Source organism: Crocodylus siamensis, chromosome 15, assembly GCF_052110815.1.
Source record: "Crocodylus siamensis isolate JL-2025a chromosome 15, ASM5211081v1, whole genome shotgun sequence".
In the NCBI taxonomy this organism is placed as follows: domain Eukaryota; kingdom Metazoa; phylum Chordata; order Crocodylia; family Crocodylidae; genus Crocodylus; species Crocodylus siamensis.
Window position 1 is genome coordinate 40991596 of NC_143409.1, and position 140311 is coordinate 41131906.

The 140311-nt window shown below is 50.3% G+C and overlaps 5 protein-coding genes and 2 pseudogenes across 6 annotated transcripts in view; 6 read left to right on the top strand and 1 right to left on the bottom strand.

Annotated features, from left to right (window-relative positions):
* Positions 1-17224: 17224 nt before the first annotated feature.
* LOC149852443 (E3 ubiquitin-protein ligase TRIM10-like) lies at positions 17225-36152 on the bottom strand. The gene is made up of 8 exons (XM_090028865.1): positions 36082-36152; positions 23832-24351; positions 21109-21204; positions 20458-20688; positions 20213-20235; positions 19567-19682; positions 18115-18174; positions 17225-17743 (listed from the first exon to the last, which is right to left on the bottom strand). Exons 1-8 carry the CDS (start codon positions 36120-36122, stop codon positions 17226-17228), a joined length of 1605 nt encoding a protein of 534 aa, XP_089884991.1. The 5' UTR covers positions 36123-36152; the 3' UTR covers position 17225.
* A 10505-nt stretch (positions 36153-46657) lies between these two features.
* Positions 46658-48616, top strand: LOC149852444 (E3 ubiquitin-protein ligase TRIM58-like). The gene is made up of 3 exons (XM_090028870.1): positions 46658-46835; positions 47514-47570; positions 47926-48616. Exons 2-3 carry the CDS (start codon positions 47531-47533, stop codon positions 48450-48452), a joined length of 567 nt encoding a protein of 188 aa, XP_089884996.1. The 5' UTR covers positions 46658-46835; positions 47514-47530; the 3' UTR covers positions 48453-48616.
* A 7210-nt stretch (positions 48617-55826) lies between these two features.
* Positions 55827-57081, top strand: LOC149852445 (ETS translocation variant 3 pseudogene; annotated as a pseudogene).
* Positions 57082-59274: 2193 nt separating this feature from the next.
* LOC149852446 (E3 ubiquitin-protein ligase TRIM11-like) lies at positions 59275-69516 on the top strand. Its single transcript, XM_090028866.1, has 7 exons — positions 59275-59787; positions 61930-62025; positions 62448-62678; positions 64315-64337; positions 65997-66112; positions 66931-66987; positions 67718-69516. Exons 1-7 carry the CDS (start codon positions 59368-59370, stop codon positions 68227-68229), a joined length of 1455 nt encoding a protein of 484 aa, XP_089884992.1. The 5' UTR covers positions 59275-59367; the 3' UTR covers positions 68230-69516.
* An 18767-nt stretch (positions 69517-88283) lies between these two features.
* Positions 88284-93067, top strand: LOC149852447 (E3 ubiquitin-protein ligase TRIM10-like). Its single transcript, XM_090028868.1, has 7 exons — positions 88284-88694; positions 89003-89098; positions 89596-89793; positions 90010-90032; positions 90434-90543; positions 92130-92171; positions 92547-93067. The coding sequence occupies exons 1-7, from the start codon at positions 88284-88286 to the stop codon at positions 93065-93067; spliced, it is 1401 nt and encodes a 466-aa protein (XP_089884994.1).
* A 19073-nt stretch (positions 93068-112140) lies between these two features.
* Positions 112141-113819, top strand: LOC149852448 (butyrophilin subfamily 2 member A2 pseudogene; annotated as a pseudogene).
* Positions 113820-124719: 10900 nt separating this feature from the next.
* ULK3 (unc-51 like kinase 3) overlaps positions 124720-140311 on the top strand; it is a 19982-nt gene continuing 4390 nt past the window's right edge. The window contains exons 1-15 of one of the 2 annotated variants that reach the window (XM_090029141.1): positions 124720-124866; positions 126593-126733; positions 127042-127162; positions 127700-127804; positions 128487-128630; positions 129570-129652; positions 132309-132464; positions 132718-132823; positions 133329-133369; positions 134191-134293; positions 134596-134660; positions 137410-137488; positions 137620-137660; positions 138559-138606; positions 138811-138877. In XM_090029141.1, the coding sequence (XP_089885267.1) occupies positions 124735-124866; positions 126593-126733; positions 127042-127162; positions 127700-127804; positions 128487-128630; positions 129570-129652; positions 132309-132464; positions 132718-132823; positions 133329-133369; positions 134191-134293; positions 134596-134660; positions 137410-137488; positions 137620-137660; positions 138559-138606; positions 138811-138877 (1432 nt within the window). In that variant the 5' untranslated portion in view covers positions 124720-124734. The remainder of the gene's footprint in view (positions 124867-126592; positions 126734-127041; positions 127163-127699; positions 127805-128486; positions 128631-129569; positions 129653-132308; positions 132465-132717; positions 132824-133328; positions 133370-134190; positions 134294-134595; positions 134661-137409; positions 137489-137619; positions 137661-138558; positions 138607-138810; positions 138878-140311) is intronic. The other variant, XM_090029142.1, reaches the window with a different exon arrangement.

Here is a 140311-nt window from a genome sequence, read left to right on the forward strand (position 1 = left end):
CCCAGTCATTGCTTTACAACTGTAAATGCACTGTAGTAAAATCGGTCCTGATTTATATAAAAGATTAAAAAATAAGGTACAGTAAAGGTGTGGTGCTTGGGTTATAACCTGAAATTCAACTTCCCCTTTTCTGAAAAGAAAAACATGGTCCCAATAAAAATAAAATGCTCAGGAAACTCGTGAGCTTCCTAGTGTGTTTCAGACCTCTGAATGCCTTTAGTACAAGTTGCTATTTCTGATGGCATGGTGTGGGGGCTTTTTCTCTAGTGGGCTGGGCCGTGGCAGGGGGCTGATGCACTTGTTGCCTCACAAGAAGAATGACTGTGTGGATCCCTAGTTGCCTCAAGATTTTCAGGAGTTCCTTAAGTCCAGCTATGGTCCCCCTTGGCTGTTTAATGTGGTGGCCGCAGGCTTTCAGCCATCTCTACCCAAGTCATCCCTGAGGGGCTGCTGAGTTTGGGGGAAGCCAAAGCTATTTCATACAGTTTTTAAAATTCCTTGTTAGTTGAAAACATAAATTATATTTTTAAATGTATTACTACTTTAAGTATTAGGGAAATATTAAGTCAGTGGCAGTCAGCACATTTCCCAGGCCCTTTTGCTGGAGGGAGAGCACGATATCTTAACCATTGTAACACCTGTGCACCTGACTAAGTAGGGGCTTGTGATTACTGAAGCGTACAAGATATAAATCTCTTCCTGTAGCACCTAGTATTTGAGCATCTTAAGCTGAAGCCCAAAGACAAGATGCTTCCTCCATGCCAGGGGGCTGGGACCGCCGCAGGGGCAGGCTCACGTGGTGGAGAAGAGCTGCAGAGGGATGAGCCCCAGGCCTGGCTGTGGTGGGGCGGGACGCGAGGGGCTGCAAGGTGAGTGTGCAGGCTTCTGCCCTGGCTGGTCCAATTCTGGTCCTCAGTGGCCCCCTTCCCCAGCTTGTCTGTCCCTGTGCCTGCAGCCCATGTCTTGCTGCTGCCCTGGATGCCCGGGTGGTCCCAGGGAGCTGTGGCAGGCAGGAGACTGCGGTCCCCACGGCACGGTTGCCCACAGGGCCCCTATTCTGAGGCTGGCAGTAGCTACACAATCAGCACCGGATTTCTCTTTTGTAGAGGAGAGAAGAAAATCCCATTGTTCATTAAAGTGCAAGAAATCCTTCAAAGCCCGGAGGCGAGACTGGGCCATAAAATACTCCAGCAGTGCTACCGGGGCAGGGGAGTGACCGCTCAGTGGAGAACGGGAAGGTGTGCAGAGATGGGTGTGAGAAGCACGTGTGCGTGCAGCAGCGCGCGGACACCACAGCCCAGCGCGAAGGGAGGGGGGCAGGGCTGTCTCCGGCCAGGGCGAAGGCTTTCCTCTAGCAGAGCGCCGATCCGTGCACCAAGCCGGCCGGGCGGTGAATGTCCCTCGCAGGTGGGTTGCGCCTCCGCCCCGGCATTCACCCCCAAGCCACTGCTCGGTGCCGCCGGCTCCGCATGGCAGCCCGTGGTGCAGGCGGAGACGGGCGCTGCTCCGCGCGTGCCGGGAGCCGGGGGCCTCCCGCCCGGCCGCCCGGGGCGGCGGCGTGCAGCAGGGCCCGTCGCGTCGGAGCCCGCGGGCGGGGCGGGGCGGCGGCGGCCGCCGCAGGAACGCGGGTCCAGGCGGCTCCGCGCGCTGCGATGGGCAGCGTCTCCGAGCGGGTCGGGAGCGACAGTGTCGGCGGTTGTGCGCCCGCCGCGCGGTGCGGGGAGAGGGGCCGAGCAGGGCGGGCCGTGTCCGGGTGCGCGCCGTGCGGGGACAACGCGGGCGCCAAGAGTGTCTCGCTCTGAACTAAGGGCGGTCGCTTTGGGGGGTCAGTGTCGCTGCGGCCGGGCGCCCCCCGCGTAGGACGGCGTGCAGGTGACGGGCACGGGGCTGGCCTGCGCGCATCCCGGGAGTGCAAGGGCCCCTCAGCGCCGCCTCCCGCGCCCCTCGCGCTGCCGCCCGCACAGCACCAGCGAGCCCGGCTCCGTGCTGCCGCCCCGTGGCGGACACCCGGCCTTGCAGCCGCGCGAGCGCAAGACGCGGCTCGGCGCCGCCGCCCACAAGGGCGAGGAGAGGACACGAGAAAAGGCCTCGCTCGCTCGCTCGGGCGGGGCGGACACACGAGTCACGGACGTGGATCCCGGCAGGCCGGGATCGGAGCCTCGCGTTTCCATTGGCTACGCGGCGATTGGGTGGAGTAGCCGCATGGGCGGGGTCAGGACCGCACCGCCATGCTTCACTCTGATTGGCCTTTGAAGGAGGGGCGGGCCCAGAAGCACCCCCCCGCCCCGTCTGCATTTAATTGGCTGTCGGGTCCCGAAGCGCAGGCTTCTGTGCCCCGATTGGTCCGACTGCGATCCCCGTGTCTGCCGCTGAGCCGCAGCCCACGTCCCGCTGCCGGGCTGAACCGGCGGGCGGACCCGGAGCTCTGTGGCAGTTGCTCCGGCGACCAGGGCGGGTCGTGTGGGAGACTGCGTCCCCAGGGCGCGGGGCCGGCCAGGCTCTCCCGCCCCAACCCCAGTGTGAAGCCGGTCGCGTGTCCCGGTGCCCCTTTGCTGGGGAGCCTCCCTGTCTCCTCGCCGTGCCGAGGGGGGGCACGTGGGCCCCGAGGAGCACCGTTTGCTTCTGGGCTGACGCTGAAAGCTCCCTAGAGAGCGCCTTGCAAAGCAGCAAGTTACCACTTTTTAACGGGAAAAATAAAAGGAAAACCCGTCGTTGTTCAGGAAGCGCCGCCGGACATCAGCTCCGTTCTAGGGCAGCGTTTGGGATCTTGGGTGTAAAACAGTATAATTTTGAGAGCAGGGGGTTGAAGTGACGGAGTTATTCATTGTGTCACTTACTTTCAAAAACTGAAATGGTACAGAGATGCATGCAGTAAGGCTCTGGGTGTCCCGACCTGGAGCTAGTGCGACACGCACCCTAATTAACACAGTGATGCTATTACTACCTCTCTCTCTGTCTCTCTCCGTGGCGACAGTGATGTAGGTGTTCATCTCTCACCCTTGCACACCACCGCACCCGAGTGTGTGTCACAGGTGTCTCGTGCAGCCACACTTGGTGTGGAGACAAAGGCGGCTCAGTGCTGCCCCCCGGTGGTGCGCTCCGAGCGCTGCAGCCCGAGGAGCGGCGCCGCGGCGGGAAGCGACTGCGCCGCTCGGTGCTGCCCCCCTGTGGCCGCCTCGGGCTATTGACGCAGCCCGTGCAGGCGGGCCACAAAGCCCTGCTCACAGCCGCCCCCTGTGGCCGCGCCGAGCATTGCGGCGGGGGGACCCGGGCGGGCATCGAAGCGGGCTCCGCGCTGCCGTCGTGGGGTTGGGGCGGGGCTTGGAGCCCGGAGAGAAGGACCCGGGACAAAGCCGGCTTCGTGCCGCCCTCGCTGCTCGTCTCCCTGCGCGGAGCAGCCGGTTTTTGAAGGCAGAGAAAAGAAAGGCCTGCCCTGTGCTCTTCCCCGACGCTCCAGCCGGCGTTTCCAGCCGAGAGGTGAGGGCAGAGAGAAAGCGAGCGGCTCGGGGCCCCGCGCCTGCAGCCCGGCCCGGCGGGACATGACGGCCGAGAGAGATGGAGAACAAAGGTCTCGCCCGCTCGCTCGGGGTCCCTCGGGCAGAGCCCGCGGGCGGGGCAGGGAGCGCATTCAGGGCCAGGGAGCGCGGCGCGGCCGGCATCGGAGGCCCGTGTTCCCATTGGGCGCCAGGAGGCGACAGGCGATTGGGTGCAATGGCCGCTTGGGCGGGGTCAGGACTCCTCCGCCCTTCCTCTCTTTGATTGGCTTGTGCCGGGGCAGGCGGGACCAGGAGCCCGGCCTCCTTGATTACATTCTGATTGGCTGCGGAGAATAGCAGGGTTTTGTTCGTCCATTGGTCCGGCTGCGATCCGCACCGGCCCCGCGCGGCTGGCTGTCCGCCCGCTGAGCCCGGAGCCCCCGTCCCGCTCCCCTGTGGGAGACAGGCCCCGTGCGCGGGGCGCGTCGGGCTCTCCTCGGAGCTGGGCGATGAAGCCCCAAGCTGTTTGTCTGCCCCGGGCCCCTTTCCTCCCCGCCCGCCGCCCGGGGGCCTCCCTGTCTCCTGCATGTGCTTGTGTGGGCCTTTGAACCCCGCCTGCTCCGCGCGGGGACGGCGGCACGAGCCGGTTTGTTCCGTGTCGCTGTCTCCGGGCTCCAAGCCCCGCTCCAGCCCCAGCCCCAGCCCCAGCCCCAGGCGGGCAGCGCGGCGCCGGCTGCGGGGCCCGCCGCGTCTCCCCGCCGCAATGCCCGGCGCGGCCACAGGAGGGCGGCGCTGAGCCCGGCTTGGGCTCCGCCTCAAGGGGAAGGCGAAGCCGGCTCAGTGCTGCCCTCCGGTGGTGCGCGCCAGCACTGCAGCCCGAGGAGCGGCGCCGCGGCGGGGGGCGCAGGCGCGGCTCGGTGCTGCCCCCCTGTGGTCGCGGTGCCGCATTGCCGCAGCGGGTGCCGCGGAAGACCACGCCCTGCTCCGTGCCGCCCTCCTGTGGCGGCGCCGGGCATTGCGGCGGGGAGACCCTCCGTTTGGGGGGCTGTCATGGTATTTTAACCGCTCGGTAGCTCTCGAGCAGGCTTCCTGCCCTCCTTCTCGGGGGCGGGCTAGGTATTCCCTACCCGAGTCCCTGGAGATGAGCGCCCTGCCCTTGGCCAGACCTTCCTGGCCTGCAACCTGGAAGCAGGGTCCAGGGCCCCTCGATCCCCTTCATCAACCACCACTCATCTTCTCACCATTGTAGACCTTCTGCCCGTGTGTGTCTCGATGCGGGGCTTTTACAAATCGCAGCACCGAAGTTACATCTGCGAAACAGGTGCACTTTCAGGTCCAGTTACTGGTGGTTGCTTCACACACGCAAAGACCAGACTGCCCTTTGTATAGCCCAATGCTTGCATGTGGCATATAATGAGCAGTCTTTTTTTTACCAGGGGAATTTTTTTTTCCTTTGAATTAAATTGAGTGAGGAAGCCAAGACATAGACAGAAAGAGACCGATAACAAGACTGTAAATAGTTTAGAAAAAAAGATGAAAACCAGTTGACCGAGATGTAAATTCTGGGTGAAGCTGTTCGGAAGACGAAGGCAAAACTTCACGTCAGCTCCAAGATCCCTGTTAGGGTGAGCGCCAAAACTAGTCTCAAGCTGCCATGGCTGGTAACGGAACCTGGATGGGACGAAACCCACAGGCTTAGGGAGACGGTGACCGACAGCTTCCTGTCGTCAAATGCAAGCTCTGTCTGTGCTATACCATGATGCCTCAAATAGTCTAATGGGCCAGATTCTGATCCCAGTTAGAAAAGTGAAGTATCTTCACTGAGTTCAGCAATGTCTCTCTGGATTGATGCCCAGGTCCCTGCAATGCACTGCTAATTATTTGTTGCAGTGCTGGGATCAAGGTCCCATTGTGCCATGCACTGCGCAAACTTGCACTGAAAAATTTCCATCCCACCAGACAAAGGGTAGAAGAAAGAAAGCATTATGATGTTCCCATTTTAAAGACTGCAGGCCTGAGGCACTAGGGTCTGGAAGAGGTGGTGCTGCAGGCAGGCCTGCCTTAGCCTGCGGCTGTGTGGGGTTGTGATGCAGCACAGGGTAGGGGACCTGCTGGGAGCATCAGAGGAGATGTTGTGCAGACCCCAGGTGGGGAGCACCATCCCCTGGGGCTCAAAGGTCCCCCCACAGCCAGTGCAAGGCTCTGCCTCCCAACACAGGGTTATGGAGGGCAGCCCACAGCGGGGGACACCAGGCCCTTGGGTGCTGGTCTGGGTTTTACCCAGTGGCTGCCCAGCTTGTGGCCCTTTGCCTTTTGAGGGTCTCAGAGGTAGCTCCATAGCTCGACCCCAGTGATCTGAATCAGACCCCAGCCAGGCAGGTAGGGAGTGAGGGGCACCACCTGGGCTGGGTGGGAGGAAAGGGGCTGTGGATCAGGAGTGAGCGGCATGAGGGACGGGTGACTATAGGTTGGGTGTGTGGGGCACTGGCAGCACCAGGAGGCTGCAGGTCGGGATTGAGGGGCACCAGCAAGGCGTGGGGAGCAGGGTACTGCTGTTTGGGAGTAAGGGGCACTGGCAGTGCTGGAGTCAGTGGGTCCGGACTGAGGGGCAACAGCAGGGCTGGGGGTGGGATGCGTCTTCTCAGTGAGGGGCCAGAGACTGGGAAGAGGCAGGGCAATGGCATGTCACTGCCCCCTATCATATGTCCCTCCCCCCCACCTGGAGACAGGTGTCCTCTTTTTTGGACTTGGCAATATGGTAACCCTAGACACAGAGACTCTGTGTGTGTGTGTGTGTGTGTGGAGGTAGGCACACTGAGTGTGTGTGTGCATGTCTTTGTGTGCAGAGATGGGGAAGGGTATTTGGGCAGGCGGCCTTCCCGGATATATCTGAGCTGTGCAGGACATGGCTGTTCAGCTCCCCGAGTGCAGCCCGAGGCCGCTGCTCCCCCCAAGCCCTGGTCTCCCCAGAGCCGGGGGCACGGTGCTGCACAGCGCGGGCTGGGGGTCCCGATTCCCTTGTGGCTGGAGGCCTCTGCGCCCCCCTTCTCTGCACCCCTGGACTGGGGTCGTGCAGGAGTTGGGACCCTGCAGCGGTTCCTCATGAGCAGCCGGAGAAGACCGGTGGCCGCAGCCCACGGGGACGTGCCGCGTGGCATTGCTTTTTCCAGGCAGCTCCCGTGGTGGGAAACAAAGGCAAAGGCTGAGCTCCTGGCCTCTCGCTCGACGTCTATGGACTTGAGCATGGGCGGCTGCGACAAGTCCTCTCGGGCATGGCAAATATGATGGGCCTTCGTCTGCAGCAGCTAGGCAAGTGCCGCTGGGGAAAACAAGAGGAAAAGCCAGGCTTAGGGGATGCTGCCCCTGCGCAGAGTCAAACCCCCAGGCCTTGCCTGGCAGCGCGGGGCCTTGGCCACAAGCCCAGCTCAGCTATGGCCTTCCTGGGACTGCCCTTGTCGTGGGGCCAGCACGTGCACACAGGGAACGAGTCAAGGGGCCCAGAAGTGAGGTATTTAGCTAACCAGGCCCTGTGGTGCTTGGTGCTGGGCCTGTCTGTGTGGGTGCTGAGGGCCTGGGTTGAGGTCCCAGCCTCCCCTGTTTTACAGGGAGACACCATCCTCGTTCCATGGCGGGGCTGGGCACTGCGCCTCAAGGGGCCCACGGCAGCAGGAGCTTCCACCTTCCCTGGTACTCCAGTGGTAAGGGTGCTACCCTAGCTGGCAACAGTTGTGGGTTCAAGTCTCAGGCTGGCTGGAGGCCTCTGGCCCTTTGCTCCTCAGTGAGTTCCCTTGTGTGCACAAGGAGGCTGCTGGGGGCCAGGGTTTTTTTTTTTGAACGTCAGCACCCCAGAATCAGGGCCAAAAAAACCCCGGCCAGCTGCCAGGTGGTTCAGGACATTTCCAACTGAGCTACAACTTCAAGTCCCCCTCCGACTTGCAACTGCGATCACCCCTACCAGAGGGGCTAGCCTGGCCATGGCCGCCCTGCACGCCCCCCCGCACCGTGGCCGGGCAGACAGTGCCGCAGGGGGGAAGAGCGCCCCGCACAGTCACGGCAGCATCCCAGCGCGGGTGAGGGCCCGGAGCCCACGCCCAGCCCCGCACAGGGTTTGCCTTCGCTCCGCTCCAGCGCCCCTGGCGTCCCCCGGGGAGGGGCGAGGCGAGGCGTGGCTCAGGGCGGCCCTGGGCACAGGACCACCCAGGAAGATCCTGCTCAAGGACCACTGGCGCCAGGAGCTGAGCTTCTCCCCTGGGCTCCCCTCCTGCAGCATCATGACACCCTGGTCTGGCCCCTGCTCCTCCAGGCCCTGCTCCTAGTTGAGTGCTTGGGGGAGGAGCGGGTGGGGGCAGCAGGGGTAGAGTCAAGGCCCCGATACCCAGTGCCAGGTGCCCCATAGGCAGGTTTGGGGGGGAGGGGCTTTTGGGGCACTGGGGAGAGATCTGCATCCCATGGCCACCCCCCTGTTTCCAACATGGAGTCTGACCCCAACCCCTGACCCTCCTGCCTGCCACGAGTGACCCTGGACCACCTCTAGGCCCAGCTCCTTCTCCCATGGCCCAGCCCCTGCAACTTCCCTGCCACCAGTACCCTCTTCTGCTGAGGCTCTTTCCTAGGCCTGTCTCCAGGAGGGGAAGGTGATAGACTCAGAAGGGACTTGTGAAGGCCAAGAAAGGCAAATTCAGAGGCCCAAACACCTGATAACTGCTGTCCTCCTCTGGCCCCAGAAAGGTTGGGGTCAGCAGGGAATGTCCAGGGGGCTGTGCCCCCCAGCAGTCACTCCTTCAGACCAGCACTGTTCAGTCCCGGGCAAAGTGACTCTTCCTTCTCGCCGCTCTGCCAGGTGAGTTCACATCCTGCTGCCCTAAAACGCCCAAAAGCCTTTGAAATCCGGAGACCTTGGCACGTTGTGAGCCTGACCAGAGCACCAGGGAGCCCTCAGCGTCTTCCCATGTGCCCAGACAGGGCCTGGCCTGATGCATATTCTTACCCTTTCTTCTGTCCAGGTGCCCGTTCTCAGATCTGGAGGGGGAGTTCAGATGCCGGGAGGGCAGGAGTAGGGGGAGGGAGAGAGAGATTTGTGCCTCTTTCCAAAGCCTCCGATTCACCTTTAGCATCAACTCAAAAAAACAAGCTCCACCATGTGCCTGGGAAGGGGCTGAAGCATTGGCGATGCATAGAGGGCGAACGCAGGTGCACATGGTGCACCCCCTGAGATCAGCCATGCAATAAGAAGTCCTTTTTTAAATACATAGTGGGTAAAAAGAAGGTTTCGGGTAACGTGGGGCCCCTGCAGGACACTCTAGGAAATTTGGTCGTCACACCAGACAACAAAGCTAACCTATTTAACGATTTCTTTGCCTCCATTTTCCTGAGCAGGGACCAGAACAGCCACCTCCCCCCTCCTGGGCCCCCCCAGGCCCCAGGGGAGGCGCACCCAGGCCAAGGGTCAGTGAGGATCTAGTCAGGGAACTGCTGGAGGGACGGGATGTATTCAAATCAGTTGGTCCAGACGATCTCCACCCCCAAGTGCTGAGGGAATTGGCTGAGGTCATTGCGGGACCCCTGGCACAGCTGTACGAGCACTCGTGGTGCTCTGGTGTGGTGCCAGAGGACTGGAAGAGGGCCAATGTGGTTCCCATCTTCAAAAAGGGGAAGAAGGAGGAACCGGGAAACTATAGGCCAGTTAGTCTTACCTCAATCCTGGGCAAGCTTTTTGAGAAAATTATCCTGGCACATGTCCTCGAGGGGCCAGCAGGGGAGATTATGCTTAGGGGCAACCAACACGGGTTCATTAGAGGCAGGTCCTGTCAGGCCAACCTGGTGGCCTTTTACGACCAGGTCACCAAATCCTTAGACGCAGGGGTAGCAGTGGACATAGTCTTCCTGGACTTTCGGAAGGCCTTCAACACTGTCGCTCACCCTGTTCTCATTAAGAAACTGGGGGACTGTGGTGTCGACACCCACACAGTCAGATGTGTCGCCAACTGGCTGGAGGGCCGCACCCAGGAAGTGGTGGTGGACGGGTCATTTTTGACCTGGAGGGATGTGGGCAGTGGGGTCCCCCAGGGCTTGGTCTTTGGGCCCGCACTGTTGAACATCTTCATCAGTTGGATGACGGGGTAAAAAGCACCCTGTTCAAATTTGCTGATGACAGTAAGATGTGGGGGGAAGTGGGCATGCTAGAAGGGAGGAATAGGCTGCAATTGGACCTAGACAGCTTACAGGGGTGGGCAGACGAGAATAGGATGGGATTCAACACCGACAAGTGCAAAGTGGGGCACCTGGGGAGGAACAACCGGCATCATACCTACAGGTTGGGGAACTCCCTTCTTGTCAGTACAGAGGCAGAAAAGGATCTTGGAGTCATCACTGACTCCAAGATGAATGTGGGCCGGCAGTGTGGGGATGCAGTCAGGAGGGCCTACCATACCTTGTTATGCATCCACAGATGTGTCTCAAGCAGGTCCAAGGAGGTGATCCTCCCCATCTATGCAGCACTGGTCAGGTCACAGCTGGAGTACTGCGTCCAGTTCTGGGCGTTGCACTTCAGGAGGGATGTGGACAACAGGGAGAGGGTCCAGAGGAGGCCACTCGCATGATCGGGGGCAGCAGGGCAGGCCCTATGAGGAGATGCTACGGGACCTGAACCTGTTCAGCCTCCACATGAGAAGGCTGAGGGGGGATCTAGTGGCCTGTTACAAATTAGTCAGGGGGGATCAGCAGGCATTGGGGGAGTCCCTGTTCCCCCCGAGCACTGCCAGGAATGACCAGGAATAACGGTCACAAGCTGGCAGAGGGTAGATTCAGGCTAGACATTAGGAGGTGCTACTTCACGGTCAGGGCAGCTAGGGTCTGGAACCAACTTCCAAGAGAAGTGCTGGCTCCTACCCTGGGGGTCTTTAAGAGAAGGCTGGATGGACACCAGTACTCTTTCCTGCCGTGGCAGGGGGTCGGACTAGATGATCTGCTCAGGTCCCTTCCGACCCTAGAAACTATGAAACTATAAAAGTGTAGCAAAATAGCTACAGCTTTAACCTGGCTACATTCAGGGTCAAAGTCAAAATGAATTAGCTGCCTTGTATTGCTACAGGATGATGTAGATACAGCAGTTACAGAATAACAGGTGATATACACTCCTAAGCAGTAGTTCCCTTCCTCTTTTAAAGGAATGAAAAGCCTCCTGTATCTATTCCTTCATACTGGAGTACATGAAAATCATATTATTCTTGCTTAAGGAATTCCCTTTTTTTAAATCTATGAAAAGTATTCCAAACTGCTATAGGGGTCTTAATCTCTGAGGGCACAGGTAACTTTAAGGAAGGAAATGGCAAGCATCTTGTGTCTGCTTCCAAATTGAAACCTAAGGGCCAGATCCCAGTTGCTCATGTAGGTGCTTTCTACTGAAGGGTCATGGTGCTTACCAATGAGGTATTTTGCTTTGGGAAGGTGAGACACATTCACGGGATTTGCTGTTCAGGATCCCCACACAGTCAGTAGGCAGAGTTAAGACACTGCAGGGGCTAAACAGGGAGGCACCTTCAGGTTATCAGAAGGAAAGGGGAGACTGTGAAGTCCCAGCCCTCCTCTGAGCATTGGCACCTGAGTTAGGGCTGTACCCTAAGTGCCTCTGTTATCCAAGGGTCCAGAATAGCCAGAAGGGAGATGCATAACTCATTGCCATAGACACCTTTACCTAGTGACTGAGACCTTTTGTGTGGTAATTTAGAGATAAGACACTCTGAGGAAGTGAGAGATATTAAGTTGACATACTCTTCTGCCTAAGTAAGCTCAAACCTGTATTTCCCAGTTCTCAGATGAGGGCTCTAACTGCCAGTCTACAGAATAATTAGAGTGGTGGCCTCCTTCAACCCTCCTTTTGAAGTTGGATCAACAAGAAGCCAAGAATAATGAGGCCAAAAAAGAGGAAAAGCAAGAAAAAACATGAGTCTGGAGCCTAGTAACCAGAAGGAGCATGAGTCTGGAGCCTAGTGACCAGGGCACTCCTCTCTGCAGAGGGATTCATGGGTATGAGATGTGAGTGTGCTGAATCTGCTCGTGTGAATCTTAAGTTACTTTCTGTTGAATCTGCTAATGCCAATGCATGTATAGTTTTACTTTATATTTACAGTAAAGCCTGGCAGCAATGTTATATTTACAGCTTGCCAGTCTGGGAGCAGTGTTTCCATACTTGTACCTGGAGTCATTTATTTCTGAATGGCTTGGACAAATATACTCATGGTATCCAGCCCCTGATAATAATACATTGTATGCATTAAACAGTCATCAAAATCAACCCTGATAGGTGTTGCTTGTCAGGGAGCATCCTCATCATTAGTCTAAAGAAGCGCTGGATGTTTTACAAAGTCTGTGCCTTCTGACTAAATATATATTAAACAGCAAAAACCGAAGGCAGATTTAGTCAGCTGGTAACATGATGAGCAGATCCTTCATGCAACTTTGCTTACACTGGTAGATGAAATCAACCTTAGGACAACACTCAAGCTCATTGTTACTGATCATTTATCATATAAACCCTATGTTCAGTCCCTGGAGGAAGCAGGACTTCTGGGTATGAAATCAATTCTGCCCGTACTCAATCACTCCCTTGCCCATCACTCCCTAGAGTGGTCTTCAAACTTAACTACATGCCCCTGGCTTCGAATGCAGGTAGTCCATCAGCAGCAATCCCATGATTCCTTCTTTCTGACCTCTCAGGCACCCAGTCATGTTGCAGAAAGGATGTGAGCCTGTTCCCACACTTTCTCATTTTGATCTCTACAGGCCAGGGACAAGGAAGCAGGGACAGAACCATGTGGAACAAGCCCTACCACTGTTGCCAAACTGCTGCCTGCACAGTCCATCTCCCCAGTGACCTAAACAGGCCCTGCCCCATGGGGAATTGTGTACCCACCTAACCCAGGCAACACCATAACACCACAAGCCCTGATATCTTTCACATATGGTGGCACCTGGTAGAACAGATCCAGTGGAGCAGGGCTGCCTTGCAACTAGTGCCAAGGTACCTGGTAGCCAGAGATATTGGGGTGGACAAGAGCCCTATGGAGGTAGCACAAGACTCCTGTACATCTGTCAGGTTTAGGGGCAGGTTGCACAGGCTTCTTCTTATGAGGATAAATCCTACTTTTCCAAGACATTTTATGGGAGCCTCCATGACAGAATCATCCCAGGGGACTTTCAATATTGAATAGGTCGAAATGCAGAGCTTAGGAGAGTGTTGGTTGTAGCCATGCTGGTCTGAGGACCTAGGCAGACAAGATTCAGGAACAAGCACCCTGAAAAAGGATGTGTATGCCTGAAAGCTTGCAAAGAACAATTTTTCCAACAATTTAGTTCATCTAATAAAAGATATCGCATTTACCCAAAGAACCTTGTCTGGCGAGGACAGGAGAAGCACCTAGACAGCGCCAAAGGGGAGGCACTAACAGAGCAGAAAACTCAACTTGGGCACCTGGATGAATGCAGCCCTTGGTGCATGAACAGCAGGGACAGGCATGAACAGGCTGAGAGCAGGGTAGTGTTATTAAAAGGGTTGATTGTGTGCATTGAGAAGAAAGGGGATTGGAGAAGTGTGGTTTCAGCAGGTGGACAGGGATTTGGCAGACACAAATTGGGCCTGCAGGCCGGAAGTGAGCCTTTTGATGGAGATGCTGACGCCTAAGGACACCAGCAGCCATGGCCTCAGCAAGACCAGAGCAGGACATCCAAGAGGAAATCATTTTTCCCACCTGCCTGGAGTATCTGACAGACCCTGTGATACTAGAGTGTGGGCACAACTTCTGCTAGGCTTGTATCACTGAACATTGTGAGACATGGGAAGAATATGGACCTTTGCAGTGTCCTGCCCATAGAGTCCAGATGCAGAAGGATACTTTCCAGCCAAGCTGGCAGCTGGTAAATCCAGTAGAAAGCTTTAAACACTTGGAGTAAATTCCTGAAGTTGAAAATTTGAGAGACACACAAGAAGAACGCAATCTGATCTGTGACAAGGATGAGGAGCCCTTTTCTGTGGTTTGTAAGAGATCCCCAGAGCAAAGGTTTCACCTAGTGCTGCTCATTGAGGAGGCTGTCCAGATATACAAAATAGGAAGCACTCTGATTTAATCTATTTCAATCCTTTCCTTCTCAGACGAACCTCAACTTTCCCCTATAGAGCTGCGGTTTCTCTCGCTTATTCAGCGAATGCAGTAGTCATGGACTGAACCTCTCAGTAAAGGGAACTTCTGGCTAAAGGCCCTGAGCAATAACTGAAGAGTAAATTTTCTTGGAAGACCATATTCATGACCAGGGAAAACACTGCTATTACCCAGACATTTCAGCCCTCTTGTTGGCAGACTTTTGAAAATAGCTTGAAACCCTTTGAAAATCAGTTCAAAGTTGGAGCTGGGGGGACCCAGATTAGGGTGGCAGAGAGCAGGTGGCTGTTGTAGGTATAGCTGGGACCATGGCCTGTTGCTGCATGTGGCTGGGCAGAGAGGGGTCTACCTAATTGCCTGCAGTGAGTGCTGGATTCATACCCTGATGCAAGAAAATATATATATCCCCAGTGCTCTCCTGATGAAGGAAAATATATATCCCCAGTACTCTGGGTGCATTCCCACAAGCATGCACATATGGTTTGCAGCACTGCAGACCCACCTGTGGTGCCACAAACTACACATGTAGGCATTCTCTGCACTGCAAATTTGCAGCGTGGGGTGGGGGGTTGACACAGGAAGATCCCAGAGGCCCTGAGAGGCTCCCAGGATACCAGGTAAAGCTTCTGGGGCCAGCCCAGGTGCTTGTCTCTAGGGAATGCACAATCCTGCTCATAGAGATGTGCCCTCTGATTCTTATCATTCACAGGCATGACTTTTTTTCTGTAGTCCCTATTACAAATAATCCAAGTTCCCCTGAAACAAATAACCTGGGATTCCACCTTCAGGCCCAGGCTGTCCTCTGGGTGAGGTCCCAGCATGGTCTGGGCTGGTGCTCAGCAGACAGAACTAGATAGACAAGTATCCCTTACTCTGCCCTTAGTAATTGCAGCAGGGACATTTAAGAGGAAGACACAAGCATATTTGTTGCTTTATTTATAAAGTCAATGCAAAGCTTAAACAAGTAGTTGAGAGCAACAGCTGGTAATGAGAACAGATGGGGGGGAAGGAAACAAAAATATTGAGGAGATTCCTAATGGCACTCAAAGCTCTCCACTACCCATGTGCTGATATATGGAATTAGCGAGTTAGTGTCACCTTTGGAGATATATGAGCAATCTCCCTTTTGCACTCTCTTTCCTGTTATCCCTCTTTCCTTCAGTCCTTTCTAGGCCCCCTCCCTCCCTTTTTCTCTAGCATGCATTTCCCTTCCTTGTTCATTTTCCTCTTGTCTCCCTACACACCTTTGTTTCCTAGCAGATCATTTCATTTTGGATTCATTTCTTTTCTCCTCAGGAATCTCCTTTCACTTGAATTTGACTTATGTGCCTTGCTTCTTCCTGTCTTGTTATCTAGTCTTTTGTTTAGCTTTAAAAGCAGAACTTGTCACAATAATGGGAAACATCAATTATCCTCATACAGGGTGTGTCTGTGGGAGACATTTACTGTGGAGCTGATTAGCTCTGCAATAAAATGGCAGCATCTATATGTGGCACTATTAGCTGCAGTAAACTAATAAACACCACTTTAGGATAGTTTTATCCAATACAAACACCATCCTATGGTGGTGTTATTTAATGTGCTGCAACACGCGTATAGATGCTGACGGGGCTGGTTGGGGCTTGAGGGTGCTTTAGTGCAGGGGCTGCCTGCTGGCTAGCTACACACTAAAGTACCCTTGTGCTCCAGCCAGCCCCTCTGTGGTACTTTGACCTGGTGTGGAACAGCCCCGGGCTGGCAGACTGACCCCCAGGGATCCCTGCCAGCCAGAGCTGCTCTGCCCTGGCTCAACATGCTGCAGTCCAGGGTGTATGTGCAAACTGCACACCCAAGAGCAAAAACTTCTGTGAGAACTGCACTAGAGTTGTTTCAGGCACACTGATTTCACATGTAGACATGCCCACAGACTAGGTAAAGGTGAGATCCACAGATAAAATGTCTGCCTAAGTTCTGCTTTCTAGAACAATGAGTCCTGAGACTCACAAGAGAAGCAGCAATTCTAAAACTAATCCTGAGTGATATATAGGACCTGGTTCATGGGGCAGTGGTAGGTGAGTCACTCTGAAAGAGGAATCAGGATGTAATCAGAATTCAGCTTTTTAAGGAAAGGAGTTAGGTAAAAACATCCACTGCCTTGATATTTAACTTCAGTAAAGTAAATTACACAAAAATGAAGAAATGAGTTAGAAAAAGGTTAAAAGGAAGAGCTGAGGAGGAAAAGGCCAGTTGGCAGCCTGGAAGGGTTTTAAAATATTGTGTTAAAGTCTTCAGGTGTGCTGCAGATCAAAAAAACTGTGCCTAGTGGTCCATGATTTAATACCCAAGTTAAGGAGAATATGAAAGGCAAAAAGACATCACTTCAAAAGGGAAGGTATGTCCAAATGAGGAAAACAGGAACAATGTGCAAACGCTGAATGGTCAAATGCAAGAAGTCAGGCAAAAAAGAAGTGTTTTGTGAAAGATGCTGAAGTTAGCAATATACATTTTTTTTTTATAAAGCATCAGAAGCAGATAGCCCGCCAGACAGCTGATGTACAAGGTGCATTTAAGGATGACAGGGCCAGGGCAGAAAGGCTAAATTAATTCTTTGTACCAGTCTTTACTACAGAATATATTAGGGAGAGCCCCACACTGTATCAGTTTTTCTAAAGAGAGAAATCTAGAGACAAATCAAATTGAAGTGACAGGAGAGGAGGCTGTAGAGCAAAGTGATCAATTAAACAGCAGCAAGTTGCTGGGAACAGATGATATTATTCACATGCCCAAGAATTCTGGAGAAACTCAAATGAGAAACTGCAGAACTCTTGGCAACAGTGTGTAATCTATCGTGACAAATAGCCTTTGTGCCACAGGACAGGTGAATGGCCAACATAACATCTATCCTCAACCAGGGCTCTACAGCAGAAAACATCACTGTTAGTGTATAAACCCATGGTGCACTCACGTCTAGAATGATGCATGCAGTTCTGGTCCCCACATCATGGAAAGGATGTTGTGGAATTAGAGAAAGTACAGAGAAAAGCAACATAGATGACCAGAGATATGGAGTAGCTGCCATACCTGGAGAGACTGAAAAGGCTAGGACTCATCAGTTTGAAAAGGAGAAGGCCAAGGGGGGGATATGACAGAAGTCTGTGGAATCATGAAGGGTGTGGATAAAGTGAATAGTGAACTACTCATCACCAACTCCCTGGTTCAAGAATTAGGGTCTTAGGGAATATATGTTATGTTCTTGGTCAGTCCTTCCATTGCTGAATTGTCTGTTCTTCCCAAGCTCGCAAATCCTAATTCATTCCTTCTCTGTCCCTGCTGCACCAACATCTCTTTATCCCACAGGCCTGAAATTAGTGATACCCCCTTTCCCTCAACAACCTGCAGAATTATGTTGATCACTGAAACCTCACCAGTGCCTCCAGGCCCCTCAGGGCACCTTTGCTCCTTCTGCAGTTCCAGGGGCTCTTCATCCCAGATCTAGTAACACCTGATAAAATGGGATAGGCTGGTTTATCCAAACTACAGCCTGCCATCTTAAGCAGGTTCTTAAGGGCTGGAGTTGGGTCATAAAGAGCAGTCTGTTTCTTCATTCCCACATGCATCACAGTGTGAGCTGGGATCCTCTGCAGACCCAAAGCCATGGGTGGATCTTACCTCCAGCAAACAAGGCTGGTGGAAAGGTGTAGATTGGATCCTCAGTATCAGCATCTAGAAATGCCACTTTCCCTCCTTCATAGTCCAGATACACCCGGACCCTCCTGGGGACCTGCGTCAGGGACAGGGGGGTAGGCCTAGGCCCAGTGAGAGCCCAGAAGTCACCCTCCCACCACTGCACAGCCCAGATCCCCCCCTCAGGGTTACGGCTGATCTGTCCCTTCCTCCTCACAGACTCTCTGGCGACCCCCAGAGCCCAGCCTTCCCCCTTCCCCACCTCCACTTCCACCTCCCAGCAGTGCTTCCCCGAGGTGAATCCCTCACGGCCCAGCACGCAGCACCACATGTCAAATCTCTCAGGTATGTCGGGCCGATCCTGCTGTGTATCTGCACCTCTGACACTTGTCCAATCCTCAGACAGGGAGAGCCAGGGGTGAGCCGTGTCTGGGTCCAGAGTCACCTTCACTGAGAGGGGAGAATCACAGCATCAAGGCAGAGCTCAGCTCTGGGGCAGGAGGGGGCCATCCCTCACCCTCGCCAGCAGCCCCATTGTAGCTGGGATTGTCTTGGACCCCAGAAGCTGTCTTGGCCCTGGACCTCTAAGGCTGAGCAGATACAGCCCTGAAGCTCCTCAGTCTGATACTGGGGAGAGCCTGGCCCTGGGGAAATGGGGAGGACGTGGTAGCAAATCCACAGGGAAACTCAGGAAAATCTCAATCCAAACTCCCCAGGCCCAAGCTCAGATGGTTTTGGTGCTGGACTGTGGGAAGTGAGGGGAAGTGAGTGCTATGATGGGACTTTTCTATGAATTTAAGGACAGTATCCCCAGCACTTACCCTTGTTATACGACTCCTGAGGTTCCCCCATACACTTTTCCAGGTCAGATGGCAGAGCATCTGCAGGAGAAAAGTGTCACAGAGATCAGCCGTGGTGCTGTCTGGTTCATAACACCTCCTGACTCAGCTCCTCCCTCTCTGTCCTGAGTGACTGTGACTGACAAGAGAGGCCCTGGCAGCTCCATCCTTGGCTACTGGGAGCTGCTGCTGCTGTGGCTAGAAAAGGTGCTAGATCAGCTCCTTGCTGCCCAGAGGGGAAGGAAGGGAGCTGCAGTTGTCAGGAGGGCATCAGAGAAGGAGGGCAAAAGGCATGAACCACATGGGGTCTTGGTGTTCAGCCCCTCCTGTCCTCCCATGGGGACAGAGCCACTCAATGGCAGAAAACGAGGAGGTAAAAGTGGTGTCACCCCAGCAGCCCCTGCCAAAGGGATGTGGATCACAACTCTCTTCTCTTCTGTTTGGAGGGGTCAGTACACACCTTGGTGCCAGCTGGGGAAGTCCTGGGATCCACCAATTTGCCTGCCTGCTTCAGTAGCCTCTACTGGGGCCTCACAAGTGTGAAAAACACAAGGTGTGAAACTTCACCCAGACCACACCCTATCCACTGTGCTCCTGTCCCCTCAGCTGCTGGCACTTCCCCTCCACTTCCCTCATCATCAGCCTGTCGAGAGGGGAAATCTCATAAAGTTTGGTGACAGAGATCCCCCAGGCTAGAATAATTCCTTTGGCAGAAGAGGGGTTCTCCTTTTTTACAAACCCTTGCATAAGATGAGGAGGTATATCTGAAACCCATTTCTAATTTAATGTAAAGTCCTGTGGCCAGAAAGAGTTAGTGTCCAATGGCTTTTTCCTGGAGCCTGCATTACCAGTGCAGTGGGTTCAGTTCCCCCTCTCATGAAAGAGACACAGTCTTTAGTAGGCTCAGACCCCAGATGATTCATATGCACAAATAAACTCTGGAGCTTATTACTCTGGAGGTTTTTTTTGCTCCTGGGAGCACCATTTTGACCATGCACCCAGGAACACAAAACTCCAGAGCATATTGCTCTAGTTTATTCATACATAGCACATGGAGCGTGGTTGGAGCAGCCTGGGCTGGCAGGGGACCCAGGGGTCAGCCTGCCAGCCCAGGGCTGTTCTGACCGGGCTCCATGTACTGTGGAAGTGCTGGCTGAGACACAAGGATGCTTCAGTGAGGGGAACCTACACCTCAACAGGCAGCCCCAGGGCAGAAGCACCCTTGTGCCCCAGTCAGCCCCCTCAGTTTATTAATCTACTGCGTCCTAATAGGGTAACACGTGCAGATGGTGATATTTTAAGTGCAGAACTAATTAGACAGCTCTGCAGTAAATGTCTTGTGTAGATGTGCCCCATCTCCTCACTCAAACACAGGAAAAAAATCCCTATTATAACCCCACACCCCTCACGCTCCCCAAGATCATTTGTTAGTACCTTGAAACTTCCTGAAAGTCTCCTTGAGAGTTAGATTTTGTTCAGACAAGTTCCTGAGTCTTATTTCCAGGCCAGGGGAAATCATCCCCAGAAGCTGGAACTCCCCTGTCTTGCACCTGTTGAAAAACAGTTGTATGTTATTCTATTTTCCTTTTTTAATTCAATCTCATCCTTGGGAAAGATGCTAGATTGAGGGACTTGGAGACCAGTTTCCTTCATGTACTTCAGCCCCAGGGCAGGAGATAGTGCCACCTCCCACCATTGGGTGTTGAAAAATATTCTTCTTCTTTGAACTGTCCAGAAAATTTCTTGGAAAAAAAGTAGCTGAGACTCCATGGCCAGTTGGCTCATGCTCTGGAGGCCAGAATGATTCCCCAGGGATGAGAAGTGAAAGGCCCAGATTCCAGTCCTACAGTCCTCAGGCAGTCAGTCCCCAGGGATATAACGTCTCTGTAGGCCAGTCCTTCCCACCCCAGGGACAATCCCAGACTTTGTATTAAAGGGGGAAAAACCGGGATGCAAAATTTATCAATGATCTATATCCAAATGGTGACCCTGCCCCACACACTGTGCTGTGCTGCCCTGAGGAGCTATGACTACAACGTGATATCCAAGCCTCTGCTCAAAGTATGAAGGAGCGGCGTACCTTCTCAGTGAGCTTCTGATGTCCTAGGGGGGAACAAAAAGAGGAAAGAGTGAACTAAGTATCTCATGCCATTCCCTGAGAAGCCTCTTACTCTGGGGGGTGGGGGGATGCACTCTCTCCTCAGACTCTGAGTGCTACACATGAGTATCTGGGGAAATCATAATTTATTGATCCCCGCCCCCAGGCCCATGGGTTAGGCCTTTCCCTTCCTTGTGCAGGGATCAGAAGAGTTTAATGTGCCTCACCTGCAGGAGGTCACTTCGTGGCTGCTGGCACTTCTCCTCCATCTCCCTGATCAGGCTGTTGAGATGGGAAATCTGCTCAGAGAGTTTGCTACCAGTTTCCTCCTGACTCTTCTCTATCTCCCTGTCTAGCTCTCCCAGCCACGCCAACAGGAGTTGCTCTTGTTCCTTGAGGAACTGCCGCAGTTGCTCAAATTCAGACACAATCTTCTGTCTTTCGGCTGCTGCCTTTTGCTGCCATGAACAGGAGAACTCAGGTAGGGGAGGGTAGGAGCTTTGGGGAAAGCCAGGAGACACTTTGTAAGTCCCTGTGGGCCTGTCTGCAGAGCTTGGCCCTAGGAGCTCCCATGGTCTTTAACAAAAGTTGTGGTTACTCAGCCCTATCAGGCTGAAGCCTCAAGCACTTTGCCTGGCATCTTTGTGCTCTGTTTATATTTGGAAGGTTTCTCTGCAGCCCTGGGTGCTTATACCATATGCAAGGGAGAAGTTGATGGCTTCCCCGCTGTCAAGGAAGGCTCCCCCTCAACAGAGCTGAAGGCTTGCAAGCCCTGCAATGCTGCAAACCATGGTCACAAAACAACACACACAATTTCATAAACACACAGAGCAGGAGACACCCCTTCATCTTGACCACCAGGAACCACGAGCACCAACCTGATATTCCTGATGTTTCTGTGTTTCGGTCAGTTTCAGTTCTTCGAGCCTTCTTCTTTCTTCCACGAGATTCTCCAGGTGCATCTGAATTTGCTTCTGTGGGGAAGGACAATTCCTTGGGTGGGTTTTCCTTTGAGAAGGGAACAATCAAGCCTTCTCTCTGCCATAACCAGCTTTGCCTCCTTGCAACTGCAGTTCCGATGACTTTGGGGGCAGGAACAACTGATACTATTAGCCAAGCTACCAACTGTATCCTGGCTCTCTCTGATTACCCAAGTGGGTTACTGAATCAATAACAGCAGTAGGAATACTACAGTAACAGCAGAAGGAATAATACTGGACTGTACAGGAGCCAGAAGTATGGGGCTTAGACCACAGGGCAGCCTTCCCTGATGGTTTGGAAAGCTTTGCATTCAAGGGACTTTCTGCCTGGGTTGAGATGCAATGAGTGACAGACACAAGACTGACCAGTGCCAGTCAGTTCTTTGCTGCCTGTTCAGCTCCTGCTGTTGCAGGAAGATTTGACACCAGAGGACAGCAGCAGCTCTTGTAGGTCTGGTGTCCTACATGCACCCATAGTGGCAGCCAATGCTTATCCCTGGAGGGGTGTAGACAGAACCTGAAAGAAGATGGCTTAATCTAATGCTAATCTCAGTCCTTACAAAAACCGTCTAGCATTTGATTTTGGAACGGAAATGGTGAGGATGAATCACTGGTTACATCTATGAAATATGAATTTTCATTTCTACCTAGGAGAACTTTTACAATCTTTGCTCTCTCCTTTGCCTGATGAAGGGTGAATGTGCCCGAAAGCTTGCAAATAAATAAAATAACTTGTTTGCAAATATCTAGTTGGTCTAATAAAAGATATCAACTCTTCCGCAAGTTTTGATTCCTGGTTACAGCTAAACTGCTATGAGCTTTGTCACCCAGTCTTGCAGTCCAGACAAACCTGGAAAAGCTTAAAGGGGATTAGTGTCTAATTTGCATCTTTATCACAAAGCAAGGAGGCCTGGGAGGTTTTCTCTTCTGATCTGTTACTCCCTAAGAAGCAGGAGTTCTGTCAGTGTTTGCTGAGTAACATTTTAGGAGGTTTCAAACTGAGGAGTTTGGGCTTTTCTAGCCCCTTACTGGATGGGCAGGAGCACTGAGGCTGAATGCAGGAGTTGTCTCCCAAGCTTTTTAAAAAACAGTCATTTTCTGAAAGCCAAAACACACACAAACAAGCCACAAACCCAAGAAAATGAAGTCACAAAGTACATGACAAAAATGATATCTCTTCTCAAATATCAATTACTTCAAGGCATTGGCAGAACCAGTTAGAATTCATGAAAACAAAGGGCTTGACATTACAGGTATGAAGTTTGGAGGAGACAGGCAATTCTATGATGGATTTTTGGATTTATGCACTGGAGATGTTGCTAATCCAGCCACAGAAGTTGAATTCTCTAAATTCTTTGAAAAAGAAAGTGCACCAAATTGTATTGCCACCCACAGCAGCACTTAAGACTTTTTCAACTTCCTGAATAAATAATGGTCATGTATAGGAATAGGGTAGTTTCTTCTGCAGCATTTTGTGAGCTGTTTTGTTCCCCATGCATTAGAAAGCATGCAAACCAGTCAGAATCTCAGGGTGGTTTTAATTAGGCCGTGCATGTTTGCCTGTATTTGGTAGAGTATTATTTAGCGCCTACTGTGCCTTGCAGATTTTTATCCTATCGCTGCTGTGATATAACAAGCAAAGAACACGACAACACTAATCAAAATAATTCTTTTCAAATTTAATTAAGTGAACACATTAGGACATATTTAGCCATTTTACCTGGACTTAATTCCTCAAGAGCACACTCAGGTTTCCATTAATGTCCTCATACAGGGCTGTCCAACTGGCAGCCCTTAAGGGGTTATTGTGAGGCCCCAGGCTCACACCCTGCCACTGCTCCCTGCATTGTCCTGCTGCAAAAGCAGCCAGTCTCCAGGCTTCCCTTTCCTCCTACAGCTCCTGCTCCTGGCCTTCACTCCAGAGAGTGGGGCAGTGCGGCAGCAGGGGGAGCTGAGGCTGAATCCAGGGCTGTGCCTGAGGTGGGGAAGGCATTGAAGTTGAACAGCCTTGGCATCATATAAAAATACCCACAAAATTTTGCTCCTGGCAACCGTTCCAATTCCAGTTCCTTATTTGAAAAACTGTTTCCAAAAGAATTCCACATATAAATCACTACATGTCTTATCATGAAATATTTAACTTCTTTATATTCCATCGAAGATAATGAGCTTTTGCCTAAGGATCTGCAAATGTCAGATAAGAACTGACGCAAACAATAAGTGATCTGAGAAGAATGGGGAACCGGCTTCATGCCCCAGTTTTAGAATCATTCCCCAACATCTCGCTAACCTATAATGTGCATCTCCAAGAGCACCCGGTTTTAACAGAAATGATTTGAAACAGAAGGACATGATCCTACAAATCTCTCCATTTTTCTTGCCTCATTACAGGACGTGTGTGTGCGTGTGCGTGCGTGTGTGTGTGTCGGGGGGTGCATGTGTGTATAGGGAGGGGGTGTAAGCACATGTGTGTATGGGAACGTATGTGCGGACTCTGTCATATAAAAAACTACTCTGGATTCAGTGCTACAGTTACAGGAGTAGCAGTGGCAGAAAAAAATTCAACTGCAGCAAACCCAGCTGCACACAGTCTGACCCGACCCAACCCGACACCCCCTTACCTTGTACCGCTGGGCAGCCTCCTGGATGGGAGCCACAGCATAAGCCTGGTGTGCCCAGGACCCACGGCAGATCAAGCACAGAGGTTTTTGGTCCATTTCACAGAAGAGCTTCAAGGCCTCTGCGTGTTCCTCACATACTGGCTCCCCTCTTTCAGCCGCCCACATACTCAGTCGCTTCACTACATCTGTAACAGTCACCAGCTGCCTGTTGGGCCTGAGGTTCCTCTGGGGAAAAGTCTGTCTGCACTGAGGACAGAAGATGTCTGAATGCAACCCTTCCTCACATGGGGTGATGCAGGCTTGGCAGAAGTTGTGCCCACAATCTGTAATCATCACTGGATCCTTGAAGAACTCCAGGCAGATGGAGCAAGTTGCGGCATCCTGGAGACACTGTATATGGTTCTCCGCAGCCATGGCTCTCAAGGGAGAGCAACTGAGAATTAGTTTCACTCTCTGGGGCCCAGAAACATGCTCTGACCTATATAGCTGGGTGTTTCCGTTCCTGAAGAATGGCTGTTTCCTGTTGAAATGGCAGAAATCCATGATTAAAATAACAGCAATTAAAGGCATAGTGAAAATTGTTAACGCTTTGTGTATCAGTAATGGGGGCAGTTACCACAGAAACAGAACCTCTTAATTACTTTTAGACACAAATTCAAAGCCCCAAACATATCTGAATGACACTTCTAAAAATCAAACACTTTTTCAGCCTAAAACTATTGAAAGAAGACATTTTAAGATGAACATTTCCCTTTTGCCCGTAGGAAAAAAAATAAACAGCAAACATGCTTCAATTTGTTTCTGATTTCTCAAAAATCCCAGTTCCCATTTCAAAAGCTCTTCGGCTATGGACTGACATTGCACATGTAGAAGCTCAAAACCCATTTGTAGCACTGGGAAAGTGGAGGGAACAGATGTGTGTACCCCATGTGGCAGTACTACATGTTCTTGTTTTATGCAAGAACTTCTCTGTAGCACTACATATTCTAGCACTGCAGATAACATCTCTACAATTACATGCCCTGGATCCCCAGCATCCTTCAGGGTGCATCAATATGAGATACTTTACTGCACGGTAGACTAATCTAGTGCATAGTAAAACAACACTGTGTAAACTTTCACAGCAGGTACTGCACAGTAAATTAACCTAATGCAGTTTTCTACTAGATTAACTGCTCATTAGGCACTGTGCAGTACTGCTTATATAGCAAATTTGCTCCCAGTCAACCACACCAGCAAGGGGCCACAGGGGATGGAGGAGTTCTCTGTCCCTGGTCCTGGTGCTGGGAGCCGATCAGTGCTGGGATGGAGTTGCTTTCTGATCTCCCTGTCTTGGCGCTGCATGGTTCCCAGCTCCCTACAAGGCAAGGAATCCCCACCCAACAGGGGGCTTGATAGCAGCTGCCCTACAACTGGCACAGCCCAGCCTGGGGGTTGCTGAAAGCTGTGTCCCCTGATGTGCACAGGGCCAGGAGAGCTGTTGGCTGCAACAGCAGCTGTCTCCTGGCACCATGCACATCAGGACTCCTCCCAGAGTGCATGGAGCCAGGAGACACCTGTTGTTGCAGCTGGCAGAGCTTTCCTGGCCCTGTGAGTATCGGGATCAGCTCTCATGCCCCCTGCCAGCACTGGCCTAGCACCCTGAGGAAGCCTGGGCTCCTTTGGCTGCTGTAGGGGGGCAGAGCAGGGCAGGAGCTCTGTACTGGGCTGCTCCCACTGGGAACAGATTTGCTCCCAACAGGGTGCACATACCTGGGGAAGGTTTACTGTGCAGTATTTTACTACACAATCAGCTTATATTACATTAATAGCACGTGTAGACATACCCACCATGTTTTACTTTCCCCAACCCCTTCCAGGCAGGAGGGAGAGAGAGTGTCTTGTTCCATGACAGCCCCCTGGTAAAGCAGAGCTGCAGCCCAGCCATCACAGTGTACTGGTGCCTTGGTTTCAGGGAAACAGGAGCTCTGCTGGCTGTAGTACACTGTAGGTGTGCTGGTGATTGTTGGCAACTGTGAAGTATCTCGGAAGTGTGACTCATTTATGTGTATGTTTGTCTTTCTGACTTTTGCATAAATCGTATGGGGGATTTCCAATCCACTTGAAGAATGCCACACAGTTGTGCTTGAGTGGAAGTTTCTCCTTCACACACTGAGAACACTTATTATGCTAAATTTCCATCTGGCTGAAGCTGATGATTACTCAGGTGGAAAAGAAAACTGGCTGTGGGCTGAAAAAAGACTTTATTGCAAGACAGAGGCACATTATCAGCAATAGATCCCTAAAGTAAAACCTCTGTTTATGTATATATTTATATCAGGGACAGAGAGCTCAGAGTACTCATGGTAGGAACTTTGGATTTGGAACAGAAATTACCAGACTGCATCGCTGGAGTGGGAGAGGGAGGTAGGACAAGAGAAGGCAAAATAGTAGGACAGAGACACTCTTGAAGAATCCTCATGGGGAAGAGTAGCTACTTATGTGTGTGTGTGTAGTCTGAATTACAATTAAGTAAAGAGTTTAATATTAATCAAAAGGATCCAGTATTTTCTCCAGCACATGTAACCCCTTTATAATATGCTTGTTAACCCTTCTGGTTCTGGCCATCACACTTCACTCTAAGATCAGAGCTTGCACCTCTTGATTATTAATGGACCGCCCAAGCTCAGCTCAGCTCCTAGAAAGCTGCTGAGAGTGCATCCAGGCAGCTCTTCTTGAGAAGATAGCATTTATTGGTTAACTGCAATACATCAGGGAAAACCTTTGTGTCAAAATGCCTACAGCAAATCTCAGGCAGAATTTCAATCCATCAGAAAGTCAGAATGTCTTCTTCTTACACTGTCTCTCTGCTGTGCTTTTCTTCCCATCATTATGCTGGGAATCTCTTTTTTTCATTCAACCTTTCACACTGGGGCTTTTTTAATGTCTCTCAGCTGCCAAGGGCTGTGGCCTAAATTCATTGATATGTTGTACACTAGCCGATTGCCCATCAAGAATGACGGGGAGGGAGGGGTGGGAACAGTGCACCATCATGAACACAGATGTATGCATGCACACACACATGCACGCACACACAGACACATGCAGACACACATAGACATGTACGCACATGCAGATGGGCACAGACTCTACTCACTCATTCTCTGCCCATGGACACATGGACACAAACACAGTCTCCCTCCTGCCATGAACAGGCACATGCACACACACACACATGCACACACAAACATATGCACATACACACCCACACAGACCGGTGTGCACTCTACTCACACACTCACTGTACATGGACACACAGACACAAACACACCCTCCCAGCCATAAAAAGAGACACACACATGCACACTCATGCATGCATACACACTGACACATGCAAGCACAAACAGACCCATACACGTGCACACAGACACATTCACACGGGCATATTCTCTAGCCACTCATTCTCTACACATGGACACACAGACACAAACCCAATCTCTCTCCTGCCATGAACACAGATGCACGCATGCACGTGCATGCACAGAGAGACAAATGCATGCACACACGCAGATGGGCATGCACTGTACTCACTCACTCTGCACATGGACACACAGATACAAACACAGTCTGCCTGACATGAACAGTCCCCCACACCCGCCCCCCCGGTGCCCCTCACTCCTGACCTGCACGCTCCCACTTGGGTCCCTGCTGGTGCTCCCCACTCCTGATCCACAGCCCCCTGGCACTGCCAGTGCTTCTCACACTCTTAATCCACAGTCCCCTGCCCCGACCCCAGTGCCCCTCACCCCCTGCCCCTCCTGGAGGCTCCAGCTGTCCTTGTCTTGCCCGGGCCAGAGCATGGTAGCTCCGATTCATGCAGGCAGTCGCAGAGCATGTCCAGCCCCAGTGGAGGTGATGCTTGTGGGACCCCCGCCCTGGGATAGGGCTGCTACCCAGCTCTGGAGTGCCCAACCGCTTCTTTCCCTTGCTGGAGGGCAGGCAACCCTCCCCTCCCCTCCCCCTGCCCTGTCACAGCTGCAGCCCCTGCTCCCCCTGCCCTGCCCGAATGTCTGGGTTTTCACTTCCACAGCTGCAGGCAGATCCATGTGTGCCTCCTGTCACCCTCCCCCTGCTCCTACCCCCAAAGCAAAGAGAAATCCTGGGCAACAACCCCCCCCCCACATGACCCCATACAGCCTGGCCCCTACCACCTCCCCCTGATGTCTGTCTGTCTGTCCCTAACGCTCTGGGCCAATTGCTGCCCACCCTGTCTGTGGTGCATGTTGGCCCAAAGTGTTACAGACAAACACACACACAGATGGAAGAAGTATGACTTTTATAATATTAGAATATGTGCACATTTGTTCACTGCATTCTTGATGGCCGGTTCTCTGAGACACCAGCTCTGAGACCCACCTTCACTCCCAGGTCAAATATAGAGCAAGGTCAACTCTCTTTTCCCCAGGGTATAACTGTATACAAGGAAGCCAGGGAAACCAAGGCATGAAACATTATTAGAGATGTAAAAGCAAAAAAAAAAGATTGAATTTGGACACTTTTTAAGACAGTCCCAAATTCTGTCATGAGGTCTAAACAGGCAAGCAGGATAGAAATATTGAGAATCCTTTTGTTAGGAGGGAGACTTCTCAAACCACTCAAAAAGTGTCTTAATTGCTCTTGCAAGTTGAAAGTTATGCTGACTTTCACACTCTGGGAAAGATTTTGTCCTTAACAAGGGAATATTCCTTATCTCACCTGACTCACCTGAGGCTTCATTGGATAAATTGAAGCTCACTGGCCAATAAATTTGCTTCCTTTCCTGCAATGGAAACCTGCGGGTCTGTTTCCTGTTCTTTCTCTTTACTTTCTAGCTATTTTGAACCACCTTAAGGAAGAATGTGGCTTGCTTTTCCTTTTCCATTGTTCTAGGTGCTAGGACAAGACTTGAAGAACCTGTTATGACAACAAAGTTGTAAGGGGTAAATGTAAATGTCCTGCCATTTGATTTAGCATTCTAATGTAATAAAAGGCTTAGCTGGTCTTTCTGTCTGTCTGTAATGCTCTGGGCCAACTGCACATGCCCAAGAGGGCGAGCGGTGATTGGCTGCCTGCCCAAGTCTGCACAGCTGCTGGGGGCAGTTTGGTAGTGGGGAACATGCCCCAGCCTCCCTGCCTGATGGTGAAGTGGGGGGATGACGGTGGCAGTGCCCACCTGCCACCACCGCCCCCCAGAACAGCCATCAGAGAGGGGGAGGTGGCGGGCAGGGAGGGAGGAAGGGAGGAGAGTGGGAAGGCAGGGACGTGGGCCGGGTGGACAAGGAGTGGCGGTGGGGGGGGCATAGCAAAATTTAGCATACCCACCATAGCCACTCCTCCCCGTGCTGCCACCTGCATGCAGAGGTGCGATGTGAAGCTCCTGACCTGAGCTGGCCTGGCCTCATGTGCCATCAGTGCAACAGGGGCTGGGAGGGAGCAAGACAGAGCTGCAGATGCGGGGGGGGGGGGGGAGGGGGGGAGTGGAGAGGGCTGCCTCAGAGTGATGGAGACTGGGGGCGGGGGGGAGGTTCTGTGAGGGGAAGGTATGTGGCTGGGTGCGTGTGTGTGTGCACGTGTGCATTCCTGTGTGCATGTATGTCTGTGTGTGTTTGAGTGCATGTGTGAACCGCACCGTCCCGGGCTGCGAGAGCCAGCTGCGCCCCGACATCGTCGTCACGGACCACGAGGCCAAGAAGATCGTGATGGTGGACATCACCATCCCCTTTGAGAACCGGCGCCAAGCCTTCACCAAGGCCCGGGCTTGCAAGCGGGAGAAGTACGCCCCGCTGGCCGACACCCTGAGGAGCCACGGGTCATGGGGACGCTCGGAGCCTGGGACCCCAGCAACGAGAGCGTCCTCCGCGCCTGCCGCGTTTCCCGCCGCTACGCCAAGCTGATGCGCTGCCTCATGGTGTCCGACACCATCCGCTGGTCCCGCGACATCTACGTGGAGCACATCATGGGCCACCGCCAGTACATCGACCCCTCCAGACCAGCCGCCGGCGGACTGGACCCGGAGGACACTGCCGCCTAAACCGCGCCCCCACCGCTTCGCTTCGCGTCGAGAGGACTTCGCCGCCACGGACGCCCCGCCCCACCCGAAGAGGACCGCCGCGATCGGACTCTATGGACTGAGACGCTCACTCGGAGCCACATCCTTCAACATCGCGGACCACTGTAATGGGTACGTGTGTTTCTATCTCCTTTCCCTCTCAGCGTCATGACCCTCCCCTCCCCCTCCCCCTTCCACATCCCCCCACCCCCGGGCTTAGTTGGCTAACATTGTATGGTATGTAACCTAGTCGCGTTCCCCTCCTCTCCCCCACCCCTCGATTGTTAGTCCCTCGCTCGGGCGCTTTGTATTTCCATCTCAACTTTGTCATCTTTTTCCTGGATTCCCCATCCAAAACATCTGTGTGTGTGCTCATCTGTGTGCATATGCACGCATCTGTGTGTGCATCTGCGTGCATGCATCTGCCTGCATGCATCTGTGTCTCTGTGCGCTTCTGTGTGCGCATGCATGTCTGTGCTCATGGCAGGTAGAATGTATTTGTCTCCGTCTGTCCATGTGCAGAGACTGAGTAGAGTGGATCTGTGTGCGTGCATGTGTGTGTCTGTGCATGCATGTGTCTGTGTTCATGGTACGGAAAGTCTGTTTGTGTCTGTGTGTCCATGTGCAGCGTAAGTAAAGTGTGTGCCCCATCTGCATCTGTACGTGTGTGTACATGCGTGTGTGTGTATGTGTTCATGGCAGGAGGCAGAGTGCGTTTGCCTCTGTGTGTCCATGTGCAGACAGTGAGTAGAGTGTGTGTGTGCGCGCACAGTGTGGGGACCCGAGTGGTACTCACCTGGGGCACGCCCCCGGCCAGGAGCACGGACCTCACCGGGCTGCGGCGGGGGCTCCCTGTCTGCCCCCGCCTGCCTTCACCACCTCGGCAGGCGAAGCGGCTTGGTGCGAATCCGCAGCTGGGGCAATATCCGGGGGCCAGAGGCAAGGCAGAGGGGGCAGGAAGCCGGCGGCAGGGGCAAGGGGAGGAGAGTGCTCCAGTGCCAGGGTAAGCGCCCGGGGGGCGGTGGAGAAGCGGCGGCGGCCGCGCTGCGGGAGCGAGGAAGAAGGAAGATAAGGAGCGGCGGAGGCGCACGCCCCGGCAGTCGGCTCGACGCTGCGCCTGCGGAGGAGCGGCGGGCCGGCGGCCGCCAGCGGGGGCGGAGGACCCGCCGCCGGCCGGCGCTGACAGGACTTCCCGCGCGGCCGCGGGCAGCACAGCCGGGAGCCGCGGGAAGCCTCCGAGCAGCCCTGCAGGGACCGTTACCCCGGGACCAAAAACCTTTTCGGCTTTTCCCAGGAAAAAAAAGGGGCAAACAATAAATAGAAGGGCGGGGGGAAGGAGAAAGGAAAGAGCGGCTTCGGGCCGGTCATTTCTTTTGTCATCCCTTCTCCAAAGCTTCGGAGCCAGGTGGAACTGGACGGCGGGTCTAGGTGGAGGCAGGGAGTCACCACCGCCCTCTCATTAATACCTCTTTAACAGCAAAGTCGTGGCAGGCGGGAAGAGAGAGCGCTGGACCGAGCAAACCGGGTCGCAGTCGCCCCGAGGGGACGGGTGAGTGTCATCGGGATGTAAAAGTACACATCCATACCCAGTAGCGACCCAACACGTAGGTGCCCGTGTGTATGCAGGTGCCTGCGCACGCGCGCACGCGTGTGTCCGTGTACTTGGCAGGGAGTGTGTTTATGTCTGTGTCTCCATGTGCAGAGAGTGAGTGAGTAGAGTGTGCACCTGTCTATGTGTGTGCATGCGTGTCTCTGCGTGTGTGGATCCGTGAGTGCACATGTCTGTGTTCATGGCAGGAAGAATGTGTTTGTCTCTGTGCCCATGTGCAGAGAGTGAATGAGAGTAGAGTGAGCACCCGTCTGCGTGCACGCCTGCGTGTGTGTATGTATGTTTGGCCATAGCAAGGGAGGGGGGATAGGTAGCAGGGAGAAGAGACAGGCGTGTGCCCGCCACCCCCAGCCCGGCAGGGTCCCCCCAGCCTCCCCCGGCAGCACCAGGAGGGGAATGGGCCCTTCCCCCACCCCTCTGTAGCCCAGCTCCTGTGGGGGCAGGGGGTCTCCAACTTTGTGTTTGCCCAGGGCCCCAGTACACATTAATCCGCCTCTGTGGGGGGGAGCATGGCCCGACATGGGGCTCCATCCCCACCCGCCCACCCCCATCATTCTTGATGGGCAATTTGCTACTGTTAACTATAAGTCACCTTTTAGGAGTGATTTGTGATTCTCAGTCACAAGGGAAGATTTATTAACCTAAGGATTGGTCTAGATATCACATGTCTCTGGAGACCCGAATAACTATATTTTTAGGATGGATTTGGGCTTTTCATCTCTTAGCCAGTGGCTTCCATTTTGCCCAGGTTGGAAATGATTATTTTTAGAATCACGTTGGGATCTACAGATTTTTCTGAAATGGGCTTGAAGATCAAAATGGATCTCCATTCTGGTTCTAAGGAAACAATATCCACAGAACAAAGGCCATGAGAAATAATAGAAACCAGTGGCCAGGGAAGCATGGAAGTCCATTGGTGAATGAGCAGAGGAGACAGAGCCCTGCAGGTGCTCTCCCTCAGCAAGATGTATCTACAGTGGTCAGAAGTTTTAAAGTTCAAGTTTATTTTGCAAAACAGACTCCCCCTTCCCAATAATGGTTATCGGCCAATTGTTTTGGCCTTCAGTAATTTTTTTTTTTAGAAAAACTTGATTTTCTTGTAAATATAAGTTCAACCTCTGAAAAAGGCTGAAACTCATATTTTCTACCCAAAAGTAATTAAAAACACATAAATAGATGCAGAAAAATAAAGCAGCATTGATGGAAATTTTTCAGGTAAATCAAATTTGAGCATTTTTGTTGGAGAAGATGGGTTGGGGGAAATCCTTTATTTTCATTGTTTGCATTACACCTGCTCCAATACCAAAAGAAAAAGGAATTCAATGTTTGGTTCTGCAAACCAACAACATACATTATCAGCAGGTGACTGTAGAGGGTAAATGAGTATTGCTTGCCAGAAATGAATGTTTCCCTTTGGTTTTATAGCAGCAATCGGGTACAGCTGCTGGACTTTCTCCTGCAGTGAAATGTGTGAAAGGTCCTTTCCCTCCACAGCAAATCCAAGACAGAGGGAAGGTAACCTCAAGGGCAGAATTCAGTTTCACTTCACATTCATATACCTGATGCTTTTGGCACTTATGCATACTCTGCCATCCTGCTCCATGCACACTGTGGACATGTGCCTCTGCATTCCCAGCAGCAGCAATAAGAGAATCTCTGAGTGCTTGGATGGTGGGGGGCAGTAATGAAACCTCTGACAGTCTCGGGTGCCTCAAGGCAGAGGCAGCTCCCCAGTATCTAGAACTGTAACAGCCAGTATGTGGCAGGTAGCTATTCAGAGAGCTGCTCACACCCCCTCCAGGGTCTTCCCTGTGCACTCTGATTCTTTTTCCCCAGTGGATGCAACTGTTATTCTAAATTTAAAAAGTCAATTACCCTTGAACTTGTGCTTTGCAAATCCTTTCTGTTTCTCTCCTCTATTCCCACAGTGTCATATCTTCAATTTTGCACTATGCCCTCAAGACTAATGTTGCAACATGCCTATTCCTCCTCTCTTCTCAGTGCATATTTCTAGGACTCTGGAGGAGTTTTCCTAATTGTTTTCATTCATCTTGCTTATTAGGGATGTGTCCCCAACAAAGAATGGTTCTCCATAGTGCCATGTGATGCACACACAGTAAATGACTGCTTCCCAAAGGCTGCAGTCTCGACAGACTGTTAGTAACAGAGGGCGCTGCAAAGCCATTTGTTATCAGTCTTCTTCTGTGGATAGCAGGTAAATCTCTAGATGAATCTACATTGAGACATCCTAGGAGCTGACAGTGCCCTTAGAGAACACAATGCAGGTCATTGCTGGCACTGATGGAACCAAGCATAAGCCTGAATCATCCATTGATATGATCCATGTTCTGAAATGCCAGGTCCTCAGTCTGCATGGACTTGAGAACTAAAAGTCTTTATTTTGCAATGGGGTGGTGGTGGTGGGGGTGCATTCTTGAATTAGGGAGGGCCATTTGGATAGACAGCTCAATCCCATGGGAGCAGCTGTCTGTTTTTCCCCTGCACTCTGAGAGAAAAAGCAAGGAGCAGAACAACATACAGACTGACTCTGACCTTGAGACCAAGAAGAGGGGAGGCTGCTGTGGGGAGGAACTGAACTGGGAGGCTGGAAGGGGTGAACTGGTTATAAGGAGTGCATGGGAGAACCAGCTGCAAAAGACTTAGCTAGATGGGAGAGAAGAAGCAGGGAAATATGATGACATTCAACAAAACTATAAAAAATGGTGGTTTAGGGATTGAGACAAGGGGTGGTGGTGGTCTCAACCAGCCTGGGAGCAGGACCAGAGCTCAGAAACAGAGCAGAGACAGGGCCAGAGAAGGTCCAGTGCTGGGAGAGGGGGGCCCCGGGGGAACTAGGAGGGTCCAGTACTCGGGAGTAGCCAGAATGGAAAAAAGTGCCTGGGTATGGGTGGGTGAAAACAGTGGTCTGAACCTAGGAGGGGGCCAGAAAGGTTGATGGCAGAAGGGCTGTAAGTCCAAGCAATGGCAGAGACTGGGTCCTGGTATGGGCCTAGGACTGGCACTAATTGATCACGTCTGTAAGGCATTGGCATGGTCTAAAGGGTGTTTGGAGCCATGTAATTAGCTTTTAAGGCATTGAATACTGACACCTGAACAGAACCATGAGATCAGGGATTCCTGGGGCAGCCTCCCTTTCCAAGGATCTAATTACAACAAGGCATGGCAGGTGAGGTGAAGAGATGCAAACCTGAGAAGTGAGGGCAGAGCAACAGCCAAGCAGCCACCAACAGGGATTGCAGCCATCCCTGGGATTAACACCTGCTACAGCTATGAATGGAGGAACATGGGCTATAGAGAAGAGAAAGGAACCCTGAAAAAATTATGTAAAATATATATACACAGAGAGGGGAGAAGGAAAGAACGTATGGGAGGTCTAGGTCATTATTAAATGAGCCCCATGGCACTAACATGGCCTTGGCTACCTCTTCCCAACCCATGGCTGTTGTGCTCTCACCCTTCCCTACTCATTACTCATTCTCTTTTGCCTTCCAATGGTAAGTGTATATCTACACTCATAAGGCACAGACAGAAATTACATCTCTCATGTGATTAGCCCCTTGAAAGCACTCTACAGATGTATCCTAACAGAACAGCATGGATGCAGAGCACTCTGATCACGTGACAAATTAACCCTTATTATATGAGGATTCAAATGAAGGTGCTCAAAAGTGGAATGCCTTCATTAACTTCTGTCTGCTCCACTGGTGTGGCTGCTGCAGCCCAGCTCCACCTCTGGTGCTGTCTTAGGATAGGAGAAGGGAGAATGCAGGGGAGGGAGATTTGTTCTGGGGTTTTCCCAACCACACTGGAGCGTGGGTGGATTGGAGCCCCTGTCCTTCGAGGTGGTGGGCTCCAGTCCACCCCTCCCCCCCTCACTCCAGTGCAGGCTGGGGAAACCTTGGAACAGACCCCCTCCCCCCCCCACCTTCTCTCCCTCCCATCCTAAGACAACACTGGAGCTGGGGGGATGGGGAGCAGAGCTAGGGGAAGAGACTTCAGACGCAAAAGCTGTCTTGCTGGAACAGCTCCAAATTGGAACTTGATTCCCCCACCCTCCTGACCCAAGAGGCAATGTCAGTTGGGTTGGGAGGGTTGGTCTAATTCATGGCACTTTCTGTAAAGCACCATGAGTTAGACTGGGGACTTCTGTCTGTGCTTGTTGGGACACAGTTCTCAGCAACATCCCATCCACCCTCTCCCACTCTGCACGAGCTGAATCTAGGAATGAGACAGTGGAGCTGTTCTTCCCCTGACCCCAGCAGCGCTCGCAAGCTCACCAGCGACAGAGATCTCCAGTGTGGGGGCAGTGGAATTTACCACAGGATTTCCCCACTGGAGTTCCAGGGGCAGTGGGGCCAAAGATCCTAACTGGTGCTCTTGTGCACTACTGAACTCCAGAGATAGCAGAAGAGCTTATCTATACCTTGGCTGCAGCCCCACCAGCAATCTCAGTGCATTAGCATTAGCCTCTGGAAAGCAGCATTTTGACTGTCCTGACTGAATTGATTTAGGCAGAGCTTCCTTGGGTCTTCATCCTACCATCACTCACGTACCTTTGAAGCTCTGCTCCTGGGATTAGTCCCGCTGACATCATTGGTAGGCTGGGCCTGAGGAAAGGGAAGCACTCAGGAAAACAGTTGCAGGATCACAGCCTTAGGCGTCAGTGTGGATGTAGCAGATTTGTTTTTCTTATTTCCTGGGGCTGAAAAAGCCTATCCTGGCTTGTGCATAAAGGGTTATCAGGAAGGCTCAGATGTGCATCTGCTTGTTTTGCCTCTGTGGGATCAAAGATCCAGTTACTCCACACCTCATTTAGCATTTCTACTGAGCCTGCATCACCCATTCCTGACAGGGGCATAGGTCACATACAAAAGTCTCCTGCCCTCAATGCAAATAGACCTTTGCCAGGCGGAACCACAGACATAAAAATTAGCTGATATATAAATAGCTGAACAGCTGATTTCGTTAGCAGCCAAAGGATCAGCAGGCGAGTGGGTGTGTAAAGAACATGGACCAAAAGTTCAAAGAATAGGCCAAAAACTCTTATGTGTGACCTGCATGGCATCTCAGGGTGACACATTATTTCCATAGAGCAGGCTGCCAAGAAGCACAACAGGTAAGAAATTGGTTGGTAATTTTAGATTGTAGAGCTGTGCTTGATTGAAATTCCTCTATAGTGCTGTTGTTCTTAGCAACAACCTTATGTGAATCTGTGTGCATGCTATACAGTGGTCTGCAATTAGACAGGAAAGACAGTTATGTTAGCTGGATCAAGGTTACAAGCTGTTTGTATCACCGACCTGTTTTTTTTCTTCTGGGGGATGGGGACACTTTACACATTGTACTGGAAAGCCATAGAGAGGCAGGTTCAAGTTTGCTCTAGGATTGAGGGTCTAGAACCAGGGTCTTGTGCTTCCTGAGCAAGTATCCTCACCGCCCAATGACTGGACCTAACAGAGAAGAAAGCCCTACTTCTCTTCTTAATTTTGCTGGAGCAAAATTGCCAGACTTACTCAGGTACACAAATCTAGAGCTGTATACTTGCCCAGCCAGTGTATAGCTTATTATGCAAGATAAATTGCTGTATGGACACTCAACCATCTATACTACATGGGAAGTGGGATCACAGAGTGTGCATACATGTCAAAAATACCAGTTACATGGCTGAGAAACTGCCATTTGGGCACATAAAATGAAATAGGATCCTGCCCAAATACTCTATACACCCACACACCTGCCAGTCCTCATTCATCAGGGAACGGGCTTGTAATGAGCTCACTGCAGGGCTTGCATTCTCAAGTGTGCCCAGAATAGAGCATGTGACTGAAGCTTAGTTCTAATTCCTAGTTTGTAACCTGTGCTGCTTGACTCTCACCTGTAGTTCCCAGCTCCTTAATCAAAGGCCAAAAAGAATTGAACTGTTCATTTTTTTACAGTTCTTCAGAATAATCGTGACCGAATTTTATAGTGTTTGTTACTAAAAATGTGATGTTACACAAAGTAATTCAGATAAAGAAGCAGGCCCAGAACAGCTGTGACATGTCTGTGATCCCTGGATTATTCACAAGTGGGACATTTTACCACCCATCCTGAAACTTAGGTCCCAAAACAGTGAAATGTTCTCCCTTCCACCGATCTTCTATTTTTAAAAACTCACTCACTAAGGAATTGTGTTTAAATGGGCTGGTGGTTTAAGCACTTGTTGGGAAGTTAGACATGTATATTGAAAACTGCTATGTGTGAAGAGAGCCCAGAAGCTCAGTCTCCTGTTCACTGTGCCAGTTTCCTCATTGGGAGACAGCTGGGCCAAAAGAGAGGTGGGGCTTTCTCTTCTGGCAACTAAAATTTCATAATTACATATGTACCCAGGCTAGTCTACTCCTGTGTGACTGTAGTGGAGCTTTTTGAGCACACTCAGAAGGGAGGTGTAGGGGAAACAATGGCTTGGCAAGTACAAATAAAATCCAAACTCCCTGTAAGTACCAGAAATGGCACATAGCTACATGTGAGTCACTTCACCATGTAAAGGAGAAATATGATTTAGTACCAAAAATCTTTATCTTGTGTGAGGAGCATAGGCCAAGATTTTTGCTAGATATGGGGAAAACTTCAATCATGAACAGAAGTTAGTCTCATAAAATGTGAGTTGCAGCAAGGGAGGTTTAGGTTAGATATTAGGGAAAACTCTCTCACTAGGAGGGTGGTGAAGCACTGGAACAGGTTACCTAGAGAGGTGGTGAAATCTCCATCTTTGGAGCTTTTTAAGGCCTGGCTTGACAAAGCCCTGGTGGGAATGATCTAGTTGGGGATGGTCCTTCAAGGCTTCAAATTAGAAGTTGGGGAAGGACTAGATGACCTTTTGGGCTGGACTAGATGACTTCCTGAGGTCCCTTCCAACCCTCATTTTCTACAATTCTGTGATTAAAAGCAGCTTGTATTTCTTGCTACCAGCACAAACCCCTTCAGGAGCTAGTTTTGCTTCAACCAAAGGAAGATCATCTGAATCTTGGAACATCTTGCTGATCTTTGCAAACTCAAAGGTCAATGGAAAATTGAAGTTTCTTCTCTTATCAGTGGATCCAAGGTTGCCCCTGTGGGAGCTGATAAGATTACCCTGAGTCTCCAGAAGATTGGTGTCCACCTAATTGACCCTGAAACCTCATCATGGTACCTGAGGCAGAACAAATGGGAAGCAAACTCTTAAAAAAAGCAAAGACTACTAAGAAAAGAGTAGGTCTTTGTCTTTTCCTCCTTCCCTGCTCCCTCTCCATGTTGTCAACATCACTGAAAGCTACCTGCTTCCCTGGCAGTTACCCAGAAAAAAGGTGAAAGACTTGAGCTATAGGTAAGTGCACATAGAGTAGTGGGGATGGATGAGCAACACTGTAAAGCAGGGCTTTCCAATTGGCTGTCCACACTCTTACTTCTGGCCCCTGGGCTCCTGCCTGGCTGTTGCAACAGGAGCTGGAGTCTTCCTGCTCCCTGCACCCACCCCAGAGAGCAGGGCTGCGCAGCATGGTGCATGCAGCAGAGGGAAAGGTTGGGGTCATGTAGGGATGTAGTGCACCTCTGACCAGGCCTTCACGGCTTGGTTCCAGGTAAGGTTCCTGGGAGTGGGAATTCCCAGGAAATGAAGCAGAAGTTATTCAGATTCTTTAGTTTCATGTTGGTTTTAGTTGTAAGTCTGTATTTGAAGTGTTACTCTCATCTTCGACTCCTTATCTTTCTTGCATGTGGGTGTAGGCTTACACAAACAGATTTTATTAGTTTCTAACATAAACACCAATCTGTCAATGCCTTCAATAGTGGCATTGTTGCATTTAACCATGATTTCTTGGTTAATGTAGGAGACAACCCGAGTTACTGTGGTGAGGGGTGTGTGTGTGAAACAAAAGCCTTCATAATGCAAGTAAGATCACCCACCATATTAAACTGGTGATTTGAAAACGTGAATCTTTTAATATCATTGACATGTAATTGTTGCGCTGTGTCAACTCCAAATTGGGTAGTAATTTTTGGGTATGTTAGCTCTCTATGATACCCACTTCAATATCTATTTGCTTATTTACTCATTTTTAATAAAATCTATAAAAAAAAACAGAACTGCAACAGGTCTTATTCTCAGAAGGTGCAGGTAACTTCAGGTGAAACGCATACTAGCATTTTGGCTCTACTGCCAAGTTAATACCTAAGGACCAGATCCCAATTGTTCACTGCTAGAGACATTTTTACCTCGTGCCCTAGATAGTAAAGCACTCACTCAGGAAATGAAAGAGCTTGGATTGAGATTTTTCTTTTTTTGTACGTAGTCTTGCTTCTTTATTCTCCCCTTCCTTTGGGCAGGGGAACAGTGCCCAGGCTGAGGAGCTGCAAGGCTGTTTCTGCTCAGCTACAGGGGGTCAGGACAGAGGTACCTCCTGAGGTCTGGGATAATCCCAGCTAAAATGGGGCTGCTGGGGAGGGTGAAAAATGGCCCCAGCCTGTCCCAGAGCAGAGCTCTGCCCTGATGCTGTGATTCTTTTTCCTCTCTGAAGAAAATGTGACTCTGGATCCAAACATGGCTTATACCTGGCTCTACATTTCTACAGACTAGAAAATTGTAAGATGGCATGACACACTGCATCCCAAAAATTCTGAGACTTGAATCTGAGTGCTGCATGCTGGGCTGGGACGGATTCATTGTCGGGAGACAGTGCTAGCAGGTGGAAAAGGAAGAACGGGGAGGTCCTTATCTAAGGCTTTGTTTTTAAAAATGGGAACTATTAATTCTTTACACTGTTCTTCAAAATGATTGCGAGTTAATTTTATACTAGTTTTTGTTAGATTTTATGTGAAACAAGCTATTCAAAGAAGGAAACAGACACAGAATGGCTGTGTCTGTCAGACTGCTCCCAAATAAGACGTTTCACTGCCTGTCCTGAAAGTTTATTCCTAAAAACGGTGAGATGTCCCCACTTCAGCCCATCTTCTGGTTTTCAAGACTCCTTCACTAAGACACTGAGTTTAAAAGGGCTAGTGCTTTATGCACTTGTTGGGAACTGAGAGACACATACTGAGAACAGCTCTGGGAGAGGGGACCCTGGAAGCTAAGTTTCTTGTTTGTTGGTTAAGTGTCTTCATTGCTAGGCTGCCTGAATAAAAGATGGAAGGGACTTTCTCTTCCTTTGGCTAGAAGCAGACATCATCAAATCAAGAGGATCAGCTGTGCTGCAGTGTGCCACCTACACGCTGGGTCTGGAGGAATAGGGAAAAATGCTTCTGCACTCAGTGCCTCCAGGATGGCTGGGTGGGGGAATCAAGAAAGAGTAATAGATATCCATCGCAGTCCAGACTTGGCCCAAAAGCTTCAATACTGAGGTCTGAGGCAGAACAAATAGAAAGCAGTGACTTGAAAGCAAAGGCTGCGAAGAAAAAAAAAAAGCAGATTTGTGTTTCTCTTTCCATCTCTCTCTCTCTTTCTCTTTTCTCTCCCTGCTCCTGCTGGCAGCTGACATCCAAAGCTGCACGGCCCTCCCTCCATAGGAAATTATTAAGAAAAAGAAGGGATGAAGACTTTAGATTGATGTTATACATCTTGACTTCAAAAAAGCCTTCGATCTGGTATCCCATGATTACCTCTTGGCGAAACTGGCCAATTCTGGCCTTGGGTCCACCATGATCCGCTGGCTGGGAAATTGGCTCCATGGTTGGACCCAGAGGGTGGTGGTTGATAAAAGTCAATCGTCATGGTGCCCTGTGACCAGTGGGGTCCCCCAAGGCTCTGTCCTTGGACCCATGTTGTTCAACATCTTCATTAATGATATGGACATTGGAGTCAGGAGCAGACTGGCCAAGTTCGCTGATGACACCTGTGACCGCCGGACTGGGGGAAGAGGGGGGGTCCTCCCTGTGGATAGTTGCCTGTGGAAGGAGGACCGCCGCTGATCACCCTGGAATGCTACTGGTTTGGAATAGGTGTTATGATGTCCATTCCCCGCCCTAGATCTCGCCCACCACGACTTGTTGTTTAGTTTCAGTTAGGACGGCTCCTGGTCACTCCATAGCCCGGGATCCCTCGGCAGTCACGTTGCGGGGCTCCACCACCCCTTGCACCCCGGCCTTACGCCTCCTCTGGTGCTCCTTTCTAATGTGTGACCTGGCTTCCTACGGACGGGCCGACCGCCTCACCGGTCTGACCGACCCTTATCTTAGGGTTCCTCGTGTCCTGGTTGACCCGGGACTGGGTCACGGCCAAGGCGGGGTTTCACTGCGGGGTCCCTGACCCGAGCTCCCCAGCTATACCCCTCAGCTGGGGTATCACTTTTAACAGGAAAACAAACCCGAAAAACTGAAAGCTAGGCCCCCACAGCCCTACTGGCTGGGCCTCTTACCCGGACCTTCCCAGGCTCCCTTTGGGCAATCCCTATCTTAGTCTATGGCCGTAGCCGGCTGGCGTCAACCTCCGCCCAACAGCACCTCCTCAGCGCTCTTCTGGGTCCCAACCCTCTCTGGAAATGTTGCGTTCCCGCACTGGCGTCCCAACCCAGGACCTGCAAGTCCTGCATGTCTTGGGTTCGCAGTCCCAAAATTCCCCGTCACTTGATTCCTCGTCCTCAACGCTTGTCTGCCGCTCCTTACTCGTCCTGCAGCTGGCCGTGGCTGGTATCCTCCCCTCCTCCTGGGTAAGCTGCAGCTCCCCACTGGGGTTCCCTGTCCTTCTCTCTGGGGACTTAGCCGTTTGCTTGTCCCCGGAGTTCTCTGCTCCTCAAGCTGAGCGGTTGGCAGCTCGTCCTGCCAGGGAGCTTCCTGTCCCTCCTACCGGGGGGTCCGTGGCCCGTTCCCTTCTAGGGTCTTCTGCCTTGGCTGGTGCGAAGCTCCTGGCTCGTTCTTCCCCCCGTCCTCTCTCGGCGGCCGCTTTTATCGCCGGCATCTGTTTGCCGGCACCGACGCCGACTTCCGGTCGCGCCGGTGTAAACAAGTGGCAGATGTCCCGCTCAGGCTCCGCCACTGCTGTGGATAAATCCTGTTCTGGTTCCCCGGGACAACACCAAACTTTGGGGCAAAGCATCCACACCTGAAGGCTGACCTGGACAGGCTCATGAAATGGGCGGATGAGAACCTGATGGTGTTTAACACTGAAAAATGGAAGGTTCTCCACCTTGGGAAGAAAAACCTGCAGCATCCTTATAGGCTCAGCAGTGCTACACTGGCTAGCACTATGAAAGAAAGAGACTTGGGGGTCATCATTAACCACAAGATGAACATGAGCCTTCAATGTGACGCTGCGGCTAGTAAAGTGACCAAAACGCTGGCTTGCATCCATAGATGCTTCTCAGACAAATCCCAGGATGTCCTTCTCCCCCTGTACTTGGCCTTGGTGAAGCCACAGTTGAAGTAATATGTCCAGTTTTGGGCTTCACAATTCAAAAAGGATATGGAGAAGCTTGAGGGAGTCCAGAGAAGAGCCACGCGCATGATCAGAGGTCAGGAAAACAGATCTTATGATGACAGGCTGAGAGCCATGGGGCTCTTTAGCCTGGAAAAGCGCAGGCTCAGGGGTGATCTGATGGCCACCAATAAGTTTATCGGGGTGACCACCAGGATCTGGGGGAACATCTGTTCACCAGAGCGCCCCAAGGGATGACGAGGTTGAATGGTCATAAACTCCTGCAAAACCGTTTCAGGCTGGACATAAGGAAGAATTTCTTTCCTGTCTGAGCCGCCAAGGTCTGGAATAGCCTGCCATCAGAGGTGGTTCAAGCACCTACATTGAACACCTTCAAAAGTAAATTGGATGCTTATCTTGCTGGGCTCCTGTGACCCCAGCTGACTTCCTGCCCTTTGGGCAGGGCGCTGGACTCGATGATCTCCTGAGGTCCCTTCCAGCCCTAATGTCTATGAAATCTAGATACGAGTGAGGCCAGACAGGACAGTGTCAGCTTTTTTCCTTATCAACCATTTGTGTGTGTCTATGTGTACACTCTCACAAGAACTGTTATCAGTTTCCTAAAGTAAACACCAATGTTTCACTGAATAAGGCAGTAGGTCCTCCTACCTTAAATAGTGGCATTGTTCCAATTTTGCTTATTGTATATCTTAACAGTCATTTCTGGGTTATCTTGGGAGACAACCTGTGTTGTCCTGAAATGGGATGGAGTGAAAACCTTCATTATACAAGCAAGGACACCCATTACATTAATCTGGTGAGTAATTGATTTGATCCTTGTGATGTAATTACAGTGTGATTATTGTACTGCTTCAGCTTGAACTAGCTTAGTGATCCTGGAGTACATTAATGTTTCAAAATAGTTGCTTAAGTGTTCGCATGCCTGCTAATTTATTTTTAATAACCTCCATGATAAATATGCATAACTGCAATAGGGGTCTTAATTCCTTACAGTTCAGATGACTACAGATAAGAAACTTCCAAGTAAATACTCAATGCCCAGAAAACTATTCTTAGAGGTTCCCCACTTCAAGACATTGCTGCAGCTACCAAGTAGGTACTTTGCCACAGGATGATGACCCATATTGACAGGGTTTGCTGCCTAAAGTTGCCATATAGTAATTAGGGAGAGTTAGGTGCTTCCAATGGGTGATGCAGAGTACCTAGGTGCTAAGCAGGGAGGCACCTGTATGTATTCAAAAGGAAAGGGGTGAGTCTCAACTTTCTCCCCTCCTCAGAAGGCATTGCTTAAAGTGACTCAGGGATGCACTTTAAGAATGGCCAGAGGGAAGTACCTGAGCCACAGACACTGTCCCCTGTTGGAAGAGACTTTGTAGAGTAGCCAGAAGTTACAGCAGTCACTTGTGAGCTGGGAGACCTAGGCTTTCTTCATCCTGAAGAGGCGCAAACCTATGAAAGTCAGAGAATGGAGCCAACTACCAGTGTTGCTCTGCAGCCCTTATCTCCCAGGGCTCCGGCTCTGCTCCTTCCCATTTGGTGTGGTGGGGACACAATTGAAGGTAGTGATGCTTGCTTTTGCTCTCTCTGAGAGCCTTCCCACCCACCCCACACCGAACCAGGAGACCAGAGATGCTGCATCCTCTCACCAGAACCCAAAAGGTACGGGCACTGGGGTCAGGATCCCAGCTCCAACAGTGGCATGAGTCTCTGGAGATGTAGGAGTCTTGTGGTAGCTGATGTCTTGGAGCATGGGGGTCTTATGACAGTGGCAGGTTTCTGGGGGCATGGGTGTTTGGGATGTTACTGAGAGGGTCTCAGGGAGGTTTGAAGTGCTAGGACTGGTGAACGCCCCAGGAGTGCTCCAGTGCCAGGTGGCCTGAGTTTTTATGCCTTTTTTCCCACACCACTTCCACTGTTCTCTGCAAATAAAATTCAGGTCTTACCTTCATAAAAACCTCTATAAGGGGGTGGAGAACTTATTTCCAGGAGACAGCAAAACTCTGGACTTCAGACTTTTGCTGTTTCAATGGGAAATTTTAAAAAAGAAAAGAAAGGAGAGAGAATATAATACAAGTTATTTTAAACATAGAAACTGGTTTCTCATAAAAACATGGACGTTAACACACACTTATTTCTCAGTTTGTTTAATCTATTTCTGGAATCACCCATGCTGCAGGGCTGTGAAACAGCATTTACAGTGTTGTCGATGGAGTTAATGCTTTACCCTTCCTGTTCCCCATTCCACACTTCCCCATTCCTCTGTTCCTCATTCCACAATCAAACACCAGATTGAAGAGGATTAATGGCCCCCATGCAGCATCTCCTGTCACCTGCTCAAGCCCACACGGGGGCAAGGCCTGACTCAGGCTTCTGTGGGACAGTGCTGGCTGTAGCTACTATTGCATGTGTGACAATAGATCTACAGGGGGGGATGCTGCTCTTTGCCCTTTAATCTTCATGGAATCCAGAGTCAGCAAGAGCTGGGCATGAAATAACTGACCCAGTTACAAGGCTCCTTCCCAGTCAGCATGCCAAGAAGGGGCTAAGACAGTGTTACAGGTACATCACCATAGTGTAGCATGTGCAACAGCATAATTAAGGAATGGGGTGGGTGGGGGGCGAGCAACAGGGAATCAGGGCAGCAGCCCTGGGCATCCACTTCCTGACACATGGGAGTGCAAAAATGGTAGCCATTGCTGACTATGCCCCCACCACTGGAAACCTGGCAGCAACCAGGCATGCGTCTACTGAGGCATCTTGAGCATGGCTATGGATGTCATTTTCTCTCTCTACTCAGCCTTCATGAGACTGCAGCTGTAGTACTGCATCCGGTTTTGGGTGCCACACTTCAGGAAGGACGTGGAGAAACTGGAGAGAATCCAAAGGATGCATGATTAGAGGCCTTGAGACCAGATCATATGAGGAGAGGCTGAAAGGCTTGGGACTGTTCAGCCTGGAGAAGAGAAGACTCAGAGGGGACTTGGCAGCAGCCTATAATCATATCAAGGGCATACATCGGGGCCTGGGGAAGCATCTGTTCACCAAGGCCTCCCAGGGGAGGACAAGATATAATGGGCACAAGCTGATTGAAGATCACTTCAGACTAGACTTAAGAAAAAACTTCTTTATAAATTGAGTACCGAGAGTTTGGAACAGGCTCCCCCCAGAGGTGGTATGGTCACCCACCCTGGTGATCTTCAAAAAGTATCTTGCTGGGGTCATCTGAGCCCAGTAGTCTTTCCTGCCCAAGTGCAGGGGGGCTGGACCTGATGATCTGTAAGGTCCTTTCCAGCCCCTAACAACTATGACACTATGAAACCGCTGCCATGTGTGCTGCTGCTGCCGAGGCACAGAGCTGCCCTGTTGTTCCTCCATGGGATAGGGTCACCATTTGGTACAAATGTCTGATGATGTTAAAATACCATTACTTTTCCCCTTTAATGGGAACTCTGGGATTATTTCTGGCATGAGAAGGATTAGCCTCTGCTATTCAGCCCTGGGGACTGGCTGCCTGAGGACTGGGATATAGGCTTTTCACCTCTTTATCCCTGGGGAATTGTCCAGGCCACCAGATCATGAGCCAACTGGCCATGGAACTGCAGTGCCTTTCTTATCCTGAGAAATGTCCTGGAGAGTCCAGAGCTGAAAAACATTAATCAAGCCCTGTGGAGGGAGCTGGTACTGTCATCTGTGCTATACCTGCCCTTAGCCTGAGGTACATGGAGAGAGAGAAGTCCCTCTTGTACATGTCACTAGCATACAACTGAGTTATAAAAAGTAGAATAACACATAGTTATTTTTCTTCACATTCCAAAGGAAACGGTTCCAGCTGTTAGTGGGGATTTTGCCTCAGCTGGAAACAAGACTCAGCAACTTGTCTGCACCGCATCTAACTGTAAAGGAAACTGCAGAAATTTGAAGGTATTGATAAGAGATTTTGGAAAGGAATAGGGAAGGGACCCTGGGCCTCAGATGGGACACATGCTTCAGCCAATTCTTTCTAATTTGAAGCCTGATTCTCTTTCACTGGGGGAGAAACTGAACACAATGAGCTGATATTATTGATTGCAGTAATAAAGCCGTCTGGTACAGGCTCTGCTTGTGACTTTAGGCAAATCATCCATAAACTTGGGCTATGTAGGGATGATATTTGTGTATTGTCATACTAGAAAACCTCAGTGAACCTGCTGCTTTACTGCTTCTTGGCATCTGTGTCTGCAGTTGGGCTGGGTGGAAGCTGCGGGGCCTTGTCACATTGAGACCCAGGTCCCACTGCCACAACACTGGCCACCAAACTTTAGACAAAATTAAACCAGAGACTGGTTTTAAGACTTATGGTCTGCTAACCTGGCCTCAGGACATGGCTCGGGTCTTGAGGCCAAGTGAAGCTGCCTCTGATATTTTTGTCCTTAAAATCCCGTAGGGCCATTGGAGCAGAAGGCAAGAGCCAGGGCTTGCTCAGACAGTGCCAAAGTGTCTACTGGCCCCCCAGCTGATCAGTAAAGAAGTCACAAACTTTCTTGAAAGGCTATTCCACTAATACACTAATACCAGACTTCCCACAATAAATCTTATCTCTATGTCCCTTTTCCTTTCCAGACACACTACCATCTGACATGGAGCAGGGCAGAAGCCCTCATGTACCCTACAACAAGGGTAAGCACTGGCGACAATGTCCTCATGCTAATGGTAGAGTTCCATCAAGACAATATATCCCTTCACAAAGAATAAAAACACTCTCAGAGCCCAGCACCAACACACCCTGAGCTGTGATAAGGGTGTTCAGCTTGAGATACTTCTGCCTTCCATGTGGGTTTGTTGCCACATCCTTCTCTTCCCATGGGCAGATCTTCTCCCTTCTGGGCTGAGGAACCTCAAGTGCGCAGGCAGGGGCAGATCCCTGAGGTCCAAGACAGTCCCATCCCGCTGCTGGGGAAAATAAAGAATGGCTCCAGCCTGCCCCAGGGTTGAGCTCTGTCCCCTGATACTGTGATTCCCTTTCTCTCCCTAGTGAAAGTGAATCTAGATCCAGACACGGCCCATCCTTGGCTCCTCCTGTCTGCAGATCGGAAGTGTTTGAAGTGGGCAACAAAACAGCAGCACCTGCCCAACAATCCTGAGAGATTTGACACTGTTCCCTGTGTGCTGGGATGTGAGGGCTTCAGCTCAGGGAAACACTGCTGGGAGGTGGGGGTGAAGGAGTGGGGAGGTTGGTGGGGCGTAGGCGTGGCTAGAGAGTCCGTGTGGAGGAAGGGAGCCATTAGCCGTAACACTGAGGGGGGGATCTGGGCTATAGGGCAGCAGTGGTTTGGGAAATACCAGGCTTTCACTGCCCCTCAAGAGAAGTCCTTGTCCCCGAACCAGGATCTCAGGAGGATCCGGGTGTGTCTGGACTATGAAAAAGGGAAGGTGGAATTTTTTGACGCTGATACCGAGGCACGAATCTTCAAGTTTTCACAGGCCTGGTTTTCAGGGGAGAGAATCCGGCCCTGGTTCTGGCTGTGTGATTGGGGAGCTCGGCTCACCCTCTTGCACTAAGACTGGCATGAGAAGGGGGGAAGTGTTCCACTAAGACATTCCCACTTCCCCAGAAGAAATACCTTTCCACCACCCCCTACCCCTATCACTAGCAGGACTCCAAAAGTTGCAAGAGATTAGTGTAGTCTTGGTTACACAAACCAATTCTATTTCAATCAATAGCTTTCCCCATGCAGCCTTCCTCATGGGAAGCCTCAACTGTGGAAACAGTGCCCCACTCCCTCAGGCCAGAAAAGCCCAGGGATGGGGAGAGCCTCCTGGTCCTCTTTGGCCAGGATGGGCCCAGATGGACCGTGTGGAAATGAACTCATGGAACTCATTGTCACAAGATGTTGGAGAGGCTGAGAGTTTCACTTTGTTCAAAGTGGGATTAGACAAATTTTCCACCACCTGGGAGGAAAAATTCATCAGCAGGTACTCAACAAGGCAGATAGGGTTGGATCTGCTGAATCAGAGATTCCTAAACCTCTGAATACTGGAAACAGTGGGAAGGGAGCTGAGGTTGGAAAATTCTAGGCCATCAGTAGAAATCTGTATAAATATCTAAATATTTTTTTAATGGCTTTGGCTGTGGTTTTAAATCTCCCTTTTCTCTCCCTGGATTTCACCTGCCCTGGGTTCTGTTCCATTTTCTGCCTCTTGATAGCATTTTCTGCCTTTCGGATGGACATCTCTTGTCTTTGGCCCAACCCTTGTACCTTGGCTTTTACTCAAAAGCAATTTCATTTAAAAACCAGGGAGAGAATCCTGTTTACATTAGAGTCTCCTCATCTCACTCTGGCTGTGCAAAGGGGTCTAATTTAGGCAGGGAGATGTCTGTAGTCCATGTATATATAGAGATCTATGACCTGTTGTGGTCCTTTGGCTTTAGTGGGGAGTTGGTCTGTCAGGGTATCACTAGATTGTTCATAGAGGGGAAGGGTGGATGTGTGTATATCTCATCAGGTAGGTGGATTGGGGTGATTTTGTGGAACCAGGGGCTTATCCAGGCTTGTTTTGCTTTGCTGCTCATTTTCAGAATTAATTCAGTGCACCAGATTGGGTGCAATGTGCAGACTGGTCTGAGAGTAACATGGGAACATGCCTTTGGGGAGCAGAGCTCATTGTGCATTGAATGGTCAGGGTGATATTCTGGTATTCCAGTCCAGCATTGATGTAGTAGATCAGTGACACTGGAAGACACTTTAACTCTTCTCCACTTTTCCTCATCCATTACCTGTCTGAATTTGCAAGTGACAGCGATTGGTTCATTTTGTAGTTGCTAAGTACATCCCAGCAGAAAGTTTCCACATTTAGGCAACCTGATTCACCAGTCATGAGCAGTATGAAGAGACAATAGAGGCAGACCAAAAACATGATCCGTCCTGCATCTTCCAGGACTGGGAGGGATTGGCTGGAAATTCCTCTTGCTCTCCATGAAGAGGAAAAATGCAAAGTTGAAACCACAGCACAATGACACCATGTAGGAGAGAGGACTAAACATCGAAGAGCCCGACTGCAGTACAAACCTGGGAGGAAAGGAAGTGGGTGAGAAACACAAGGTAGCTTTCACTTCCTTCTGTGGCAAAGAGCAGCCCCACTTTGCGGTACTTCCAGAGAGGTCCAGGGTCACAGTTGTCTCCTTAATATTGCCTGAAAAGAGGGTCTTCCCCAGCTTTCACGCTTCAGGTTCACAACATTGAAAACTGTTGATCAGTCTTACAACTCTGAGCAGATGTTTTATTTCCCAAGTGCCCGATTTGACAGATATCAGTACTGTATACACAGAACAAAACTAAATTCATGTTTCTTAAGAGGCATGTGAGTACCTTCTGGGGTAAACTGGGCACTTGCTAGTGACTGCTGGTGAGTACGAGGATTTGCCACATCTAATGTGGAGCACCTGAATAACTGGAGAAGAGGTTGGAAATGGAGATAGATCCCTAGGTCCAAGATCTCCAAAGGTCCACACAAGTTTTGTTACCCATGACTTGGAGGAAACTGGCTGGCTGTTTTTTAGGACTCACTCAAATGTTATTCACATCTTATAACCAATATTTTCCATGTTTTTATTATCAGAAAAATAATTTTAAAAATGTATTGATATGATTTTGATATACTTTCAAGAATGGTTTTAATGACATTTGAAAAATAAAGTTATTGTGACGCTGCTCATTTTTTTTTCACAAAAAAGGTATAATTACAAATGTGCTTTAAATTAATACATGAATGTTTTAATGTAAAAGGAAAACGGTGACCTCCAGTTGGAAACAGGACTGAGAACAAATAGGTAGTGACCTACTATCCAGCTAAAGGTGTCAGTAGCTGCTCCTGGGAATATCACCTAAAAGTTGCTGAATTTGACCCAAAACTGAATATTTGGGTCAAAATTTAATAACCCTCTTCTTGAGACCAGAATAGGGTGGCCACTGATGCATCTCTAGTATACAGGACAGCTCATTGGTGAAGGGCTGCCCCCCTCAGCCAATCTGCAGTGATGGGTGGAGTCACTGTCTCCTTGGCCAGTCAGCAGGGAGGGATGGGGCCATGGGGCCCTTTGGCCAATCAACAGCAAGGGGCTGGGCCATCACCTTCCTCCCTGGCTAGGTGGGAACCCTTGTCCTCCTGGCTGTGCACTGCCCTACCTCTGGGCACAGCCAGTAATCACGAGGACAAATTATTGACATGTATTTCCACCAGTGAACTCAAAAATGGGATTTTTTGCTGTCCATTCAACATTCAGAAAAGGAGAAGGGGAAAAAGGATTTAAAAATAGGATCAGCTGGTATAAAACAGGATCAATGGCCACCGTAGTCCAGAACTTCCTGATTGTTTGCATGCTACACTAAGATTGTACTCAGGGCACTGAATACCTAGGTATATATACACATGAGTATATATGCATGTATATAATTATAACAGGGAGCCTCAGGCTCCTGTTGATCTTTAGTGAGAAAAACAGCAGCAGACAGAGCCCCGGAAGCTGCCCAGGGGCTAGCCACGAGTAGGAAGGCAGCAAAGAAACATTGCTGCCTAGGCAAGGAGCTGCGGAGTTGGCTGCAAGAGAATAGACAGATAAGGAAAAAGCCAATAGGGCAGAGCCTAGCTAGTACAGCATGGAGGCTGCTAGAACAGCCATCATAAGCTGCTCTAATCACCAGCCTTCAGGCCCTAAGGAAAAACCCCTGCTCAGCTGGAGCACCACCTGAGGGAAAGGGGCAGGGCTTAGGCAGCATATAACCCTAGGGCCAGAGGAAATTTAGCAAGCTGCAGAGTGAGAAGCTTGTGGTTGTGGGTTACAGGAAGAAGCTCTGATGGCTCCTGGAGTCCCCTAAGGTTGCAAGTAAGGCTTGGAAGTTTTTCAGTCAGGGGAATATAGTCTGGTGGAGGTATGGTTGTTCTGACAGTAAGCTACTGTTGATGTTTGGGCTGTGCACAGGTTTTTATGTCCTGTTCTCCTTATCCCATTACTGCTGTATTCTTTTCTGCATGTCTGCCCAGCTTCCTATCCCAGGGCGGTAAGCAGCTGCATCCCCAGCCCCCAGCTGTTCTTCCACCTAGCCTGACTTTGCTTACCTCCCATGAGAATAGCCTATGCTGATTATATCCCTTCAGTTTGCAGTGGTCCTAGAGTACAGGCCCACCTCTAGATGGTGGAATCCTACCATGTTACCTGGTGGGCTGTAACATAACACTGTTTGTGCCCTCCCTGCTTATGTCTTCACAAGAATGAGCACTGTGAGTCAGGTGCCCACCCTGAAAATAAAGGGCTGTGAAACCTGGTGGATAGAGTCCCCTAAAATCCAGAGAGTTCAGAGACACACAAGTCATATCAGGCCCTTCCAGTCACCTCCTTACTCAGTATCTGGGCACACTAGATATCCGTTTGGAGCTCTTAATCCTCCATGTTGACTTGTAGCAAAACCCCAGCCTTTCTTTTTATTATAATTTAAAAATATATTCCCTCCCCTTCTCCAACCATTTCTGACTTTCTCTCTGCCCACTCTATCCCTTATAAGTGATTACAAGTAGTACTAGGTAAGCTAGGTTCGTATGCTCCCTTTACAATATAAAAGGGGCTTGAACACTATAAATAGTAACTATTATGCTTGTATTGAGGTTTTTTTTTTTTTTTTACTGTTTTTATGTTGAATTTTATGATGTAGACCTATGTCTGTAAAGTAATGTTAAGTTTCCATTTTGGTATGTCAAACCTCCATCTTGTGTCCTCTGTCTGGGTATAACCTGTGTTGCAACTGTGACTCATGTCTAACCAGTCCCATGTAAATTGGTTCCTGAATGAACGGGAATGAATGGGGGTGCTTGAGGTACAATGGTAGCAGGCCTGTACTGAATGATCAACTCAGCAACTTGCTCAGGAACCACAGACCTCACCCAAGAACGCAGAGAAAACCCGCCATTTGAAAGATAAAGAACCTATAGGAACCCAACATTTGGAAGATAAAGAGCCTACAGAAACCAGCAACCCCACCATTGTGTCCACCACTGTGTGTCCAGACAATGAGAACACCTGGATCTGGACATGCATCTGAGCAGGACTGTCCTTGCCTGGACATGTCCTTCCCATAGGAGACACAGGTAGCCCACCCCTATAAAAGGGGTGGTAGAGTGTGATCTCTTTGGGATGTCCTCTCCATCTGGACCAGCAGTATGCCACGCCACCTATCCACCCAGAGGCCCTGCTGGTGACCCCCTCTGGACAGCACCTTGCTGGAGAAGACCCCACCTGGCCATTGAGGATCAACTCACAGCCCAGGATAGGTAATTATTGCCCACCTTCCTTCCCCAAGCAAAGGATCTGGACTCTGTCCCTACTCACCTTGACTTCAATCCCTCCAGCAAGCCTTCTTTTTTTTTTCCCCCTCTCCTACTATCATTGTGCGGGTGCGTGTGTGAGTACTTGTGTGCATGTAGGAACCAATAACTTGGTATGCTGTATAGTATACTGCCTGTCTAATACAACTGATATTTTTGACCTTGAGTTGGTCTCTGTCTTGCTGCAGGCTCCCAACTAAATCCCCATCTCTCTGAGCTTCATTCCTCTCTGCTGCATTTATCTCCCCTGGCTCTAGCTTTCTCTCCTTCTCCACTGACCTCCCATCCCTACTCTTTAGTCTCCCAGCTCTAGCCCCTGCTCTGTCCTGTCTTCTCTGCCTTCCTCTTCCTCCCCCTTAACCTCCCGGCTTCCTGTTTGTGTCCTGCCATCTCTGCCTTCTCCCCGATCCCTATCTCTCTCTCTCTCTCTCTCTGCATTTCCTCCCCAATCTTTCCTTCCATTTCTGCACCTACACCTTCTCCCTGATCTCCCCAGCACCTCTCGCCACATCCCCCAATTTTCCCAGCTTGCCTGCTGGCTTTCTTCCCTGTTCTGTGCTCTGCTGCTGTCTCCCGGCTCTTCCTGGCACCCACAGCCTATTCCCAGCCTCTCCTGTAGCCCCAATCTGGCTCTTGGTACCCAGAGCCTCTCCTGCAGCCTAGATCTGACTCCTGCCACCCCCACAGCTTCCCCCACACCCATGGCATCTCTCGGCAGCCACAGCCTCTTCTGAAGCCCTTCCAATACCCGACTCCCCACTGCCCTGGCTTCCCTCTTCCCATACGTCTCGGCTCTGGCTCTGGCTCCAGCCCCAGCCTCTGTGCTGGCTTTTCCCTGGCATTGCTCCTCCACCCTGCTTTTCCCTTCTATCAGTTAGTACCGATTAAGGTCACTGTGGCCCCTGGGGTTACTTGAGGTTAAGTACCCCGGGGTATGTTGACCCTGAGTTACCCCAACCCCAAGTGACCTTGAGTAATCCTGGGGCCACTTGACCTTAAGTTACCCCAGATGCCCCCTAGTGTTCACACACAGCCATGAAAGTGTGTGTTTGTGTATGTGTGTGAACTCATAGTGGGGTGTGTGTATGTGTATAATTTTGTATCGCCCCCTCCTGTCTAATAGGATCCCAATATTGCACTGAATGTTGATCTGGTACATTTCAAGTCAACAGATCCATTAACAGTATTGTGGTACCAATTTAGAAGGATAGTGGTCCTATGTCAGTAGATGAATTCTAATATAATAAAAGGCTTAGTCTGTCTGTTTGTTTGTGTCTGTCTGTTTGTAACAATTTTGGCCAACTGCGCATGTACCGCTAAGAGGGTGGTGGTGATTGGCTGAGCAGCCGGGCTTTGTGGGCCCAAGTTTGTGATGCTGCTGGGAAACTTTGTGGTGGCAACAAGCATGCCCTGGCTGCCTGAGCAGTGGGGCTTCCCCCTGCCCCTGTGCCCTCCAGAACAGCCAGCAGGAAAGAGGAGGCAGTGAGAAGGGAGGGTGGGAGTGGGGAGGGGAGGGAAGGCAGGTGGACATGGGCCATGGGGATGTGGAGGAGGGCTGGACCTGGAGTGGCAAGGGGGTAGAGTGGGTCCTGCCCCACAGTGGTGGTGGGGTGGGGGGGTAGAGTGGGGCCAGACCCGAAGTGACAGCAGGGGTGTAAGTGAAGTGGGGCAAGACCTGAAGCAACGGGGGGAGAGCAGGGCTAGACCTGGAGTGGTAGGAGACAGGGTGGAGCAGGGCTGGCCCCAGGGAGGCAGGGGAGTGGGGGGAGAGTGGGGTTGGACCCGGAGCAGCGTAGGGAGTGGGGGGTGGAGCGGAGTCAGATCCACAGCGGCATGGAAGAGAGTGGAACGGGGCTGGACCTAGAGCAGTGGGGGGTGTGGAGCAGGGTGGGACGTGCATTGGCAGGAGAGGGGGGTGGAGCGGGGCTGTACCCAGAGTGGCAGGGTGGGGAGTGGGGCTGGAACTGGAGCAGTGGGAAAGGGGAAGGACCCAGAGTGGTGGAGAGGCAGGGAACGGGGCCAAACCTGGAGCTGCAGGGAGGAGGGTAGTGGAGCAGGGCCAGACCCAGAGTGGTGGGGCGAAGGGGTGGAGCAGGGCCAGATGTGGAGTGGCGGGGTGGGGAGCAGGGCTGGATCCAGAGTGGCCTGGGGGTGGGGGGGAATAGGGCTGGACCCAGAGCAGCAGGGGGGCCTGGACCCACAGTGGTAGGAGGGGGGTGGACCAGGGCTCAACTTGGATTGGGGGGAGGGGACTGGAGTAGTGCTTGACCTGGAGCGGTGGGGAGGGTAGAGCGGGGCTGGACCCAGAGTGGCAGGGAGGGGAGGGTGGAGCAGGGCCGGACCTTGAGTGGCGGGGGAGGAGAGGGGTGGGGCGGGGCCAGACCTGGAGCAGCAGGATGGGCAGTGGAGTGGGCCCGAACTGGCGGGGTACAGCGGGGCCGGACCTGGAGTGCCAGTGAGGGAAGGGGCTGGGGCTGGACCTGGAGTGCAGGAGGTGGTGGGGAGCAGCAGCCCGATGTGCCCGAGCTGGAGGACGGCTCCTCTCACTGGCAGTGTGGCATGGATCTCATGGCACCTGGACAGCGAGCCAGTAGGAGGGTGGAAGTGAAAGCAGGCTGCAGACTGAGGATAAGCCAGAAGGAGGAAGAGGATGCTATCACTTTCTGGCCTACAAGACTGAGTCCAAGCCCTGGCTCCCTTCAGAACCAGCTGTGGCATTTCATCCTGGAGCTCCTGCAGAAGGGGGAGTTTCGCCACATTATTGCCTGGGACCAGGGTGAATATGGGGAGTTTGTGATCAAGGACCCCGACGAGGTGGCGCGGCTGTGAGGCCAGAGGAAATGCAAGCCCCAGATGAACTATGACAAGCTGGGCCGGGCACTCAGACACTATTACAATAAATGGATTCTTCACAAGACAAAGGGCAAGAGGTTCACCTACAAGTTCAACTTCAGCAAGCTGGTGATGCCCAACTATCCAGTCATTAACATATGGCCCAACGGTGTCGTGCCACAGTGCCCCGCCTGTTCCCTCTGCCGCCTCCTGGTCCTGTTTCCCACCTTTTAGACAGCCACTCCCCCACCGGGGATGCCCAGCCCAGCCGGTTTCCCACAGGGTCCCCTGGTGCCATCCGGCCAAGAACCTGTGAGCTACAGAGGCGAGAGGAAGCCCAAAGTGCCCAAGCTGGAGGATGGCTCCTCTGGCTGGCAGTGTAGCATGGATTTCATGGCACCTCACAATGCAGTGGGCCCCGGCAGCATCAACCCTCAGAAACGATCAGGCTGCCTCTCTTCACAAGGCCTGGGATGTACCTGGATCCTCACAGGCCTTTTGCCGTGTCCCCTCGGCCGGGGCGCGGCGGGGTCTTGAATGTCCCAGTCTCGCCTGTCATGACCCTCTTCTCCTATAGCCCCTTGTCAGGTCTCTTCCCTTTTTCATAGGCAGTAGCTGCTTTTCTTTCAACTCTGAAGAGATGAAACACTACCTGCATTCACAAGCCTGCTCTGTCTTCAACTACCATCTGAGCCCATGGACTTTCCCTCGCTATCTAGGGCTCATGATCACACCACTACAGTGCCAAATGTCTCCAGAGGAGCAAACCCAGTTCCTCATCAAGCTGCAACCTCCTCCTGTTGGACGCAAAAACAAGGAGAGACTGGAAAGCACTGGGGAGTCAGCTGGCCCCCAGCTTGCTCTCCCTTCCTCCAGGGTGAAGATTGAACCTTTATGGCTCACCAATTCAAGACCACAGTCCTCCAGTTTAGTTTCCTGGCCTGACATCAACAAGAGGAAGACCAAGTCAGGCCAGAAATAAAGTCAAATGTTAACTAATTTGGTGAAAAATCATGGATGTGGCCCACAGGTAGCTGGAAAACAGGAAATATGGGCCCACCAAGCAGTTGGAGTTTGACACCCCTACCCTATATGAATCTGCTGTGTACAGCTGCATGCCTGCTCATCTCTAAACAGGGCTTTGATCCTTTCTCTGTCCGCTGTGATGTGTAGGCATGAGTTTGCGTGGCTTCTAAAAAGAACACAAGCTTTCCGCACGTGCCACTGAGGTTCCTTGAAACTTGTCCTTTTTATTGGATCTGAGCTACCTGCCTCTGTGACGGTGCTTCCCAGGACTTCATGCCTCTTTGATGCAGTTTGTGCCAATTTGTGGTGCAGCCCTTCTCACTCTCTGCTTCACTGTCTTTGTGCTGAGGCTGGAAGCAGGGGGACCTGAGTCTCCATTCTGCAGTGGAACGTGCAGACAGAACATATAGTCTACGCTCATCTTTTTTCCTTCCTCTCTGTTAAAAATGGACTCCCCCACACAGCTGCAGTAGCTCACACTGTGCCTTATACTCTCACTGACATGTCATCCCTGTTGATGTTTGAGCCCAGCAGGTCAGAGGCAGCAGGTAAACAATAAGCAACCATATACCTCTTTGTGGTCTAGTATTGGGGGGGGAGGGGTGTTGGTGGGAGCATAAAAAACTAAAATGACTCTCTGTCTTACAGACTGGGCAATCCCTTGGCTAGGGACAGACATTCAAAAAGCCTAAGCCTGAACTGATTCAATTTTTTGCAGGTTAGTCTATCCTGGCTAGGCTTAATTGGTTTGTAACCACACAGACATCTTCTCTGGACTGTGCAAGTGCAGGCACATGCCTGCAGTGGCTCACTTTAGAAGCCAGGGACACAGCAGCAGCCCTCCATATCCATTAATAGCGCTGAACTGGGGGGGGTGGCCAGGCCCTGGCAGGATGCTGCCATTACAGAGGGGTACCCCCCCTCCCCTGTTGATTGCTGTGCAACTCAATGCTCTGTTGAGTTACGTGGGAAGTTGTTGGCATTTATCACCCCATCAAACAAAATAACAGACTCTCTCATTAGTTCAAACTCTTCTTAAACAACTTTTTCCAAGGAAGGGCATTACCAGCTACCTATGGATTAGCTGGTTGGGTTTTTTTGGTGAGGGGACCAATCCTTTTTTTTTTTTTTTTTTTTTTTTCAGCACAGCTTACCTGTGTCCAAGGGATGAGCTGCCAGCAAACCAAGTAGCCCCTGAGCTGTGGGGATCCCTGATCCGCTCCTTCACAGCAGTGGTGCCCCCTGGGGCCACCTGGGCAGGGCTGCTAGTGGGCTGGGTGCTGCTCCACTTTGGAGGTAGGATCTGGCCTGATCCTGATCCAGCTCTTCCCCAACCCCGAGCTGGGCCAGCACCTGGCTTGCCTCCAGCCTGCCTAGCTGGCCCCAGGGGGCATTACCACCACAGAAGGAAGGACTGGGGTCCCCTGTAGCTCAGGGGCCACTCAGCCGGCTGGCAACTTGTCTTCTTCACAGAAGAAGCAGGAAGGCTTCGCCAAAAAAAAAAAAAAAGATGAGGCCCCTTGCCACTTCTGCTTTCAGTAGCCACCTGCTGAAGCCAGAAACAGTGAAGGGCCCAATCTTTTTTTCTTTTTTCTCTGAAGCCTGCCCTCCTCTCCTGTGGCTGGTGGGCGAGCTGACTAATAGCTGCAGTGCATCATTGCAGACTCATTTTAAACCCCCCAAACTCTTCCATGTGTACAAAGCCTCACAGTGACATTTTCATCGTGGTAATGGTGTCACATGTACAAGTGCCCCCTGATCGGGACTGTTTTTACTGAACCAGGTTCCTAATACTTTTTACTGAGGTCCCATCTAAGCAGATCCATGTGGGTTCTTACCTTAGCAAGCAGTTGTTTGTTCTGGTCAAGGTGTTTTCAACAGCACTGCTTCGACCCTGATCCTGCACAGGACAATCATTGATTGCAATGGCAGGCTGAGCAAGAGAAGTGAGACAGTGTTGGCTGGATTGGGGCTTTGGGATTTTTATAACGGAACCAGTTATCCTATTAGCTGTGGCTTAAGTCAGTTCTTCTCTGAATTGATGATTGCTGTCTGTAGACAAAGAGTTAAGAGTTTTCATTAGCAATTCCAGAGCAAAACTGAAACTATGGACTACTGCCAAGCCAGCAGAAAACAAGCCTCAGTTTCAGGAAGTGAAATGCCCTTTTGTCTGCTTTGGGTTTAGCAGATTTCTAAACTGAGGAGGGCAAAACTAACCCAAGCTGGACTCCCCCTCTGATCCATGGCCACAAGGAACCCTGTAGAAAATCTCCAGGATGACACAACCTGTTTCATCTGCCTGGAGTTCTTCAGGGACCCAGTGATGATCATGGACTGTGGGCATAGCTTCTGCCGAGCCTGCATCAGCCAGTGCTGGGAGGGAAAGGAAAAAGATGTCTCCTGCCCTCAGTGCAGGCTGACCTTTCCCCAAAGGAACCTCAGCCCAAACAGGCTGCTGGCAAATTTTGTCAGGATAGCCAAGCAGCTGAAGTCACCGGCAGCCAATGAAGCAGAAGATCAGTGGGTGTGTAAGAAACATGGGGAGGCCTTGAAATCGTTTTGTGTGGAAGATCAAATCCTCCTCTGTGTAGTGTGTGAGAGATCCCGGGCTCATAGAGTTCATACTGTGGTTCCCATAAAGGAGGCTGCCCAGGAACACAAGGTAGGTGATTGCTATATGGGCTAATACATAACAGCTTTGGCAGACAAGATTTCTGGATAAAAAGACTTTGGAAGTTCATACAAGGTTAATTTTGTCATGTGTTTTCTGGTATGCTCCACTTCTCTCATTTCACTGTTGGTGGAATTGTTCTGTGAAGCCTTCCTTGTATGACAGATGCTGCTCAGTGTATATATTGGTACTGGTTTCTATTATAATACTGTATTACTATTTCTATTGCAATATTCACTACTAACCCTCTGCATCACAAAAGGACCTAGAAACCCTAAACAAGATCCCATCTTGATAGTGCTGGCCCATGTAGAGCAGTAACATTTGTCTGACCAGACAAGAGAAATGGAGGGGCAGGGGCCTAAGTCACAAAGCAAGTCAGAGGCAGAGGGAAGAACAGGTCCTAGGTGTCCCAAGCCCCACTAGATCTTGCTGCCTCCCAGGAACAGCACCTAACACTCAGGCAGCCCTTACAATAGGGGGGAGAGACACCTAGAGAAAAGCTGAAGCCCAGTGGGGACAAAGAGTTTCCCATGGGGGCTTAGAAATTGTTTTGTTGCTTGAGTGGTTGGCCCTGATGACTCACTTGCAACACAGCTCTGTACTGTGTTAACAACCCTGTTAATTCTTGCACAGTGCATCATATCTAGTCAACATATATGTTCCTGCCAAATGCTGCTTTGACTAGGCTTGACTACAGAAAGTAATTCCAGGGGGTATTAAGGCAAGCCAGGTTGCACTGTGTTACCATGCACTTAACCAGAGGACTTGAAAACTAGTTCAATTCACATCTCCCCCTGTGCTCATAGCACAACCTTGGGGATCTCCCAGAATGCAGTTCTCCTGGCAGCATTGGAAAAATTACTGGAGGGAGGTCTCTAGTAGGGCTGTGCAAAACAGCGCCACTTTGTTTTGACTTCCATTTTACCATTTCAAAAGGACAGTGTTTTGTTTTGCTGCCTCGAAGCACTGTTCTGTTGCATTTTGTCAAAACTTTCACTGTTTTGATGCTGTTTCAATGTTTCACCCATAGGCTATCACGTCACTTCTTTCCTGATTCAAATGAAAGTAGCAGGGATGGTAGCCCCTGCTAAGGCCACAAAGCCTGTCAAGTTTCAAGGGGTTTCTAGGAAACTGCACCTCAGACTATTCGGAGCAAAACTTGTGTCACTTGTAAGTGTGAAGGCACAGGAGGGTAAAAACAGCAAGCATGGTAGTCCCTGCTGAGGCCACAAAGCCTGCCAGGTTTCGAGGAGATAAGTGCAGGGGTTTCTTGGAAACTGCACCTCAAGGTGCTCATAAGCAAAACTCGTGACACAACTTTTTATGCTGTTTTTCTGTCCCTCACCCTGAGCACTGAGATTGGAAGGGACCTCAGGGAAGGTCCACAGTCGCTGGCCAGCTACACAGTCAGAGCAGTCCATCCCCCCTCTTCTCCCTGCCTCTCCTTACTTTCTGTTTAGCTGCAAGCAAGCCTGGCTTTGAAACTTGAGACTTTTTTCAAAACTTTCGAAATGTTTCGAATGCCCTCATTTTGTTTCAAAGCTGTTTTGAAGCCTTTCATTTCATTTTGATTTTGCTGTTTCCAGCTTGAAACACATAGAAACAGCTTCAAAATGAAGCCCCCAGCAAAATTTTGCACAGCCCTAGTCCCTAGAAAGCACTACTCCTGGAAGAGCTTAGGACAGTAACAGGGGTAGCCATTCCCAGCACCCATCAGCATTGCTAGTGATTTTTCAACATGTCAGTTTGGTCCACCCACTACAGTTACTACAAGGGTCCAGGATGAGGTTCAAGGGCAGATGAAAGTCTCAGCCCATGTACTGATCCCTCATGGCTTCTGAAACTCACATTTTGACAATTAAACATTTTCAAGAACAAATTCAGGGTCCTTCTATAGGACATTAGTCTTCTGTTAGTATTGCTCAGCCAAAAAGAAATCAGTCAAATAACTTATCCTGAGGTTTCTAGATATCTCTGAGATTTATAAACCTACAGATTTCTTCAAGGAGCTCTGAAGAGCTGGGGTTTAGCTAGGAAATCACGCTCCCCTCCCCCCCCCCCCCCCCCCCCCCCCCCGCCCCTTTCCAGCTCTCAAAACAAAAAGCATTCAAACCATTTCTGTTTCTTCAGGAGAAAATTGAGGCTCATTTGAAGACTCTTAGGGAAGAGAGAGAAAATCTCTTGGCATTCAGAATGAGTGGAGAGGAGAGAAGCAAGGAATATCTGGTAGGTGCTTATTGCTGCGGGGTGATAGATGCGGATGTGTCCCAGTGTGTTGTTGGGCCCTTGTCCAGTTCTTCATAATCATGTGATCCATTTGTTGCCCCTGAAATCAGTCTCCATGCAGGACTGAGTCCTTCATCCTATTGTTCAGCATCTTAACTGACAGAGATACCACTGATATCACAGTATTCTCATCACATCAGATTTTAAAACAACCTGGCAGTGATACTTGATCAGACTGTGATGATGGGAACTTGTTTCTCTCTTAACCATAGTGGATATTTGGGTGTTTCAGGATCTGTTGCAAAGAAATTTTCCTGCAGCTTATTCAGCAATGGATTTTTTTTGAGTTTATTGGTGTTCTCCTTTCCTTGCCTAACCATTTCTCTGATTTTGTTTTTCATTTTGTGTGTGCTTTTATGAAGAAATGGACAAAAGCTGAGAGGCAGAAAATTCTGTCTGGATTTCAGCATTTGCACCAGTTTCTGAAGGAACAGGAACAGCTCCTGCTGACCCGGCTGGAAGAGTTGGAGACAGAGATCGAGACGATACAGAAGGAAAACATCACTAAAATGTCCAAGGAGATTTCCATTGTGGATAACCTAATCAAGGAGATGGAGGGGAAGTGCTTGCAGCCAGCAGATGCATTCCTGCAGGTGGGGCTGATGTAGAAGAAGCCCAGAGTCCTGAAAAGGGAAGGTGGGAGGTGAGGTGGGGAAAATCCTAGTTTCATAGTTTCACCGTTTCTAGGGTCGGAAGGGACCTGAGCAGATCATCAAGTCTGACCCCCTGCCATGGCAGGGAAGAGTTCTAGGGTCAAACAACCCCAGCAAGGTGTTAATCTAGCCTCCTCTTAAAGACCCCCAGGGTAGGGGCCAGCACCACTTCTCCTGGAAGTTGGTTCCAGATCCTAGCTGCCCTGACTGTGAAGTAGCACCTCCTGATGTCTAGCCTAAACCTGCCCTCTGCCAGCTTGTGACTGTTATTTCTAGTCACTCTTGGTAGTGCTCGGGGGGAACAGGGACTCCCCCAGTGCCTGCTGGTTCCCTCTGACTAGTTTGTAACAGGCCACCAGGTCCCCCCTCAGCCTTCTCTTGTGGAGGTTGAACAGGTTTGGGTCCTGTAGCCTCTCCTCGTAGGGCCTGCCCTGCTGCCCCCTGATCATGCGAGTGGCCTCCTCTGGACCCTCTCCATGCTGTCCACATCCCTCCTGAAGTGTGGCGCCCAGAACTGGATGCAGTAGTCCAGCTGCGGCCTGACCAGTGCCGCATAGAGGGGGAGGATCACCTCTTTGGACCTGCTCGATGCATCTGTGGATGCATGACAAGGTGCAGTTGGCCTTCCTGACCGCGTCCCTACGCTGCCGGCCCATGTTCATCTTGGCATCAGTGATGACTCCAAGATCCTTTTCTGCCTCTGCACTGATGAGAAGGGAGTTCCCCAGCCTGTAGGTATGATGCTGGTTCTTCCCCCCAGGTGCAGCACTTTGCACTTGTTAGTGTTGAATCCCATCCTGTTCTCATCCTCCCACCCGTGTAACCTGTCTAGGTCCAATTGCAGCCTATTCCTCCCTTCTAGCGTGCCCACGTCCCCCCCATATCTTAGTGGCATCTGCGAATTTGAACAGGGTGCTTTTTAACCCCCCCATTCAAGTATCTGATGAAGATGTTGAACAATGTGGGCCTGAGGACCGAGCCCTGGGGGACCCCACTGCCCACATCCCTCCAGGTCGAATAAGACCCGTTTGCCACCACTCTCTGGGCGCAGCCCTCCAGCCAACTAGTAACCCATCCTGTATTCTGGGCAGTGGAGGGCAGCAGTCAGAGGTCACGTTGTGACTGTGTGTGCTCATCCATTGGGATGCTAAGTATAGGTCTTTTAAACATTGTCAATATGGATGTTAGAGGTGGAAAAACCTCACTGGCTCATCCACTCCATGGGCCTGAGGCTAAAGCACATCAATGCATATTTTTTTTTTCTCATAGGCAGACAATGTTCTTTGGGAAGATGTGATATCTTTTATTAGATCAACTCAAATAGTTGGAAAAAATTCTTCTTTACAAGCTTTCAGGTATAAATACCCTTCATCAGTCTGAGGAAGCATCTGCAGTTTATGTTTGCCTTTCCTGGATGGAATGAATAGTCATTTTTTTTTTTTTTTTTTTCTCATTTTATTTATATTTATATTTTTTTTCTCATAATATTGGATAATTCTTTTCCTGTGATCTTGAGTCCTGCATGTGAATGACATATGAGACTCAGACACAGGTCCTCTCTTTCTTTCCCCTCTAGGATGCCAGGACCACTTTGAGCAGGTATGTGGTTCTCATACCCTCACACTTAGAGATGCTGGGGTGGTTTTGCAGCCAGATCTCCAATGGGCACAACAGCAGCATTGTTGGGACAGGTTGAATTCTGGGTAGAAAACACTCTGGAGAACTTAAGCCCAATGTTCTCGCCCTTCATATAAATCTCTGAAGCTATCCCTGAAGTGGGGCAGGTTATTATGAACCTAAAATGTTTTCCAGAGCTGTTACATCCCTGGGCTAAGATTACTTCAAGACACTGGGGATGGACTCCAAGCTACTTAATAGCTTGGTCAGGGTTGTGCAGCTAGCAGCCCACAGGCATCCGGCCCCTAAGGAGTTAATCTGTGGCCCCTGGGTTCCTAGTCTGAGCGCTGATCTCTCCATTGGCTCTCCTTCCCCCTTTGGCTTCTGCTTCCTGCCCCCTGCCACTGGGGGTGGGTGGCATGGGTCACTGGGACAAGGGAGTTTGCATCTAGGGGTGACAGATGAGGCAAGTGGCGCTGCGTGCAGGCCACTCAGAACTTGGGGAGCTCTGAGCGAGGTTACTGGTTTCAATTCCATGAAGCCCAGCTGTCACTGAGGATATTTCCCATCTGCGTCCTTTGAGGGAGCTATATCCAGTAAGATGGCGTGAGGGGGCAGATGTTGGTTTTCTATAGCACAGTCCCATTTTAAAGATTTCAGGTGTCCCATCGGTTTTGTTCCCACTTTCCAAGACCTCTGTAACCTACTTAGATGTGCTTATCTTCAAATCCTGCTTATATTTTCATCACTTCCAAAACAAAATGTTTCAGTTCTGCTCTGATGTGCAGTCACCCCCACCAAAGCACTTCCAAATGCCGTGACTGAATGAATACAGCAGCTGTGTTTTCCGGCTAAGGGATGTAATAGGGTGGCCATAAGCAACCTTTTCCTGCTTTAATACAATGACCAACTTTAGGTCAGAGGTGAGTGGACAGGCTCGTGCTAGGACATACCCACAGCTGGTGCTTCTCTCTGCAGCAGCACAGAGAAAGTACGCACAGCTGAAGCCTCCTCTTGAATGCAGCTGAAGTGCCACATCCATGCACTGGATCCAGCCTGTTGTGCACAGGTTGCTGAGCTCTGCAGTATGGGGTTGCTGGTCTTCCCTTAGTGCTCCACCCTCCTCTCCCCCTGCTCTCTAGCATGCTCAGCTGGGAATAGAGCTTGGAGGCAGCTACACCTGCTGGGGAGGGAGTGAGTGAGGGAGGAGCAGAGTGATGCAGGATGCCAGAGAACCTTTGAAAAAGAAGCACTTTAAAAGCAGGTTGCAAATTTTAGGTAGTCCTCCCTCCCCTCCACCCTGCCATCAGCAGTCTTCAGGTTGTCCCCCTTTGGGACATCAAGAAATATAGCCACCCTAGCCAGAGGTCTCCCCTGTGGACAAGTGCCCTTCCAGGTAATCTCAACAGAAATCTGAGAATGTACCAGCTGCAAGAGCATGGACTCCCCTTTGACCCTTGGGGTTGCTCTCTCCTGGCCATAGTTAGAAAGATATTATGAGAGTACGCTGCCACTGCCTATGCTACACAGCCCCTATCGAGGAATTGGCATGTCAGGCCCATGAGCAGCAGCTGTCACCTAGCTAGGAACAGGAAGGTACTTCTGCCTTAAATAAAACACCATTAAATTGTTTCCCACCAGGTGTGATAGACAGATGTTTCAGCTGCCAGTGGAGATTTCTCCTGAGCTGGAACCAAAAGTCAGGGATTTCTCCTGCAAAACCGTTGCCATAATGGAGATTCTGAGGACAATTAAAGGTACTAAAGGAAATTTAAGTGGGGAACTGGGGTGGAGATGCTGTGAGTTTGGGAGGAGGTGGGTTCTGTTCAATTAGGTCATGGATAAGTAAATAATAAAAGTGGAACTTTTACAATCAGAAGAAATGTAGCAGAGGTGAAGCATCAGGACATCTCTGTAACTTGTTTTTTCCAATGTGAGTCCTGCTAAGACCAATAGTGTGTGAAGTACATCAAGTATTGAAGTTTTAGTCTGTTCCTCTCAATCACAGACATTCAAGGCAAGTGCCCAAGAGCTCTTTTGGCTCTGCAGCTGCAACTGGAGTGAGTCTATATAAGCACCAGGCTCCGTGTCAGCACCCAAGAAGTTGATCCCACATTAAAGATGCTCTTTAATTAAATGAATTGGAGTGTCTCTCAAAGCCTCTTCCCTTCTCTGCCCCCTGCCCAAGAGGAAAGGATGAGCTAAGCATACACCTTCACTTTGACTTCTTTTCATCCTGACTGACAACCTCAAATCTCTTCCTTCTTCCTCTGGCCCCAAAAACTGAGTGGGGAGATCCAGAGCCATGTTCTGTAGCACCTATAATAGCAGCTCCAAGCAGCCAAGGGGAGGGGGCAAAGGCTGGTTTTCTACAGGACTGTCCCATTTTTAAACACTGTCCCATTGATTTTTTTTTTTTCCCATTTTCCAAAACTTCTGTAACATTTTTAGGGCAAACTCAGCATCTGGAGCATCTCTGCTCATTCTCTGGGCCTCAGCCCAGAGAGGCAGCAACCAGGCACAGAATCAAAAACCAGAGGCATGAAACCTTATCTCTGAACTCTTTCCCCTGCAGGCACTCTGACAACTGAGATGGGGAAAGGATGGGCTATACTGAGATCACACACAAAGGGTAAGCTCTGCTGGAGATTCTCCTTCACTAAATGGACAATAGCCACAAAAACAATATCTATGGACACTGCTAATGAGGCGTGTGCTCCTTGCTTGGCACGTGTACACCATGAACTCTGTCCTGGTAATGTAAATGGTATCCAACATACCCTTCTAATCTGAAATTCAGCATTGGAAAAGAAGGGACCTTTTCCCTATAAGCTATTCTACTCTCCCCTTTCCTGGGGGAAAAGGTCTTGCTACTTGGTGAGTTATGAAGATTCTGCCATCGCCTCCTTTCCATCTGGAAGGGGCTCAAATAACTAATAATGTGTCCTGCTCACTGCCTGAGTGTCTCTTCCACACTGCTGCCCCTTCATTCCCATGCTGTAGCCTGGGAGTGGAGGACACATTAAGGAGACAGAGCATCATCAGGGTTAAAGCTGAACCTTTCTCCTCTTGATCACTCCTCCATAAAAGCCTCTTGACTTTTCCTTGTGTGCATGCTGCTGGAGATGGAGCATGCTCAGAAAGGGAGCGGAAAGCTGCTGGCTCTAGAAGCCAGTGAGCCGCTGCAAAAGTGGCCACCAGCACACAGGCAGAGAAATTGCAGGATGATCTCTGCTCCATCTGGAGTGCCCATGATAGAGGCTGCTCCCTGAGGACCAGAATACTGGGGGATGTGAGGAGAGACTCCGATTCCCTCATGCCTGAGCTGTGCTCCTAATCATCTGTGTCTTTTTCCCCTCTAGTGAAGGTGACTCTGGATCCAGCCACAGCTCATCCCCACCTCATCCTGGCTGAGGATCGGAGCAGCATGACACGGGGAGACAAACTGCAAAAACTGCCTGACAACGCGGAGAGATTTGATACGCACCACTGTGTGCTGGGCTATGATGGCTTCAGTGCAGGGAGACATTACTGGGAGGTGGAGGTGGAGGATGGGGGATTTTATGCTGTAGGGGTTGCCAGAGCATCCGTGCAGAGGAAGGGATGGAGCAGCTTAGACACTGAAGCAGGGATCTGGGCTATTTGGCACTTGTCAGGTAACTACTGGACTCTCACCCGCCCTCCAACTCATGTGATGCTGAACCAGGTCCCCAAAAAAATCCGTGTCTCTCTGGACTATGAAGGGGGGCAAGTGGCATTTTTTGATGCTGCTAATGGAGCCCCAATTTTCATTTTCCCAAAGGTTTCATTTGCTGGGGAGAGGATTCACCCTTGGCTTTGGGTCTGGGAAAAAAAAGCCAAACTTAGACTGTGATGGTCTGGCCTAGACCCTGAGGTCTGTTCTAGCATTGACTGGGACTGGCTGTATTCGGATAAAAAGCCTAGGCTGTATGTGGATTAAAAAACCCCTGTCCTATTGCTTGTATGGATCTGCCCTGGGAATCACTTTTGCTTCCCACACACAGGGTTTGAGGACATTAGGCTTAATGTTTGAGGAACTTTTCACAAGCGCAATGGCAATTCTTGCAGAATGTTACTGACAGGCTGCAACTCTCAAGTCCTGTACAAGTCTTCATGGGCCTGGGTGTTGTTCTAATGCCATGAGTAAAACTGTTCTCTAAGTCTGTGGATCCAGTTTCCACAGGTTGCCATTACTAAATCTCCTTCTCTGCTCCCTTCAGTACTGACAGTCTTGCTGGAAATAGAGCACCAAAACCAGTTCTTTTTTTCTTCTCCTCTCCTTTCCCAGCCTCAGTTGCTGGGGACAGAGCCTTGGAATTTGCTTCCTCCCTTGAATACCTCCTATCCCAACAGGGAATAGCCAGGCAGTGGGCATGTCTACATGTGCATATTAAAGCAAAGTAAACTCCAGAGCATGGTGTGTTAGAGTTTATTGCACCTGGGTGCCACGTTTGCATGTGCGTCTAGGACCACAGCACGCTGAGTCGGGTTGGAGCAGCCTCAGCAGGCAGGGGGATCCAGGGGTCCACCTGCCTAGCCCAGGGATGCTCTGACCCAGCTTAATGTTCTGCAGAGGGGCTGGCTGGGGCACACGGGTGCTTCAGTGCAGGGCTAGGCAGCAGGCAGACCCTGCACTGAAACACTCTCGTGCCCCAGCCCGCCAGGTCAGTGTCTGCATGTGTGTTGCTGTGTGCAAAAAAACTCTACAGCAGGATAGTGCTTGTAAATGCAAGTACTTCACTACTGCAGAGTTTATTAGTTCTCTGTGGCCTAAGGGGTCTGCATGTGTACACACGGGTGTTTACTGTGGACTTAATTAGGCAACTCTTCAGTAAATATCTCATACAGGTGCACCCTCTATCACTAAAACAAGAGCCTGGGGTTTATTGTCATGTGTTACCTGCTTTCTCTTTCTTGTATTGCACACAAGCCTGTGTATTGGACCTCTTCAGCAGTACTGTGCGGAGAGATGACTTCTCGCTTGGTGCTGACTCTCCTCATTTCCAAATGTCCTAAGCTGTGGCTTATCTTTAAAACATTTAAAGCATACTGATGGCAGTTTAACATCCCTTAACTAATGACTACTTTTGTTTTAATTGCTGTTTTGATGCTTTTAAGGTAACTTGTGCCGAGTCCCTGAGCCAGCAATAATGGGCTCTTATACACATGTTTGTGCCGCAGTGCTGGGCACTTTTAAAAGTGCTCCGCACTGCAGTGCATGCAGTTGTGTAAGTGGCAAAATGCATATCAGTGGTGAGAAAATGACAGTGGTGTGCTTTTAAACTAAAACACCTCAAAGGTGTTTTTAGTTCAAAAGCTCACTGCCGCCATTTTCTGTGCACTGATGTGCATTTTGCTGCTTATAAAACTGCACACAATGCAGCACAGTGCACATAAGCTCACATATAGAGTAGACTCGATTAATTGAGTGTGCTCTGACCTGTCCGATCTCTGGCGCACGGCGGGATGAAAAGGTATGCGTATAAATACCCAGTGGGACTAGGAAATGGAAGGGAAGTTTCCCTGGGATAGGCAGACAGCCCACTTCATCATCAGCTTCTCTGTGAAGGGAGCTGATCTGTGTGCATCTGCTGTTTAAAGCTGAATTCTTAATTATGAAAATGAGGGTTTTACTCCTCACAAAATTAGTCCCAGACAAAGGTTATTTAATGGTGGTGGGTGACTTTTTTTTTTTTTTTTTTTTTTTTTTTTTTTAGTAGGGTGTTCACTTCCCCCCGTTTTTGGGTCTGACCCCGTTCTACCCTCTCCCTCCCTTCGGCTTAGACCCCGCTCCAGCCCCCTTCTCCCCCCCCCCCTTCAGCTCTGACCCCGCTGTACCCACTTCCCCCAAGTTTGGGTCTCACCCTGCCCTCCCAGTTCAGGTCCAACCCTGTTCCCCCCCACGGTTTGGGTCCAACTCTCCCCTGCTTCAGATCCAACCCATTCCCACCCCCTCCCACTCATTTGTGTCTCCCTCACCCCCTGATTCAGGCCTGACTCCACTCCCCTCCCCTCCAAAAAGAGGTTCCCATCAGGACTGTCTTCCGGTTTTGGCAACTGTATCTAAAATACTAGTAATTTCTTGGTTGTGATGAGCTATTTCAATAATTAATTGCTTTGCATTATGTTGGTTCTCTTATAATAATGTCTTAAATTCTGGATGATATAGTAGACTTTGGACAATATCCAGATTCATACCAATTGGTGCTGGTTCCAGTTTTTCAAAAATGGTAAAATTCAATTATACCTTAAGAAAAATTGGCTTATGCACTTTGAATTTAAAGTTGCAACCTTTTTTAACTGTAGCGCTGTATACCCAACAGGCAGTATTAAACCAATTCACTTTAAATTTAAACCAATCATTTACCAAAACATGTCAATAACCTGCATTTACACAGAGACAACTTGCATCTACTTGTCTTACTACAGAACTGTTGAAAGTCTTTTCCTCTGTCACTTGATATGCACACTTACAAAGATACTTGCTGATACAAAAGGATCCCCAGTTTAGGTCATGTCCAAGGCAAATAAAATCCAACTCATTTTGAGGAGTGCATCTTTCTATATCTACAGACGTCCAACCCTCTGTTTGCATTATAGCCCATTTCCTCTCTAAGATGGGGATAATTACAGACTCAGTGAGTGTGTCTACACATGTAGTTATGCATGTGGAAAAAATCCTTTGCTCTCTTTTTCTGTCTCCTGGCCTAAGATAGCCTCAGCGTAGCTTATCACCTGGGCAATGGGGCATAACCTGGAGAAATTTCTGAGAGAGGGAGCTCGCTTTTCTTTTCTCCTGTGAGGGGCATGTTGGGAGGAGGGTAGGCAGTGAATCTGGAACTCACTCACACATAAGGATGTGCCTCCAGAGCTCTCTTACCCTCTAGATACATAAGTGAGTAACTTACCTGAAATTTAACTAGTGTATATGAGGGATAAGTATTTTAGTTCTGTATTCAAAGGGTCCTCCAACCCCTTCTGTTTTGCTCAAGGCATTTTTCTCTAAAATCTCTTTGCTCTATATCTACTCCATTACCTCTGTCCCTGAACAGTAAAAGGCTACCTGCATGCAGCGAGCTGGCTCTGGATTCCTGTGGGGAGAGGGGTCAGACAGCCATAGCTCCCTTGGCTCAGCTAGCTAAAGTGAGTGAGGCTTTTTACTTTCCTCCTGTACTGGAGGCTGCTTGTGAATGCTTCCAGCTAATAGAAGCACCTCACATACCCACCAGGGTGGGGGGTAAAGCACCCTCAAGGTCTACAGGGTTGGTGTACCCTGGGTGGCACAGAGCCCTAACAAGGACCCAGGCCTGGGTGGTGGTGACAATTGTGCAAGACTTGTGGGTGTGCTCTAGGAAGTGGGTTGACCAGATGTAGGTGCCCCAGGGGAGACACCCAAAGTGGGTTTACGGTTGGGCACAGTGAGGCAGGTGGCTCAGTGTAGTAACACCCCATACTGTCCTGCCACAATGCATGCCTAAACTTAATGTGCCTTTGTTTATGGTGCATTAGGGTGATTTAGATGTGCATCTACATGTAGACGCACTAATGCGCATTAAGGCACATTAAATTTAGGCTCTCATAGCTAAGTCACATTAACCCACATGTAGCCATGCTAATGTGCATTAATGCAGCATGCGTCCATTGATGCACACCACATTAATGCACATTAAGGGTCTACATGTGGGCTAATGTGACTTGGCTAATCACACTTAAATTTGGTACTTGCTTTAAGCAGGTGTCAAATTTAGGTGAGATTAACCTAAAATCACCATTTTTAAGGTTCATTAAGAGTGCACATGTATAGACAGGTGACCTTCATGTGCTTTAAAACTGGCAATTTTAGGCTAATCCCGCATAAGGGCCATGTGTAGACAAGCCCATTGACTCTTAACCTTTTATGTGCACCCCCCCACTGTATTTTCCTACATCTTGTACCCCTGGCCTCCTTCCCTGGGGAAGGTCCCTGTCCATTTCTCAGCAAGGAGGATTAAGGACAGAGGACCAGATTATTCTGGACAGAGATAGAAATGGAAAATGGGGAGAGAATGCAATGGAACAATACAATCCTCCAAAAAATATTAAAAAATCCCCCTTCTCATGTCACCATGATTTGTGGTTATGCTGTTCTGACTAATTAATTCACCATCCAACACAGATTCCCCATTACAATGGACATGGCTAAGTGTGCAAAAATGCTGAATTCAACTCTGGGAGAATGTAATCATGGCACCTTGTCACAGCCCTTCAGGTCTGCTGGTTAGAACAGCTACACTGAGCCATTCCTGGTGGCCATTTCTAGTTCCAGGTGGTAAAGCCAAGGTTACAGTTCATGAGTGGGAGATGTTTAATTAGTCATTTCTTGGTCTTGAGAGACTTGACTGTAGCCTACTCAATGTTCTGGAAGGGCACTGGTGACGCGGGTTCTGACTGGCAGAAGTACAATAAGAGAAGATGTCCTCTAGGCTGTGGCTGAGGCCTCACAAAAAATCTCAGTGCATTAGCCCCCTAGCAAGCAGTTTTTACACTGTCCAGACTGAACTGTTTTTTGCAGTACTCCCTCAGGTCCTCCTTCTGCAAGCAGTCATGCAACTTCTACACTCAGGACCTGCAAGCAGTCTCATTGGACAGGACTGCTCAGAGGAAAGTGAAGCTTGTCGGGAAATATTGGTAGACTTGGGGGCCTTAGCACTTTCTCTGGAAGTAACAGAAATGTTCTGTCATTCCCTGTGACTGAAATTGATCCCTCTTTCTGAAAAGACTGTCACTGCTGGTGCACCAAGGTTAATAGGTGGGTGTTGTGCACTTTAATGCACATCAGTTTATTTCAATGCACATTAAAGCATCACTGAAAAATGTTCCATTTAGTTAATGAGCGTTAAAATAGGCTAATGTGCATTAAGCATCACTTAAAGACTGTGGACATTTACAGACGGGAGTCGGGAGGGGGCGTGGTGCTTTACTTAGAGTGACTCCAAGTTCCGATCTAATTAAAGCACCTGAAGCATCGTGTATATTAGCATCCCCGTGCTGAAAAATGGCGGTGGGGGCGCTTTAACTAAAGCTCAGCAAATTTTCCTTCCATCAGGAGCAAATTCAGACCTTACTAGAGACCCTAAGGAAAGACAGAAAAAAAATGAAGAACTTAAAGTGAAAATAAAATCAAAGGCATCATGAGTATCAGGTGAGTGTTCATTGCCACTGAACTGGGGAAGGGGAAGAAGTGGATATCTCTTTCTATGTGTGTTTGATGGAACTGTGTGGTGTTTTATGACTGTGCATGGCACCATAGTGACAGGTGAACACAGGCAACCCTTGCAAATCTACTTAGCTGTGGTAGTGGGGGGCAGCTGTCTACACTTGCATTTAAGTGCACCTAAATTTAATGCACATTAGTTTAATACGCATTAAGCAGGTTTAGGCAGGTATTTATATAACCTAAAGTTAGTCCCAAGTCAGTCCATGCACACCATGTTAATGTGTTTTAATGCATCTACACATGCGTTAATGCACTTTAACTATTTGAGCCTAAATTTGATACCTGCGTTTGTAGGTATAAAATTTAGGTGTGAATAGCCTAAATTCACCACTTTTAAAGCAAATTTAAGGTACACACATGTAGGTAGGCATACTTAAAGCACATTAATGTAGGCTAATATGCATTAACGCATCACATTGAGGATATATTTGTCCTGGCACTATTCATCCAAAGAATAAATTTCTGTTCAGGACATATAAAAGAGTAACGGGCATGTCACACAAGGGTATGTCTACTCTACATCTCCAGTGTTTCTGAGGAGGGACACAGTTAAACGTGCCCTGCCCATCCACTCTTTCTCACAGGTGCCAAACACATAAATGTGTCACTGAATGCACTCGGGATACTTGTAGGCTGCTCTCAAGATCTCTGTTTTTAGCATACATTGGCATTTTTATACACATGCTCTGGGGTCAGAGGGAGGGGGCACTTTAATCAGAGCTGCTCTGGGAGCCACTCTAATTTAAAGTGCCTGGAGCAGCTCATGCACCCCCATTTTTCAAAATGGTGCTGGGGACACTTTATCTAAGTGCCCCTGCTGCCATATTGAAGCATGAGGACTCTGATACATGGTAACACAGAGGCTGGCTGGAGCCTGCTGATTAGCACATTCCAGCAGACTCAGTTGATCAAGTCTGCTTCGACACACTGTAATTAGTCAGCCTCCCAGCTCATTTACAGGCACCCCATGAGACTAAGAGCAGCCTGACAACAGCAGTTTTGTTGCATTTCTGAGTTTGGTGGGAGCAGATGGGTATAGCACCCTCAAACGCAGCTCTTCCAGAAAGTGGTGGGTCCATAGTATAGACATGCCCAAAAGACCAGAGCTCATGAGTTCCAAAGAAAATCATTTGAGCAGTTTCAGTATGTTCTAGGCATTCTGCATTTTCCTCCTAAATGCTCATCCATTTTTATACCTCATTCATGTTATCAGTGAATATTTCCATTCATCAGACTACAGAATAAAGCTGATGAAGAATGAGCAGTGTTAAGAAGAGTGACACCCACTTTTGCTTCAATATTTCAACTTAAATTCTGTACACTGTTTTTTTTGTTGCCATCACAAAGTTAGAAAGCAAAAGTAGAACTGGTAAGTTCAAGCTATTTCACATCCTGATAATGTACTAAGAAGAATAATTTTGGCAGCTTTTCTCAGAAGGGAAGAAAATTTTTGAAGAGATTCTTATTCATGCTCTATGAAAACTTTAAATACCTTTATATAATAAAAAAATTACACTTTCTGAAAATAATAAAACCCTTCTCAGTTAATAGATAACTAAGAATCAACCTTTATATTACTAACCTAGGGTTTTTTTGCAAAGCTTATAACCTTTAGACTGTGCTGTAATAAAGATAAAGCGCAATTTGCCTGTGGTCAAAAATAACCTGGAAATATTTATTCCTGTACTGGCTCTGAGAGAGATTATCAGATACAGTGATCTCCACATATGTTTTCCACATTGCACAATTTATTGTTCATGTTTGACGTCTATTGCTCTGTTGTGATATAAAACCAGATGGTAATTATAATGAATTACTAAAAGAAGTCACAAGGCCAAAAATAATCTGCTTCCGTGTTGTTATTAGTCTTCATGGCAAGACATTAGAGCAGCTTGGAGGCTGAGCAGTAAACAGAGAATTGACACCCAAAGAACTTATATTCTGCAGAATAAGGCTTTGGCACAGGTATAGACATGATCCAACACTCTGACAGCCTAGTATACCCAGTGCCTTGGATCAACTCCCAGCCCTGAGGGGAACCCTTCCAGGGGGTCACAATAATACGGCATTGGAGGGGCATGGAGTCCAGGGCTAGGAAGTGCAGGCAGAACTGACCTGACAGTCACTCCCCCCGTAGGGGCTACAGGCAGGAACCCACAGACCAGCCACTTCACCAGTGAGGCCCAGGGAGGAGGAACGTGGGGGACTGCACTGCAAGGTAACACAGAAGACAATGGGAACCACATACTAACACAGACGTGCCTCTCCACTCAGAAAACTGCGTTAGTGCACAAGCCAGCCCAGGGTGCCAGCACTGCACAGTACCATTTTAGACAAAGGAGGCTGGTGAGAACCAGACGTCTCCCAGGAGCTGGTAAGATGGATGCAGTCAAGTAGTTAGCTGCTCACCTGGCCATCTGATTTAGGAGGTTCAGAAACAGGCTATTAAGACATTCAAGTCAAACCCAGTTCTATTAGCCCTCGAATGTACAGTGCTTGGTTTGGTAAATTGCTCCCCCTCCACTTAGGCCATGTTGGTCATGCCCATCCAGAGACACTGCTCGTACAATGTGCTCTGATAGGCTGAGCATCTGCCATCTAGGGTTCAAAAGTCCCGTTTTCCCTTTGATTTTTGTGGAGAAGCCAATGCCTTTCAATATTTTGCAACAAGGATTTCTCACCTGAAGAATTGCTATTCAACTGAAGGCTTAAGACCAAATATCAAACTACCTTAGCAGAGATAATGGTACATGGAACTAATGGAAATCTCCAGAGACACCTGGAGAACAAAAGAGTTGCTATGATAGAGGAGCACATATTTTTGCCACTATCTGTGATGATTTATGAATCTATGATGGCAAAATATGGGCACAAAATGTCGTAGCTGATGGTTAAAAAATGGTATTTAGAGGTTTGGTTTTTGGGAACTGGCTTGTAGGTAAAGTAGAAATGTATTAGAACAATGGTTCAGGGGCATGGCAAGGGTTAGTGGATTTCTAAAAGCCTGTTTGTGAAAAAGTTTCCTTCAAGGCCTACTGTGTCTGACACAGGCAAGCAGACACACACGGTGGGAAATGGAAGATGTGTACCAAATTGTTCCATAGCTGAGATAAGGGACTCTGCCACATTGGCTAGGTCACAATGCCCAGCTGCAGGGCTTTTAAGATTTCCAGTTTTGGTAAATGGACCAAATTAAGAGAAACCAGAAAAGCCCAAATTAGGATGTGTGTATGTGACAACTTTGTGAAACAAAGACATATGCTGACAGGACAGTCTGTAGACAGTATAATGACCACAGGGATACCAATTAGCGATGCTCAAAGATGAAGAGTCATCACCAGAAGAGAGGAAGAATACCAGAGGAGGGATTTCAGAGCAGCAAAGGGTCCCTGAGAGGGGAACCTGAGGCTACCGTGGACAGAGGGCATACCACCAGCCCGTCTCACCCACCCTACTGTGGGGTGGGCCTCGGCCTCCAACCTCCAGGCTGCTGACATCTGACATTCAAGAAAGAACCTCAGAGTGAAGCTCACATATTGGCCAGATCTACCTGAACTCTATGAACCCTGGGACTGGTAGAGATAGAAGTGTTTATTTGTATCTTCTATCACTGTATATCAGTAAAAATAACGTATTATCGACTAGAATGGTCGTGGTTGCTCTGAGGATTTAGGTCGACCCAGAACAAGGTACCTGGGTCATAAACCCAGTGCCAGCAGTATCCTCATGAAAGGTGACTTCTCATCCATATAGAATCAAAGAATCATAGAAAAGTAAAGATGGAAAGGATCTGTGGAGATCCACTTCCCTGCCAGAGGCTGGATCATCTCTATATAAATCATTCTATATAAAACTGTTGTCTAACTGATAATACTGCACAGAAAATCCTGGTACATAAGTGCAAGATATAACACCCTAACCTGCCACAGGATAAGCAGAAGACAACAGCAGCCGATGTCCTATTGCTATGAGCTTTGTTAAAATATGCTCAAAAGATCCAGGGAAGAGGACTATGTCCCCTGGTACAGAGGAAGGCAAAAAACCCTGGTCTGTACCAATCTCACCATGGAGTGAAATTCCTTCCTGACCCCAGATGTGATAATTGATTTGACCCTGAGCAGAGGGGCAAGACTCGATGATCTCCCGAGGTCCCTTCCAGCCCTGATGTCTATGAAATATGATGTCTATGAAAACCGTCTCACCTGGAACCTCTGGGCTTAAGTCCTAGGACGAGCATTGGCACCCCACAGTCAAAATCCCCAGCGTTGGCTGCACCCAACCCCAATGCCTCTGAGTAAGGTAAAAACCAACCAAATAAAAAATATAGCAACAGGAAGTGGGAAAATATCCTTCCTGGCCCCATGTTGCAACCAGCAAAATACAGAAGCATGGGAAATACCTATGGTGGACATAGACACAGTTCTTCCTAAATTGTCCCTGACCAATACTTACCCAACCTCTTGAACAGCTCCAGTGACAGAGATTCCACAATTTTCCTTGCAGCCTATTCCACTGCTTCGCTGATCTAACAGTGAAGAATTTTCTCCTGATATGCAGTTGAAACCTCCTTTGTTGCAACTTCAAGCCACTGGTCTACATCCTCCTCTCTGCTGTAAGACAGAAAAAGTGTTTTTCCTCCTCTTTAGGACAGCCCTTCAGGTATTGGAAGACTGCTATCATGTTCCTTCTAAGTGCCTTCTTTGCAAGTCAAACATGCCTTTTTGCTTCAGCCTCTTCTCATATGGATTGCCTTCCAAGGCCTTTGTCATTTTTGTCACCTGCCTTTGGACACTTTCTAACTTCTCCAGGTCTTTTTTTTTAAATTTGAAGCCCAAAAACTGCACATAGTACTCCAAATGAAGCCTCATCAGGGCCAAGTTAAGAAGTACTGTCACCTCCCTTGTCTTGAACCTATTGCTTCTCTCTATGCATACCAAAAGGCATACAGCCTTTACACTTCGTGCAGTTACCATCACACTGCAGGCCCATATTGAGTCTATGATCCACCAAGACATTTAGATCTTTCTCTGTAGTGCTGCAATTCAGCCAGGTGTCACCCATTTTGTATCTGTGTTTTAAATTATTCTTCCTGAGGTGTAGCACCTTATGAAGTCACTGGGGACAATGGAAAGCAGAAGATTCCTCCATTGAACAGGGAGGAGAAAGAGCAGGGCGCAGAAGCTCCAGGACCTCAGTTTGAATAAGGTCCACAAAATCAAATTAAGTAGTAGAGATGGACCTTCAGGAGACACTGAGGTGGTCAAAGAAAATGTCTCTTGAAGTGGTTGAGCCTAACAACAGACTAGCTGAGAGGTGTTAAGCTTGAATACTATGACTGTAAATAACTTAATTTTATGAGAAAAGGGAAGATGTAAATATACTGGATCTTTCAGAGGCTTGTAGAACGTAACCAGGCTGGTTGGACAGAAATAGCTGTGGGTAGGGACTCCAGGAAATTGTCTGTTGATGTTGGCTCAAAGTCATAGACCTCTCCTTTATTAATAACATTAGCTGGCTCCTGAAAGCTGACTATGGCTCCTCCAGTGAACTCACACACACAATGTGCAGGACTAGGGTCTCAAAAAAAGAGATTATGCTGCTGGTAGGAGAGAACTTCCTGATCATATGATAGTTATGTCTTACTGATGCTGCAGGAGGTGGGGAGGTAATAAAAGTGCACCCCATATTACTGGACCCTTTAATAATTTGTACCTTTGACAAAAGGAGTGCTGTGTGGGGGCCTGTGGACAGACGGATGATATGGATGACTGTCAACCAGATGGGATGTGTCCCTGGGACTGGTTCCCCATTGCAGGGTGTTCTGCTACACAGTGCACAACATTGGGAATCCTTGTTGTAGCTGAACTTGGCAATTCCTGGCCTCCTCCTAGGAAGCCTCATCCTATGCAACATGGACTCCAGTTCATCTGAAGAACCTCTGTGAGGGTTCAGTTCTGTGTCTGCTGCCTGGGTGGAGCAAAGACAGGAAAACTAAGGCCTTGGAAAAGACTTGGAAGTGGAGAAACCCCAGGCACAGCCACTTAGGAAAGAGGAGTCAATCTCTTCAGGTCTGAATCACATTTTGCTCCACCAGGACAGGGGAGGGCCTCTTCATCGTGGATGTCAGCCAAGGGGGTGGTTTATAGTTGTGGCATGAGCGACTGGTGCCACCTTAGTCAGGGGGGCACATGCCTTCCCCCCCCAGTGACCAGTTAGTGACTGAGGGGGTCTACCCATGGTCAATCCCACCAACCGGAGGGGAGGGGTGGTCCCCCATGGCCAGTCACTGCAGCCACTTTCCAAAGTGGCTCCCACTCTCCAGCCAGCGCTTATGGGGGGGGCACTGCTGCTTCCACCTGCCTCCCCCCACCTCTTGCCTAAGTGGCAAGCGTGGCTGGTCAGGGGGTGCAGCAGCGCTTTCAGGGGGTGCATGTGCACCCCCGTGTACCTCCTACACATTGCCACTGAGCTGTGCTTTTCATAAAAGATGTTTCTTTTCTTCCCAATCAACACACTCATAGAGTAATTCTGTGTGCCCTTTACTCTTTCTCCTCTAGCCCTAATTGCCTGGGGAACAAAGGACACATTCACCTGTTACTAAAATCACTACAGCTCTACTCCGGGAGGTCAAACTGACACTGGAGCCTGTGATGAGAGGACTTCTGCCTAGAATGAAAAATGAAATGATTAGTAAGAAATGTGGTGGGGGTCTGCTACAGACCACCACATCAAGAGGAAGAGCTAGACTTGGAATTCTTGAGGCAGCTCTCAGAGGCCATACGGTCTAGGGATGTGGTTGTCATGGGGGACATAAACTACCCTGACATCTGCTGGGAGGAGCAGTCAGCCAAATCCAACCGTTCATGTAGGTTCTTAACCTGCATGCAGGACCTTCACCTAATGCAGGAGGTATACAGTCCCACTAGGGGGAATGCCTTACTGGACTTGGTGTTGGGTACAGGGGATGACCTGGTAGGGGAGCTGCAGATTTGTGGTCACCTTGGGGACAGTGACCATCAATCAACTGAATTCAGCATACAGCGTAGGGTTGGAAAGATAACTAGTAGGGTGGAAGTACTTGACATTAGGAAAGCTAACTTCAGTGTGCTCAGGAATTTAGTCAATGACGCACTGCAGGATAGGAGTATGGACAAGATGGGAGTCCAGGAAGGGTGGTGGTTCCTAAAGGAAGCAATCCTTCGGGCACAGAGGGAGACGATTGCAAGGGAAAGGGGCCAAAAAACTTCCTTGGCTAAACGGAGAAATCCAGGGAAGCCTAAGGGCAAAAAAGAGGCATATAGGCAGTGGAAGCAGGGGGAAGCTACCAAGGAGGAGTATAACTACTTGGCCCACACTTGCAGGGAGGCAGTTAGATAGGCCAAAGCAACTATGGAGCTGAGGCTGGCAACAGAAATTAAAGACAACAAAAAGATTTTTTTAAGGTATGTAGGGAGCAAAAAGAAGGTGGGGGGCAGCACAGGACCCCTACTGAACAAGCAGAAGCGATTAGTGACAGAGAGGAGGGACAAGGCTGAGCTCTTCAATGAGCTTTTTGCCTCATTGTTCCTGAACAAGGGTCAAGACAAGTCTCCTAATGGGTTCTTAGATGGGCATTAGAGGGACACCAGCCCACCAACTGTTGATGCTGACTTGGTGCAGGGTTACTTGGCTGGAGTGGATGTGTTTAAGTCAGCAGGCCCAGATGAGCTGCATCCAACAGTACTGAAGGGACTGGCTTGTGTCATAGCAGAAGTACTGGCACGGCTGCTTAAGCGCTCGTGGCTCTCGGGTCAGGTCCCGGAGGAGTGGAAAATGGCCAATGTGGTCCCTATTTTCAAGAAGGGGAGGAAGGAGGATCCGGCCAGTTAGTCTCACCTCTATCCTTGGAAAAGTGTTTGAAAAACTTATTAAGGATCATATTTGTGTGAATCCAGAAGGCAAAATAATGCAGCAAGGCAACCAACATGAATTTGTAGCTGGCAGATCATGCCTGACTAATCTGGTTTCTTTTTATGACCAGTTCACAAAATGCTTAGATGCAGGAGTAGAGGTGGATGTCATTTACTTGGATTTTAGGAAGGTCTTCGATACAGTATCTCACCGCATTCTCATAAATAAATTAAGAGGCTGTGACTTAGATGATTACACAGTCCGGTGGGTGGCAAATTGGCTTGGGGGGGGGGGTCGCACCCAGAGAGTGGTGGTGGATGGGTCGATATTGACCTGGAAGGATGTGGACAGTGGGGTCCTGCAGGGCTTGGTCTTTGGACCTATACTCTTCAGTGTCTTCACCAGTGACTTTGATGTGGGTGTGAAGCGTACTCTGCCCAAGTTTGTGGATGATACTAAATTGTGGGGTGAAGTGAAGACACTGGAGGGTAGGGAATGATTGCAGGCAGACCTGGACAGGCTGGAACAGTGGGCAGAACACAATAGGATGCAGTCCAACAAGGACAAATGCAGAGTGCTGCACCTAGGGCGTAAAAATATCCTGAACACCTACCGACTGGGGAATGATCCTCTCAGCAGCACAGAAGTGGAAAGGGATCTCAGAGTCATAGCAGACTCCAAGATGAACACAAGTTGTCAGTGTGATGAAATCATCAGCAAAGCTAACCGCACTTTATCATGTATCAGCAGATGCAGGACAAATAGAACCAGGGAGGTGATACTTTCCCTCGACGCGGCATTGGTCAGGCCGCAGCTGGAGAACTGCATCCAGTTTTGGGCACCGTACTTTAAGAAGGATGTGGATAAACTTGAGAGGGTCCAGGTGAGGGCCACTCATATGGTTAAGGGTGTGCAGGTCAAGCCCTACGAGGAGAGACTAATGGACCTGGACCTCTTCAGCCTCTGCAAGAGAAGGCTGGGAGGTGATCTTGTGGCTACCTACAAATTCATTAGGGGGGATGCAGCAAGGGATTGGAGATGCTCTGTTTACCAGGGTGCCTCCTGGGGTAACAAGGAACAAAGGTTACAAGCTGACAGAGAGCAGATTTAGGCTGGACATCAGGAAGAACTTCTTCACAGTTAGGGTGGCCAGAATTTGGAATGGGCTCCAAGGGAGGTGGTACTTTCCCCTACTTTAGGGGTCTTTAAGGGAAGGCTGGATAGACATCTGGCTGGGGTCATCTGACTCCAGCACTTTTTTCTGCTTAGGCAGGGGGTCGGACTCAATGATCTGTTGAGGTCCCTTCCGACCTTAGCATCTATGAAACTATGAATGTATGAAGGACCATCATGATCAATGATTTCCAAGGACAACAAAAAGACAATATTAAATTATTTTCAATGGTAACCAGTGCACAGCTACTGCTATGCTCTGGGCTTCAGCTTTGGCTAAGGCCCCAACAGAAATATATCCGCATTATCATAGTGAGGGGTATCTTGTTGTCTGTCCTGAGTGAATTGGTTTAGGCAGCACTCCCTCAGGGTCTCATCCCACAGCCACCACTGAACAGTGCTCCTGGGAACATCCCCATTGACAGCAATAGCAGCATGGGCCTGAGGATTGTGGAGCTCTCTGGGGAATGCTTCAGCATCAGGGACATAGCGCTTTCCCTGCAGGGAACATAACCATTTTCCCATCTTCCCTATGGCTGAACTCAGTTCAACCTCTGAAAACACTGTTGCTGCTTGTGCACAAAATGTTACAGGATTGACCCTGGAAAGTGCCAGAGGTGACTCCGCTGGCTTTGCCAGTCTGGGGTTTTTTAAGATCCAGGTCTTCTGGACTTTGGGCACAATCCCTGCTGAGCCAGCTGCACCCAGTGTTGGGAGGAGTCAGATACTGATATCTCTTGACCTTGAAAGCAGAGACCTGTGCCCAAATGAATCTCAGGCAGAGGTGGGAGTTGGCGGCTATTAGAAAACTCACCCATGGCAGGGTACGCAGGCAGGCAAAGGAGCAGGAGGGGAGTGGGCAAAAGGGGAACAAAGGGAGGCTCCAAAACTGTTTTGTGGAACTGTCCAAGGCTGAGAGCTGTGATCTGCAGATCATCTCACACTCACACTGTGTTTTCTCCAGAGGAGGCTGCCCAGGAGCACAAGGTAATGAACCGCTTGCTTTTCTCAGACCGCACAGCTATGTTTTAGTTACATTGCTCCTGAACTCTGTATGTCTCTGTAACAGAGAGCTTGAAGCTCCTGTTACTTTGAGGAGAAAAACCGCAGGTGGAGAAGCTTTTTTTTTTTCTTTTTTTTTTTTTCTGTTTTTTTTGCACCGGTCCTGGAAGCACTGCTATACCAGGTCAATGCATGGAGTGGATGGAGCACGCTCCGGTTCCACCACCCAATACCAAAAAGAATCTGCTCAATATAGACCTCCTATGGAGGACATATCAGAGACAATTACCCTGGGGAGCTCGGAGCTCGCCTACGTGGTCACGCTGCTTCCCCTGCCAGGTGGAGAAGCAGGCAATGGCAAAACCCTGCTGCTCAGGCTGGGGAGAGGCCCATCAGGATAAATGGTTGCCCCCATTGTCAGTCAGGAGCTCCCTGCACGGGGTGATCTGGCTGCAAGGAAACAGGCAGCTGGGGCACTTACACACATGTGGAAATCAGAGCATTGGAGCAGACTTGATTCATTGAGTCTGCTGGAACATGTAAATTGGCGTGCTCTGGCAGCCTTGTGTGTCACGCGTTCAGCAGTGCAGCGCACCTCCAAGCTGAGAAAATGGTGGTGGTACACTCTGAACGAAAACAAGTCCAAGTGCTCTAGTTCAAAGTGTACCACCACCATTTTCTCAGCATGTAGGCATGCTGTGGCACTGATACGTGTTCCTGATGCAATGCCAGGCACTTTTAATTGGCGCACATTGCTAATAAAAAGCACCCGGTGCCGCAACAGGAGCATGTGTACAAAAGACCCTGGAGACCAGTGGCTATCACTGCTAACCATAGGCCTGGCATCCCACAACAAGCCAACAGGGTCAAAGCCTAACTCAGCAGCAGGAGGCTGCTAGAGCAGCAGTCTGTGTCACCGCGGCATTAGGTCCCGAGGAGGCACCCTGTTGGTGGTTTGGGAGGCACATGACCAAAGGGGGGCGGGGCTTGAGGAATATAAACCCAGGGCCTGAGCTGGTCTGGCAGCTGAGCCCTGCAGGCTGCTGGAGGAAGAGCTCTTGGACAGGGAGGCTGCAGAGCTGCTCTAAGACCTGCCAGCCTACAGGTGCCTTACAAAGGAGCACAACGCCAGGTAAAGGAAAGTCTATTGCTGCTGTTGGCTATACCTACAGCAGGTTTATTTGTTATTCCAGATTACAGGTGTTGATCTGGTTTGGGGGCTAGAAGGGGTGATTCAGAGGTCCCAGTCATGCCTGAAGGCACAAGAGTATCTGGAGCCCTGCCAGGGGCTGGGGGCTTGAGACACAGACTGGTTTTGAGCCTTGCAGGGTGGCAGTCTAGGGAAGGACTGCAGTCCAACACAACTCAAGTCAGATGGGGCCAGGGGGCCCAGGGGAGATGGAGCTGCAGCAGGCTCAGTACCCAGAGCAGGGCTGAGGTAGGGCCAGGGGTGCCTGCGATCTGAATTCCCCTAGAAGTGGGGCCAGGGTGTAGGGGGACTGAAGGTCAGGGACCAGTGCTGGAGACTGACAGGGTCATGGACCTGTAGCCCGGTGAAGGGTGAGACTGGGGCCAGGGGCCAAGATGGAGCCAGAGCAGGCTCAGTGCCTGAGGCAGAGCAGAAATGCAACCCAGAGGTCAGGGCAGGCACAGTGGGCCTGGGCTAAGGGAACCAGCAACAGAAAAGAGTCTGAGGCCAGGAAGGCTGAGGCCCTGACAAAGGTATAAAGGCTGAGGTGGCCTGGTACTGGATTGGGGCCAAGTGTGCCTCAAAGCATTATTTGGTAACTCCCATGAGGCATGGGTGCAGTGTAAGGGATGGATGGAGACATGTAATAGCCCTTAAGGCTATAGGTGTCCTGGGGTAGCATGAGTGGGTCAGGAGCAGCAGAACTGAGACCAGAGCAGGGTCTGGGAGGGACCTGCTGGTGGCCAGAAGAACTGGGGCTCTCTCTAGGACCCTTAGGCAGCCTCCCTTTTGATCATACAAATATATCAAAGCGTAGAGCCCCGGAATACATACCTTGCTACAATCTCATTAACCACTACCATAAGTTATTCACTCAACCCAAAATAGTTTTTCCCTGGAAGAGACGGTATGCACATATATAAGGAAATGACACAGAAGACAGAGATAAGTTTGTGGATAACAGTCTCAAACCATTTGTATGACAACCCTCTTTTTGAGCAGGTGAAGGGAGTTTACTCAGGAAAATGCACATTATACATGTATTATACATTAGTGAAGGGGCAAGTAATGAGTACATTTCAGGGGTAGGGTTGTAAAATGTACTGAAAAGGGTGCATGAGGCTCATGTTGGGTCCTTATTCTCAGCTGGTTATTTGTAGCAGTGGTTTCTCATGTATTTCCCAGATCGTTATGGAAAGTCCTTTGAAAAGGATCGATGTAATATTAATGTGAGACGGTTCTTCAAAGTCATTATGAAATAATTTCTATACCTGTTTATACTGGATGTGATGTTAAATACAATTATTCGCATAGGGAAGCTGGCATGGGATGGCTGTAGGTAACCATGCCTATTACTGGTCAGTTGTTCATAAATAGGTCATTTCGGTGCCCTTCCAGAAATGTTGTGAAAACAGCTGGAGCATCTGTCCTTTAACTCTTCTTCTGTTGCCTGACCTCTTTGACTTCTTTTTGAGTTATTGTCATAAACTAGATGTGTTTTCAGAATCACGCACAAGCCATGGCTCTTTCCACTGCTGCAGCAAGGTGCTCTGTTGTACAGGTCTCACCTAGGAGTCAGCAGATGAGCATGTGATCCATAGTCCGTACTTCACCACCCTCACATAGACTCATGTCATTAGAGTAGACCCATGTAGATTAGATCATGTCTGTTTTTGATCTTCCTGCTTGCATGTGCAGGTGACTTTGGGCATTGCCATGTTTGCCAATTTAGATTTCCCCTGCCCAGGGGGTCCTCCTGGGGTTCCAGGTCCATTTTGGAGCACCTGATTGCATGTAATCTTTTCTTCTATAACCTCAGTTGCTCCCTGTCAGTCATCAAGTCCAGTGGTGCAGCACTGGTCAAAGCTCTTTTATGTTTTCACTCGTTTAGTTACTTCTGTGTGACCATACAACGGATGCATGGGATCTTCCATCTGCTGTGATCTGTCTTTTTGGCTCACTACCTTTCTTCTGATATTGGGTAGTGCAATGCAAGCCGGTAAGAACAGGCTATCCTTCAGTGTCGGCTTCAGACATCCTGTTATTTCATGGCAGCCGTTGTTTAGAATGGGGTCTATTTTCTCGGCATGGATTTATCACTCCCATAATGGACATGTATACTCTGAAGTGGAGTAACACAAAGTGATAGCAGTGGTTGGTAATGTAGCTGGGTTTACTCCCCACTTTGAGGAGACCAACTTTCGAAGTAGGTTGTTGTGGGCACTGACTTTCCCTTTCATCTTCTCTATGTGTGCTTTGAAGGTGTTTGGTCCAATGTAACCCCCAAGTACACAGGGTTTGAATGATTAGTCAGTGGAATTCCTTGCTAGATAATGTTCAATTAACACATGACTTCTTTATGGTGTAGGTGAAAAGCCATGACCTACATTTCGGTTGCACCAACTACATCAGCTGCAGCTGGGTGATAACGAACTACAACCCTCAGGAACTTCATGGCCCTGACATTTCTGTCAGCCCACACCCAGCTACTCACCTACTTCCCACACAGACACACTCACAAGCCAGCTTCTGCTTTAACCCACTTTCCCCAGATTTATTAGGCACGTTTGTACAGCCCCAGGAGCTTCACTGTTCCTGCGTGGGGAACAGTGTAGGGGCCTGTAGTTAAAGTTTGTGTTTCCTGCAGCTGAAATAAGCAAACTTGGACATGACATAGTATCAGTGGTGCACACAAACATATTTGAAAAACTCCAATAAGTTTTAATCCCTTCTAGGGGCTGGTGCAGTCAGCATGACAGCTGGCAGAGCAAAGACCATGGAGCAAGGCCTCCTGCCAGATGGTTGAGTACCTAAAGCCAGAACTACTGGACAGACAAGCCCCATAGAAAGACAGGACTATTCTGCAGATCCACCAGGCTTAGGGCCAGAATTTGTAACCTCTGCTTCAAGGAAACAACCCTCCTCCTCAACCAGGCAGCTTGGGATGATTCCTTTTTTGAGATCCCTCCAAGGGGAGGCACAAAGCTCAAATTGGGCAAGTGAGTGACTTCAGCCCTCAATACATAGGCAGCAGAACCAACCATTAACAGCTGTGCCCTTAAGCAGGTCAAAAGGGTGGTGAAAGGGGATCTGAGAGGTCTGTTTGTAGCAAATGGAGAGGGATGCTGTGGACACAAATGGGTCTGAAGGAGAGAAGAAGTGAGGATTACAATAGAAATGCTGATTGTTGCCACTAACCTGGGTTCCCCTTTCCTTTGCCTGTGTGACACAAGCTTTTCCTACTGAGGCTGGCCTCCCTTCACACCCTGCTTTCTCCCTGCCTTGCCTTCCCTTCCCATATGACTTTAAGTAAAATTTACATACTTTTCATGTTCTTCTCTCTCCATATACAGAATAGACAGGGGAGACCAGAAGTGCCCTGAGGACACCAGCAACCATGGCCTCAGGAAAACCAATACAGGCCATCCAAGAGGAAATGAAATGTCCCATCTGCATGAAGTATCTGACAGACCCAGTGACAGTGGAGTGTGGGCACAACTTCTGTCAAGCTTGCATCAATGATTACTGTGAGAAATCAAAAGAAAATGAATCCTTGGGGTGTCCTGTCTGCAAAACCAAGATCCAGAAAGGGAATCTCCATCCAAACTTGCAGCTGGCAAAGGTAGTAGAAGACATTAAACACTTGGAGTTCATTCCTGGAGCTGAGAATCTGTGTGTGAAACACAAGAAGGAGCTCAGCCTGTTCTGTGAGGAGGACGGGGCAGTCGTGTGTGTGGCTTGTGAGAGATCCCCTGAGCACAGTTCTCACAAGGTGCTGCTCATTGAGGAGGCAGTCCCAAAATACAAGGTAGGAAGACAGTGATTTTGGCTACTTCAAACCATTCTCTGTGGGGCCAGAGTTTCAAAGTGCCTTTGAGCCATGTCATCCCTTGAGGATAACATTTTCTGGGCAGACCCAAGTGCCATGTAGTCGAAGCTTTTATACAGCTTTTATTCATATGAATATCACTGAATGGCACGTGAGAGCTGGCCAGTAACAATGTGACAGTCCTTGAAATCACAACAGGGAAGGCATCTTGGTTGTGTGTGACAAAAACATACCTCCCTCTCCATCCCCCAAAAGAAAACTCACCCAAGACACTTTCCTTCCACCAGAAACAAATTCAGGCTGAATTGGAGGTTATGAGGGAAGAGAGGAAAAGGCTTGAAAATCTGAGAGTGAGCGAGAGCCAGAAACACCAGAAATATCAGGTAAGTGCTCCTGGTTACTGGTGATCAGGGTGACCTGGGGAGGGGGAGGTGGAGATGGCATCTGCACACATGTGGGTGCATGGGTCGGGGCACAACTGACTACTCGCCTGTGTCTGTCTGTTGTGTGCATGCATGTGCCTGTTTCCATCCACCCCTATGTATGTGCACCTGCCTGTCTATGTGTGGGTCTATGTGTTACTGTGAATGGGGGGAGAGCAGTTGACTTCTCTCCTGCATACCACCTGAGCCCTCAGAGCTGCAAAGAAAAGCTTCCTAAGTTGAATGAAGTGCACAGAAAGCAGGCAGGATGTCTGAGTGTGCAGCCAGGCAGGTTGAGGAGCAAAGAAGCTGCAAGACCCCAATATCTCTTGAAGACCAGGGGAGCTCCAGGGGACTAACTCTTCCAATTGTCAGCTTCACAAAGCCTTGCACTGTGGCACCTGACTCTCCCCAAAGGTCCTTATCTCTCCTCCCTGGTTTCCCACTAATCGTTGCAGGCAACTATAGCAGCTGAGAGGCATAAGGTTAGGTTGGAATATGAGATACGGATGGCCCAGCTGGCAGAACAAGATGGGGAGATTGAGAAAAGTCAGAAAGAAACTGTCACCCAGCTCTCTGGAGAGATCTCCCGTCTGGACAGCCTGATTGGGGAGATGGAGAGCAAGAGCCAGCAGCCACCGAGCATCTTCCTGAAGGTGAGGCACATTAAAACCCCTCTTACCCCTGCACAGGCAAGGGGAAGGGCCTGAACGACGGGCCTTGGGGTTTGGGATGTAATGGGAAAATATTTACCTAGACCCTGGTATGTCACACCCTGTCAGTCAGAGTGCACCTGCCCCTAGAACAGGAGGGACCAGGGTTGTGGCAGGTGGTGCTGAGCTCTCTCTTCCCTCTTTCTCTCTCCCTTCTAGGACATCAGAAGCATGTTGAGCAGGTATGTGGCTCCTTCTCACTCCCACAGGTGGGCAGGGGCCTGGACACTGTGACATGGCCACATCTCCTGGGGTGTCACAGTACCACATGCAGGGCAGGGTCACCGTTGGGACACAGATCTTTAAAGTTCCATCTTGAGATCATTTAATACAAACTCCGATTCTTCCTGGTGTGGGAAGCATCCTGTCTGATTCCCAGAGAAGCTCTAGAGGCTTCAGAGCTGCAAAATGTGAATCTCTGCTATGGATGGAGTTTGTGCTGTTACTGTCTGTGCATGCCCATTTCCTGGGGCTGAGGTACAGCAAGGGAATCAGTCCCTAGGTATGTCCAGCTAATAAAGGCTGCTACCACAAATCTGAATTACAGAAGGAAAAGAGAATGACACTGAATTGTTTTTCCCAGGTGCAAGAAGGGGCAGTTCCAGCTGCCAAAGGGGATTTCCCCTGAGCTGCAAAAAATACTCAACAGCTTGTCTCAACAAACTGTAAAGAAGATGGCTAGCCCTTTTCCAGGTACTGAGGAGGGGCATTAGGGGATCAAAGGGATGTGCTCCTGTGTGTGGGGAGAAGACGAGCTGTGGGCAGTTAGAATCCTGCTGCACACGACGCCCCCAAAGGACACGTACCCATCCACACTGGGGTCAATTTGTGCACTTATGCACAGTTTACAATCCTGTTGCACCCTCCACAGAGCTGCTGTGCATGCCCAGGGGGCCATACAGCTCTCTGGCTCCATATTGATGTTGCTAAATGTGAAACCAACACTTAAAGTCCAGAAGGAAGTCTCCCAAGCTGCACATTTTAGCCTAGTAACCTAGTGATTGTGGCGCTGTCCTAGAAAGCAGAAGATACATGTTCCAGCCCTGTCGTATTGAGGGGATTTAATGTGCATTTTTTCATTTCCCAGAACACTGCCAGAGCCACCAGTCCACAAGGGTTACACCTTTTCATATAATCTCAAGCCCTCCGCTTGAAGCTGAGCCCCTGCACCTCATCTTTAACAGTCATTGGATAAAAGGGACGCAGAGCAGCAGGGACATTTCTTTCCCATTGGAGCCAGGCTCCTGGCTGAACCCAGGACCTCTTTTTTTTTAAGAGCAGCAGGCAGCTTACTGTGCCAGACACCTTCTGGATCTGTCTTCCTCCTGGCCCCATGTTTCTCCTTGGCTGCCCATGAAGCTAGCTCCAAAAGGCCCCAAACTTCACCTTCCTGCAGCCTCATTTGCTGGGGACAGAATCTGACCCTGGTTCTGACTGTGGGTGCTTGGATCTGAGCTCAAGCTGCACCATTGAGTCATTGGGAGTGATGGAGCTTCCTGCTCTCTGACCCAGACAGGATCCCCTCTCCCAGTCTCCATGTCTGCACCTCTGTCTCGAGAGGAGCCCACTTGGCAGCTAACCTGTCATGTAGTGGTGTGAGCATGGGGCTGAGGAATCAGACAGGCAATTTTACACTACTGCAAGCTGACTGGAGAGTCCATGTCACCTCCTACTTGAGCACGTACCTAAACTTCTTGGTTACCTGGATGAGATAAAGGAGGTCCTCCTCCAGGGCTGCTGCCAGAAACTGGTTTTTGCCTGGCTAGAATGGCAAGCTGTATGCTCACCTAGGTACACGCAGACAAAGCTGCGTATCTTGCCTCCTGGGCCGCAACCTACTGCCCATGCTAGGTAGTGCGTGGACCCTTCTGTGTCCATGCTACCTGAGAAATGGGATTGTCACCTCTGGGTAAAGGCCAAAAGCTTCAGTTTTGTGACTGCCACAAGGATGCATCAAGGCAAATATGGTTTTGTCTTCTTTCATTTTTTGCTTTTATCAGAGCAAGAAAATTAAGATAGAGGGCCAAGGATGGTGAGGTAAGGTCAGACGAGGGATAGAGGGAGTGCCTCAAAGGGAGCTCAACCTATGCTGTTTTTAATCCTTGTAAGGGTCACTAGAGCAGAGGGGTAAGTTGGCCAACTCCTTGACTTCTCCAGGCAGTTCCAAGGTGTGTCCTGACCCTTTAACGATGGGATAAAGGAGTTTATAAAGCATATCCTTGTCAGCTACTCCACCAGTACCCCTGTGTACATCCTCTATGACCACTTTGTTCTTTCAGAGACTCCACAATCTCATCTGGAGAAGGGCTTATACTCCAAGGGTAAGTGCAAGTGAATATCTGTTTGCTTTCCCAGAAAAGTCCCACTGCAGCATTCCGCTGCCCCTCACATGTGAAACACTCTTGTAGCCCAATGCCCAAACCCTCTGTGCTGTGACCTGGGGGTTTGGCTGGGATTTTCCTGACTTGGTTTGTGGATGTGGTGCCACATTCTCCTGCTTTCACTTGGAACAGGGACTTTCCTCAGTGCCAGGCTGAGGAGCTGTAGGGGCATCTCTGCCCAGCCTCAGGGGTGCAGGGCTAAGGCAGCTCCTGGGGCCCAGGACAATCCCAGGCAGAACAGGGCTGCTGGGGAGGGTGAGGAACGGCCCTGGCCTTCTCCCCATCCCAGCCTGACACTTTGATTCTATCTCCCAGTGACGGTGACTCTGGATCCAGACACGGCTCATCCCTGCCTTTTCGTTTCTGTGGATCGGAGAAGCGTGAGATATGGAGACACACGGCAGCGTCTGCTCAGCAGTCCTGAGAAATTTGACACTCAGTCAAGTGTCCTGGGCTGTGAGAGATTCACCTCGGGGAGACGCTGCTGGGAGGTGGAGGTGCGGGAAGGGGCATTCTGGGCCATGGGAGTCGCCAAAGAATCTGTGAAGAGAAAAGGAGAGATCCGCTTTAGCCCTGAGGAGGGGATCTGGGCTGTGCGGCGCGGGTTTGCTAAGTTTGAGGCTCTCACTGCTCCTGACCGCACTGCCCTGTCCCTTTCCCGGGTGCCCAGCAGGATCCGTGTGTGTCTGGACTATGGAGGGGGGCAGGTGTCATTTATCAATGCTGAGACTGATGCCCTGATCTTCACCTTCCCACCGGCCTCCTTTGCTGGGGCCAGAATCCGGCCCTGGTTCTGGCTGTGGTCAGTTGGATCTGAGCTCAAGCTGCACCATTAAGTCCTGAGACAGCGGGTGGGGGGAGATGTCCCATGAGGAATGATGGAGTCATGCACTCCAGCTTCCTGCTGTCTGACCCAGGTGGGATCCCCTCTCCCAACCCCCATGGCTGCACCTTTGTCTCTCTTGGAGCAGCAATAGACAAAAGGGCAGAGCCTGGATATACAAGCCCATTGCAGCAGGTGTCACAAGGCCAAGTTTTCCCTGCATGCTGTAGCTCTGGAGGCCTCCTGCAGAACTGGCTGTGCAGTCTCCTCTGCAGAAAGCCCCTGAATGAGGAATCGGTGTCCTGCTCCCAGTCTAGGGCAGCCTGCTGGATCTCTGTAAAGCTCTACAAAGTGCCCCTTGGCATCCGCTGGGCAGGGAGGCCCCTGTGGTAGGACATGTTTAAATCAGGAGCCACATCCCCTGGGCAAGGGGTTTCAGGGGCAGGTGCCTCCCTCCTCTGGCTCTGGTTCCTCTGTCAATACTAGCTCCATTGGGGACTTGAACTATTTACAACAGCAGATATTTGTATAGACATTTTTAACTTAGCATCATAGAAAATGAGGGTTGGAAGGGACTTTAGGAGGTCATCTAGTCCAACCTCCTGCTCAAAGCAGGACCATCCCCAACTAGATCATCCCAGCCAGGGCTTTGCTTAGCTAGGTCTTAAAAACCTCCAAGGCGAGAGTTCACAACCTTTCTGCGTAACCTGTTCCAGTGCTTTACTACCCTCCTAGTGAGAATTTTTTCCTAATAACTAATGTAAACTTCCCTTGCTATGGCCCCTTTGTCTTAAAACTCCCTTTTTCTCTCCCTGTGTCTCACTTGCCCTGGTTCTCTCCCATGTCCTGGCTGCAGTGGGCAGGATGTCCCCTGTGGGATGAACAACCATTTTCTTTGGTGTCATAGTTATCTTTAAACCATCGTAAGTGCCCTTAAAACAGGATCATTCATCCATCGCAGCATGTTAACCTGTGTTATGCTGGTTCAGGCAAGTGTTATCTTTTTTCTCCATTTTACCCAGGTCACTGAGGGTATTGTTAATCTCTTTTGGAGGGGTGGGGGAAGGGGGGAGCTCAATTTCATTCTTCCAGTAGCCCAGGATGCATGACTCCTAGTCCTTCTCACTTTGCTCTATGGGCAAACTTTCAACCTTCTGAATTCAGCTACCCAGGGGCACGATGCTGGCCTGAAGCCAACACCCTGTCCCAACCCAGCACACCCTGAGCACCCAGTGCAGCTCAGCAATTTGCTGCTTGCTGTAGCACACCCGTGCCCATAGCAAGAGCAATCCTAATACCTACCTTCATGAAGACAATGAACTCTGACCCAGTATGGCATGCATGTAGTGAGCTTGCTGGGTCTCAACTCTGCCCTGGGGTGAGCACTAAATCAATTTCCATCCAGCCCAAGCCCAATCCAGTGAAACATGCTGGATTTTGGCCCTTTTAATTCTTTCTTTCACTGTGTAATAGCCTGTTTAATAAACCTGTTATTTGGATCCCTGAGTTGGGGTTTGTCTTACTGCGGTCCCGGCCCTGCTCCAATCTTTAACCTCACACCTCTCCTGGCCTCCCGGCTTCTCTGCAGGCTTCCTGCTCCCCCATCGCCTCCACCTCCTGGCTTTCAGCTTTCTTTCCCCAGTTCTCATCTGCTTCCATCTCCTGGCTCTCTACCCCAGCTTTCCCTGCAGCCTCTCTGGCTTCTCTGCTGGCTCTTTCCCCCCACCAAGCTTCCTGCCTCTGCTCTCAGCTCTACAGCCGGCTCTCCCAGTCCTGCCTCCACTGCCTCCGCCACCTGGGGCCCCGAGTGGCCCTTAGTCACCAAGCACCCCAAATACTCCCAAGTGCCCTCTAGTGTTAATACACAGCCACTGGCCTTCATGTTTGTGTGTGTGTATAGGTGTATGTGTGTGGACCCATAGTGTCGTATGTGCAGTGTGTGTGTAATTTTGTCACACCTTCCTACCTAACAGCACAATATTGAGATCCCTTGCATTGATCTGATGCATGTCAAGTCAACACAGAGGCACACTCAGGTTGCATAGGTTTTGGGAGTGAGTCCCTTCTCACTTGACAAATATCTGTAGCGGGGGAACGAAAGCGGCAGCATCTTGCTGATCATGATGCCGGAGGCACACCTGAACTATGATGGCATGGGAGGCAAGGCAGGGCTTCTCCAAAATATCTGTAGATGCCTGGATTCCTATTTAGGTTGCAGGTACATGTCTCAGTTGGCAGGCACAGGGGATGAGATGCTTCAGACATGGCTTCCTTGGTGTTTGATGGGGACCTCCAGGGCCAAGCCATTTCACTAGCCTATGCTCAATAAACAAATGCTTTAACTGTTTCCTTGTCACTTGCTTCTGTGCATTGTGTGCAGTAATAGGTGACATGGGGCTGCAGGGTTGAGCGTGGGGAGTGTACACTTCAGGTTTTTTCAAATTAACCAGTGCAGCACACTTCGTAAAATACTTTGTTCAGTTTATTTCAGTGGAAGTTAAATGACAAACAGTAAAAAAGATATAGAAAAATATTACCCATAAATTACCCATGTCCCATAGGAGACATGGGAAAAGACATGAAAGATAGAATGGTACTCAGAGCTGAAGGTCAGAGTAGATGAGGCAGCATTGCCTCCTACACACAACCACATAAAAAGGAAATTAATTCGATATGTAGTTTCATGAAATGCTGAAGACCCATCACCCCTCATTTCCCATGTATGCATAGGTAATTAACCTCAAGACAGGTACATGTATTCAATTCATAGCAATAAGAACTAATAAGAACTCCGGACACCCTTCATGCATCGGTACTACCGACTGCCTGTTGGCTTGCAATAACATTTGCACCTCAGGTTTGGGTCAACTCATGCTTCATGCACGAGAACCTGGTACCCTCTTCCCCGACAGTGTCTGCTCTATATACTCCTCCCCTTCATCCCTAAACTGTAATGGGGCTCTCCTCTTGTGGTTAGAGGAGGCACGGCCATCATTTTGACCTGACAGTACAGTCCCTTCAGATGCACTATTCTCAGTCCCTCCAAACGTACCTGTAACAAGTGGGCACCCCGGGGCCAGTCTGATTGTTGGCCTACCCACCTGCCTCATCACTTGCCATGCCTTGATGTTAATGATCATCAGATGTTAATCAGATGGGAGGCTGCCCATTTATCTGCCCTGATGACAAAGGACAGATAAATGGGCAGCCTCCCAAATGATATACAACTCTGACCTTCCCTTTTGATATCCCATGCCTTGCATATATTTCTCTAGCTGGCTAGCCCTGGCTCCAGAGTCTCACTGAGACTCTCGCTCCCCACAGTAGCTTGTAGTCCCAGTGCCCCACAGATGTTCTGGGGCCTAACACCCAGCCTTATTAATACCCAGGGCTTCAAACCACACATTGGCACCTCCAAGCCCTACCTCAGGCCTCCAAGCCCTGTCCCAAGCCCCCCAGGGCTGCACCTTATCCCTGAGCCTGGGAGCTTTATGATAGCTCCCCAAGGCTCAGGGCCCCTCCCTACTGGAGCAACACACAGCTCCCTTCTGCAGCTTCAGGACTCATGGTGAGCCCGGGTGCTGCTCTAGGTCCCTCCGCCAACCTGAGCTCTGCCTCAAGACTCCCATGAGCCTGGGTTCCCCCTGCGTGGTTGGGACCCACCAGGGATGTAGGGGCTGGGGTTAAGAGGCACCCCCACCTACCTTTCACAGGGGCAGTAACTGGCCTGGCATTTCTGGAGAACTGTCCCACCATGCCCAGTCCCACCAGACCACCCTTCCCTGGCAGGGGACAGTTTTCTGTCATACCCAGGACCAGGAGCCTCCAGCCATCCCCACAGCTCCAGCCCTTATCTCCCAGGTTGTTCTGAGCAGCAGCCCAGCTGAGTGGGTTTACCTCCAGCTGCTGGCAGCAAAAGGCTGCTCTGTTGTTTAGGGCCCAGCCCTTATGTAGAACAGCTGGGCCGTGTTCCCCGGTCAGGCAGCCCTGCCCAGTTGGGGCTGCCAAGCAGCTGCAGACTGCCTAGCTGCTCAGGCCCCTGCAAGTAACAAAAGCACCTACCAGATATTCCTTGCTTCTCTCCTCTCCAGTCACTCTGAATGCCAAGAGCTTTTTTCTCTCTTTTCTAAGAGACTTCAAATGAGCCTGAATTTTCTCCTGAAGAAACAGAAATGGTTTGGGTGCTTTTTGTTTTGGCGGGGGGGGGGAGGATTTTTTTCCAGCCAAACACCAGCTTTTCATAGCTCCTTGGAGAAACTTGTAGGTTTATAATCTCAGACATATCTGGGAACCTCAGGAAAAATTATTTGATTGATTTTTTTTTTTTTATGGGTGAGCAATACAAACAGAAGCCTGATGATCTATAGAAGAAACCTGAATTTGTTCTTGAGAATGTTTAATTGTTAAAATGTGAGTCCCAGAAACCATGAGGGATCAGTACATGGGCTAAGACTTTCATCTGCCCTTGAACCTTATTCTGGACCCTTGTAGTAACTGTACTGGGTGGACCAAACTGACATAACAGGTGAAGAACCACTAGCAGTGCTAGGAATGGCTACCCCTATTACTGCCCCCAAGCTCTTCCAGCTGTAGTGTTTTCTGGGGACCTCTTTCAGTGATTTTTCCAAGACTGCCAGGAAAACTGCATTCTAGGACATCCCTAAGGTTGTGCTATGGAGCAACAGGGGAGATGTGAATTAAACTAGTCAGCAAGTCCTTTGGTTAAGTGCATGGTAACACAGTGCAACCTGGCTTGCCTTAATATCCCCTGGAATTACTTTCTCTGTGGCCAAGCCTAGTCAAAGCAGCATTTGGCAGGAACATACACGTTGAATAAAGCTGATGCACTGTGCAAGAATCAACGGGGTTGCTCTATGTTGCAAGTGAGTCATTGGAGCTAAACCACCCAAGCAACAACTGACTTTGAAAGCCTCTGGGGGAAACTACATGTCCCTACTGGGCTTGAGGATCTTTTCTAGGTGTCTTTCCCTCCTAATTGTAAAGGCTTTCTCAGCATTAGGTGCTGTTCTTGAGAGACAGCAAGATCTAGTGGGGCTTGGGATACCTGGGACCTCTTTTACCTGTCTCTGACTTGCTTTGTGACTTAGACAAGTCCCTACCCCTCTGTTTCTTTTGTCTGGTCAAACTGTAAAGTGCAAAGGTAACTGCTATACATGGCTGAGCACAATCAAGATGGGATCTTGCTTAAGTTCTGTAGGTCCTTCTGAGATGCAGGGGCTTAATAGTGAATATTGCAATAGAAATAGTTATATGGTATTGCAATAGAAACCAGTAGTGATATAAACACTGTCATATCAGTCAGATATGCATCTGTCATACAGGAAGGTTTCAAAGACTAATTCCACTAACAGTGGGATAAGAGAGAAATGGAGTGTGCCAGAAAGCACATGACAACTTTGACCTTGTGTGAAGTTCCAAAGTCATATTTCCCCAAAGAACCTTGTCTGCCAAAACCATTATGCATTAGTCCAAATAGCGATCACCTACCTTTTTTTTCCTGGGCAGCCTTCTTTATGGGAACCACAGTGTAAGCTCAGCACGCCTGGAATTTGTCACACACTAAATAGAGGAGGATTTGATCTTTCTTGCCAAAAAAATTCAAGGCCTCTCCATGTTTCTTACCCACCCACTCCTTTTCTGCTCCATTGGCTGCTGGTGCATACAGCTGCTTGGTTATACTGACAAAATTTGCCAGCACCTTGTTCGGGCCCAGGTTCCTTTGTGGAAAGATCAGTTTACACTGAGGGCAGGAGACATCTTTTTCCTTTCCCTCCCAGCACTGGCTGATGCAGGCTCGGCAGAAGCTATGCCCACAGTCCATGATCATCACTGGGTCCCTGAAGAACTCCAGGCAGATGAAACAGGTTGTGTCATCCTGGAGATTTTCTACAGGGCTCCTTGTGGCCATGGCTCAGAGGGGGAGTCCAGCTTGGGTTAGTTTTGCCCTCCTCAGCTCTGAAATCTGCTAAACCAAGCTAGCCAAGGCTGTAACCAAACTTAGCCGAGGCTGCAACCGAGCTCCATCTGGGTTCACATATCAAGGATAACAAAAAATCCTTTTTCAGATATGTAGGGAGTCAGAAAAAAAGCAAGGGTAACATTGGACCCCTCCTGAACCAAACGGGACAGTTGATAAGTGATGCCCAGGAAAAAGCCAACCTGCTTAATGGATACTTCGCATCAGTCTTTCATCAGTCCAATGGGACCCCCCTGCCTTGCAAGACGCGGGATGGCCAGGGTGAGGGTGTATTTATACCCAGCAGCAGTGCTGATCTAGTAAAGGATCACCTTGAGAGGCTGGACACCTTCAAGTCAGCTGGTCCTCACAGACTACACCGTAGGGTACTCAAGGAGCTGGCAGATGTCACAGCTCAGCCATTGGCAAAAATATTTGAAAATTCGTGCTGCTCAGGTGAAGTACCTGAACACTGAAAGAAGGCCAATGTGGTACCCATCTTTAAGCAAGTGCGGAAAGTAAATCCCAGGAATTACAGGGCAATCAGCTTGACCTCAATCCCTGGTAAGATTCTTGAGAAAATTGTCAATGAGACCCTTCTAGACAAGCTGGCTGAGGGCAACATAATGAGGGACAGCCAGCATGGGCTTGTCGCAGGTAGGTCTCGCTTGACCAATCTCATCTCCTTCTATGACCAGCTGACATATCACCTGGACAAGGGAGAAGAGATTGATGTCATATACCTGGACTTTAAAAAAGCTTTTAATCTGGTGTCCCGTGACCTCCTCATGGAAAAATTGGCCAAATGTGGCCTCAGCTACATCACAGTCCGATGGCTGGGTAATTTGTTCCGAGGTCGGACCCAGAGAGTAGTGGTTGATGGCAGTGAGTCATTATGGTGCTTCGTGACCAGTGGTGTTCCCCAAGGGTCTGTCCTTGGACCGGTTCTCTTCAATATCTTTATCAATGATGTGGACGTTGGTGTCAGAAGTGCACTGGCTAAGTTCACTGATGACACTAAACTTTGGGGCATAGCCTCCACACCTGAGGACAGGCTAATGATCCAGACTGACTTGGATAAATTTAGTAAGTGGGCTGATACAAACCTGATGATGTTCAATACTGATAAATGTTCCACCTCGGGAAAGAAAACCTGCAGCATACTTATAGGCTCGGCAGCGCTGCGCTTGCTAGCACCACTGCTGAAAGAAACTTGGGGGTCATGATTGACCACAAGATGAACATGAGCCACCAATGCGATGTTGCAGCTGGTAAAGCAAAAAAACCCCTGGCTTGTATCTTTAAATGCTTCTCAGGTAAATCTTAGGGTGTCATCCTCCCACTATACTTGGCCTTGGTGAGGCTGCAGCTGGAGTACTGCATCCAATTCTGGGCTCCACAATTCAAGAAGGATGTGGAGAAGCTTGAGAGAGTCCAGAGAAGAGCCACGTGCATGATGAGAGGGCAAGAGAATAGGCCCTGTGAAGAGAGGCTGAGAGCCATGGGACTCTTCAGTCTGGAAAAGCGCAGGCTCAGGGGGACCTGGTGGCTACCTATAAGCACACAAGTGGTGTTCATCAGGATCTGGGAGAACATCTGTTCACCAGAGTGCCCCAAGGAAAAACAAGGATCAACAGTTATAAACTCCTACATGATCGTTTTAGGCTGGACATTAGAAAAAATTTCTTTACTGTCTGAGCCTCCAAGACCTGGAATAGACTCCGCCCAGAGGTGGTGCAGGCATCTTCTCTGGACTCATTCAAGAAATGCTTGGATGCTTACCTTGCTGGGATCCTTTGACCCTGGTTGACTTCCTGCCCCTGAGGCAGGGGGCTGGACTTGATGATCTTTGAGGTCCCTTCCAGCCCTAATGTCTATGAAATCTATGAAACCTATAAATCTGAAGCAGACATAAGGGTGTTTCCCTTCCTGAAACTGAGGCTTGCTTTCTGCTGGCTTGGCAGTAGTCCATAGTTTCAGTTTTGCTCTGGAATTGCTAATGAAAACTCTTAACTCTTTGCCTACAGACAGCAATCATCAATTCACAGAGAGGAACTGGTTTAAGCCACAACTGGTTGTGTTATAAGAATCCCAAAGCCCAACACTGCCTCACTTTTCTCTTGCTCAGCCTGCCATTGCAATCAGTGATTGTCCTGTGCAGGATCAGGGCCAAAAGAGTGCTGTTGAAAACACCTTGACCAGAACAAACAACTGCTTGCTAAGGTAAAAACCCACACGGATGTGGTTAGGTGGGACCTCAGTAAAAGTATTAGGAATCTGGTTCAGTATAAACAGCCTCAATCAGGGGGCACTTGTACATGTGATGCCATTCCCATGTACACGTGATGAAAATGTCACTTTGTGTGGCTTAACGGCATTACACTATACACATGCAAGAGGTTTGGGGGTTTTAAATGAGTTTGCATAATTGCAAACTAAACTATATCCCAATGTAGTTTAGTTTGCAATGATCTGTTGCAGCTATTAGCCACCTGCCCCCCCTCAACTGCCTCCTGGCTTCAGGAGAGGTAGGCAGGCTTCACAGAAAAAAAGATTGGACTCCTTGCCGCTTTTGCCTTCAGCAGGCACCTGCTGAATACATTAGTGGCAAGGGGCCTGATTCTTTTCTTTCTTTTTGGTGGAGCCTACCCACCTCTTCCACAGCTGGGGGGCAAGCTGCCAGTGGGCTAGCTGCCGGTGGGCCGAGCTGCCACTGAGCTGTTGGGGGGCCCGGTCTTTCCCTCCGCAGCAGTGGTGCCCCTTCGGGCCGCCTGGGTGGGTTGCTATATCTGGGGGTTAGAGAACTCCATGGGATGTGAGAAAGTGGGAAATGTGGGTTTCAATCCCCTCAAGGACCTGGTCCTTCCCTCTAAGGGCACAGGAACTTTCCCATGCAGCTCTTCCAGAAATTGGTGGGCCCATAGGGTAGACATACCCCAAATGAACAAAGCTCATGAGTTCCAGAGAAAATCATTTGAATAGTTTCAGTATCTACTAGACATTCTGCTTTTTCCTCCTAAATGCTCATCCATTTTTCTACCTTGTTCATGTCTTCAGTAAATATTTCCATTCATCAGACAGCAGAATAAATCTGATGAAGAATGAGCAGTGTTAAGAAGAGCAACACCCACTTTTGCTTCAATATTTCAACTTAAAATCTGTATATTGTTTCTTTTGTTGCTTTCCCAGAGCTAGAAAGCAAAAGTAGAACTGGGAAGTTCAACCTATTTCACATCCTGATAATGTACTAAGAAGAATAGTTGTCTCTCAAACAGATACTGTCAGCTCCAGTTTCTCAGAAGGGAAGACACATTTTGAAGAGATTCTTTTTCATGCTCTAAGAAAACTTTAAATACCTTATATAATAAAAAAATTACACTCTTACTGTCATCCTGAAAATAATAAAACCTTCCTCAGTTAATAGATGACTAAGAATCAACCTTTATATTGCTAACCTAGTGGGGTTTTAAAAAGCATATTATCTTTATTACAGCAAAGTCTAAAGGTTAAGCGCAGTTTGCCTGTGGTCAAAAATAACCTGGAAATATTAATTCCTGTACTGGCTCTGAGAGAGATTATCAGATACAGTGATCTCCACATATGTTTTCCACATTGCACAATTTATTGTTGTTGTTTGACATCTATTGCTCTGATGTGATATAAAACCAGATTATAATTATAATGAATTACTAAAAGAAGTCACAAGGGCAAAAATAGTCTGCTTCCATGTTGTTATTAGTCTTCATGGCAAGACATTAGAGCAGCTTGGAGGCTGAGCAGTAAACAGAGAATTGACATCCAAAGAACTTATATTCTGCAAAATAAGGCTTTGGCACAGGTATAGACATGATCCAACACTCTGACAGCCTAGTATACCCAGTGCCTTGGATCAGCTCCCAGCCCTGAGGGGAACCCTTCCAGGGGGTCACAATAATACGGCATTGGAGGGGCATGGAGTCCAGGGCTAGGAAGTGCAGGCAGAACTGACCTGACAGTCACTCCCCCCGTAGGGGCTACAGGCAGGAACGCACAGACCAGCCACTTCACCAGTGAGGCCCAGGGAGGAGGAACGTGGGGGACTGCACTGCAAGGTAACACAGAAGACAATGGGAACCACATACTAACACAGACGTGCCTCTCCACTCAGAAAATTGCGTTAGTGCACAAGCCAGCCCAGGGTGCCAGCACCGCACAGTACCATTTTAGACAACGGAGGCTGGTGAGAACCAGACGTCTCCCAGGAGCTGGTAAGATGGATGCAGTCAAGTAGTTAGCTGCTCACCTGGCCATCTGATTTAGGAGGTTCAGAAACAGGCTATTAAGACATTTAAGTCAAACCCAGTTCTATTAACCCTCGAATGTACGGTGCTTGGTTTGGTGCACTTAAGCCATGTTGGTCATGCCCATCCAGAGACACTGCTCATACAATGTGCTCTGATAGGCTGAGCATCCGCCATCTAGGGGTCAAAAGTCTTTTTTCTCCCTTTGATTTCTGTGCAGAAGGTAGGGGTGTGCAAAGTGGGCCCTATTCAATTCGGATTCAGATTTGGCCCAAATCAGGGACATCAGTTTGATTCATTGATTTGGATCACTGTCTGTGATCCAATTCAGCTGAATCTGAAGATTCTATACTGATTCAGAGAATCAACAAGTCAGACCCAGACACAGACACAGCTTTAAAAGATTTTTCTGTATACCTCGAGGTACCAGCACAGCCTGTGAATGCTGTGGTGCTGGGGCAGATGGAGCATCACACAGGAGTGACCAGGGCTCTCCACGTCCTCAGCGGAGAACCTGGAAGTACTTCTGGTCCACTTCCAGGTCCACCAAGGAGTGTGCCGGGGGACCCCCCTTCTTGGTGATTGGACACAGGGGGACCCCATGTGTCCCCCCAGATCCAGGAGACACTAGTCGCTGAGACAGAGGACTGTGGGGGGACCCCTAAGTGCACTCCCCAGCGGACCTGGAAGTGGACCGGAAGTGCTTCTAGCCCACTTCTGGGTTTGCTGCCGAGCACACTAGGGAGCCCCCCACACTTCTGTGGGGACACTCTATGCGCCCCAGCATCACAGCATTCATGAGCCGCCTGCTACCTAGAGGTATGTAGAAAAAACATTTAAAGCTGTGTCTGAATTGCTGAATCTTTCTGAATCTCTCCGAATCAATTTAGAGGGTTCCATTCAATTCAGAGAGATTAAAGGGTCTTCTGATTTGATTTAGATTCAGCGCTTTGAGGGTTCCATTCAATTCAGAGAGATTAAAGGGTCTTCTGATTTGATTTAGATTCAGCGCTTGCGACGGAATCGGGCCAAATCTCCCCCAAATCAAATCAGAAATTGAAGCTTCACACAGGCCTAGCAAAAAGCAATGCCTTGTAATCCTTTGCAACAAGAATTCTCACCTGAATTGCTGTTTAACAGAAGGCTTAGAAACAGAATATGAACTACTTCAGCAGAGATATGGTACATGTTACTAATAGAAATCTCCACAGATACCAAGAGAAAAACAAAAGAGGTGCTATGATAGAGGAGCACATATTTTTGCCGTTATGTGATGATTTATGGATCTATGATGGCAAAATATGGTCACAAAAGGTAGCAGCTGAGGGCTAGAAAATGGCTAGAGGTTTGCATTTTGGAAACTGGCTTGTAGGTAAAGTAGAAATGTATGAGAACAAAGGTTTGGGGGAATGGCAAGGGAAAATTCATTTCTAAAAGTCTGTCTGTGAAGAAGTTTCCTTCAAGGCCCATTGTGTCTAACACAGGGAAGCAGCAAGCAAACACACAGGGTGGGAAATTGAAGACATGTACCATACTGTTCCATAACAGAGATAAGGGACTCTGCCACATTGGCCAGGTCACAGTGTCCAGGTGCAGGGCCCTTTACATTTCCAGTTTTGGTAAATGGAACAAATTAGGAGAAACCAGAAAAGCCCAACAGATGATGTGTGCATGTGATGGATTTCTGAAACAAAGGAATATGTTGACAGGAGAGACTGTGGACAGTATGACAATCACAGGGAAACCAATCAATGATGCCCAAAGATGAAGAGTCATCAGAAGAGAGAAAGAATACCAGAGGAGGGATTTCAGAGCAGCAAAGGATTTCAGAACAGCGCTCTTGGGAACAGCCCCATTGACAGCAATAGCAGCACGGGCCTGAGGATTGTGGAGCTCTCTGGGGAATGCTTCAGCATCAGGGACGTAGCACTTTCCCTGCAGGGAACATAACCATTTCCCCATCTTCCCTGTGGCTGAACTCAGTTCAACCTCTGAAAACACTATCACTGCATGTGCGCAAAATGTTACAGGATTGACCCTGGAAAGTACCAGAGGTGACTCCGCTGCCTTTGCCAGTCTGGGGTTCTTTAAGATCTAGGTCTTCCGGACTTTGGGCACAATCCCTGCTGAGCCAGCTGCACCCAGTGTTGGGAGGAGTCAGATACTGATATCTCTTGACGTTGGAAGCAGAGACCTTTGCCCAGAGGAACCTCAGGCAGAACAGAAAGTTGGTCAGCATTGAAAACCAGACCATACTTGGTGCTCAGGCAGGCAAAGGAGCAGGAAGGGATTGGGCATGAGGAGAGGCTCTAAATCTGTTTTGTGGAACTGACCATGGCAGAGAGGAACGGTGATTCCTGCAGAGCAGGCTGCCCAGGAGCACAAGGTAATAAACCACTTGCTTTTCTCAGACCGCACAGCTATGTTTTAGTTATATTTCTCCTGAACTCTGTATGTCTCTGTAACAGAGAGCTTGAGGCTCCTGTTACTTTAAGGAGAAAAACCACAGGCAGAGAAGCAAGCAATGGCAAAACGCTGCTGCCCAGGCTGGGGAGAGGCCCATCAGGATAAACAGTTGCCCCAGTTGTCAGTCAGGAGCTCCCTGCACAGGGTGATCTGGCTGCAAGGAAATAGGCAGCTGGGGCACTTACGTGAAGGGAGCCTGCTCCGACGTGCTGGAAATTCAGCGTGTTGGAGCACACCCAGTTAATCAAGTCTGCTGGAGCACATAAAGTGATGTGCTCTGGCAGCCTCACATGGTATCAGTGGTGCAGCAGGCCTCTGCACTGAGAAAATGGTGGCGGTGAGCTTTGAACTAAAACACACTGAACATGCTTTAATTCAAAGTGAACCATTTTCTCAGAGTGGAGGTGCACTGTGCCGCTGATAAACGTGTTGCCAATGCGGTGCCAGGCAGTTTTAATTAGTGCAGCTCGCTAATTAAAAGTGCCTGGCACTGCATCGGAAATGCACATGAAAATGCCCCTGGGGACCAGTGGCTATCACTGCTAGCTATAGGTCTGGCAGCCCACAATAACCCAACAAGGCAAAAGCCTAACTCAGCAGCAGGAGGCTGCTAGAGCAGCAGTCTGTCACCATGGCATTAGGTCCTGATGAGGCACCCTGTTGGTGGTTTGGGAGGCACATGACCAGAAGGGGGTGGGGCTTGAGGAATATAAATCCAGGGCCTGATGGGGTGGCAGTCTAGGGAAGGACTGCAGTTAAATGCCACTCAAGCCAGATAGGGCCAAGGGACCCAGAGGAGATGGAGCTACAACAGGCTCAGTACCCAGAGCAGGGCTGAGGTGGGGCCAAGGGTGCTTGTGGTCTGGATTGGCCTAGGAGTGGGGCCAGGGTCTAGGGGACTAAGGGTCGGGGACCAGTGCCGCAGACTGACAGGGTCATGGAGCTATTGCCTAGAGAAGGGTGAGATGGGCCAGGGCCAAAGATGGAGCCAAAGCAGGCTCAGTGCCTGAGGCAGGGCAGAGACACCACCCAGAAATCAGGCCTGATACCGTGGGTGCAGGCTAAGGGAACCAGCAACAGAAAAGGGGCTTGAGGCCCTGGCAGAGGTACCAGGCCTGAGGTGGTCTGGTGCTGGATTGGGGCCCACTGCTCACCAAAGTGATTACTTGTTAACTCCCGTGATGGATGGGTGTGGTGTAAGGAGTGAATGGAGCCATGTGATAGCCCTTAAGGCTATGGGTGCCCTGGGGTGGCACAAGTGGGTCAGGAGTAGCAGAATTGAGACAAGAGCAGGGTCTGGGAGGGACCTGCTGGTGGCCAGGAGATCTTGGGCTCTCTAGGACCCTTAGGCAGCCTTCCTTTTGGTCAAATACAAGGCATGGTGGGTGAGTGAGAAGGGGAGGGCACCCTAGAGCTGGAGCAGTGCAGGGGTTGTATGGCCACCAGGAGGCATCACAGCCACCTGGAGCACAACTTGCCAGTCTCATTAACCACTGCCATAAGTTATTCACTGAACCCAAAATAGTCTTTCCATGGAAGAGACTACATGCAAGGAAATGACACAAGACAAATGTTTGTTGGATCACAGTTTCAAACCATTTGTATGACAGCTCTCTTTTTGCACAAGCGAAAGGAGCTTACCCAGGGAAACGAATATTATGCATTAGGACTGTGTGAAGGTTTGGGTGCTGGTTTGACTCAGAGGAGATTCAGCCTGATTTGGTGGCTGAATCTGAATTGAATCAGGGAACCAATAAAAAGGTCTGAATTGATTCGAAGCTCTCCGAAACTTCAGAAAAGATTTGGAGAGCTTTGATGACTCAAAGTGCCCACTGGCTGCAGCAGGGAGCTGCAGTCGGTCTCCATGCCAGTAAGCAGGGGACAGGGGAGCGGGGGCTGGAGTAGGGGGAGGAGACCATGGAGGGGACCCCTGACAGGCCTCATCCCCTGCCTGCTCCCCTGACCCCCGCCGGCTCCCCAGGTCTCGCCCATGGCTGCCCTACCTGCCCCAGCTCCTGGTGCTTTAAAAAAAAGCCATGACTCACTGGGTGCTGCCTGGCGGGGGAGGGGGATTTACACTACCCCCACTATGCCTATGCTGCATGGGGGCTCTGCCACAAGCCCCCCAATGGCCCCCCTGCTCCCCAGCCATCCCCCCTGCCTGCCCCATCTCTGGCCCTTTAAGGAAAAAGAAGGGAGAAAAACCCCAGGACTTGCTGCTCCTGCAGCGGCTTCAGGGGGATCGTGGAAGAGCCCCCATGTGGCATGGGGCAGTGGGGGGCAGCAGGGATCACCCTCCACTGGCAGGAACAGTGGGTCCAAGGGTTTTTCTCATTTCGTTTTTGTGTTTTTTCCCCTTAAAGGGCCTGAGCAGCCATGCGGGGGGGGTGGGGGGGCAAGGGAGTTAGGGGGGGCTCATAGAGAGCCCCCCCATGCTGCATGGGGCAGTGGGGGGCAACAGGGATCCCCCTGCTTCCTGGCAGCACCTGGTGAGCCAGGGAAACTAAAGTGTGGGCACAAATTCTGCCAAGCTTGCATCAGTGACTACTGTGAGAAACGGGAAGAAAACGAACCTTTGAAGTGTCCCTGTCTGCAGCGCCAAGATCCAGAAACAGAATCCAAACTGGCAGCTGACAGATGTAGTGGAAGGCATTAAACAATTGGAGTCCTACAGTTTTCCAGCACCTACATCTGTGCCTTTTTCATCTTTGATTTAAATGTTAATATTGGCAGTTCTCTGTTATGGGTGGAGGGCCGGACAATTATCTTTGGACTCTATGCTCTTTGGCTTTCTCACTGAGAGCATGGTAGAGAGTGAATTACAGGACAGGACATATGGTATTAGAGATACTTCTTTCTGCCTTCTTCCTTCATTAGGGTACATCTACAGGGAGCTCCAGGCATATCTCCCCATCGCTTCCTTTGAAGGATTTTGGACTAGCAATTCAGTGTCCTGTTTTTGTGCTTTTCTCCCTAAATCCCCCACTTTCCCCCGTAGCATAGCTGGGGCAGGGTAAGAGAGGCACCAGCCCCCTCCCCATCTTCCCTCGGAGGCTTGGTTGTGGGACGTGTGACCTTTCTCCAGAGGGGTGTGATGTGGCACTGGGAGCAGCCCTCTGGACAGCCTGTGCCACTGCCTCTCCTTCAGCTCAGCCCCCAGCCCATGCTTCTAAGGTGAGCAGCAGTAGTTGTAGCTGCTGCTCGGGTGAAGAAAGCCCAGGTAGGTAAGGCTCGCTCACTTGCTCACCCCAGGAGCTCAAAGAGCTTGTTATGCCTCTGCATCCCCCGCTGTTTTCTGTAAGTTTGAAACTTGGTTCTCCTCTCCCTGGAAGCCTTTATGAGGCACAATAGAAAAATTTTGTGTATGGTTCTAGGAGACACAACTGTGGATCTCAGAGTTTTGATTCTTCTTGAGGATTTTGTTTGAAACAAGAGGATAGAACTTATCTTAAAACCTCAGGGATTCCCCAGGCCTCCCTGTTTGGTCCTAAAGCCAACCACTGCTATTTTTTTTCTAATTCATTCCAAGGTTCATTCCAGGGCTGGAGATAACAGTTCAGTGATTTAGATGTAATTAGTGCTTTGTCCTGTGATGTATTGTGCATTAGCCATTATATATGGCACTGTTTCTTTACATGTTGCTGCACTGTGTGCCTCCCTAGGGACCACACTTGCTTCAGTTGTTTCCTGGTCAGAACAATAAAGTTACCACCCTTGTAAGCTGTGTCCTGCACTGTCTCTCCTGAGCTGGTCTTATCTCCCCACCATTGTGGAGCCACAAGGCATAGGCACACACAGACCAAGTTGAGTACCTGCCCTGCTGAGGGGCAACTTACTGTGTGTGCTTGGTAACCATCTGGACCCTTCTGTGTCCATGCAACCTGGAAATGGGATTGTCACTTGTGGATAAGGGGGGCCAAGAGCTGCAGTTCTGTGACTGGAAAATCACAGCACTGTAACCTGGATAAATCAAGGCAAATAGGGTTATGCTTTCATTCATTCTTTGATGCTGCTTCACTTTTATCAGAGCAAGAAAATTAACACACAGTGCTGACAGGTGCAGTGAGGTCAGATCAAGCATAGCGGGAGTGCCTTCCATGTAGTTCAAGCTACATTATATTTTACCCTTGCAAGACCCTACTAAGGGTCTCTAGAGGAGAGGGGCAAGTTTGGCCAAATCTTTGACTTCCCCAGACAGTGCCAAGGTGTGCCCTGACCCCACCAACTGTACAATAAAGCAGTTTTGTAAAGCACATTCCTGCCAGTGTCTACCCCATGAATACCCCTGTGTACAACCTCTGTGACCATTTTCTTTTTCCAGACACTCTGCAATCTTATAAGAAGAAGGACTCGTACTCCAAGGGTAAGTGAAGATCTGGTTGCATTCACAGAAAAATCCCACTGTAGTGCTTCCTGCCCCTCAGATAAGAAACACTCTCACAGCCCAGCACCAAAATTGCCTGTGCTGTGACCTGGGAGGGTTGATCTGTGATTTTTTTGCCTTTCATAGACGTTAGGGCTGGAAGGGACCTCAGAAGATCATCAGGTCCAGCCCCCTGCCCCAGGGGCAGGAAGTCAGCTAGATCAAAGGATCCCAGCAAGATAAGCATCCAAATGTTTCTTAAAAGAGACTAGAGTAGATGCTTGCACCCCCTCTGGGGAGATGCTATTCCAGGCACTGGGAGCTTGGACAGTAAAGAAGTTTTTCCTTATGTCCAGCCTAAAACAGTCTTGGAGGAGTTTGTGACAGTTGGACCTTGTCATCCCTTGGGGTACTCTAGTGAACAGGCATTCCCCCAGGTCCTGATGCACACCCCTTAAGTACTTATAGGTTGCCACCAAGTCATCCCTGAGCCTTAGCTTCTCCAGGCTGAAGAGTCCCATTGCTCTCAGACTCTCCTCGTAGGGCCTGTTCTCTTGTCCTCTGATCATGTGCATGGCTCTCCTGTGGATTCTCTCAAGCTTCTCCATGTCCTTTTTTAATTGTGGAGCCCAGAATTGGATGCAGTACTCCAGCTGCGGCCTCACCAAGGCTGAGTACAACAGGAGGATGACACCCTGGGACTTGCTCGAGAAGTAGGGGTTTGCGAAACAGGCTGTGTTTGATTTGGATTTGGCCCAAATTGGGGACAGTGATTTGATTAGTTGATTTGGCTCAGTGTCCCTGACTTGATCCAGCTGAATCCAAATCTGAAGATTCCATGCTGATTCGGAGAATCAGCGATTCGGACATAGATACAGCTTTAAATGTTTTTTCTACATACCTTGAGGTACCAGGCACACTGCAATGCTGGGGCAGATAGAGCATCCCACAGGAGTGCAGGGGGCTCCCCCACATGCTCAACAGCGAACGCAGAAGTGGACTGGAAGTACTTCCAGTACACTTCCAGGTCTGCCAGGGAGAGTGCAGGGCGGTCCCCCCATGCCTCCCTGGCTTGGTGATTGATTTCAGGGGGACCCTGGGTGTCCCGCCAGACCCAGGAGGTACCAGTTGCCAAGCCGGAGAGGCATGGGGGGCCCCCAGTGCACTCCCTGGCAGACCTGGAAGTGGATTCGAAGTGCTTCTGGTCCACTTCCACATCTGCTGAGTGCGCTCCTGTGGGACACTCCATGCGCCCCAGCATTGCAGCATTCACAAGCCTCCTGCTACTTAGAGGTATGTAGAAAAAACAGTTAAAGCTGTGTCTATGTCCGAATTGCCGAATCTCTCTGAATCTTTTCGGAAGGTTCTGATTCGATTCGATTCGATTCAGAGATTTGGCCACTGAGTCCAGCCAAATCTCTGCCGAATCAAATCAGGGACTGAAGCTTTGCACAGCCCTATCGAGAAGCACCGATGGATGCAAACCAGTTTTGTTTGCTTAACCAGCTGTAGTATCACATTGGAGGCTCATGTTCATCTTGTGGTCAGTCATAACCCCCAAGTCTCTTTCGGTTGTGGTGCTAGTGAGTGTAGCACTGCCAAGCCTATAAGTCTAATGTGGGTCCCCCCTCCTGCCCGAGGTGGAACACCTTGCATTTCTCTGTATTGTATGCCATCAGGTTTTCACCCACCCACCTTGCAAGCCTATCGAGGTCAGCTTGGATAACCAGCCTATCCTCAAGTGTGGCCGCTGTTCCCCAAAGTTTGGTGTCGTCAGTGAACTTAGCCAGTCCACTTCTGACACTAGAATCCAGATTGTTTATAAAGACATTAAGGAGTACAGGTCCAAGAGCAGAGCCTTGGAGGACACCAGTGGCCACTGAGTACCATGTTGATTCAGTTCTGTCAACTACCGCCCTCTGGCAGAAGCTGATGGGGAAGGCAAGGAATGGCCCGTGCCTGCCCCAAGCTCAGTTCTGCCCTGACGCTGTGATTTTTCTCTCCCAGCGAAGGTGACACTTGATCCAGACTCAGCGAATCCCCAGCTCATCCTGTCTGAGGATCGAAGGTGTGTGAGATGGGCAGGCACGCGGCAGCTTCTGTCCAAGAATTCTGAGAGATTTGACACACGCTGCTGTGTGCTGGGCCACGAAGGATTCACCTCGGGGAGACACTGCTGGGAAGTGGAAGTGCGGAAAGGGATTATCTGGGCCGTGGGTGTTGCCAGAGAGTCTGTGAAGAGGAAAGGATGGATCCACGTTAGCCCGGAAGAGGGGGTCTGGGCTTTGGGACACTGGTATGGTCAGTTCCAGGCTCTCACGTCCCCTCATCCCACGTACCTGCACTGGGTGCCCAGCAGGGTCCAGGTGTGTCTGGACTATGCAGGAGGGCAGGTGTCAATTCTCAGTGCTGATACCAAGGCCCCGATCTTCACCTTCCCACCGGCTTTGTTTGCTGGGGACAGAATCCAGCCCTGGTTCTACCTGAATGGCACTGGAGCTGAATTCAGACTGTGCAACTGAAAAGGGGGGTGGGCAGGGGAGATGTCCCACAGGGAATGATGGGATCGTCCACTCCAGCTTCCTGCTTTCTGTGCCCCAGGGGTGATCCCCTCTCTCAGCCCCTATGCCTGCACCTCTGTTACTCTTGGAACTGCAATAGATAAAAGGCCACCGTCTGGATATACAAGCCCACTGCAGCTGGGAACACCAGGCCAGTTCGCCACTCTGGAGGACTCGACCAGGGCTGGCCATGCAGTCTCTCCTTTAGGAAGCCCCCAGCTGGGGAGTCAGTGCTTCCCTCCAAGTCCAGAGCAGCACATGGGATCTCTGCCAAGCCTTGCAAAGTGTCTTTGGTATCCTCTGGTCAGGAAGGCCCTGCTGCAAGACGTGCGTGTAGGGCTGTGTGGGGCTGGAACCTGAGCACTGATAGGGGATGCGCATGGGGAACTGCTGAACTGGGTTGAATTTGGGTTGGTTTAAATCTGCAGCCAAAGCTTCTTGGCAAGGAGTTTCGTAGGTTGAAGTGCTACAGCTCCTATCAGGGTAATTGCCTCCCTCCCTCAACCTCCCCTGTCAATACTAACTCCACTGAACCGGACAATTGAATAAACGCCTTCACTTTTTCTTTTTTTCTTTTTTTAATGACTTTGGTCCCTTGGTCTTAAATCTTCCTTTTCTCTCCCTGCATTTCACCTGCCCTGGTTCTTCCCTATGTTCTGGTTCATGTTGGCAGGATGTCCCCTGTAAGATGAATATCTCTTTTCTGTTCTTTGCAGCAGCCCTTGCACCTTAGCCTTTTCCCACATAAAAGGAACTTATAAAAACCTGGGGCACATTATTATTCACACAAGAGCCCCTTTGCTCCCCACTGACAGCAACTTGGGAGTTGATTGGGGTGGGAACTCCATTGGTCTTCACTTCATAGACCTTCTACAGAGCTGGAGAAATACCTTAGGAGTACAAATCACATGAAAATGTAGTGGGATCCAAAATCAGGTGGATGTTTCTGAAAATCTCACCTCAGGTAGACTAGTGTATCAAATCTCTTATTGAATAGCTATAGACTCAGGCTGATACATTTCATGTTGCCGGAAGCAGGCTTGGGCAGTTATCTTTTAGCTATCTTTCAGAAGATATCATTTTAACAAACGATAGTTAAAAACAAATCATATATTAAAAATCAGATATCTACTGTAATACATTTTAATTTTATTTCCAAGATTTTTTTGTCCTGATTTATGGGGTTTGTTGTGTGTTGTGTTATATATATGTGATTGCATGATGGCTGAAAGTAAAGTCTTACTCTTGTATACTGTGGGGGGGGGGGTATGTATTGGGGGCTGGGGCTGTGGGTGTGGGGGGTGGGTGTGCACATGTGTGTCATGAGCTGGCCAAGTGCTAGATACTGAGAGCTGGCTGGGGAACAGGGGGCTTGTGCAGCAGAGCTCGCCTAGGTGGTGCAGTACAGGTGCATTCTGTCCCCCCAGTTTGGCCCACAGTTGTCCCTATGGTGCTCCACGTGGGGTTGAGCCCTTCCCACTTCTGCCTTGAGCATCCCACAGTGCTCCATGCCCAGGCCCCAGGCCCAGTTAGTGTGCACACAAGCATCCTTGCAGGGTTGCTCCACATGCTACTGCAGCTGCCTGGGTACTGATCAGCTTCTCCTGCCTCCAGCAGCTCCTTCTCCCCCTGCCCCTAATTCACCCCTCTTAGGAACACCCAACTTAGGAACTCACCTGTGTGTATGCATAGGTGGGTGGTATGTGTGAGAATTAGTGAATACACACACATATATATACACATATATAGATATCATTGTGTGTGTGTGTGGTATATGAATTAGTAATCCACATATGTGTATTGGACGTGCAGGTGTTGGCAACTGATTCTGTCTAAATTTTGTGTGTGTAGCACGTATGGGCTTAAACTGGTGATAGATGTGCATGAACCTAGACTGGTTATTTTGAACGTGTGTGTATCTGAGTTGCTAGTGTGTGTGTGTGTATATATATAGCATTGTGTGCATGATATACGAATTAGTGATCTGTGTCTAACTTTTGGGGTGTATAGTGTATGTGCTTGAATTGGTGATAGGTACGCATAGAATCATAGAATCAATAAGTGGGAAGGGCCCTAGACAAATCATCGAGTCCAACCCCCTGCCATGGGCAGGAAGGAGCACTGGGGGTGGCAGGGGTCATAAGACTGGATACCACTGGTGCCTATCCAGTTTCCTCTTGAAGATCTCCAGGGAAGGTGAGAGCACCACCTCGCTGGGAAGCCTATTCCAGGCTCTGGCCACCCTTACAGTGAAGTAGTTCTTCCTAATATCCAACCTAAACCTGTCCTCCCTCAGCTTGTGGCCATTGTTCCTGGTGACTCCAAGGGGGGCCCTGGTGAACAGACTTTCCCCGAGTCCCTGCTTCTGGCCCCTGATAAGGTTGTAGGCAGCCACAAGATCTCCCCTCAGTCTCCTCTTGTGGAGACTGAAGAGATTCAGGTCCCTCAGCCTGTCCTCACAGGGCTGGCCATGGAGGCCCCCAACCATACGAGTGGCCTTCTCTGGACCCTCTTCAGGTTCTCCACGTCCTTCTTGAAGTGCGGCGCCCAGATCTGGACACCGTACTCCAGCTGTGGCCTGACCAGCGCCGCATAGAGCAGGAGCAAGACCTCTCTGGACCTGTTAGTGATGCCCCTGTTGATGCAGGGCAGGGTGTGGTTGGCTCTGCCTATTGCTTTGTCGCATTGGCGACTTGTATTCATCCTGGAGTCAATCCTGACTCCAAGATCCCTCTCTGCCTCTGTGCTGCCGAGGGGGGCAGCCCCTAACTTATAACCATAATGCTGGTTCCCTCTCCCCAGGTGCAGCACCCTGCACTTGTCCTTGTTGAACCACATCCTGTTCAGATCTGCCCACTTCACTATCCAGGTCTGCCTGGATGAGGTCCCTGCCTGTCGGTATATTCACTTTACCCCACAGCTCGGTGTCATCATTGAACTTGAACAGGGTGCTCTCCACACCCTCGTCCAGGTCGCTAATGAAGATGTTGAACAGCACCGGCCCAAGGACCGAGCCCTCGGGTACTCCACTGCCCACGCCCTCCCAGGTCGACAGCGACCCGACCACCACCACCCTCTGGGTGCACCCCTGGAGCCAGTTTGCCACCCATGTGACCGTGCATTCGTCAATGCCGCAGTCCCTCAGCTTGCCCACCAGAATTGGGTGGGACACCGTGTCAAAGGCCTTCTGGAAGTCCAAGAAGACAACATCAACATCGACTCTCTCCTTCCCATCTAAGCTCTTTGTCACCTGGTCATAGAAAGAGACCAGGTTAGTCAGGCAGGATTGGCCTGTCACGAACCCGTGTTGGTTACCCCTCAACATCACTTCCCCTGCAGGGCTCTCACAAATGTGGCCCTTGATAATTTTTTCAAAGACTTTCCCCAGGATAGAGGTGAGGCTGACTGGCCTGTAGTTGCTGGGCTCTTCCTTCCTCCCCTTCGTGAAAATAGGGACCACATTGGCCCTTTTCCAGCCCTCAGGGACTTGGCCCGAGCACCAGGAGTCCTCAAACAGCCGTGCCAATGGCTCCGCAATGACACCAGCCAATCCCCTCAACACCTGTGGATGAAGGTCATCCGGGCCCACTGACTTGGACACATCTAAGCCCTCCAGTTAATCCTTAAGTAGGTCTGACCTAACAGTCGGGGGACTCGCATCCTTCCCGGGCCTCTATGCTGTCACCCGAGAGCACCCCGTTGTCAGCGGACAGGAACATGGAGGCAAGGAACTTGTTGAAGAGTTCGGCCTTCTCTCATGCATCCACCACCAACTGCCCTGCCCTGCACCTCAGGGAGACACCGCTGGCAGGTGAAGTGCATGAACAGAGGTTTTGGGTTGTGGGAGTCACCAAAGAGTCTGCGAGGAGGAAGGGAGACATCCAGTCTAGCCCAGAGCAGGGGATCTTGGCTGTGCAGTGCTGCCTTGGTCAGTTCCCAGCTCTCACTTCTCCTCTTCACACCTGCTTGTCCCTGTGCCGAGTGCCCAGCAGGATCCAGGTGCATCTGAACTATGCAGGGAGGCAGGTGTCATTTCTTGATGCTGATACAAAGGCTCCAATCTTCATCTTCCCACCAGCCTCATTCACTGGGGACTGAATCCAGCCCTCGTTCTGCCCGAGGGGCATTGGAGCTGAGCTCAGATGTGGCACTGACATGGGGGGTGGGCAGGGGAGACGTCCCATGGGGAATGATGGACTTGTCCACTCCAGTCTCCTGCCCTCCATGACCCAGGGGGATCCCCCCATCCCAGCCCCCATGACTGCACCTCTGTCACTCCTGGAGCTGAAGAAGATAAAAGGGCACAGTCTGAGCACACAAGCCCATTGTGCAAGTGTTACCAGGCTGGTTTGTCCCTGCACACTATATGGCTCAGAGGACTCGAGCTGGGCTGGCCATGCAGTCTTCCATTTAGCAAGCCCCCGACTGGGGAGTCCATGCCCCTTCCCTGTTTAGAGCAGCCCATGGGATCTCTGCAAAGCCCTGCAAAGTGCCCTTGGGCATCCTGTGGTCAGGGAGGCCCCTGCTGCAGGACATGTGTGTAGGGCTGTGTGGGGTGAGGGACTGAGCGCTGACAGGAGCTTCCCATGGGGAACTGCTGACCTGGGTTGAATTTGGGTTGGTTTCAATCTGCAGCCAAGGCCTCTGGGCAGGGGGTTTCAGAGGCTGAAGTGCCTCAGATCCCATTAGAGGTAGGTGCCTCCCTCCCTCAACCTCCTCTGTAAATACCAGCGCCACTGCACTGGACACTTGTACTGTAGACAGAAGCAGAAATTTTAACAAAGGGTCCTATAATACTAAGGCTGCTAAGAGGTGCTTGGGGAAGGAAGAAAGTCTGGTTGAAAGACCCTGAGGTGACAACCTGCTCCACACTGATCTCTCTTCACTTCTCTGTGTCTACTCACTTCAATCAGTATTTTTTCAAAACTTTTTCCTTTCTGCCTGTGGCTCCAGCTGGCTCCTGCGAACTGTGGAGTGCGGGAAGCCACACTCCCCAAGGTGGTTTCTTCACCTCCAAGCTACCTATCACTATCCCTCCTCTGCAGGGGGAGAGGAGGCAGGATGGAGTCCTGGCTCCTGTCCATGTCCCTGCTTGCCAGGCCTTAAAGGCAAGTCACAGTTATGTAGGACTGAGATGGCATTAAGCCTAAACCTGGGACTGCTCTGAAACTGTTCTCTATATTATGATGGCCGAGCCTGCCACAGATTTTAAATGCCTTAAAGGTAACATGCAACAGCACCCCTAGTCATCACCCACTATGAAGAGGTGTTCAGACAGTACTCATGACAGCTTCCCAAAACCCAGTTGCAGGTATGCAACAGTTAACAGTCGGCCTGGCTGTAAAGCTGGGAGTCAGGAGCACCTGCTGATTGGTTAGTGAGCCACAGAGAGGGATAAGAGCTCCAGGAGCAGTCTGCAAAGGGGAGAGAAGGCGGCGGGGGGGGTGCTGAGGAAGAAGCCCAGGGCCTGGGTTGCCACTCTTAAGGTCTGAAAGAAGACAGAAGCTTTGGTGTGGTGTGGTTTGTGGTTTGCCCGCCTGCTCGTTTTGTTGTTTGTCTTGTATACTGTGGGGACAAGGCTGCCCCATGCAAAATAAAACTGTCTGGAAACCCTGAACCTAGAAATGAGTGGCTTTAATAAGGCAGCTGGGTGAGTGACCTGTTAATACCCATCCAAAAAGAGACCCGGAACACGTTCTCTCGGCCCCTACTCTGGCACAGGCATGGGAGCTGCCTGGGGTAGAAACTCCACTGGCCTTCACTTTACAGGCCTTTCACAATGTTGGAGAAATATCTTTAGAAATACAAATCCCCTGAAAAGGCAATGGGTGTATGTTTCTGAAAATCTCAGTGCTGTTGTCAGAAGGCTCCGAGTTCTCCCAAGAATCAGCGATGAAGTGGTGGCCATGCTGTTTCAGCTGGTGACACCGACCATCCTCCTATCCCAATTGTCCACTTTGGCCCTGCTGTCCCGCCTGCCACAACCTGATGTTTGTGTTAATTCACTCCTTCAGGAGGTGTTTGCAGGGGATTGGAGTTTAGCCACTGTTACTTTACTGCACCTGGCTCATGCTCAGGCTGCTGGTCTGTCTAGCCCAGGGGTGGGCAAAATACAGCCTGCAGGCCAGATCTGGCCCACCACACAATTTAATTCAGCCCACCAGTGCCCAACAACTAATTGTACCCTGCCCAGCTTGTGTGCAAGGGCCTGGCTCAACCAACACGCAGCTTCTGGATGGGGCTCCTGCTGCCACTGCTGCAGTCTGTCTCACATGACACAAGGGAATACACCTTTGCTGTGGGTATAGGGTAGGATGTAATGGGGTAAGAGAGAAGATCTGACCCAGGTTCTTTGAGGGTCATCTGAAGTTGAAAAGTAAATCCCAGTGTAGACATACAGGGAAGAGCATTATGTGGTTGCTTCCTCATTCCATTATTTGCTACATTCACCTGCTACCCTCTAGGAGGTTTTCCAAGGGGTTGGGATCAGCATCGGTGTTACAAAAGTCTTCAGCTGTTACAAGGCAGTTAAAGCAGAGGCCTAGTTTCATGGTGCCTGTCCCTTGTCTTGCCATTCACAATAAATCCACAAAGTGGAATTTTATGCCTCCATTGCCAAGGTGCACATACTGCAGGGTCACACACCCCTCACCCAGGCCTCCATTCTTGCAGCTGGGCTGGAGCTTCATGTTCCTGGTTCAGCTTCAGAAAGAATGGAATCAGGGTCTTGTGCCCTTTTGACCACTTGAAGCCAGGGTGGCAGCTCCTAAGCAAGCAGCTGGGATAGGATTGGCTGGATCAGGGCCACGTGCCAAGAGGGAAGGGCCCAGGGAACCAGGTGGGGCCAAAGCATAAAGGTTAGAAGCCCAGCACTACGTCCAAGTTGCTTCCCACAAAATTCCTCTGGTCTGAAGAGTCCCAACACCAAGAAACCCCAGCCTCACTTGTCTCCAGGCATCCACAGCACCTATTTACTCCCAGAAACAGCACAACTTCCAATGTTCAAATACACTGCACTTAAAACAGCAACAGCTCTGTAACCCTATACCCATCTCCTCCAGCCGGGCAGTAACAAACTACAAGCCTCTGAGGCCCTAGAACCCCCTGCACCAATCTCCTTGACAGCTGGCAGGTGTCATGGCCACAGCAGGGGCCACCATCCCTGCATCTGTCACCCCGCTGCGCCTTAACACACGCAGTGTCACCCATGGCACGAGTTTTGCTTGTCTGCTGCTTCAGGTACAGTTCCCCCAAAACCCCTGCACCAATCTTTTTGAAACTTGGCAGGCTTTGTGGCCTCAGCCAGGGCCACCATCTCGGCAGTTTTCACCCCCCTGTGTTGTAACACATATATGTGACATCAGTTATGCTTTCAAGAATTTGAGGTGCAATTCCCCCCAAGCCCCTGCACTGATCTTCTTGAAACTTGGAAAGCAATGTGCTCTCTACAGAGACTACAAGTACTGCAAATTTCATCCAATTCAGACAAAAACCAACAAAGTTATAGAGATTTCATTGTTTCCCAATTATACCCTATGGCAGGATCTCCGAAGCGGCTCCAAAGGTTTTCCAAGTGCTCTGGAAGCTCTGAACCGCTTCGGGAAGCCAAATGAAGTCAATCCGGACATGCTGCTTTGGATGCCGAAGCATCCGAAGCTCCTTCGGATCTGAAGCTCTGTCCGAAGCCTCGCATAGCCCTAATGTACAGCAGTGGGAGCTGCACCCCCCTCCCTGGATGAGCCGCAGCTCTGTCCAGTGCCCTACCCTGCCCCAGCAGTGCCTACCCCAGCCCCTGCTCCAGCCCCTCACTGCAGGGGCCTTTATCTGCCCTCCCCATGCCCCTTCCCTCCCCGCTTCCTGTCCACCACAACAGACTTACCAGCTGCACGCAGCTCTCCATGCTGCCAGGCTGCATATCAGATATTGGATCAGTATCAGCCAATATGCCTCCTTAAAAATCAGCTATCAGTATTGGCCCCCAAAATTTCCATCTGTGTACCCCTACCTGTGAGTAGTCCCACTGATTTCAATGGTAAGACTGGCCTGAGAAAACTTAAGTGTTTAGAGAGATGTTTGCATAACCAAGGCCTAGCAGCTTTTCTTGTAAGCTACCAGAAATGTTTCTTACATTTCCAGAACCTGAAATCAGTTCTTGCCTCTGAAAATACTATTGCTGCCTGTACAAAACAAGTTAAAAGGATTTGTGGAAGGAAGTCCCAAACATAGGTGACTACTCGCTTGCCTATCAAGGGTCTTCAAAGATTTGGTGATTCCAAATATTACTTCCAGCTGGGACTGTGTCATCCAGGGCTAGGAGGAGTCCAGTACAGACCTATCCTGCTTTTAATGCAAACAGGACTTTATTCAGAGGAACTTCCTGTAACACAGGCAGCTGGCAGAAAATGGAGAAGTAGCTGAGTGAATGAGTGTGCAGACAGGCAAAGGAGCAGGAGGGGAGCTATACACGTATTTTTTTGGTATGGACTAAAACATTAATGTGCAATCTGTCAAAAGCCCCAAGTTCCCATAAGGAGGCCCCCCCAGATCACAAGATAATCGATTGCTTGCTCCTTTCACATCGTATACCTATGTTTGATTTAAAGTTCCCTCTAGTAATGTGTCTCCTTAAATACCAGCATAAATAATTTGCTCAACTGAAAACATTGTTTCAAAGGAGGAAACCACAGGCATTCATATGAAAAAAAATCTGTAATTTGGTAAGAGAGTTGGTTCAAGGCTTCAAACCATTTGTATTATAAACGTTTTTGTGGTGAGAGGTAGGAGATCACACACAAGCACACATGCTATATAGGTTCTACGTTAGGATACATAAGTAAAGGACAGCATGATAAAACCATTGCAAGGGTTACACACTAAACTGTGATAAAAATAATGGATAGGTGAGGCTGATTCCTTAATCCCAAACTGTTACTGGTGTAGCATTTTATTATTTGTAGTTCCTGGTTCCTTATTCAAAGGCCTGTAAAATAAATCGATGTGCTACCACACCTTTAGACTGTTCTTCCAAGTAAACAGGATTTAATTTTATACCAGTTTACATTAGACATAATGTTAAACAATCACATAAGGTACAAGGCATGAAATGATTGTTAGCAACATGTGCCTGTGAATACTGCTTCTCTTGTATGACAAAAATGGTTCTGTATCTTTATCTTTGTGTGCTTTGTTGTTTTTGTTGTTTCAGGAGCTCTTGGCCATCACAGACATTACCAGGGATCACTGTGTGACAGTGGCTGTCATCGATCCCCTGCGATCACTTGATTGCTCCGAATGGGACCTTTCACTTCTCACCTTGAAACTTCATTCCTGAAACCTGCTGAAGTGGCGATTTCTCCATGGGACTTCAGTCTTTCTTCTCATTTTCAAATCTTTTTGACCAAGGAACTGAGTAGAGCTATCTGTGTGACACAAGGGGATACATCTTTTTCCACATTTACATGCCTAAATAACTATGCAACTGCAATTTTAACACTGACAGAGTCTAGTTTCTATTTCCATCTTTAGCTCAATAAATGAACACCCAAGTATGTGCATACCTGTTGGAAATAGTGATTGTTCAGGAGTGCTCCCCCAGGCTTCAGAGCAGCACATCAGCAGTTACAGTACTTGCGTGGGGAGCAAGTGCACAGGTTCTGAGCCCCCCCACAACAAGAAGTAGTTTAAAAGTTCATCTCTCACTTTGCAGCAGAGTTCTGATTATGAAGCTGTGAGCAAAGCATTGCCCCATGCCCACTGTAGTCCTCCTCTTGAAGCTGGCCTGCTCAGCACCCAGGAGGGAAAGATATAGAGCCATAACAAATAGAGATTGTGTCCTGGGCAAACCCTGCAGGAGAGAAGAGGGCAAGTGAAGGGGAGGGAGGGAAAGGGGGAAGGGAAAAGGGATGTGCTCTTAAGAACCAGGCAGGGGTTCCAAGAGGTGCGTGCAGCAGGATGGGAGCCTTACCTACACCAGGGATGCTAAAACAGTTCCCAGCTATAGCAACCACAGCATTATCTGTCATCCTGACTATTGCTCCTACAGGGCAGTGTCTGGGCACCTGGCTGCTGCTACAAGAGCAATGCCATGGGGCTGCTTCTGCAGTAGAGGTGCAGACTCTGTGGGGCTGGGGGCCGTTCTGGTGCTCTTCCTAAGTCAGCACCCTGGACAGATGTCCTGTTCTCCCACCGCAAATTATGCTACTGGGAAGGTATGTGGGGCCAGGAGGAGATGAGTAAGCTAGAGAGAGGCCCAGCCTCCTGCTCTCTGGACTCTGAAACCTGGCCTTTGGGTCCTTGACCATACCCTCCCCCTTTGGTTATCCATGCTCCTCTCAGAGAGCTACCTTCTGGCTTACCTCCTGGAAATGAGTTTTACCTCTTCAAGGAGTTGGAGTGCACCAGAAAGTCACGTGCAGTGAAGCAGGCTGTTTTTCTTAAAACAAAGTTTGGCTGGACTTCCATGTATTCAGATACATTGCAGAAGGCATGCAAGCTTGTTCATGCAGTTTGCAAACTTAGTCCATGTGTTGTGAGGATGCAAAAGGGTCCTTATGGTTTCTGAGCATGTACACGAGGCTGCTATTTGGTAGAGTAAGTACACAGCTCCATAATTCACAGCACTAACAGAACAAAAACCCAAGGATAGAAGCAGGAAAGTAGGAGGGCCTGTTTTTTAGCCCAAAAACCAGTTATAGCATCCACCCAGGAGACAAGAAACCAAAGTCCTATGCCCCGACCAACCCAGAGGAGGCCTGAACCCTCCCTTGGCCGCTCAGGGGACCGGCTTCAAGAAGAGGGCTAGACAGGAGACTAGAAAATGCCAAAGCTAGGGCTCAGGGCACTATGCTGGTCAACTGACATTTGGGCACAGAAAGAAAATGGAAATCTGCCCTGACCATCTCTATTATGGAGGGATGTTACTTCTCCTGGGGGAGTGAGCCACAGGCACCCCCCACCTGCTGGCTGTCCTTCATTCCCAACCCGCTTTCCTTCCCTGCCTATCTGCCTTCTTCTCCATGGGACTCACTATTCAACTTGGCCTCCCCTCCTCATACAAAATAGAAGACACCAGGAAAGCTTTGAGGAGACCAGGAGCTACGGCCTCAGTAACAGCAGTGCTCGGTATTCAAGAGGAGACCAAATGTCCCATCTGCCGGGAGTACCTGACAGACACAGTGAACATAGGCTGTGGGCACAACTTCTGCTGGGCTTGTATCGGTCACTACTGTGAGTGATGGGAGGAACACGGACCCTTGGGGTGTCCCATCTGCTGAGTCAACATCCAGAAAGGGGCTTTCTGCCCAGACAGGCAGCTGGCAAATCTAGCAGTAAGGATTAAATGCCTGGAGCTCAAAGTTTGATATTGCTTGCAAGTGGGGAAGTTTGTTCATGTTGGAACGGCCAGGCAGAAATTATTCTGGGTGGGGGCTCAAGCCAATTTGTGTGAAACTCCTAAAATGAACTTGGCCCTTGTTGCTGCCTTCTGGTGCCTGGTAGAAGGATTACACAGACACTTCAACAAGACTCAAGAGCAGGGAGACCTGGATCCTGTCAACTTGAGGTTGAAAGCCGGGCCCTGCAACTTTGCAGCAGTAGTTGGGCGAGCGTAGGAGCTGGATGTGGCTGTGCTTGTGGGGAGGGGAAGGAATAAGAGGGGGAAACAACCCAAGAAACCTCTCATCCAGGCAGTGTGCAAGGATGGAGGGACAACCTGCTGCCAGCAAGCTACAGCCAAAGGCCTGAGCCCAGAAGCCCTTTCTGCTGCCCCCCCCCCCAGTGTGTACTGCCCATGGGAGGCAGGAAACGGGCAGAATAAGGAGGGCTGCACTCCAGAAAGGGGCCGGGGGGGGGGGGTTCATCTGCTTTAGGAAGACTTCAAAACCTCCCCAGAGGCTCCCCCAGCCTGGGCTGCCCCACGGGGGGGAGGCGGCTCTGCGGAGGCGCCGCGGGACCCGGCCGGGGCACGCACGGACGCGCCGGAGCTGGGGGCGGGGCCAGCCGGGATCCGGGCATCCGGCGGCGGCGGCGGGGGCCATGGCGGGGGCCGGGGCGGGGGCCGGGGCCGGGGCCGGGGCGGGCTGGGCGCCGCCGCGCCTGGCCGAGTTCGTGCTCACCGAGCGCCTGGGCAGCGGCACCTACGCCACCGTCTACAAGGCCTACGGCAAGGTGCGGGCCGGGCCGGGGGGGGCGCGCGAGCCGAGCCGGGGGGGGCGGGGGCCGGGTCCTTCCTGCGGCTCCCCCAGCCCCGACCCCGGCTCTGCCCAGTGCGCCACCCTGCCCCAGCCCCTCACTGCAGGGGCCTTTATCTGCCCCCCCCGCCCCCGCTTCCTGTCCGCCAGCGGGGCGGTGCCTACCCCAGCGGCGGCCGGGCCGAGCTGTGACCCCCGCCCTGCCTCGGTGCGCCCGGGTGGCCGCCGGCATTTCCCGGGTGCTCTGGGCCGCGGGGTTTGCTTGGCCGCTCCTCCGGGTCGTGGCGCCCCCGGTGCCGCCCTGCCCGCCAGCAAGGGGAGAGCGGGGCACACGCCTGCCTGGGGAGCCCCCTTCCACCCCGGCTCCTCCAGGACGTCCCGCTGAGGTCCCAGCTGCTCCCTGGAAGAGCCCCGGGGCCCCCTGGGCAGCTTCCTCCTGGCCCTTGCCAAGCTGCCCCTGCTCTGCCCCAGGCTCCCCGAGACCTGCAGGGCCGGTTTCCTGCCCTTGCTGCACCCACCTCTCCGGGCAGTTTCACCAGGCAGCGTCCATTGGCTTCTTGGACTCATTCAGGGGCCGTGGGCGCTGGCCAGCGTGCTCTGCTCAGTGCACTCATTTCAAACCTTTACCCTCCACTGCTGTCCCTGTTTTGCTTTTTAGGTGTCCCAAGCCATCAGTGATGTGCCCATAGTGGCCTCCCTCCTCAAGGGGTACATACAGCTTTCCTTGGCAGGCTTCGGCCCACGTCCTGGAACGATGCATCAAAATGCCTGTCTCCTTTGGGGGACCATGGGGTCTCACTTCCCCATGCTGCACCCCACTACGAGCACCGTACCTAGACTCCTGGTGGCCCTGCACAAACTTTTAGTATCAGGTCCCCCTTCACCAGAGATGATAATAATAATTTTTAAGTTACCATCTTCAGGCCCCCTTTCTGTTCAGGCCCTGGGCAGCCACCTGGTTCACCCATGCCTGTGTCCAGCCCTGTCCAGCACAGCCCAATCCTGAAGGGCGTTTTGGTTTTTCCCTTAAACCGGGTGATGCGTTAAGTCCCATGATATCCCCATTGTGCCCTCACACCAGCATCTTGCATGGTTGCTTGAGGGATGGCTGATGCTTGCCTCTTTCAGGTCAGTAGGATGCCACATGACATTGCCAGGGTGGGATTAAAAAAGGCATGATCCATGTGGGATTGAAACCACATAACCTCCGCCCCCCCACCCCTTCCTCCTGGACTCTCTCAGTCTGTGCTACATTCCTGAGGTCAAGAAGCCGGGCAGTGCTGTTACCCCTCTTGTACAGACATGGAGCTGAGACACAGTGAATTGTTTGTGGTCGTACAGGTTACCTGTGGCAGAGGAGGGAACCAGACCCAGGTGTCCCAAAAAACAGGGTAATCACTGGGCCCCCCTTTCCCCATCATGTAACCAACACTTGTATCCCGGGTGTGTCCGAGAAGTCTTTATAGGCGGACTTGAACCTGGAGTCAGCGCCCCAGGCTTTTGGGTGGTGGAATAACCATGGAGCAGGTGCACAGTGAAGTCACCCCCCTCAGCAAGGACAGATGTCTGACCCTGAGATCACAAAGAGCATTTTGAACATGACAAAACTTGGCTGCTGAGTTGAGGATGGCCATGTCAGTATCTGGGGAAGGGTCCGGACCCTGATCCCAGCCAGACTTATGTGGGTCTTGTTCCCTTTATAGAAGAACAGCCGAGAAGTGGTGGCCATCAAGTGCGTGAACAAGAGAAGCCTAAACAGGGCATCCGTAGAGAACCTGCTGACAGAGATCAAGATCCTGAAAACTATCCGCCACCCACATATCGTGGAGCTGAAGGACTTTCAGGTGGAGAGTAGCAGTGCGCCAACTGGCTGGGGGCTCACAGGAGTGTGGGGGGCACGGGGGAGAAGTCTTTCTGGTTTAATGGGTGACTGTGGGACTGAAGGGTGGGTGTCACCTGCTGGCTTAAGCACAGTGCAGTGCCTCTGGCTTTCTTAGGGTATTAGTGCCCGTGTGGAGAAGCAGGCATCCTCCAAGCAAATGCCTCCCACATAATGGTGACAGATCTGTTTTCCTCGCACCTTGTGTGTCACGTTTTGGGTACGTGGCTAATGCAGCCTCCAGGGGCGTGATGGACTCCGCCTGTCTTGCAGTGGGACAGCAACAACATTTACCTCATCATGGAGTTCTGTGCCGGGGGGGATCTGTCTCGTTTTATCCGGACACGGAGGATACTCTCGGAAAAGGTGGCACGGATCTTCCTGCAGCAGCTTGGTAGGTATGGAGACCCTGGCCCTCTCCCTTCTCCCCTCAGCCCCCGTGTTTTGGGGGTGATGGTATTGATACTTTAACTCAGGGGCAGGCAATTCTTTCAGGCAGAGGGCCGCTTACTGAGTTTTGGCAAGCCATCAAGGGCCACATGACAGGCAGCCAGGGGCTGATAAACATTAATTTTCTAAATTTTTTAGGGGCCCTGTGGGCCACATTTTGCCCACGCCTGCTTTAACGCCTTCACAGGGACAGGGACTTTTTAACTGGAATCACCCCATTCAAGCTGGAAGCTGGGCAGGGCACCAGAGCTAATATCTGTGCTCTTGAGATCTCTGCTATGATGGGAGGTGGGAAACATCTGGATGAGGAGGGAAGGGATAGGTAAGGAGGGGTGACCTAGGTAGGAAGAAGGTGAGGCTCTTGAAGGAAGTGCAGCAAGTCTCACAGGTGGTGGGAAGGGAGGCAGGAAGGCAGAAGATTAGTATGGGGTCCGACCCACCTGTCCCTCCCATCTCAGATGATGTCTGCTTGTCCCACCAGCATCTGCCCTGAAGTTCCTTCATGACAAGAACATCTCCCACCTGGACCTGAAGCCCCAGAACATCCTCCTCAGCTCCCTGGAGAATCCTCAACTCAAACTTGCAGGTAAGGGGGGCAGGGACACGGGAGCTTGCTGCACAGCTCAGACCTCCCTTCCTGGAATCGCAGGGCTTGGGGAAAAAGGAGGTGTCTGCCCCTCCACAACAAGCCCCCACAGCCGATGAGGAGTTGAGGGGCTATTGTAAGGAGCCCCAGAGGTGCAGGTCTGGGAGATGACTCAGGGATCCCTGTGCATCTCCCTGTCTCTGCTCTGGTAAAAATCACATCCTGTCCCTCCCCCCACTCCCCCCACCCAAAAAACCCCCAAAACAAAAACCTTTAGGATTTCCTGATCTTTATGGGTGTGGGCCTTACCCTGCCATGTCCTCCTCCCCAGAGCTTGGCTGGAGCATCTTCAGGTACACCCCCTATATCTGTACCCGAGCAACAAAAAGGAATCCAGTGTTTCACTTAGTCCGAGGCCTCTTTCCAGTAAGGGTTTCAGTGGTCACTGTCTTTCGTGTATAACATAGATGTGGACAGCTGGCCTCACACTCCCAATTCCTCCCATCCAGGCTACTACATGATAACAACTTTGAGCTTCAAACCAGCTTCCTAGTGGCAGAAGCCTCAAAAGCTCAGTGCAAATATACTGAGCTAATGAGCCAGCTTGCAACTAGTTAGCTTGTTCAAATGCGTTCTCCTCTGTCTCCGACTCCCCCTTTTTCCCTGCTTACACTCTCCACAGATTTTGGCTTTGCCCAGCACATGTCTCCATGGGATGAGAAACATGTTCTCCGGGGCTCTCCGCTCTACATGGCTCCCGAAATGGTGTGCAACCGGCAGTACGATGCTCGTGTGGACCTGTGGTCTGTGGGTGTGATTCTTTATGGTGGGTTACTTTGCTCCAGAGGAGGGAAGGGGGAGGGGACCAGACTCTGTTCAGATGGGTGAGATTCTCTAGGTACCTGTCGGTAATAGAGATGCCCCCAGAGCCATGAGTCTATTAGTATTCCCACTGTAAACCCTGGAACCACTGCCAGACAAACCATACATTCAATCCAAAAAAGCCCCCTGATCTGAGTCACTTGGATCAGTAGAACTGGGTAGATCAGTAGAACAGATGTTCAGAACTCAGTCTGGGGTCTTCTCTCTCTCCCTTTAGCTATTTCTGTGGTCCTTTCAATAGCATACGTGTTTGTAAATTATAACTTTCTCCCATTGGGTTATAGGAAAGGACTGTCTCTTCTGTTTTATAGATGGGGACTGAAACAAAGGCCCTGACCCTGACCGAGTTCAGTAGAGATTAGGCTTTGATATATCTAAGTTGGTGGGGGCCAGTGTTTCCGGCAGGCATGCTAAAAATTAGCCCCACAACCTCCCTGAGTGCCACTCTTGATTCCCTTCCCCGGCCCTGTCTGCCACTATGCTGCCTGTCCCCTCCCTGATCTGCTGCATGGTACACATACAGGTCGCCCATGTCACTTGTGGCTCATGTGCCTCAGGTTGGCCATGCCTGGCTTAAGTGATTTGCTGGTGGTCATACGTGGAGAGTGTGGCAAAACCAGGTCCAGTGTCTTAACCACAAGACCCACCCTTGGTCTCCAGGTCCTTGTGAGATGTTCTTCAGTTGTTCCTATCACAGACTTTGGTATTTTCAGCCCTTGTGGGAACTTCCCCAAACAGTGTACACCAACCTCCTATGCACACCCATGTACCCCCCTCTATAAGATGATCCCACCTGCGAGCTGTCTGTTTGCTCCATCCCCTTGAACAAAGCAGCAGCCTCTTTCCATGCTCTGTATCTACCCAGTGTTTGTTTCCTTTGCAGAGGCACTGTTTGGGAGACCACCTTTTGCCTCCAAATCATTTGCTGAGCTGGAGGAGAAAATCCGCAGCAACCGGACAATTGAGGTAATGCCAACTTGCTTAGGGTACCTCTGAAGTGCATGGAGTGGGGGTAGGACTGAACCTGGCAAGCCTGAGTAGGTAAAATAAACGTGGAAGATAGATCCAGTGCCAAGAAGTGATGATTCAGAACGGGGCTGGCCAGGAGAACTCTAATTTTACTGAGGGTCCTGCACTGGAGCCAGAGCAGTGTGTGTGTGTGCGTGTGTGCGCACCCTGGGGTATAGACAGCCCCTGTTGGTCTGGACTTGCTCCAGATTTGCTGCTGGTCTTGCTCTGACTGGGCACAGAAAGTGCAGTATTAGGATGGAAAGATGGGGCAGGGGATGAAGAATCAGCAGTCCCAGAGGGCTCTGCAAAGAGGAAATGGGGCAGATGCTCCTTGCAGAGCATACGGAGGAGAGCAAGAAATATCTAGACTAGTGATGCCTAACTCATTTGGACCTGCAGACCAGATGAGTGACTGTAGGGCTCCTCAGGGGTCCAAATTTGGTGCGGGCTGAGCAACAGCAATGTTAATTGCAGCGAGTATTGCTGTCACTGATCCTCAAGTGCCAAATGAAGACCCCTCTGGGCCGGATGACATGGCCAGAACTGGCCCATCACTGTATCTTCATCACTCTGGCCTAGAGGAATGGGGAAAGCCACGCAAACACTTGGGCCAGGCAGGAAGTGGCAAGAAAGGGATGTTGTTGGGTCAGATTTGGTTGTTAGCGTGAGTGTGAGTATTTGTGCGTGGCTTGTATATTCTACCAAACCTACACACAGGAGAAGGGTTGCTGTTAAGCTTTAAAAAGCCCAGTAATTCCAGTGAAAAGAAGTTGTTTAGCAACAAGCAATCCCTTCCCCGTGGCGTCTATAACTGAAACTCCACAGCATCAGATGGGTGCCTGGAGGGCCTAGAAGGAAGTTGACAGGGAGCAAAACTGAAACCGAGTCCAAACAAAAGTAGAAGGGACTCCTCTCCTCCCTCTGGCTGAGCAGAAGAAAATACCAAAGACTGCACAAACTTTGAGAACGAGGTCTTTCAAAGCCCTCTCAATTTGAAGCAGCTCAGGTGTTGGGTGTCACACAGCTAGGGAAACTTATTGTAAAATGCAACTTTAATCTGGTGGTGTCCACTGTTGCTAACCTCTGAATTGTAAAAAAAAAAATGAGTCAAGCCCTTAGCAAGTCAAGATTAGCCTAATTCAAGAGATTTTTAAATGATAAATATTCACTCCCTGTTTCCGGTTTAGTTTCACTAATTTATACGATTGTCTCCAGAAACACGAGATATAGAAAACTGTTATATTGAAACAAAGCCAAACGTGAAATTCTTGTGTACGTCACCCGATTCCAGGAGCTGGTACTTTGACAGAGGCTGCCAGCTCCTGTCACAGCAGACCATGCTTTTCTAGAGAGAAATCTCATAGACATTTCTACTTGTGGCCTCATTCAGGCAGCAGTGCTGGAGCTAGAGTTGGCTGTGTGCCTCACCTTGATACTTCTGTGTTTAGTGCTTCACACATCACAGTGGCCCTGTTGCTTTCCTTATTACTGCAGAAAGAGATCAACATCTGAAAGTAGACCCCATCTTGCCACCTGTAGTGTTACTAGATAGGAGGTCAAACCAAGAGCTCGCTCACAAGGAGGAGCAGAGCCCCTCTGGGAGAGGTAAATTAATCCCTTTCTCATTGTATGTCTCATTGTAGTCAAAGTAACCAGTCGCATCAAGATCAAGATAGTATTGCTTTACTTTCCTGCGGCAGCTTTTATCTGGAGGGATCGCCAGGCACTTCATGGACCATTTAGTTAGGGATCATCTTATCCACTGCTATAATGCAGCCTTCTCTGGAGTGAAACCCAGTTCCTATTTAACAGCATGTGGAAACATCACCTGAGAGTTTCTGCTATAGCTACTGAATCATTGGGCAGCTGTAATTTCAGACCCTGACCCCCCTTCACTTCTATACTACTGCTTTGCCTCTTGTGCCTGCTGCCAGGCATGAAACCATTGGAAAGGGAGAGAGTGCCTTTGGGACTGGGGAGTGAGGGGGCTAGGCCTGGCATATGGGCATCACAGCTCAGGGACACACAGTGCCATGGGTTGGCCAGGGGGAAACCTGACCATCTGAATCTCCATGGCATACATGATCTGCTTGGCTCTACCTGAAACACTGGTCAAATCCGAGGTCAAACAGGATCATGCTGGCAAACCTAAATGACCCAGTAGTGCATAGTGCTGTCCTGTTTGGGCTCTAACTGGTAGGGGCTTGGGGTGCTGCAGAGCCTGCTTAGCCCCTGCAGCTGCAGGGAGGGGGAAAGGGAGTGTTGATGGTCTCCTGGGGGTGAGTGGGGAGTGACTCAGGAGTCCGGGCTTTGGGGAGCCTGGTGTCTGCATCAGGCAGGGCCACAGGATGCTAATGTCAAGGGTGAGGTGCCCCGATCTGTGCCCTGTCTCTGATATTGGAGACCTTGAAGTGCCCATCCAGGGAGTGGTTGGTAAGAGTGATGCCCTTCTTGTGTTTGAACAGCCTGGGCATTAGAGGGGGAAAAAGAGAGGAGGGAAGAGAGTGGCTGGGAGACCTAGCGGGTTTCAGAGTGGTGTCCAGTGAGCAGACCTCAGACACGAGAAGGTAACAAAGGTTGAGCTGCCTGTTGCATCTCTCTCTTTCCTCAGCTGCCCAGCCGGCCCTGGCTTTCCCAGGAGTGCCGAGATCTTCTGCAGCGCCTCCTAGAAAGGGATCCCCTGAAGCGCATCTCCTTCAAGGAGTTCTTCAGCCACCCATTCGTGGACATGGAGCACATGCCCAGTGCTGAGAGCATGAGCAAAGCAGTGAGTGCACCAGGGTCTGAGAGACCATTAGGAGGGCATCTAGGAGGACTTGCCATGTTCAGGGGCCAGAAGGAACTGCTGTGGGGGGCAGCTCACAGTGTGGAGAGTCTGGTGGAGCTGATGCTGGGGGCATCTCTGAGGGGAGCTCACTGGGGAGTGGACTGATATGCAGTCCTGGTCTCTGCACTGGTGCTTCACAGATCCCAGCCCTGCCCTCTTCTAACCCACTCTTCCCTCCTCTTCTCTCTGCCAGACTGCCCTGGTAGTGGAGGCTGTGAAGAAGGATCAGCAGGGAGATGCCTCTGCTGCCCTCTCTCTCTACTGCAAGGCCCTGGAGTATTTTGTCCCTGCTCTGCACTGTGAGTGATCAGTCCTGTTTCTTCACTTTTCCCTTGGGGCCATCAGCATGGCCCAGGGGTCCCATGGGGACTCTGCCCAGAGCAGTCACTAGAGACAAGTGCTCGTTTGGGGAAGTTGTCATTAGTGCAGCCCTTGCTACAGAGCTGATCCCCACCAGAACCCTCTCCTTTGGGGACTTTCATTGATGTCCTGGTCTGCCTTGTGGGAACAAGCTCACCCAGTCAGTAGGTGGGCTGCCAGGATAGGGTGGAGGTTGGCGAGAGGATTTCATGGTTCTTCTTAGGAGATGGGCATAGCTGGAAGCAAGTGAAGCTAATGAGTCCATGGCTCACCCCTACCACCATCACCACTGTCACACCACTAGCTACAGAGCCTTATCCAGCCCAGAAATGACTGGGCTCCCAAGCACCGTGTGTGGGGGGTTGGTCATGTTTTCAGTGACAACAAAACCAGGGGAGGCTTTGACTCAGTTGCTGACTGTGGTCGTCGTCTTCTTTTCTACAGATGAAACCGACACTCGCAGAAAGGAAGCGATCAAGTCAAAGGTGTGTGTAAGACCCTGGTGGAAGAAAGAGAGCCCAGCAGTTAGCCTGCTCTTCCTCTGGCTTCTTGGTGGCTTTGGGCATATTCCTTAGCTTCTCTTTGCTTCAGTTCCCTATCCTCAAAATGGGTATAATAATGCTGCCCTAACTGATGGGGTTTGCAAAGATGAGTGCTTTAGAGAATGTGAAGTGACAATGTGAGCAGTATAAACTGCTGTGATGGGGACTGTGCCTTTGGTAGGTAGGACTCCCATACTGGAGAGAGGGTTTTGGGCAAGAATAAGGTTCAGACTGGAGGCCAAAGCAGTGGGCCAACCTTTATTGCAGGTGTGCCACAAGGTAAGCCCCACACCCTCTCCAAGTATCACTCTGATCCCCTTTTCCTGGTCTGATCTGTTGCTCTGGCTTTCTGCTCCCTGCCTGGTCTGATATTCTTCTTTCCACTCCTTGCCCTGTCTGTTGCTGCGTTCCCTGCTCCCTCCCTGATCTGCCCCATACCACACACAGAGGTTGCCCATGCCACTTGTGGTATGCATGTCATGGGTTGGCCACCCCTGGGCTAAAGCACAGACATGAAGAGGGTCCAGTAGTGAAGGGTGGTTGGTTTGGAGGAAGGAGAATTAAGGTGAGGGGAGAGGTGTGGGCAGCAGAGCAATGCACTCAACATTTTCTCATTAGGTGAAGCAGGGGGTGTTTTGGCTCAACATGGAGGCCCGTGGGGTCAGGGGGACCCCATCAGGGGTCCAGTATCAGTGCTGTGCAGGCAATGATACCTCAGTGTCTCAGTGAGATTTGTAAGCCCCGTGTCCTCTTGCTTTCTTTAGGTGAATCAATACATTTCACGAGCGGAGGAGCTGAAGGTGCTGGTTGCATCCAACAACAAGACCCTCCTGCAGCAGGGCCACCCCACCAGAGATATCCTCAAAGGTAACACCCAGGAGTGGCAAAACCCTCTTCCAATCTCTGTGGTCTATGCCCCTTCCCTAAGATGTGAACAAGGGGCCTTGGTTTGGGGCAAGAAATAACAAGCAGGCTGTCCCATGTGCCCAGAATGGAAGAAGATGCTGACTCCATCTTGGAAGGCTGGAGGGCTGCCAGCATGGGGGCGCTGCTCTGCTTGCTGTGTCACTACAATAGGTCCTGGTTTCTCTTCTCTAGACGGGTTTCCCCTCCAAGACTGACCCTCTGGGGCTCATGCTGCTCTAAGTCCTCTCCCTTTCTTGCTACAGAAATGTCCAAGGACAAGCCTCGCCTATATGCAGCACTGGAGGTGGCGTCAGCAGCCATCGCTAAGGTGAGTCCGGGGGGACATGACTTGGAAGAAGCACAGTGCCAGAGTTGTTGCTGTCTTTCCTCCACCATCTGATGCACTGGGGTGGCCATGGAGATGAGAGGAGACATCCACAGACAGAGCTACACCCATCACAGGCAGAGAGAATGCTCCTTGGGGGAATTAATGGTGTTCTGCTCCTGACTCACCAAGGCGCACAGCTTCAGGGGCTTGATTCAGGGGCTTGAGTAAGGGTAAATGTATGTTGCTGTACTAAAGGTGGGCTGCATTGCTCTCCTTGCTCTGCAGGTGGGGAAATACATACGAGGAGGTGGAAGTGACCCACAGCCCCCATCACCCAGCAGAACTGGGAGGAGAACCCAGGACTCCAGAGTTGCCATCTAGCACACTGAGAAAGCAACCAGGCTGTGCACCTAGTGGGCAGGGTAGACACGTGCTCGCCTGCTTTGGCAAATTAGAACCCAAATGATCTAGGGCCACAATTCTCAGCCAGGGGACCTACAAGACCCTTTCAGGGGTGTAGTGGTGTGGGCGCCACTGCCACCACAGCCAAGTGAAGTTGTCCCATGTGCCTCATGTGGGGCCAGATTGTGAAGCAGCTGTGGCAGGTTATCTGATAATGCTAATACAGACAGGAGCACCTGGTTTGGATGCAGCCTCTCCTCGTTCAACCCGGCACACTTCTCCCTGGGCAGCTCTATCTGGCAGTGGTGCCAACAGATCGGGGAAACAAGAAATGCACAGATAAATCTCCAGGTTGCTGTGCTGCCGCTAGGTAGAACTGGGCTAGCTGGACCAAGAAGGGCTGTAGCAGGAACTGGCCTGGCTCTCTACAAGGTGCATGAGGCAATTTCACTTGGCTGTGGCAGCTTGCTGGTTGAGAATCACTGAGCTAAGCTGAGGCAGCACAACAGTGGTTCTCAGCCAAGGGTGCCTCCAAATTCAGAAAAGCTATGGAGGGGGAGACCTTGAGTCTACACAGGTTGAGAACCATTGCCCTAGAGAGGCTGCCTCCTACTTGACATTGCAGAAAATGATTTCACAGCTGTACCAGGACAGTCTGACAGCAAGTGCCCCCAGGGTCTGTGCCTAGCTTTCCTGGTGGTGGGACTGTGGGCAGGTCCCTGCACCTCCCCGGGGCTCATTCCCCCCTGCTGGGTATGTGACAGCTGATTTCCCCACTCGCCACTTAAACCCCTATGCTTCTTCTTTAAAGGAGTAGCACCCCTGTTATTTCAGACAGAGTTCCCATACAAAGCCTGGCAAATGCAGGCAAAACAAGAGTGCAGAGGCCATAGGGAGGAGAAGCTTTCTCCTCCTGCTTCCTTGACAGATGGACCAGGGGACAGGACATGCAATTGCCTGCATTTAATCATCCTCACAGCCTAAATCAGTGTGTATCCATTGTTTTTGCAGTCTAAAGAGAGAACGAGCAAGAGCTTAGTCTCTCTGGTCAGTGTTTCTACCCCAGAGCTCCAGTGTGATCAAAGATGGAGTTGTAATATGATGAGGGTGCCTGTCTAGTGGCAGCCTCATGCTCCTCACTCATAGCTGCAGTAGCTCTCTGTTAGCTCAAGCAGCAGAAGCTTGAGTGCTGCAGGTCCCTTCTGTCATACCTATTTAGGACTTAGGAAGCCTGCATGTTCTGGACCATTGTTTCACTGTGTCTCATGCTTCAGAGTCAGCTGCATGTTGGCTTCTTTCTGTCTTTCTGCAGCCATTTCAGGCATAAGGCCTCTTGCCTATATGTGATGCTTTCAGTCAGCCTAGAGCACAGCACTCCACCCCAACCAGCTTAGCAGCTGTGAGTCTCCCTTTCAAGAACCTGCTCAGCAGTGAAGGCAGTGGCATAGAAAGCTTTATCAAGGCTAATGATCCTGCTTGGGGGGGGGAAGGCAAGGGGATCCTGCTGGGGGGGTGGGGGGAGGCAAAGAGTTTCACAGTCTGTCTGCATAGCCATTTATCTAAAGCTTAGACATGCCTGGCTTCTCTGGACATTACCACTTGTGGGGACCAAGATTATACTTTCTTCCCCAATGGTCCTTCTCCTGGATTCCAAGGGTCTGGTTTTTACCCACTCCAAAACTTTTTTGTTTCATTTCTATAGCTGCCACACCCAAGTGAAAGGCTAGGGCCCATCTTAATGCATCTCTCTCTCTCTCAAATTCAGGACACCTTGGTGGTTTCCCCAGCTCTAATGCTGACACTGGGGGGACCCAGGATGTCTCCCTTCCCCTTGCCTATGCTTCAGTTTCCCCATCAGTAAAATAGGGTTAATGGTATTGACTTCCTTTGTAATATGCTCTGAGATCTGCTGGTGAAAAGCACCATGGGTGATCTGTGGATAGTAGTATAATGTTTTACTCTAGGGGTGTCAAAGAGAGATGGCTCATAGGTGGGATCCAGCCCACAGAGCTGCCTTTTCAAGCCTGGAGGGTTCCCGACAGGGCTGGAAGTTGGGTGTCAGGGTGCATGGTGGCAGCTTTCATTGCTGCAGACCAGATTCCTAGATTCCTGGATTCCTGGCGTTACCAGGAAGAGCTTGGCTTGGAGCCATGTCATCTGGTGTGCAGGGCTGAAAATTTGGTGGTAGCAGGCGCAACAGCTGCCACAGCTGTGAGAGCCACAGCAACGAATGCTGCCAAATTTCCAGGCACACTGTCCAGGTGACATGACTCTAGATCTGGCCCATCAGTTCTACCTGTACAGTGCCTGTGAGCCTGGGAGTAACCTCTTGGCATCTCTCTTCCAGGAGGAGGAGGGCAAGGATGACTGTGACACCCTTGACCTCTACCAACAGAGTCTGGAAGAGCTACTGGTCATGTTGGCTGGTGAGTCCTGGCCTGCAATGGGGTCTGGCTCTGGCAGAGACTGGCATTGCCAGGAGGGGCCTGGCACAGATGGGACTTTGTCTGATAACAGACTGTGCTCTTTTCTAATGTGTCCTGTTCACTTTCTCCAGCAGAGCCTGCGGGGAGGAGAAGAGAGCTGCTTCATGCCGAGGTACAGTGGCAGACTTGTTCCGTTGCCCCTGAGGCAGGGTTTCACTAACAGGCATCCTATGATTTGGCATTTGCCTGGGAGCTCTGATCTCCCTTCCTCTAGAGCACAGATGAGTGACACTAGTGCCCCAAAAGTTACTGAGGGCTCTGTGCCAGCGGCCAATCTTGGAGTGGGTGGGAGTCTCCCACGGGGAGCAGCAGAAGTTCTGCTCCCAAGGGCAACATTTCGGCGGGTGGACAGTGGGGAACGATGTTGCGTGAACCTCTCGGGCTGGGCTAGGTCAGAGTAACCCAGAAGCTGGGCAAGCAGGAAAGTCTCTTTGTCAGCAGGAGCCAGGGCAGGAAAGAGAGCAAAGAGAGCCCTTGTGCTGCTGCCTCCTGGCCTTCCAAATCCTAAAACAGCTTCTTCAACCCCTTTGTCCCAACAACCTGCTGTGGAGGCCCCTGCCTCTGCATCTGCCTAGAGAAGGAGAGAGACACAGCCCACATGCACCTTGGGTTCTTCCAGTGGCTCAAATCTCACCAACCTTAGCACAGCTGCAGAGGACTGTGGGATAGGGTGGGTTCTCTGCCATTGTTTTTTTACTTGCAGACTGATATTCTCTGCCCTGGATTACAATAAGCACTTGTTTATTATCATTAGGTAGTGCTTTATCTTCCAGTTTACACATGGGGAAGTGGAGATACAGAGAGGGGAAGTGACTGAACTTAGATTCTCCCAAGGCTCAGTCTCATCTGAGGGCATCAAACTTGGCTCCCTGCCTTGGGGTGATGCTCACACTAGGCTGTTATGCTGGGCTGCCCCAGTTCCTGGGCTGGCATCTAGGTGCTGGTGGGAACTCAGCTGTGTCTCCTCAGCATTGCGCTCAGAGATCAGTGACTGATTATGTCTCTGGCAGATTCAGACCCTGATGGGCCGGGCCGAATACTTGAAAGAACAGATCAAGGTACAGCAGGGTCATGGGGAGGGGGAGCTCAGGGCGTGGGGTTGTGACTGGAGCTACATGGTAAGAAGATGGCTGGGTAGGGGGAGTGATGTTATGTGGGGATGAAGGGATCTTGAGGGGCTCTCTTCTGGGTGTCTGGATTGGGGGATCTGGGAGTGGCCCTGGCCAGTGTGTGTAAGGAGAACATCCCTCTGTCTCTTCCAGATGAGGGAGGCGCAGTGGGAGGCACGGTCCATGGGCAAGGAGATGCTGTCGGATTCTGTCCGGAGCTGTGAGTGTGATATTTGCTTCCAAGTCCCCTCTTAATGGCTGCTGCCTCCCTGCTACCTGCACTGCTCCGCTCCCACTATGTCCTGTGATGTCCAGTCCACCTGCTACCCTGCTGTGCTCAGCTCCCTTCCAGCTGCCTTCCCTTCTCTGCTTGCACATGGTTCCCTTCCCCTGCACTCGGCTCTGGGTGGTTTCTCTTTCCTGATGTCCCTTCCCTTCACTGCCTCTAAGGCACCATGCACCCCTGCAGCACTGCTATTCATGCCACCCCACCGAGGAGTGGTTAGTGGTCTAACTCCCCCAAATGATTTTAGTGTGTGTCCCTCTAACCTCCCCCACCAGCTCCCTTTGCTTCTGAAATTTCTTTTCTGGTGGGACCTTTGGCACTAGCAAAGGCAGAAGTATTCACAGATGGGAAAGGAGAAGACCCAGGTGTTGCCCCGCTCCTTGCTGTAAGGGATCAGAGATGGTGAGAAGATGGTGGCTGTCACCTCTCTCCTGCAGCACAGGAATCCTGCTCTTGAGGTTCAGGCCTCGGCGTTGTTCCCCTCTGAGTGTTATGCGGTGGATAAGGGGGAGCAGTTTTCCCCTCCTGTTGGAATGGCATAGGAAAAATCCCTGTGCCCTTTGCCTTATAGCTTGGGAAAATCCTGAGGTAGCTGCTCGTCTCTCTCCTTTGTGCTCAAGTTCTTAACTGGAACAAATTACCCCCTTTCTCCCAGAAGCATTTAGCTTCTCATGGGGCAAAGGGCTGCCCTGAGGATCTCTTCTTCGTTCTTGAACACATTCAGGACACTGGGTAGGGCAGGGGGCTGTTTGTCCAGCCTGCATGCCTATCCCTCACTGAATAGATTGTGGAGGTCATATAAGGCCATGTGAGTGGCAGGGCAAGGGTTTGAGGTGGGGCCATGTAGGTGGTCTCAAGAGGCCCAGGGAGGCAGATTTTGAACTGAAGGAGACACAAAAGTCTTGGCTCTGTGGTTGGCTGGCAGGGCTCATCTGCAAAGGACAGAGCTCCAGAGAATGTGGGGCAGGGAACGTGCCTGCACTGGCCCCTTGGGATGGACAAGAGGAGCCCTTGAGGGGGCTGTTGCAGTTCAGTGTTTCTTCCTCCCCAGGAGCTTTGGGAATAGGTTATGGGAGCAGGGCACTCTTGGGATCTCAAGCAAGCACAGACCAGGGAACATGCCATCCCTTTGAATATCTCTACACATAGTTTCCTGTGCACGTGGTTCTGTACCAGCTGATCCGAACCCTCTCAGGCTTGGTATGGGGTGGCTTGGAGCCCTTGGTAGGAGCTCTGCAGGCCTGATCTGGCCTGGCAAGGCCCAATGAGATTGACACCCCTTATCTGGAGCACTCAGGCCACTGCTTACAGTAACTAGACTATGGAAACCTACTTTGAACAGTTCACATTGAATCGGGGGCAGTGATA

Bases quoted from the DNA above. Each gene is read 5' to 3' on its own strand.
- LOC149852443 (XM_090028865.1), bottom strand. From the start codon at position 36,122: ATGATGTCAGCGGGACTAATCCCAGGAGCAGAGCTTCAAAG. The intron at 20,236-20,457 runs GTGAGGCACATT...GTTCCCCCCTAG, and splicing joins CACGAAGTGACCTCCTGCAG to GACATCAGAAGCTCACTGAG. The intron at 18,175-19,566 runs GTACTAACAAAT...TTTCTCCTGCAG, and splicing joins GACTTTCAGGAAGTTTCAAG to ATGCTCTGCCATCTGACCTG.
- LOC149852444 (XM_090028870.1), top strand. From the start codon at position 47,531: ATGGAGCAGGGCAGAAGCCCTCATGTACCCTACAACAAGG. The intron at 47,571-47,925 runs GTAAGCACTGGC...TTCTCTCCCTAG, and splicing joins TCATGTACCCTACAACAAGG to TGAAAGTGAATCTAGATCCA.
- LOC149852446 (XM_090028866.1), top strand. From the start codon at position 59,368: ATGGCCACAAGGAACCCTGTAGAAAATCTCCAGGATGACACAACCTGT. The intron at 64,338-65,996 runs GTATGTGGTTCT...GTTTCCCACCAG, and splicing joins GCCAGGACCACTTTGAGCAG to GTGTGATAGACAGATGTTTC. The intron at 66,113-66,930 runs GTACTAAAGGAA...TTTCCCCTGCAG, and splicing joins GATTCTGAGGACAATTAAAG to GCACTCTGACAACTGAGATG.
- LOC149852447 (XM_090028868.1), top strand. From the start codon at position 88,284: ATGGCCTCAGGAAAACCAATACAGGCCATCCAAGAGGAAATGAAATGT. The intron at 90,033-90,433 runs GTATGTGGCTCC...TGTTTTTCCCAG, and splicing joins ATCAGAAGCATGTTGAGCAG to GTGCAAGAAGGGGCAGTTCC. The intron at 90,544-92,129 runs GTACTGAGGAGG...TTGTTCTTTCAG, and splicing joins GATGGCTAGCCCTTTTCCAG to AGACTCCACAATCTCATCTG.